This window comes from Lygodium microphyllum, chromosome 25 (assembly GCF_053477565.2).
Source record: "Lygodium microphyllum isolate KBCC chromosome 25, Lygodium_microphyllum_v1.1.10, whole genome shotgun sequence".
In the NCBI taxonomy this organism is placed as follows: Eukaryota; Viridiplantae; Streptophyta; class Polypodiopsida; order Schizaeales; family Lygodiaceae; genus Lygodium; species Lygodium microphyllum.
In genome coordinates, this window is record NC_141159.1 from 41,191,531 (window position 1) to 41,316,642 (window position 125,112).

The following is a 125,112-nucleotide window of genomic DNA, read 5'->3' on the forward strand; positions in this document are numbered from 1 at the left end:
GAGGTTGTGTATGTATTTCTACTCCCTTAGATTGCTCATGCTTGTCTCCTCCACATGTCACAAGCCCTCCCAGCCTCCATCTCCCACAATAACAACTCCCCTACATGCATAGTCTTCATGTTTGTGGGAGCTCTCGCTCAACCGCCAAGACCCACAGACCGCTTATTGCTTCAAGCGTTCCAAGCCGAGCACTAATGGCTACCTCTCACATAGTCGACGGGCCATCCATCTCTATGAGTGAGCTTACCTCCATGCCCGATCGAGTTACCTCCTTTCCCATACACTCCGGTAGCTCCACGATCCAAGTGAAGCTTCAAGTGAGCTCCATCCTCAAGCTCCCCGCTCCAAGCTCCATTGCCGCAAGTAAGAGAAGAGAAGAGAAGAGAAGAGAAGAGAAGAGAAGAGAAGAGAAGAGAAGAGAAGAAGAGAGGATAAGATGGAGACCTTCTCCTCCCTGGTCCCTCACCCTCACACACTCACTCCCTCACACTCTCACACTTCCTCTCTCAAGCACAAGCTCAAGCAAGCAAGAAGAAGAAGAAGAAGAAGAAGAAGAAGAAGAAGAAGAAGAAGAAGAAGAAAAACGAGAACAAGAACAAGAACAAGAAGAGGAGAGCCACTTTTGGCCATACACACAAGAATGAGCTTCTCATTCACTTTTCAACTTTATATACAAAACCCTAAATCCCTTTTGGGCGGTCATCCCCTTATCCCCTTTTTTACATGGCTGGTCGTGGCCTAGGCCCTTTTTTCCATTGTCCTCCTATCTTCCTAGCTTCCTTTCCACCGCCCGTCTACATTTACAAATTGCACGGGTGAGAGCCCGGCACTCTTAAAATAAATCATGGTGTGCCTTGTGCTTTTTTACAATATTATAGACTCACGCTTTTTCTCATGTGCCTTTTTCCTTGATTTAGGACTTTTCTGCACTTCTTGTGTTTCCAGATTCTTCTTGGCACCCCTTTGTCTTCTGTTTCGCTTTTGCCTTGGACTTGTCTTCCGCTTTAGATTTTCCAGCTTTTCCACCTTGTTCGTTTGAGTGTTAACATTACCCCCCTCCTAGACAAGTACTAGTCCCATGGCACTCACCGTCATAGGTAGTAGGCTTTAGCATGCACTGAAAATGTGGGTGGTAAGGACGTTTGTGGTTGCCTTGGAGGATTTTTGGTGGTGGGCAGATAAAGGTTGTTGGGGCCACGTTGTTGGAGTGGGTGGTTGGTGGTAGGGTGGTTGGAGTTGGGGGTAGATCTGTTCGTTGCTGGGAATTGTGTTGGGGGCTGGGACAAGTGGTGGTTTGTGGGGATTCTGCACAGGCCGATTGTTTGGTGGGCTTGCATGATAAGAATGGTCGAGAGGTCAGAATTGAGTGATGATGAAGAGCTGACGATGCATTTGATGGATCTTCAATACCTGTGATTAAAAACCTTGCATGTGTGGCCTCTCCTTCGGGGTAGTGCTAGTCTTCTTATCGTGCACAAGACGTAGTTTGATTAGTTTGAGAGACAGGTCGAAGTCTAAGCAAGCTGAGAGTATTGTCCGGTACTTGAAGACCCAAACTATGTATATATTTTGGTGCAGATATTATGTGAGTGCTCGTGCATATTTAGATATTACGTAGTTAGAAGACCGCGGGTCTGGTTCCTCGTAACAATGTGTGGATGAAGCAAAGTTGTCCATGTTGAGGAGAAGTACACATGAAGGTGTATGAGACATCCTTTGCATTGTGATATCAAGATGTAGCATAATTGAACACATTGACACCGAAATTTCGGTAGATGGTAGCTATTGGGCTTGCTCGATGAGTACGGTGTACTTTTCATGGCCATTCGTGCGGTACTTACCACGATCGATTGCAATGGTATTAAGGCGGAGTGCAAAAAGGAATCGTGCAAATGGGTTAGGGTGACAGGTCTAACCATGGGCAAGACAAGCTCCCTAGGTATGTCCTGCCCTTGATGTGCCCTGAACAATTGTGGGGGATGTGTAGAGGGCTAGGGAACTAGGGACGGAGCCAGCCGACCAAGGTCACTAGGCGTATCTAATTTGAGGACCTGTAGGTGTTGTGTTGTGATCGTGGGTATGCCTTTTCTCTCTTTTTTTTAAAAAGAATAACATGAGTACAACCATTGCAATACTTTGAGGCTATCAGTCTTTCAATTGGATTGGGAAATATCGAGATTCAAAGGCTGCAAAACTGGATATTACAGCGATAATTGTGTCCTAGCCTTATTGCTAGAGGAACAGTTGTTGAGATGGAGAGATACACTGGAGATTTTGCAAAACCTCTTTGAAATGTGCGATGTTGATACAATTGAGGTAACAGCTACCGTGAGTGCCAAGTGTAGAGGTTGACCCAAAAGGAGAGAGTGGCCCACTGATCATGCCTTGGGCCATGCAATGTGGACGATCGACAAGGGTGATTTTCACTTTCAGCGATGTGGCTTGGTCATGGCTCTTTGTGAGGTTGGTGGTCTTGTGGTGACTTGGGCATTGAACACTTTTGTACCAAGACCTGTGTCATCCTGCATCCGCTTGATACTTCATGAGAGTATATGCAAGCCACATCTATCAATTATAATGAACAGATGCAACACAAAAAGATATTACTTTATCAAAATCCTATGGTTCTGACTGCGATGCATATCATCGGTGCTTGTTAAAGACGTGACATGTATTATTAGTAGGTAAGGGAGGTTTGTACAGTTAGGGAGCCTGCCCCTTTAACCACTTAAGGACAAAAAGTTATGGCAAGATGGCCTTTGTTAAGCAGCTTATACAACATAGGGGCTATTCTATTTGTATGAGGCGGGGTGAGTTCGGGTGGTCGGGAGCGACTGGGGCTGTGCCTATGAGGGGCTCCCATCAGGTTGGGTAGGGAAGATATCGGCCGGGACCTGAATGGTATAGTCCCTGGCTGTAGCTGTTTCAAGAATGCTTTTAAATAATTCGTCAAATTCCCTCTTATTTCTAGCTGCCTTCTCCTCTTTCGAGCACCTGATGCCCGAGCATCTCATGAGGGCCTACATGGCCGGGGTTGCCATCCCCCGGGCATGCCCTTGAGTCTTTGTTCTCCTGGCCTGGGAAGTTTTTGGCCTGCGTATGGGGCGGTGTCACTTAGAGCCTATTTTCTGTGCGTACCTCTTAAGGGTAGGCACATAGCGCTCTAGCTAAGGAGCTTGTGCCGTATGCTCCCTCTGACGGTGGATAGCTTCATTGCAGGCTAGCTGCACTGGGTGCTCCATGATGGCTACTATGGGGGAACCTGCAAAATGTGACCCAAGGATTAGGCCCTACGGTAGGATATAATTATTTTCATAGAAGGGATTAAACAATGGATTATCAAGTGCATATGACGAGGGGTGTAGTGAGGCATGCAACGTTTGTTGTAGAGGGATGGGCCCCCCCGTGATGATGTTCCTCCTGCCTGGACTATGGGGCGTATTCTAGCCAATAGCAACTCTTTGCTCACACCAAAAAGTATTGCAATATTTTTTGTGCAAGGAGGGAGAAAGAAAAATCAACTAATTGGTTACAACATGGATGACTATGTGACATAAAAAACAATTTGTAAAAAAATTTTGACTCCTTGTTGAACTTGATTCCATATACACTCAATGTTTATAAAGTGAATGTAGAAAAATAGGTAGCAAATGAAATGCTTAAAGTAATAACAACCAAGCGACAAGTCCATAAGCTATGGAAGACCTAAAAGACATAAGCAGGTTTGAAAACTTGGACATGTAGGATTCTCAACAAACTCTAAGGGATTACAAGAAGAAAGATGACATTAAAGAGTTGATTTTGTCAAATAAATCTCATTGTTATCTCAAGCTCTCTACTATTCACGCATAAAGAGCTATAGCTCCTCAAGAATTTCAACCATCTCTCAAACTTCCAACTCTTCATTGACAATAGGTTCTTCAAATCTTCAAATCGAGGCTTAAAGATCAAACAAATCTACTTTCTCAAGGAGTAATCATTCTCAGCCTTTCGATCCCTAAAAACAAAATCTACTATTTCTTTTGCAAGATTGATGGCCTTATTATATAGCATTGATTTTATTGGTCATTTGCACGAACTAGTTGTGATGGAATGGAGCAGGGCTCCCCGGAAGGATAGATTGAAAACAAGGGAAATCCTGTAGGAAGAGATGGCGCCCTGTCTACACCCTCAAAGGTGTTGGTCAAGGCTTCCCATTGCGGCAGTGAGGGCTGCATGCCTTCCATGTAGAGGCAGGAATGGTCACACAACTTCTAGGCATGGGGTGAGAGAAGGACCTGAGAAGCTCAGCCTGTCAAACCCAAACTTTTCTCATTGCGCTTTGACTAACATTGCCTATGTGTGTTGGCATTATCTATACACAGTCACAAAGAAATTTGCTTATTTATGTACACATTTATGAATCCATGTCACTTCCTGAGGATAAAAACCAGTTGTAGAACTCAGGATTATACTGGAGTGTGGCACACATATCCAGTACTTGTGGCAGCTTACTCAATGACAATAGATATTTTGCAATATCGAGTAGCATGGTACCTTGTACAAGCCTATACTCACAACATTTAGCTCCTCCTCAGTGAGGACCTTATCAATTAGAGAGTTCTCTTGGCTAGTTCTAGCTAAGTCCATACCCCGAATGGCAGTCAGTACTCCAAAGGAAGTTGGTGCCACGTAGGTTGGGTCTCTTTGAGACCGCCATTTGGCCAATACACATGAGTACTCAAAATGGAAAATGATATAATGATCTCAAATAAACTTTTGAGTATTCATGGAAATAGTAATGCTAGCTAAATTTTTTCCAATTACATCATATTCTAAGTACAAAAATTACTTCATATAGATAGACAACAAGAAGAGACCGACTCCTTTTATTTATAGCCCAAAGGCTTGCAACTTCAAGGAAAAATCATAAGGATGATAATGAGCTAGATCAATAGGATAATAGCATGGGGGTTCATAGTGGATATCCAAAAGCCCATACTACAAAGGAGGGTCAAGAATATCTTCTACATGGAATCCACGGTGATGTAAAAATCCCTATACTAACAGTGTTGGTAAGGATTACTCTTGTCACTTTATCATAAACATAGCAATTCGTGCAAATGGCTTGTTAGCCACAGGTGTACAAAGTGGGATTTCTTCTTGATGGAGTGAAAATGAAAGTAGTTATAACCTTTATATTCTCCATCCACTAGATTCTTTTTAGGTTTGTTTAGATGTAATGAAAACAATCCGCATCTATATAACAGTAATACCCATCCCAAACCCACCTTCTTTCTTAGTATAATGGAGACAGATCATACAACTAATCTAGGATGCACATCACTTTGGGATCACTTCTCTCCTCCATCCATAGTTAGAGAAGTGCATCACCAATGTGAATATGTCTTGAAACACTAGAAAATGATCCCAAGCCTCCATGCTCTATACTGAAGTTACACCCTAATTTTTTACCACATAATCCTAACTCCAACCTCTCTCTAATACCATGTATAGTGTGTTCGACTAGGAGCCCTTAATGGCATGGTTTAGTGGTCTATCGAGAGACTTTTCCTAAGCAAGGCTGCCTTGTACTCCTTAGAATAATATGGGATTTGTCACCTAGGCTTTCTGGAGTCTACTCCAAAATGAAAGGTTGTGCTTTTAATCCATAAGGATCGACATGAATTCGGGTTCCTGATTTGATGTTGCGGTTGTCTATCAACTTAACTAGCATCAGCTCTTGAACCACTGCATTCACAAGTCAACTTGAACCAAAGAAAATCAATACCACAATTGGTTCAAAGAGAGTGAGAAACGAGGGAAAGTGTCAGTGTCAACCCCTCACCCGTAGGGTATAGTCTTGACTTCGATCCTCTAAAAGGCATTGATCAAGGTCTAAGACAACACATTAAGGTGTCATGCATTCGGCCTTTCCTAATTCTAGTGCCTTGAAGGAAAACTTTGAGCTTACTAAGACCACTCATCTATAGAACAAACCCATCGAGGTTTTTTTCCTCCTACATTCCTTGAGGTGTATTTTAGTTATCTAATTATCCTAACACATTTATATTTGACATGAAAAAACAACTTTCTTAATTGATCATTAAGCACTAATTCCTTCATGTGAATTCACAAATATAAAGGCAATGTCAAACAATCCTTTGAAAGCAGTTGCAAAGCAATATATTTTTATCTCACATCTTCTCCAAGGTGCAATACCAACCAAGCATTTTGTTCCTTAATCTGAGACTCATGTCTAAATCTTAAGCACACGATCAATCAATCAACTCTTGCCTAACATCAAGGCCTTTCAAGAAGTCCATCCTAGGCTTGTGGGGTTTTAGGTCAATCCTTGATAGACCCAAGGGATTTACAACAAGAGCCACCCTAGTACCCTTGTTGCCTCTTAGCCTAATATCCTTCCTATGGAGAAACTTCTCGCATCTGGGATCGGTCTTAACCTCTACTGATGTCGAACAACCCTTTGGTGAAGGGCTCCCACCATTAGCCTTGGGGGAGGTTTAGTGCATAACCAAAAATCCCCCCATGAGGGCACAAGAACTTTGTATAAATACATAATTAAGCAATCATACTATCATCATAATAGGAAAGAAATTTTCGTGTTTCATAGCATCAATCCAAACAACCATTTTGCAATATTCAAGCAACTAATCTGAGGAAAGGAAGCCTTCTCTCTCCAATTCAACAAACCTGATCTTAAAAGACAAGTCATCAAACCAAAATAATATCTTATCCTAAAAGGAAAGTCATTAAACCAAAATAATGCCCTTTGGATATATTGCAAAACAAGATACAATCCACAACAACTTATTCTCATTCAGTGTAATCCCCAAAATGATATTTCAATCATATATAAAAGATACACATCTCTAGCATTTTCTTTACATCTCAAGTGTTTTCCCTGGATGATATATACTCTATTATGTGCAATCTATGCATACCTCTCTACATTTTAGTTCCATGAATAATCTTTTTTCAATGCATGGTAGTTATATCATTGCTATGCGAAAGTAAACATGCTTAGGTAAAAAAGTGAAATTAGCAACTAGGCCTACCAAATCTAACCCCCAATCCAATCCAAGTGTAATGAACCACAATCTAATCTAAGCCTAATAATATTTATGATCCAACTAGCTTGTTTATGTGGCAACATATTTACTAAGTTAGATAGCACTTGGAAAGTTTGCAATATGAATGGAATAGACATCGTAGTTGGCGATCGAGTGCTTTGTATTCGAGATGCTCCTCTTGGGTGTGGCTCCAACTCCTAGCTGTTTTGCTTCCTTGACTACTCCTTGTGATGGTCCTTGGATAGCTCTTAGGTTGTCTTTGCAATTTCCCATACTTTTGTCCTTCTTTGATTTAGCAAACGAAAGCTGATGAAACTTCTTCTTATTTTCCTTTTCTTTCTTTTTAAAATTTAAGGATTATAACCTTAGTTCAATGTCCCCCCCCCCCAAAGACCCCCCCCCATATGCAGATGGAAATATTACAATCTTTGATGCTAATACTAAGTCTATGTCTTTCGTTATCACTCTCCTTAAGTCATGGGATACATTTTGTACTACCATTAGTACCAATGTTCCTTAGGATTGTTTTGAATACACAAATGCAAAGGAATATTTACTTATCAGAAGAGGTTAATAGTAATAATGTTGATGCAACACCTACACCTCTCAAATTCTCATAGTTAGAGGCAAGAATGATGCTAGATATAGTTATGACCATTGTGGTAGAAACCTATAGTTGAATAGATCAAAGCCTAGATCTCGTGGGCAAGGTCACAATAAATCCCATGGTCCTAAGTCTTCTCTTACATGTCATTATTTCAAGAAATAGGGACATATATGGCTACGGTGCCATAAGATGTGACAAGATAGACATGATAAAGGAAAAGGAAAAGTGCAAGATAATGCTAATTGATCGAATAAATGTATCACTAAATCCACTATCAAGATTGAAGAGATTAATGCATTGGAATAGAGTTCACATGATTATAGCTTGGTTTTTGTCTTCATTCTCTTGGTATCAGTTACTTGATTCAAGGGCATTCTTTCATATGATCTCTCACCCAGTTAGTTCTACACTCACTGTACAATTGTGTATTTGATATTATTGACATCGATGATGTATGTTTGAAGCTTCATAATGGTACTTCTTTTGTTCTGCATGATATATGTCACGTCCCAACTTTGACGAAAAGCCTTATATTTACTACAATTTTCTTATGTTGGTTATTATGTTTCTTTTGGTGATTCTATATCAAAAATCACTCGTGGCAACCCCATTTATGATAGAGGTGCCTGAATTCGCAATCTCTATCCTTTGCTTGTTTCTCGATCCATTGACCATGTACTAGCTATCAGATTGATCTCCCTTATGTATCTCAATCGTATTGTTGCGTTGAGCACATGTCGATTAAAGGAATGAAAGTTTCAACTCTTTTGCAATATCTTCTGCCCTTGGAATACTCTTGTTTTGATTCTTGCGATCATTCTTTATATGGTAGATTGACTCATAACACTCATAAGAAGTCAAAGACTCTACGCACATGGGTGAGCTATTGGCTCTTGTTCATTTAGATGCTTATGGTCCCATTCCTTATCAGTATTTTCCCAATGTGCTAAGTATTTTTTCTCATTTATTGATGATTTTCCACATAAATTTTGGGCCAATTATATAAAGTAGAAGTTAGAGGTTTTAGCCACTTTTTAGGGCTTTGGTTAAGAACCACTCTAGACTTAGGTTGAAATACCTAAGATCAAACAATGGGAGTGAGTATGTCGCATGTGCATCTAAGTAGTTTTGTGATGATTGGGGCATTAAGAATCAGTTAACTGCCCCTTATATCCCACCCTAGAATGGTGTTGCAAAGCTTAGTCATCATAACAGAGGATTCGTAGTATGCTTAGTCATAAAGGGTTACCTCATATAGTTTGAGTTCTGCTAGTTAGTATTGTAGTTCACTTGATTAATAGATCCCCATGTACTACTCTTAGTTGGTAGAGTTACATAGAAGGTATGTTATTGTAAACCTCCCTCATATGCACACTTAAGAGTCTTTGGATGTGAGAAATCTTTCCATATTCCCAAAGATAAGTGCAACAAGTTGGATTTAAAGTCTATCAAATGCATCTTTCTTGTGTATGGTGGTACAAGTGAGATGGGCTATCATCTTTAGGATCTGTAGGCTTAGAAAGTTATCATTAGACATGATGTTGTATTGCATGAGGATAAGATACATAAGAAACCTGAGTAAGTGAGTGAGGTATGCATAGTGATCTTTCAAGAGGAACCTCATGTTACAATACAACTAGCCCCAATTAAATAGCCTACAATTGTGATATTGATTCTCCAATGGCCCAAGTTCTACTTGTTGTACAGCATCATGTTGATGAACATGGAGGACAAGAAGTATTGGCTCCACAACAAGTTTTGTGATGTTCTACTAGAGCCTCACATCCTTCCAATCATTATGAGCTCTCTATGCATTATGTTGTGGTGACAGATTGTGATGAGCTCCTTATCTATGAGGAGGCTATATGTAGAGTTCATAGCTCTTCTTATTTTAGGAGATACCTATGCAATCAAATTTTGACTCATTATATACAAACCATACTTGGGATTTGGTTTCCTTGCCTACTAGAAAACAAGCACTGCCATGCAATTGAGTGTGGGCACAATTCAAGGCAATGTGACGAATTTCAGCAATGTCAAAGCTAGGGAGCAGCAATGTTACCGATTGAGGTGTCAGAAAGGAGCACATGAAGTCGAGGAAGATATGCCTAGAAGGAACCTTGTGGAGATATGGCTTGTAGAGGGAGATCTAAGAGCTATAATGGAGGTAGGTACAGTCTGGCTATGGCTGCCACAAGGTGATTGTGAGATTCAAGTGAAGAATGGGGGTCATACACTCAAACTAAGCTAGACTGAGATGAAGAGGAGCTGAGAGGAGTGAAAGGAGAGTTGGGCCATGCTCAGTTGAGCTCTGATACTATGTGACAAGCACGGATCCAAAGCATGGAAAAAGCTATGGAGGATGGAAAATGAATGCACAACTCATGATGACATAGACAATATAGAGACCAACTATTACACAAGTGAATTAGGTTCCAAGATGGAAGCTTGGACTCATAAAGACAATCTTGCGTATTAGACTGACAATGACAACAATGCCACTAATAACTAAAAGAGGAAAGCATCATGATATTGTATTACTCATTGTGAAAATATAATGCTTTATAGTAGTTGGGTTGTTCCACTCTCCTCACTATGCATATGGGATTCAAGACATCTCTTCCTAGAGCGTACATCATTTGTCGATCTTCAAGCCTATTTAGGGCATACATCTAGCATCTATGGGCAAGCATAATTTCATATTCTCAATAGAGAGTCAGCATGGATGTTATCTTTGATAAAATGAGTAGTTGATATAGTAATCTACAGGATAAGTTTGAGGCTTATGTGCATGAGAGTGTGGCTATGTAAAAAACAAGAGTCTCCTAACCATGGGTCTATTCGTAGACCTTGGAGCGGTAGATTATGGTCACAAATCACTTCACTAAGTACATCATACTATCAAGAAAAGACAAAGAGAATCTTAGGGACTCACTCATTTGGTTGATATATCATCATAATTCTCTCATATTGATGTGGATTTAGATGTTTTTCGAGTGAAGTTTGTGTGAAGAGTTTGAGATTCCATCTATTAAGAAACTTGGTATGAGGAAGGTACAAGAAGATGCTAAGGCACCTCATACTAGTCTAGGTCCACACAAATCAATTAGACTAAGAAAGCCCATCATAGTGATTAACGTATAATAGCTATGTAGCTTATCACTATGGACACATGAAGAAGGTTATACAGGATGTAGAGCTTACTAGTTTTGAGGATGTAATGGGTAATGAGCATTGGGATAACCTATGGATGAAGAAATTGTAATGCTCATGGAAAATGAAACATGGAATTTAGTGCATTTATGAGAAGGAAAGAAAGTTATTTGTTGTATATGGATTTACAAGGTGAAGCATAAGTCCAATGGATCTAAGTTGAGTGCTATAATGCAAGTTTGGTTACCAAAGGATATGCATAGACTCATGGCATTGCTTATGAGGAGACTTTTTCTCTAGGAGTCTCGCAGCCAAAATGGCTACTACGAGGGTTGCCATAGTAGTGGATACATCAAAGGCTAAATGGCTTGTCACATGGGGATTTGCAAAAAGAAGTTTATATTGAGCAACCACTTGGTTATGTAGATACTTGCCTTATATGGAATAAATCAAGCACCCATGGCATGACATGACAAGATTGTAGAATATCTTGTTAGCGTTGAATTACATAGAGAATATTCGGTTGATTACTCACTTTATGTATGTGAGAGTGACACGCATATTGTGGTCATTACTATGTAAATGAAGCTTATCATGGGTGATAGTGAGACAAACATTGATCATGTGAAAATTCTTCTCAAGGCTATGTTTGAAATGAAGGATTTAGGTGAGTTGTGTTGTTTTCTTGGTATAATGATAATTGGGACTCCTAAGGGTATATAGTTTTCATAGAGAATGTATGCTTTGAATATGCTAAAAAAGTATGGTATGGCTGATTGTAGGCTAATCTTGATAGCTCTGGATGTCAATGCTAAGCCTAATACACATAAGGGTGATGTGATTGAAGATGTTACTATGTATAGAAAGAGGACCTATCATACGTTTTGATCTCTCTCCATGCAACGTGATTCATTCTATGAGTTTAGGGCAACTGAAGGTCCATATATGAGCTACCTCCCACATAAATCTTGTGTCATATGATCCATTGTAGCAGTAGCTGCAATCATCAAAAAACCAGACCTGCAAAAAACCCTAGCAGACAAACACCATAGCCATTGACTTGCAAGCTCAAAACCACTTCATTATCTCACTCCTCTAATCCAACTGGAGTTCTTGCCACTTGGCTTAAAGTTCTTACTCAGCAACCAGCACACATTTGGACATCAAATTAGTAAGGAGGGGAGATCTTGAAGGCTTGGAAGATTTGGATGACCATCAAGCAACATCAACATTAAGCTCCTCTTCCACCTCACTCTTCTCAATCTTCTCACTCCATTGGACGTCTGACACTCTCTCTAAGCTTAATCCCAACTTAGTTTCTAGCAAGTATAAACTCAAGAAGAAGATTTTTTGAAGATCTATTAAAGACTTGCTCAACAAGGCATTCAAGCATCATCAAGCTTCAACTACATAGTATCTCTTGATAATAGCTAGTGTTGTTTAACACTACTACTTCTTGTGCCCTTTGACACATTCAAGAATCAACTCATTGCTGGTCTCATCTCACTCACTTGAAGATAATCATATAGCCAAGTTCAATGGAGAACACTTTCATGCCTGGAAGGAGAAGACCATGTACCACCTTATGCGGAAAGGACTTGTGGGACCTATTTGAGGATGATGCAAATAGCAAGAAGGAAGATGATGAATATGGGTTCATTGAAGAAGACTAGCTCAAGACAAAGGAGTGGAAAAAGATGAACAACAAGGCTCTAAGCATCATTGACTGGGGACTATGTGATGATGTATTACACCACATATCTGGCATCAGAGATGCTAAAAAGGCTTGGGATGAGCTTGACAAGATCTTTGGAAGTCAAGCCAAAAACTCTAAGGTCGAGTTGTTAAAACACTTCAATGACTATGCATATTAACAAATTCAAAAAGTCAACTTGAAATTACAGAAATCAACTTGAATGTTTAGTGGGATCTCTTAATTTTATTTAAGTGTTCTAATATATAAAGACTCTTCTACATAATCGTGAAAAGAGAGAAATTTGTATAAATTTTTACTTGGATCTTACAATTTATGTATTTTCAATTAAAGAATCAATTAATAGATTTTTGAGAATGATAAGCTGATTGTTAGATCATCACAAATTAATGCTAAATAAATACAATGTCCATTCACTTTTTTAATGGCACTATTTATTTGTTATGCCTAAATTGACACAATCTACAAATTTCATAGTTTTTTAGACTCAATATCAACCATCTCCTCGTGCTATCAGAATTGAGCATCCATGCAACATCAAGCCTCTACGAGCTCCATGGCATAGGTAGTCAAATCCTTTATGACCTTGTCCACACCAACGTTGAAAATTGTGGATCCACTTGTAAGCTTTCTTTGCAACCCCACCATTGGTTAGTGTTTTGTAAAAGACCCCAACATCATTGTTTGATACTCCAACTTGAGGGAGTGAATTGGAGCTAGTTCCAAATGTGGATAGTCATGTGCAAGAATGAGCATAGAAAGTCAAAGAGAGCACATGTTTTACTCAAGTCACTTTGAGCATTATGAGGGCATACCACTCCATTAAGTCATAAATGTCTTTGTTGAAGTTGTTGTGGCTGAATTCGTCCTTCGCTAAGCACTAAAATATGATCATTATCAAGTAGCTACCTTTAGCCAATGATACATTGCACTCCCAATTAGCAATCTATCTATAGTAAAATAAAATGTCTTTGAGCTTCTGATAAGCTTGCTTCCAATCAACTTTCATACCACTTTTTGCTATCCACATTCATTAAACTTTAATAAAAATTAATCACAAATTGAGAAATCATAAGAGAGAAAGAGAATAAGAGAATAAGATGTACAACAAGAGATTACTATCTCCCCCTAGGTATGATTGAGCATCTCCCTCATGTGTGCATTTAATTATTTATATTTATTTGCTTTTTGTGCTCAAAGGTCATGAAAAGCATCATTTTGGGATTTCTAGTTTCCATGTTTGAACAACTTGCTTTTGCTAATAATGGCATTGGTTCACTTTGAGATTTTGAGCTCGTCACCACTATTTCAAGGGGGTTGACTTTGGTGATGGATGGTTGGTTGACTTGAAGAATAGGTGGGTGGGTGTGTGCATTCAAATGGGAGATGAGACATTGGGATAGTGGGTGAAATAGGTGGAGTGAGGGTATTTGGGCCATGTATGGACAGATTTTGCATCTCAAAAGAGGGTATGTACACATTATCTACAATAAATATGTGGTACTCCTAAGAGCCAAACCTGTATGAGGCATGCAGTTAGACAAGCAGCAATTTGGGGCTAGTTGTCTAACACAACTTCATCACCTTGAGAGGCCATGTTCAAATTGATAATGCATCATTGAGAAGCCCTAAATGGTAGACTTTATCGTGCAAATGGAAATCTAAGAAACATATCAATAGTGGCCTAAATATCTAAAATGTGTACCATTAGGTCGTTGTTAACCAGCATATATGTTAGTTTTAACTAGTATACAAGCATTAACTAGCTAGGATAGTCAATATAATTAGCATTGCTTGCATGTTTGTTCCATACCTTGCATGCTAGTTGAGACATCTCTCTTATCACATCCTAATGACAATTCATGGTATTGTTGGCTAGCATACATGTATTAACTAGCTAGCATATAGGTCATTATTAACTAGCATATAGGTTAGCGTTAACTAGTTTACAAGCATTAACTAGCTAGTATAGTCAATATAATTAGCATTGCCTGCCTATTTGTTCCCTACCTTGCATGCTAGTTGAGACATGTTTCTTATCACTTCCTAATGGGGTGATTCATGATAGTATTGACTAGAATACATGTATAACTAGCTAGCACATACACTAACATCCATGCGTGAATTAGCTAGCATAACTAGCATATAGATTAGTAGTGTTAATTAGTATATAGGTGTTAATTAGCTAGCATAACAATTAAGTTTAACTAAAATATAGGTGTTAACTAGCCAGTATATAGATTAGTGTTAACTAGCATACATGTATTGATTGGCTAGCCTATATATGCTACTTATTAGCATTCATATAAGTCTTGACTAGCATACATGTGTTAGCTAGCATACAAATGACTACTAACTAACATGGAGTTTTGTGTTAGAAAGCATATAGGTCTATGTTAGCTAGCATGTTGGCATAATTGTGATTATTAACTACCATACATATGTGTGTTAACAACCATACTAATGTACATGTGATTGTCAACTAGCCTAGATTCTATAGTTAACTAGCATACAAGTGACTATTAACTAGCATATAGGGGACCATTAATTAATATGTACATGGTTGATCACTATCTATCATACATGTGACTGTTTTAATAAATAATATGTAGGTAAGTCTTATACTAGCATGTTAATGTACAAGTGACAATGAACTAGCATACAAGTAATAATTATCATACATCAAATTATTCATGCACACATTTGGTGTGAATCAATATATAGGTGATTGCTTTTAAGCATATATGTGGTTGTTCAATAGTATTCTAGCAGACATATGATTGTCAAGTAGCATTTGAGTGTTGACTAGGATGCTAATATGCAAGTGATTGTCAAATAGGATAGAGTCAATTGGTAACTAGCATACATGCAATTGTTAACTAACATCAATTTCAAGCTAAGTAACATACATTTCAAGGTAAGTAACATCAATTTCAAGCTACGTAACATATATTTTTGGTTTTTCATATGCAGTTGATTAGCATTTTAACATATATGACTACGAACTAGTATATAAGCGAGCATTGTCAAGCATGCTAGCAAGTCAAATAGCATAGAGTCAATTATAAACTAGCATACTAGTGAGTACTAATAACTAATATATGGTCAATCATTAACTAGCATACACATAATTTTTTACTAGCATGCTAGTGTAAATGTGATTGTTAACTAATATATAGGTGAGTGTTGACTAGCATGCTAGCATATAAGTGATTGTTAACTAATATGCATGCGTTAATTTGCATCTAGCTAATTGATTATGGTTGTTGAGTAGTAATCTAGCATACATATGATTGTTCACTGGCATAAATTTCAAGCTAACTACCATACATTTTTCATGTTTCATTTATAAATTGAGTTGTTTTGCAAATTCAAATAACATCATTCAAATGTTAAATTTAATTGTGTTTATTTGAGTCATTAAAGCCTTCCTTTTTTGGTCAAGCGAAGGATAGATATACATGTCACTAGGAATGTCATTTCAATTGTATTTCTTCAAAGATGTAATCAATCACATGCACTAGATCTCCCTGTATTTGGATGTCTACGTAATTGTGTGGTCAATGGGGAAGATGGTGCCCACAAAGTTTTTCATCTCCAAGGCATGCTTTTAATAGTGTTACACAACTATGGGAGTCAAAAGTTTGTCCAAAGATAGAAGACAAGTCATTTCATGATAGAAAGTGCTTGATGGGAGAATGTCAAAACATTGGTGTGAAGGCATCGCCATGCTTCCCTTTGGCGATAAGAGAGGGAGGTCCTTCTATTAATGTGAAGATATTTGCATATAACATGGAGAATAGAGGTAGAGGAAAGATCTTTTGAACAAATAGATTAAGTGGTGTTGGGAGTTCCTTGCCCTCCTAAAGTCCAAGCTTAGATCCTTCATTACTCACATTATTGCATTGCTTGATGGCAAGCACAACAATTTAAAGAATGTATGTAAAATTTCCCAGATAATGTGGTTGTATATGTAGTAGAATTTGCCAAAAACCATGATTTAAAGAGAAAAATGCACTGGCATGCATTGGCATATTCAACATAAATTACCATATTCATACCTATCACTTACATCAAGAGGGCCAATGAACTCATCAAAACTATCCACTTTTTCATTTTGAATCATAAAATTCATGAATGCAACATTGATTTGTGTCGCACTTCAAATGGTTGCAAGAGCAAGAAGTAACCAATAAAGGAGCACTGAGTATGGTCTCATGGTGTTACTTCATAGATCAAAGCTTCTAGATCATTCTACTATGTAGCAACTTATTCTAGGTTAATAGGTATTCAAATGAGTCATTTCTTCTCAACACCAAGACATGGCAAGGGGGAATATAATGAAGGAAAATTTGTGACAAAGAGAGCATTGATACATGAACAATTAAGGCCATATGGTATGACATTAAAATGTGTTGTTGATATAGTGACCTTTTGTACCCTTTAAAATGTAGAAATTGTTCATATGTCTTTTGGGAAGGCTTGCCTAGATATATAAATAGAGAGTTGAAATGAAACTATGAAAGAATCCTAAAACATGCTATCTACATGCCATTCATGTTCATAACCCACGCGATTCTATTGGAACTCATTAACAAAACACATGTTCCTTACTTGGATTCCCATATCCTATAGCCCTAGATGAGTACGAACCCCATTCTCATGGTGAGGAAGATGCATAAATGTAGTTCCATATGAGGTAGATCTTGATGTGCTCAGTAGTACAATACAAAATGGTGATATATTTGTTGTACAAACAAATGTAACTAACACAAGGAAAGTTGATTTCTACATCATCAAATGTATTCCATAGAAGGACCACACTAAAGATGATCACATGAATGTATGGTATAATTATATTTCAAAATTAATGTTATACCATCAAGGGTTTGCATTACAAGTAAATAGATATGGATTTGTTTAAACTCCTTAAACATGCACCCCATCCACATAGTATCATATCTAGTGTGATGTATCAACACACCCATGGACAATATCCAAAACAAGAGAAATTTGTATTATATTTTTCTAGAACCTATGGAGAAATATATAATAGCATATCTTTGGCCTTCTAAATGAATACTCATTTTTGGACCTTGTTCTTATTTATGTGAATGTGTTATAATGGACGCTCCTATCCCACTATGAAAGTAAGTTGGTAATTCTAGTCCAATGTCCTCAAGATAAGTCACTTGCAATAATAATTGAACTAAAACCTAGGATTTTAATCATTTATTACAAGTCTCATCATACAAAATAATGGCTTGAATACACAATTTCCTTATTAACAAAACTTGAAATTATCAATCCTAGATTAATACAACTTTTTTCAACCTTGATAAGTATAAAATGGCCAAGTTTGATTGAGAAGAATATGTAAATGATGATTAGTCTTGTAATCCCTAGCAATTTGCAAGTCTACATTGATTATAGAGCATCAATCATGATGATAAGCTTTACATTGAATAGATGAAATAGAGAAACTTTGGGGCAAGGCTTTTAGATAAAGAATATGAGGCATTCAAAATGAGAAATATAGGAATAGAAAGTAGATTCTTGATTAATTGAAATTCTTATTAAAATAGTACTCATCTTAATACATTTGGTGGGATTACGTTTTTTTAATTCGAATAGAAACTTCATTTCAAGTCTTATTCAAATAAACATTATAGTGCAATAAAATACATATATTTTGACAAAGTTACACATTCTTTGTAGAAAATCATTTGTTTTAAGAAATCGTATTGTAAAAAATTACTTTCAACAAAAAAATTAAAATGAAGATCACATATATAAGTAGAAGCTAAGATATATTTAAAATTTGGTGCACATGCACTAGTTTAACTTGTATGACATAGTTTTGATAACAAATATTCATAAGTCCATTGCTTCATTCTTGCCATTCAAAACACGCTAAGACTTTCAACATCCAATGGCATTATCATTTAGACATGTCATAATGTATATTTTGTGCAACATTTTCTCATAGCCAATTCACAAGCCATGTTTGGACCTTAGCAATAAGAAACTCTATTAACTCAAACTTTAATAGGTATTTCAAGTTCAGAACTATCAAACAATATCAATGCATATTTTTTGAAACATTTGTAGGCTCAATTATGCACTATCAATGTGTTTATTTCATTAGACTCACCAAAAATTGAACAGACACTTAAAAAACATAGGCTTGTCTATATCAAGAATTGCTAGAGTGTTTGAAAGAGTTTGACAATATGACTACTTAAACAAGTTGTGCAATAACTTGAGAACTATACCAGGAAAGGTTGCTGCAAGTATTCTATTAGTTTTCCCTAGTCAAGCGTAACTCTAGATCCAAACTATGAAGTTGTCCATGCACTACATCAAAAACTAAAATGCTCTCAATATGATGAGCACTCACTCTTTAGTAGCAATTGTGGCTTTTTTCAAGTGCTTTGCATGCATTGGGATAAAGTCATCTTTCTATAAAGACTCACCTACATATTCAATCTCAATGATCTTCATTCTATAGGGTGTATTCTTCCCTAAAACCCTCTGCATGCCATTATGGCAAATGTTACCATCTCTCAATTTCAATTTCCTCCACTAGAATCACCATTTTTTGCCTTTTGCACACTTGTTTCTTTGCTAAAGATACTCAACTTAGCCCACAACCCTTTTTTTTTATAATCCAGTGGTATAGAAGTGACCCAACGGAGAGTCCTCTCATATTTGAGCATCTTCCCATGTATGGTCACCATAGCCTTACAACTCTAGCTCCTCTGGGAACATCAACTTCTACATATGGAATAGTTTCAAACCCATCCTCCAACAAGATTGAAGATTCATATTGCACCTTTACACCTTCCACCTTTGGTAACTCTTCTAGGTGACTTGTACAACTCTTCTACTATAGAGTTTTTTGAATCTTGGGTATCAGCTCTCTACTTCAATGAAGATCTACTAGACATAGGCTTCATGGGAACAGTGATAATATTAGTAGCAAGATGAGCTGCATGTTATGGGATCTACAAAGAATAAATATAATATAGACATGGCACTATTAGCTAGCATATGGGTGACTATTAATATAATTGCATATAAGAGACTATTAACAAGAATATAAATTTTTAATAAATACCTTGTTAGAAATTAGCATTTATTACTTATAATATCACATAGTCCTTAGAGCAAGAATATATGCTAATTGTTCGCTAGCTAACATATATGCTGATTGTTAACAACCTAACATACATGTTCACTAGCATATAAACTAAGCGTCAAACCGTGGGAACTGTTAACTAGTAAACATATTTGCTAACTAGCATGTAGTCTTATCATCATTAATAAGCTATTAACATACATGCTAACTAGCATAAACGCTAACTAATATATTTTCTAAGTAGCATGTATGTTAATAGTTAACTAGCTAACATATATGCTATTTGTTAACAAGCTAATATATATATTATTTACAAAAAAACTAACTTATAACTAGCATATATATGTGCTAACTCCCATATATGTTACATGTGAAAAGCTAACATACATGCTAGCTGGCTAGCTAGATAGATGGCATGACCACAAAGCCCTACTACCCCAAAAAATTTCCTACAGTCATCATTATAAGAGTCAGTATTTTCCCCTAGATTTGTCACTATTATCATAGCTAGAAGCATTAGTATGGTTGTTGCAGCTAAAAGCATCACTATAGGTGTACCGAAAAGCATTTGTTTGTAGTGACACTTATATCGATGCTAATAGCAACTACATGCTAAGTAGGAAAATTTCATCTCGCTACAGGGGTTGGTATACCCCCTATTCAAACCCCTATATATTATGTCAAGAGTGTGATCTACTTGGATGAGGACTGTGAATATGAAGGATCTATTGTGTTAGATAAAGAGAGTTGCTTTATGTTTATCATACCTAAGGTGATTCCTATACCAAAAAGGTTTCCTCCCAAAGCTATTGACATCTTATTTATCTTTGAGTGAGTTTATTATGGGCATGCTCTTGTGTATAGTGTTCTACTTGGCCTAAAGAATGTGATGTTATAGCCCAACTTACATCCATATTGAGATTGTACTTTCCAATTTATATGAGCATCAACTCTTTTGCATTGCAAACCGATCTATAATGTGATATGTCCCCTTTGGGAAGTTGCTTGCACTTGGTAGTGTAATTGAGTTGTGCTAAGTTGGTCATCATTCCTTTTATGCATCACACCATGATGTGCTTTTACCTACCCCTAATATATTGGAATTTAGGTTTGCAAAGCGAATGTGGCTCAATGGTGGAAATTTTCCTTTGGGCCAACAAAAGTAGATACCTAGCTCCAATTTCTATGGAAACTCTAAAAAATGATAAGTTTGAAGATGGCCTATAGTTCACAAATATACAAGAAGGGAAGGTCTTAAAGAAAAGTTACTTCAAAGATGTTGGTAGCATGATGGCCCTTAGGCACAAATGCTAGTTCCTCTTTTGAATGGTATTAATTAACAGTTCGGTAAATTCATGGGTCTTAGTGGTATGGACCTTATGATCACGTAGACCAATAAAGAAGATCAAGAAGCAAGACGCAATTGCTTACATGATGAAATTCTAGAAAGTGATCATGGAAAGTGATAGGTAGAGCAAAAGTAATACAAATATGAAGGTAGAAAAAAACTTATTTTGGAGAGGGGCCTCTGTCCCTTGTTTAAAATAGTGGATAAGAGTGCTACATTGGGTGAGGCAAGGACTTTGCAAGGCATACCACAAGATTAAATAGGAGGGAGGTGCGAGATCTTTTGAGGAGGCTTGTAGTCTCTAGAAGCTGTCCAAATCTAGAAGATTTGTTGGGAGGTAGTGGCTAGCAAGTATATCAACTTTCAATTAGATGATGGGCAACAAAACTCTTTGATTTTGCCTTTCCAATTAAAAGGCAAGAATGTGATGCAAGTTTTGTGCACTATGGTTGTTGTAAAGTAACTTAGAAATTTAGAGAAAGTGGAAATGGAGGTGGATTGAATATGCAAGTGGGAGTTACCTATTGTTGAGCTAAAGTTCATAGCTGAATTGGTCATTAATGCTACCTCTTTAAGGTTGATTCTTTCTATAGAAAATTGAGCTTATTGCTACTGTGATTGGAGAGGAACTTCACAAAAGAGGATTCAAAATTCTATGTGCAAATGTTACCGAGGAGAATCCCTCAAACACCTTCTTTGGGATGGGCACATATTGTTGTGGGTGTGTGGCGTAATTTTCTTCTCTAGATCTACATCCATGGAAATGATAAGGAAAAGATTGGGGATTTCATAGTGCATAGTAGGTTTAGAAAATCTCGGGTGCCAAAGCATTGTGGGGGGGTGGGTGGCGGGGGGGGATCGGAAAGGCTACATCCGATCATGCGAAGGGGGAGATGGATGGACGCACGTCTCAACGGAAGGGAAGCGGTTAGCCCAACTGCCGTCCGCTGAAATCCTGGTCGCCGAGATGATACGTGCATGGCAGGAAGGGCTTGAAAGTCACGAAGGGGGAGGCTGGGACATGTATTAAAACACGAGGCGAGGGTGGCAGGGCTCTCTTAATCGCGCGTCTCTTAGGCCACAGAGAGCGCCCGTCTTCTTCTTCTTGTCCTCCTCCTTCTTCTTCTTATTCCTGTATCAATCTCTCTCTCGATCCTTATCTTCGGGCGGCCAGCTGATAACCCAATTATCAGAGAGAGAGAGAGAGAGAAGGGCAAGTATATATACATATTAATCAGTATTCGTCAAGATGAGAGAGATCCTGCACATCCAGGGGGGGCAATGCGGGAACCAGATCGGGGCCAAGTTCTGGGAGGTGGTGTGCGACGAGCACGGGATCGACCCCACGGGCACGTACCACGGCGACTCGGACCTGCAGCTGGAGCGCATCAACGTCTACTTCAACGAGGCCAGCGGCGGGCGCTACGTGCCCCGCGCCGTGCTGATGGACCTGGAGCCTGGCACCATGGACAGCGTTCGCTCGGGGCCTTACGGCCAGATCTTCCGCCCTGACAACTTCGTCTTCGGCCAGACCGGCGCCGGCAACAACTGGGCCAAGGGCCACTACACTGAGGGCGCCGAGCTCATCGACTCCGTCCTCGACGTCGTCCGCAAGGAGGCCGAGAGCTGCGACTGCCTCCAGGGTATGGGTCCTGTACTTATATCAGCGTTTTATACTCTCTCTCTCTCTCTCTCTCTCTCTCTCTCTCTCTCTCTCTCAATGTATATTGTCCTTCTGATGATCCCATCCTTCATAATTATAATCTCCCTAGTATTCATCCATCAAGCATTAACATTTGTATTTAACCCAGCATTCACAATACCCATGATTGTCATTACAGTCCCATGTTTATCAGGTGAGCTCGTTATACGCCTTAATCCCATCATCCTCGACTCCGTGCTTCCTACTGACCTGCCCAATATATTGCTTAGGTGTGTCCGCACAGTTGCACTTCAATCCTTATCAATCTAATACGCTTAGCATGTGCTTTCATTATCACGCATTGATTGATGCTAGTATTGAATGTATCATAATTTTATTCGTGTTTTACAGATCGATTGCTTCTTTGCAACAAGATATATTAGCCAGACACTCATGATTATAGATTGATTCCTCATCCAATCAGGCATCCATCATTGATTGCTATGACAATTCTTGTGTTGCCAGTAATCTACCTTTCTCATTCATTCAGAATTGGATTATTCATCCCGTATCCATGTTTAACACTTGTTCATACCCTATTCCATGTGCTTCGTGATTGCCTGTGGTCTCTAATTCTTGACAATATTCAATACTTACTCATGCCCTATTTCTTGTGCTTCCATTAAGGATTGCTGTGCTCAATAATACTCGATTCACCAATTTTCAAGGATAACCAGCGGCTGTGGTAAATGCATATACCCTGCAGGCTTCCAAGTGTGCCACTCCATGGGCGGTGGCACCGGCTCTGGCATGGGCACCCTCCTCATCTCCAAGATCAGAGAGGAGTACCCGGACCGTATGATGGTCACTTTCTCTGTCGTGCCCTCACCCAAGGTGTCTGACACAGTCGTCGAGCCTTACAACGCCACCCTCTCCGTGCATCAGCTGGTAGAAAACGCCGACGAGTGCATGGTCCTCGACAACGAAGCCCTCTACGACATTTGTTTCCGGACTCTCAAGCTGACTACTCCAACATGTAAGGCCACTATGCTCATTCCGTAGTCTCTACAGTTTGCATGGGTAGAACAAACCCGCACACAGTTCCTATTGATACGCACGCATATCAACATAATTTCCATTTGTTATGCAATGTGATCCAAATATGTCGTACAGTTTGCATGGTTTAACGTATACAGATTGCAGATCATTGTGATCCGATGTAATTCCTATCGTTATTCAATTACATCCTCCTTATGCGTAGTTTCATTGGGCTTCCATAAGAGGTTACTAGTCTCTATGCAGTCGCATGGAAGATTACATGCATCTAAACACTAAAGAACAATAAATACATGGATTAAAACACTGATCTGGAGGGCGATGGGATAGAATACAATCAGTATACAATGCTATGCATGGCGATATATATAGGCATTGCCGAATGTGAGCAGGGAGGCTTAATTTTCAAAAGCTTAGATTGGTTAATTATACTGATGTGCCAGATGCATTGGATTGATGCTGCAATGATATAGATGATGGGATTGAAATCGGGATGGGTTTAATAATTACACTCATGTGCGACATGCATTGGATTGATGCTGCAATGATATATATGATGGAATTGGGATTACTTGAATGATACTCGTGTGTCACATGCATTGCATATGGGATGCTGCAGTAGTGTATATATGATGGGATGATAGTGTCTGTTGTCGTTATGGTGCAGTCGGGGACTTGAACCATCTGATCTCGGCGACGATGAGCGGGGTGACGTGCTGTCTGCGCTTCCCGGGGCAGCTAAACTCAGACCTGCGGAAGCTGGCGGTGAACCTGGTGCCATTCCCGCGGCTGCACTTCTTCATGGTGGGGTTCGCGCCGCTGACGTCGCGGGGATCGCAGCAGTACCGGGCGCTGACGGTGCCGGAGCTGACGCAGCAGATGTGGGACGCCAAGAACATGATGTGCGCGGCGGACCCGCGGCATGGGCGCTACCTGACGGCGTCGGCGATGTTCCGGGGGCGCATGAGCACCAAGGAGGTGGACGAGCAGATGCTGAACGTGCAGAATAAGAACTCGTCCTACTTCGTGGAGTGGATCCCCAACAACGTCAAGTCCAGCGTCTGCGACATCCCCCCCAAGGGCCTCAAGATGTCCGCCACCTTCATCGGCAACTCCACCTCCATCCAGGAGATGTTCAAGCGCGTCTCCGAGCAGTTCACCGCCATGTTCCGCCGCAAGGCCTTCTTGCACTGGTACACCGGCGAGGGCATGGACGAGATGGAGTTCACCGAGGCTGAGAGCAACATGAACGACCTCGTCTCCGAGTACCAGCAGTACCAGGACGCCTCCGCCGACGAGGAGGGCGAGTTCGAGGAGGAGGAAGCCGAAGCTGCCTAGCTGCCTCGCTGGCAGCTTCAGTCCCCCACAAAAATCATCATTATCATAGCTAGCTAGCTACACAGATCATCATCACCACCACCACCCAATATATTATCATCAATCACCACCATATTCATGGCTACACAGATCACCACACAATATATCCACCAGCACCACCACCATCAATTTGCTCACTAACTGCAATCCTCCATCAATCTCATCGTTCTAGATTACTACTCCCTGCATCATATCATCATCACATGCTTCACCATTAATTCTTCATCAATCACCCTTTAAATTAAACCCTCCGAAACCCGCTTCCATTAATACTCTTCTATCATTAGCTCCCCTCCCTCTTAACCTACTCGATCATCTCTCTGCTTTACTTATCCCTCGTACTAATCCATCGTTATCTACTATCAATTTGAACTCCATCTATATACATCAAATAAAACCTCCTGTTAGCTCCTATATTATATCTCCGAGAGTATAATCATGCACTGTACTATAATTACTAGCTTCTAATAAAACGTCAGTGAGGCGCAACTCTCTCTCTCTCTCTCTCTCTCTCTCTCTCTCTCTCTAAGTATGATACGTACTTAACAAACTGAAGGATATGTTTCATGGAATTTTCAACGTAATTTGCAACCTTAAAAGTCAAAGCCATTGTTATTCGGGACCGTTCGTAGGCTCATTGTAATTTGCAACCTTGAAATGTTGAAGCCGTTGTAAATCGTGATCGTTCTTAGGCTCATTTTACCTACAAAGGTGTCTAAAACGTTCCAACGGTAACCAATTCCCAAAAATCTTTTTTCCTGTACTGATTTAATAGGACTGCTACATTCTATAGAACTCCTGCATGTGTAAAAAAAATTTATGACTTACAAAGTTTAATATAGTCACGACTCACACAGTCTAAAAAAGATTCCAAAGTTCAAAATAGGCACAAAAATTTTAAAAGATTCCAAATCCTTCTCCAGACTCCTACAACAGTACATAGATTTCAAACTTCAAAGTAAGCACAAGATCTTTAAAAGATTCCAAATACTTTTCAAACAATGGTACATTACGTATAGTTCACAGCTGTGGTTTCCAATCTTTAATTTCATATTTGCTGGAGCTTTCTCCATCTGTAGATACATTTTCCTGTATGTCATATACAGAAAAAATGTGTAGGGCAAGATACAAATCTCATTTTTGGAAAGTCATCAATGATCATTGATGTTTTGGTAATAAAGAATTGATCATTTACAAATATTTACGAAGGCATTGGCCCTCCTGACTGTAATTTACAATGAACAGGGATATCTGGAAAAACATTCCATGATCTGTTCTTTCTGCTCTGGTCATCTACAAATTGTTACATTTAAAAGGAATTCTTTGGACCACCAGCTCCTTCAGGCACAGTCCACTCGATGTTCTGTGATGCATCCTTTAAGTTCTTTCTGCTGACGTTCATCTACAAATTGTTACATTAAGGAATACTTTGGACCACCACCTCTTTCAGGCACAGTCTACTCGATGTTCTGTGATGGATTTGCAGGCACAGTCCACTCGATGTTCTGTGATGAATCCTTTAAGTCATTTCTGCTGACGGTCATCTACAAATTGTTACATTAAGGAATACTTTGGACCACCGCCTCCTTCAGGCACAGTCCACTCGATGTTCTGTGATGAATCCTTTAAGTTATTTCTGCTGACGGTCATCTACAAATCATTTACATTAAGGAATACTTTGGACCACCACCTCCTTCAGGCACAGTCCACTCGATGTTCTGTGATGGATCCTTAATATCACAAGCCTACATATCGATAGTTTTATTAGAAGAATAATCAATATCAAATGAGTTATTGCTACATGCACAATTCACTGTAACTAAAGCAAGTTCTCTACACTAAAGGCTTGAAAACAGTATCAAAAAGAAAGGAGCCATTCATGTGCTGCTCTCTGATGGATCTTTAATATCACATGCCTCCATCTAACAGTTTTATTAGAAGAATCAATGTCAAACGAGGTTTTGCTACATGCATAATTCAGTGTAACTAAAGAAATTCTCTGGAGCCATTCAGGTGCAGTTAAGTGTCCTCGCTAAACTAGTTGAGTTCCAATCATGTGCTTTGATGCTTCCCAATCCACAGGATCAACCTTTGTCTTATAAACTATCAGATATTCTCCCAATAGTTGATATACATTCTGAACCGAAAGTTTCAAAGGTGCAGAAACAAATAATGAGCATGAAGGATGAACTCTAGATAGCGTCCTAGTTCTACATACATGCTAGTCTTTGTTTTATCAATTAAAATTTTCAGGACAGGTGGAATTCACATGAAAACAGTGAAATTTCACTGTTTTAGAAGGATTAAATAGAAGGTGATGCATTACATGCATACAGTGCACAAGGGGGTACACTTATGAGGGTGGATGAGAGAGCAAATGTAAGGCAGGTGATAAACATTATGACATCTAAGTTTCAATACCGCTATCAAAACATATGAATATACAATAGCACAACCTGTCTTGCTTCAATACTACTACTTTTAAAAATATCAGCAGAAAATGGGCGTCCTTTTCTCCATTTCCATCTTTATTCAACACAAACTACAAGTTTTCCATTTCAGGAAGTCATTAATCTGGTAAAAATCAGGGCTCACCTTGCAATGAAGACAGTTCTGTGCATTGATCTGCAATCGTGTCTCCCCTTTCTCATTTGTCACATACCTGGACATGTACAAACCAAAAATCTCTCTCTCTCTCTCTCTCTCTCTCTCTCTCTCTCTCTTTGTGAAGATAATTGAATTAGGTAGTAAATATTTACATCAGACCATCAGGTCAACATTGAAAATGACACAGCTCTCTCTCTCTCTCTCTCTCTCTCTCTCTCTCTGTGTGTGTGCGAAGAACTTTGAATTAATGAAAGGGCATTCTGGCCAACCAAGCAGACCCAACAGGTAGAAAAAACACATGAAGCCAAAAGGCTACAAAAAAGCACAGGGCTACAAGAATAGAAGAAGGGGGATCATGATGTGGGCACAACCGGGATGGTGTAGATGATATCCGTCCATGGAGCAATGACCTCTCCTGGGAGACTTGGGAATATCATAGACCCAAATAACTAGAGCAGAGGGCTTATGTTACATATCAGCTTGCTATGGGCATTTTCTGATAGTGAGGCCACATGTCCAGTCACAGCCCTGTAGTGGCACATTTTCATATTTTTAACTCCAAATGTAACAGGGTAAACTGCACTGTCAATGTACGCACATGCAGGTCAGTCATAAAAGTGCCAGCTTCACACAGCGGGGATCCAAGATTGAGGCCTGGACTGGTGCAGCTAGTTTCATATTTAGCTCAAATGCAGGTTCTTCAAATGTTAATGGGACCAGTTCCATGTTAACATAGAGGCAAATTTTTAACAACAGTCAAAGTAGAGCCTTACTGGTTAAGCTCATTATTAGGGATCTTCTTCTAGGTGAGGAGCCATAGAAGAAACTTTTGCTATGGGGGCTTCAGTCCACTATACCTACATATGGAGGACCATCACAGCCTAGCACTCATTTGATCTTAGGACATCAGAACCAAAGACCTAGGGAGGACTTTTGATGTCAATTTTGCAGCTATATCATCAGATCCTGGAAATCTGTATTATCTGGTGTTCATCAGCTACTGCTGACTGCAATCAAAGAGGAGAAGAGGCAGTCTCTTCTCTTTGATCACTATTTGGGATCAGAGTCCGAACACACTCTTGGACAGAGAACTAACCGCTCTTGGGGGAGGTTCTCCATGCACGTTGCTCTTCAGTAGGAGATTGCAGGGCAGCAGCAGTCACCTCAGCTCCTAGGGCTGTCATGAGGGTAGAAGGTTAAATGCAGACACTAGGGTTGGGTGATGATAGCTGATGAATGGTGGAAGCGATGATGGCAATGGAGCTGGTGAGGAAAGTGTGGAAAAGTAGGATGAGAAAATGGCTTGCCCATATCCCCCTTTATAGAAATTTTGAAGCCAATCTTCCTTAACAAAGTTCTTAGTAGAGTAAATTCTAGAGTTTGGACTTTTTTATTTAATTGTCTCTAATTGTGTTTTGAGGTTGTACAGGATCCTGACAAATTAACTAGAAATTATGAGATTAATTTAGGCTAAATCTTTGATAGCTTAACAGTACTTTGGCACCAGCAATGTTGCACCCCTAACTTGACATCAGGTTGGTCAATGTCAGTCATCTATGTCGCGTTAACTATGATTCCATTAGAAGAATATAGAACAAGGCTTTTGTGTATTCGATCTGAATCCACCGCAACTTCCTTAAAATTGTGGAGTGGAGACTTCACTATACTATCATCTTTTGATTGGATTGATGATATTCTTGCATCCTAATATTGGAGCTATGACTCCCAGTATTATGCTACTTTGAGTGGGACGTGTTAGACCAAAGGGTTAGCCATATTGTGCCATGCCTTGCAGGTGCATCCCATGCATTTGCTTCTTGAATGCTGTTCCCCTTAGCATTCTTCATGACTTGAAGTCTTCTAGATGTAGGTAAACATGAGATGATGGTTGCCATGGCTTTGCCCACGCAGGTAAATCAATGAGTTTGGCTGTTTTCTAGCCACTTACTTGATTTTTCTTGATTCCTCGCCTTAGATTGCTGGTTCAAGTAGCTTGCCTCTTTGGACTGATGGTACAATCCCATTGCATAGCACCTTTTCCTAGGATTTTCTTAGCTTGCTTGAACTATGAAGTACTTTTGAGTGGACTGGACTAAGTTGTCACACTTTGCCTCATTCTTGAAGTTATCCTGGGTTGGGTGATGCCCCTTTTCTTTGGTACCTTAAATTTGAAACAGGATTGGTTCAAACTCATTTCCCCATTGCAATATCTTTTGAGCTCCCTGTTCCGCTTCTTCATCATCTAGATAGTTATTTCTTCTGTGTGTACTTGTCTTTTTCACAAGTAGCACAGTTCTTGTCACAGTTCCCATAGGTGTAGACCCCTCCAATATGCGGTTGCTGTCTTCATGCCTCCCTTTGGCTTCTCCCCACGTCTTTGTTTAGGATCTCCCATCTCACAAAGGCCACAAAAAAGGAGGTTACAACAATGGATGCATAGTTGACCTGCTACAGAAGGGAACAAGCTGCACTGGCTTCTCCCCACGTCTTTGTTTAGGATCTCTCATCTCATAAAGGTCACAAAAAAGGCGGTTACAACAATGGATGCATAGTTGACCTGCCACTCCGGAAGGGTACAAGCTGCACTATTTTGGCAACTAAGGCATATGGCCTATCATGCATCATGAAAAGAAAACACCTGAAGGAAGGAATGATGGCATCACAAATGGGTACAGACCATTGCCCACCTCAAATGCAATCAAAATTGAGGAGATGATGGAAATAGAAATTGTGGAAGCACAGCCCATGAGAGAAGTTAGGTGGCAGAGGCACAAAGCCCCCATGGGGCCCACTCACCTATTAGGTTGTTCCCAAAGGCACAAAGCTTGCCTAACCTAGAGGCAAGAGAATCACTTATCCTGCATTGTGGTGTGTACCTGCTTGTCTTGTAGATTTGTTCCATTTTGTGCTTCAAGTGGATTGACAGATTGAAAGTGGAGGCACTGATTGTAGTCAAAGTGGATCATTCTCTTGCCCTAACAGGGTTATCACACCACAAGCACATTGTGATGTGTATGAACCTCTTTATGCACGTTTTTCCATCAGCCCCAAGACCTGAACAATATCGCCATATGCACAAACACAAGGAAAAGAAGTATAAAGCATAGCCTATGTAGCAAAGACTACTAAATGCTCGTGCTTAGACTTTCAGGACCACATTGCCCAAGATTGATTGCACTTACCTGATACTTCATGTTCTAGTTGCACAAGTAATCACCACACGTGAGACGTAAGTTTGCAGCAAGGAAGAGTGAAAGATTTAAGAGTGAACTTACTCATACACACGAGCAGGGCAGTAGTGTGACTCAAGGCCTGCATATTTTGGAAGATTCAACCTTTCAGGTATACTTTGATCCCTCAATCGCAGATGTGCAGGTTGGTCATGATCATGGTTGGTATTACTTCTGATGTAACAAATGTAACAATTTGTTGGTATTACTTCTGATTTTAAGGAAAGCACCAAAAACTGATGAAAAAATGAATTGCATACAAAAATAGCCAGATATTTTTTACGAGTCATGTTTCTAAATACAATCTCCCAATCAGAAATCTGCCATGTCTCAAGGAGTCAATGCAAAAGTCATCACACAAGGATCCTACCATACAAGGCAGTTCCTGGAGCAAGAAGGAATGCAGCATTGTGGCCTTTTTTGGCAGAACATGATAGTATGTATAAAATGTCCAGCCCACCATACAATTTTGGAGAGTAATTTCTTTACATTATAAATTATGGACTGCATTTTCAAAGGCTAACAACATATTAAGAATGCTTGGTCCATCATGCATTTTCAGATTACTAATTTTGTCATTTCCATTCCAAAAAAGAGTCCCAACCATAAAGGAGCGTGATCAGAAAAGCAACTGAGCAGAATCACCACATTTTACAAACATAATGACTGATTGTGTTGATTTGCATGCAGCAAACAAGATAATCCAATCTTGTAAATACATCACTGAGAGCATTATGATGAAACATGTTGCCCAATCCGATACAAGAATCTCCAGTTGTGTTATTTGAAGACATTGATGCATTAATCAAATCTCCACATATAAATGCATTATGCAGCCACACACATGCACACATTGCATGAGCGCTTAATGTCAATTTTTCTACAATAAATTTTAGATGCAGGAAAAAGCAATCAAAAGTGCTTACGGAACAGCCTGTACAAAACGACGATGGAATCAGTGCCCAACATATATGCTTGAAATAAAAGCAAACCTGAACAGTGAAGACAGCAAGTCAAATGAAACCTCTCCATCAGGCTTAGGATATGTTATAGGCTTGTGAAGCAGTGCAATCTGATGAGGCAGATGAATCATGTGTTAGCTTTGGCAGGAAATCCTGGCTGATGAAATCAAGCAAATTATATGACCAATCTTTTAAAGTAATAGCACCTCTGTAGCTTCGTGATCAGGCTCCTTGTGCTTTAGAGTCCAAGGTAACTTTCCTTTGGAGATGTAGCTGTATATGAGAAAAAGAGCGATCAGATTTCACCATAAATACTCTCAAATTCTTCAATCAAGCAGGGAAAACACATGCCACACGTTAAAGGAAGAGCTTTACTTTAGCAGATGAAATACTGTAACAACTCGAGAAGGTGTGAAGTCATGCAAAATTAAAACAGATCACTTAGAATTGCTTACTGCTCAAATGCAGAAATTGTCAACCCTGGAAACAGCCCATACTTAAAAGCCTGCCAAAATTTATCGACATATTAAATTTTGCATTATCAATATCCATGGCTTTAGCCCACAAGATCTATCAACAAAAAAATGAGCAAAAGTCAAATAAAATTTTGTATCACAAAATTCAAAGCTTCCCTTCATCCAAATTAGATGATGATCTTCATCCAGGATACAGACCACCATAAGAGCAAATTGCAAGGGCCTAGACTAAATTCAAACAGAAAGACTACATTCATATGTGTATATACCTGTACCCCTTACATAGGCATGTGCTATGATTATAGGCTTACAAAGAAATTAATATGATATAAGAAGATTTAACAACTTGGTGAGAAGTAAAATATGGATATAATTGCCACTGATCAAAATCTGTGTGCAAGAAATAACAAGGGCCTCCCTCAGTTCAGCTAGTTTTTTCCCCAAGAGAAATTCTATTAAAGACATCTCAGTGGTAATGTCCCTCTCCTCCTCCATGCATTCTATTAAAGACATCCCACTGGTAATGTTCTCCTCCTCCATGCGTCCTTCATCGACAACTCATCATCCTTCCACACTACCTCTTTCATCCCTTCCTCTTCCCCTCCCTCCCTTCCCCTTCCCCCCTCTTTCACTCCCTTCACCTCGCTCTCCCCTTTCAACCTCCCTGCTTCCTCCTCTATTTACCTCAACAGTACTCACTGCCCTCAACCAAAAAAAAGACCCTCCCATAAGCATACCATATGCTATTCATTAGCCCTTAGAACAGTGCACTTACCAAACCATGGGCTTCCTAATCCCCCTCGCCAAGCTACAAGCTTGCCCACCTCTCTCCTCCTGACATGTCCCACGTTTTCTTCCCTAACCTTCCTTGACTCTCCACCTCAGCTCTTCTTCTCTCCCTCTCCTCCCCTATGCCTCCAACATCCACTTCTGCTTCACCTCAAACACAGTTCATAATGGTGTCAGTATAACATAATGCAAATTATTGGTCCCTTGGGACATGCCTTAAACTTAATTGAGCTTTTGAGATTCCTCAAGATAGACAAGGTCATTCACACAACTTAATTCAGCTAACAACTTGGTGCTTCAAAAGCCCACTTATTTTTAGCATCATGTTCAGGACCACTGATACCTTTCTGAGTTTAAGTGCACTTGAGATAATCCTGCTCAATCTCAATCTCATCATCATTGAATGTTCTTATGCTAGTCATTAGCAATTCACAAAGAATAGATTAGTAGGTTCAACTCCTTGTGCTTCCTCTAATCATCTCCCTGACACTATGTGGTGAATTGTTGGTATTCTCTAGATTTTTAGCTTGGGCATGTGGCAACCAACTTGGCAGAGAACCTTCAAACCATAAGTAAAATGTGGTGTCAGGTCCCACTCATTTGACAGCACTCTATGAGAGGTAGAGGAATTTACAGGTTGATTTGACCTCCACAGGCACTTTGAGGAACATTTTTTGAACTGTCCATGTGGTGGTATGCAACACAACATAGCACTTTCTGAAGAGACAGACAAATATGCACTGACACATTACTCCACTGTTTCACCTCTTTTGGCTGCCTCTGCAGACAGATACAGACGATCCATCTCATGTTTGAGCCATAGCTGCTGAGTATTTCATCCGCTCAATAAGAGCACCTCATCTTCACAAATTACATCACACCATGCCACAAACAGCATAGGGCTTTTCTTGCCATCTGAACACCTAAACCATTTCTAACAAAGCATGATCATGATATCCATTGAGAATATCATCCCCCACAATGATTCTTTCCTCCTTCCCCTGTTCTTTAGCCTTTGGGCTTTGTTACATATTCTACTGATCCCATAGGGCAGCAAGCCCCAGGGTGTTTGCACCTTTTGCATTAGCTGATAGAAGGACCCTCTCTTGAAAACAAGCAAACATGATGCGAATACTCAGAAGCTGAAAACCCAAGCTCACAAAGGTGATACGGCCAGGCTTAGTTCTGCAGTATGATGAAATCTGCCCTAATACAAATTGTTGGAAAATTAGAGTGTAAAGACTGTGCAATCCAAGCCTCTGAGTGCCAAATATTTATTTGTATAAACAAGTGTAAGTTTGCAAATCCAAATTGGACATTATGCATTCCATTATGTACTCGTGCATGGCTTCCATACGTGGATAGTATCAACTGTGTGCAGCAGTGACATATCTCAGAATATTCCTATCTTTGCAAACTTGGTGAGCTTTACAAACTAGCATAAACTTCTGCTTCTGGCAATGCTACACCTACCATTACATGGTCAAGCTTAGTACTGCTTCATTTTTCTAGGTCATTTTAGGTCTCCAATGCTCATATCAGTTGCAGCTTTTATTCCCAATTCTGGAATCGGGATGTTTTAAAAAAGGTATTCGTAAACAGTTTATCCTTCAAGCATAAGGATCAAATAAGGCATGTTTCATCCATCATGATTAATTCATGTCCATACTTACAGGTCTGAAATTTCTGGCCCTATAAAGTTCGTCCCAAATCCAAGATTTCTTCAAAGCACTCCAATATCCTTCAATGTCTGGTTGCTGGTTGGATGTATCAACAAGTGCTGAAAATGCTGCTTCAGCAGCAAGGATTCCTACATTCAAATCCAATATGTTGAGATATATGGAATCCAAACACGATAATGGTAGTAAGTCTACACACATACATGTGACGTTCAGCATAATGAAATCTTTGACATTAATACATCTTGAACAACAGATTCTGGATTTGATCTATCAGCATGAGGAGGTGCATAGATAGATCAGGCAATTTTGTGCCAAAGATTGGGAGCAAGAGATCAAAGATAGCAAAGTATGTGGCATAAGCCTTGGGAAAGCCAAACAAGATATACAAGGAGGCCCTCCAAGCATGGCGATAATGCTAGAGGAGTAGAGGACAGCATCGCGATCTAGCACCCATCCAAAGGTTGCTACACAAATACCCCAGGAGACCATACCCTATAGATGCAAGAGGTAAATCATAACAATGTGAGCTGCCTTAACGACCATAGAGGAACGAAGGATAGATTTCTCTTTCTGCACCTCTATTGTGTCTTGGATATGTAAAGGAAACAATATGTGCAAAGAGTTCTTCCACGAACACTAGCCCAGCATGACTAGGGACCAGATTCATAGTCATAGCAACCAATACAATAGAGTACAACCCTACCTGAAGGAGATGATGGGGCTGGCTACTAATCTCTACAAACAATTGTTCTAGAAGACCCATTCTTACATTGAGTGCTTCATTACAAGGAGCAGGTTTGAAAGTGCATCCCATCATTGGTCACTGGTGAGATGGGATGCTTCTTTCCTACATCCTTTATGGAGCAAGAGTACTTGTTACTACAATTTATGTTCCGTTTAAAGAGTCGAGCTCCTACCAATGTGCCGCTGCCCTCGCCCCTGTAACCCCATCAAACTGCGTCCCCCACTGACTGGCCATCGCACCTCCCCGGGCATTAAAGAATGTCACACCTTTTGAGGGTTGGAACAATCGGGAACCTTCTGTTGGACATTTCCGTACTTTTGGGTGTCTTGCGTATACACACATTCCCAAGGTACTAAAAAAGAAGTTGGATAACAAGGTTGTTAAATGCATTTTTGTGGGATACACCAATGAGAGCAAAGGATATAGATTATATGATCCTATCTCTAAAAAGGTATTTGTCAATAGGGATGTGGTTTTCAATGAAAAATCAGAATTGTCCCTTGCTGGTTTTGACATATACCAAGCTACCAATGATGTATTTGAAGGGGTTGCCCATTTCTTTTGGTGATATAATTGAAGCTTCAACGAGTGAACTTAATGTTCGGCCAGTTGCTCAATTGGGTAATGCAGAAAATCAGCCTATGGTTGATCTGAATATTCAACAAGATGCTGAATTTGAAGTTCAGCAAGAGCTTGTACACAGTCAGGAAGCTACGAAGATGCCTAGATGGTATTTGCAAACTATGAAAGATAGTCATTTGGATGCTCCTATTGCTGGTTATACTAGAAGGCAAGCTCGTATACATGATGGTGCACATACAATGGAGTTTGTTATGGCAGCACATACACTTGATGATGAGGAGCTTGAATGTTTTGAGAATGCACAACATAGTGTGCATTGGATGGTAGCAATGCAAGCTGAGTTTGATTCTATCATAAAGAATCAAACATGGGATTTAATGTCCTTGCCTGTTGGAAAGAGAGTCATTGGTACAAAGTGGATCTATAAGCTAAAAAGGAATGCAAATGGATCCATTGACAAATATAAGGCCAAGCTTGTGACTAAAGGCTATGCACAGAAGAAAGGCATTAACTACGAGGAGACATTTGCTCCTACATCCTAAATGACTACCATTCACTCTATGGTTGCTTTGGCTGCCCATTATGGATGGACGGTGCACCAGCTTAATATAAAGACTACATTTTTACATGGGGAACTTCAAGAAGAAGTGTATATACAGCAGCCCATTGGTTTTGAAGTTGTGGAATCCGAACACTTGGTGTGCAAGCTGAAAAAGGCTTTGTATGGTTTGAAGCAAGCTCCCCGTGCTTGGTATGCAAAGATTGAGGCCTTTTTACTCAGCCAAGGTTTCATAAACAGCTCATCAAAGTCTACATTTTATGCATATAAAAAGGGGGGATCCTTGCTGGTCCTATGTCTTTATGTTGATGATCTTCTACTTACAAGGACACATGCTGATCAAATTTAAGCATTCAAACAAAATTTGCAGCAACCTTTTGAGATGTTAGATTTGGGGCCTTTGCACTATTACTTGGACATTCAGTTCATTCATGATGCTAGAGACATTGGATTATCATAGTCTAGATACATTGGTAGACTTCTTGAGGGGTTTGGCTTACAGGATTGCAAGCCAGTTTGTACACCAATGGAACCTGGACTCAAGTTGTCCTTGCATGATGACAGTGATTTGTTTAATAAACAAATATATGCTCCAACAATTGGATGTCTCATTTACCTATGCAACACAAGGCTAGACATTCAGTTTGCAATTTCAGCCCTAAACAGATATATGCACCAGCCACACATGTCACATTGGCAAGCTATCAAGTGTATTTTTCATTACTTGCAGGGAGCAGGATACTAGGACTCTTGGATTGCTTTATGCCAAGGGGGAACCACTAGAACTACATGCTTACAATGATTCAAATTGAGCTAGTGATTATGATTCACGTCACTCTACTAGTGGTAATTGTTTCTTTCTTGGCTCATCTTGCATCTCTTGGCTTAGCAAGAAACAATCCACTATTGCCACATCATCATGTGAAACTGAATACAAGGCATCTTTCACTACCACAGTTGAATGTGTATGGCTTAGACGCTTGTTAACTAATTTAGATGTATATGTCACGGAACCTACTCCTTTGTTCACTGATAGTCAAAGTACCATTGCAGTGGCACAAAACCCAATGTTTCATGCATGCACGAAACACATAGAGATCCACTATCACTTTGTTAGAGAGAGGTTGCATGCAGGTGATCTCAGCCTTTTCTATTGTCCTACCACCAATAATGTGGCAGACATCTTCACCAAAGCTCACACCCGCTTTGATCTTTGTGTATTCTCTCTCCTCTCCCATGGAATCCCAAGTTGCCTTTATGGATAGAGACATGGTTTCTACACTCAGAGTACACAAATGGCATGGCCCTACAACTTGACGATGATGAGTGGATGTTGGAGAAGGTGAGATTTGCCTTGAAGGTATTTTCCATTGCAACAAGTGCAAAAATCAACTAGCAGAAATCAGTTGGATTTTCTATAAACCTCAACTTATCATAGATTGGGAAGTTCATTTAGGCTTCAAATGGGAAAAAACAGTCAAGTATCTCGAGTTCAAAGTCGAACTTAACATCATAGTAGCTCAAAAGTTGTCCAATCTTAGATTCCATTTGGCAGAAGCTGACCTTTGGAGCACAGCTTGCGTTGCCCTCACAAATCAAACCCGATGGTAAATCAAGTCCTTGTCGTGGCCTATCAGATAACTTCATATTTGTGCTTCTCTTTTGCTTTCGTGTGTCATTCTACCACATAGTTTGGAACTTCCTATCTTCGTTTTGGATGAATCCAAGGATTCCCCAATCAAAGTGGCCTAGCAAACCATCATCAACAAAATGATGATGGCTTGCTGATGGTTTACTAGGCCATCATCATCCGGATGATGATGATGGCCTAGCAAACCATCATCATCATCCAGATGGATCCAAGGATTCTCAAAGCAACATGTTGAGAGTTTTGTGGTGCATCATGAAGAAAGAGTGGAGACTAAAAGATAATGCGATACATTTTTGCAAATGAGGCATCCATGAAATTGCACCATTGTAATAAGGTAAAGATGTATCTTATGGTTGACTTTTTGTTGACAACATTCCCTACATAGTCTACACTTGTGTTTCGAAGTGCACTACTACTAATCGTCCCAAAGCATATACACATATCCTTTGTACCACTCATGTACCTCGAGATGCATTTATATTTGTGTTTTCAAGTACACAACTACTAATCTTCCCAAAGCATATACGTATATTTTTTTGTACCACTTAGGTACCTCAAGATGCATTTCACTGTTTCTTAATGTTTCTTGCTAGGATTTGACATGTATCTACTCACAAATCCCACTGCAAATGCAATCATTACAACATGTAGACCTAACACCAACGTTTAAAGCAACGGAATTATTAAAGTGGCCTAGCAAACCATCATGAAACCACCATGCTCTGTTCTGGATGGATCCAGGGATTTCTGAGCCAAAGTGGCCTAGCAAACCATCATTAATCCTCAAAGGGAGAACGAGGGATTTTCAATCCAAAGTACCAAATTTATATCCTACTAGTAAAGATAGTGATACAATGGCTCACGCTAGGTGGGTAGACTTGGAAGCTTCTACTTCAAAAGGGTTTCAAAGAGTGTCATCCATGTCTAGGAGGAGAATGGAAACCATCTTTGAGGTGGATCTTTACTATGGCACCGACTACCTTCCAAGGCCCTCTTTTCTATGCAATTGATTACAAGTCTAGCAGCATGGCATGTTAACACCAAACAAAGGGCAGTAGGACCTAGCTTTCCTGGACTTCCCTTGGAGGAGGATCTAATTTTGATGCAAGATGATATGGACTAGGCTCCCACATGCTGCTAGAAACTGGGCAAAGCACATCTTCACAAACCCCTTTAGCCACACTTTTTGGAGATGCCTATGGATAGGCAGTGGCCTAGGACAGTCATATACTTCCTATGGCTAGTGGCCCGTGGGAAGTTACAAAGGCAGTTGGTTGGCTCATATGTAGTAAGGACAGGATCTTGCAGCACCTAGATACACCGAAGTACTATTTATGGTCATTTGAGGTTGCGCAGCAAGTTAGGAGAGGAGTTCGCAAGATACTTTGTTGAGAAGAGTCTTGCCATGGGTGCATTATCTCGGAGTTCGCTGCTAGCAGTCAGTCAGCTAAGGAGGCCACCTACTCTACAAGGCAGAGATGCATGACACGATCTTCATCATTAACACTGGTTCATGTGCAGTGTTGGGTCTCCTTTCCCCAGCTGATAAGTTCTAGAGGTCACTGTATCATTGTTAGAGATTCCGAGGTGTTGGAGCTTATCTAGCACTTCACAAGGTGGAACTTCTAGAAGGCCTGCTGCCAACTAATATTCAGTGAACAGAACCTTCTGATATATGCCACCTTTCCGCATCTCTGCCATCCACCATTCATTCGCTCAGAGGTCACTAGAAGCAGCTTCAGGGGGACACACAGCATCATAGAGTTTCAGTAGCAGTTTCTTCACACATGGGGCCACCATAGCCTGTTTTTCACATTGCAGGAGACCCTTGTGGCGTCACATTCCTCCACCATGGCTTCTTTCTTCAGTACCCACCACATTGCCCTGAGAGGCATTGTACATGTTTAATTTGACTGGAATTCAGGTCCAGCTAGACTGTTGAGCGCTTATACTTTGTTGTGTCTGCTTCTGAATAATATAATTAGCCACAATTTATTTTTTATTTTTTTTAAAGGAGTATAGAGAGCAGGTAGAATTTGGTGACCAAGCTGAAAGCAATGAGTGTCAACAGCTGGCTCTAATGGTGAAGATTCAAGAATACAACAGGAAGATATGGCGAGCAGGAACAAAAATGAGAAGCATAAGCAAGAGGAGGGAGGGCTGTTGAAAAGGCCAGGATGCGATACAGCAGTTGGGATTGGATTGCCAGCAGAATGGATGGGGAGACTGAAATGCTTTCGCACAGACACACACGTATGCACATGTAAAGTCAACCCAACTAATTGTTGACACTATACCAAGACATCAAAGTATTCTTAAAGCAATAAATTATTCACTGGCTGATAATGGCATGAAGCATCACGCACAGATATTTTTCCTTTTTCCCAGGAAAAGAAAAAAGACTATGAGCCTACAACTCCCTGGCTATTTACTTGAGGGAGGTGTATACTACAGGGCTAATAACCCTATAATGCCAAACCATATGAGTTGCTCCTACAGACACATTATTAGTAATCAGCTGACTGAAACATTTGTCAGATATCATTATAACAGATGTGTAGCATTTAATATCCCATCAATCATGCCTACAAGTACCTACAAGCTGATCAGGTCGGAGTTTTCATGTCAAAATATCCATACCTGATTTCATTGCTGTGTGAGTACCTTTGATTTTTGGTACATTAAGAAAACCAGCAGAACAGCCAATCAGGGCACCACCTGGAAATACAGGTCTTGGAATGGACTGTAGACCAGCAATGAAGGCAAATTGTTACAAATCCCAAGGCTTTAAGAGAACATAATAAAGAGGTGGCCAACATGCTCTGTAATTTTTGAACTTACACGTGAAAAACTGTATATCCTATACATAAACATCACCTGAAAACCACCCTCGTTCAAAGTACGAGCACCATACTCTAAAACGCTTCCACCTTCAAACATGGGCTTTATTGATGGATGTGTCTTGAACCTCTGAGCAAACATAGCTAAAATTATATTGGGAATGCTACAGAGGCAAAGCAATTAAGTATCCATACACTTAAGCCATTATGTTGTAATTCAAGTACTGTAGTATCCAAAACCAGAACTTTGAAAAATGTCCACATATATAAATTATCACCTGAAACTCCTCATACGGATTCAAGTATGGATTCTTATAATCCAGGGCTACCACAAGCCCAACTGCCACCTGAAAAAGTGAATGTTACATTAGCATATTCGCATGTACATATCATAGACATCCAATCATCACAGTCTAGGATCAGAAGACATTGAAAAGATATTTAAAGGTTTATTAGTAATATTCACCAACTTACCTGAGAATTATCCATATGATACAGAAAGGCTCCACCATATGTCTTTCGATCTAAAGGCCATCCTAAAGTGTGCAAAACGGTACCAGCCTTGTGCTTGTCTTGTTGTACCTCCCAAACCTATCAAAAATCAAAACAAGTTTGATTTAATAAGAGAGGTAAACATCGAGAGAATATAAAGCTGTAAATGCCTTGATAATTACAAAGCTCAACTCATGTGAAGGGTTATGCTAAAGAGAAGAGCATCCATGCCGATGGGACCTTTGAACCTACTTTGCACATGACTTTCAGTTACATTGCTGCAAAGTGTGCTCATTTTCACCAAGAAATACTTCTGCAAACATTTTTTTTTTAAAAAAAACCCTTTAATATGTTAGGCCATTGTCTTATGTCATATGTAAATATAATGAAGCCTCAATAGAGTGATCACTGATAGGTTCAGTTGTGATACAGTCAAAATGCAAGATTCTTTTGTTTCAAAGAAGAGACCGAAACCAGCCTTCCTCCTCAAATAGGGTAGTAAAACCTGCTCAAGCACTTAATTACTGCAAAAATTTAGGGTTTACAACAGAAATCCTCCTGCTGTCCACCAAATCTCGCTGAGATCTGCTGAGAATGGCCGAGAAAATGCCGAGATCTTTTGATAATTGACTGGAGAAGGTGAGAGAAAGCCAAGATGAGAGAGAAATCTGATTTTCTTCACAAGAAAATCCTAAAATCTGCCTGCTGCCTGCTCCAGCCGGCATTTAACAAAGTCACCAACTACTGCCAGTGCCTCCAAAATGTTTTCACCTGATCAGCAATGCTATTGCCAAACCCTGGAAGATGTCTCCCTGCTGCCCCTTACCTATTGAGGCCCCCAAATGGCTGTCTTCTAGAACAAATTGATGTTATCTAATCAGAAATAGTCCCTCTCTCTCTCTCCCAAGCTGTAAAACTAACTAAATGGCTAAGGCCCAACCCCAAAAAACGTTTTCTCGGTTTGCATGGGCATTTTTGCCAAGTGGCAACCTTCTAAATCCATTTTTCAGCACCATCTAGCCATTTAATTAATTTTCAAATTTCAATAATCCTAAAATTTAATTTCAGCCCTTTTGACCTTGCCCATAATCAAATGTGCCCATCCATAATCAAATTGGCTAAGCTCAACAATAAACTCATACAGCAGCTGAAGATAACCCCAAAGTTGGTCACAGCCATTTCCATTATCACCCTCCACTTCTTCATCATCCAATCTCTCAATTTCGTTTTTCTCTCACTAATGTTTTATAAGACAATAGATCTGTAAATTCATTACAGCACCTCTTTTGAAAGCTCTTCTTCCACTTTAATATCAAGAAGAAAGCAATGTCAATGTAGTGCTGATCAACCATGAGAATGCATGTATGTGTACATCCTTTGCATTATCTTGTGAGAGTGAGAAATACTTCTCGCTCTCAAGCTGATTGTAACCAAGCTCATCCCCAAGGGACTTAGGTTGAGCAAACTTCCAAGATAAATTCCTTCGCAAAGCCGCACCTTCAACTTGTCTGAGCCATAGTTTTTTTCATATGCATGCATTTTGAGGAAACAAACGTTTGAAAAAACTGGAGTATGTTATTATACACATGCTTCTCCTCTCAGTTCAAGTATGTTTCAGAAAATATACTTTGCAAACATTTGAAATTCATAACATATTGTCCTGTCGAATTTTTTTAAAGAGAGTCCCAAGTGCCCAAATTTGTTCAGCTTTCAAAGTCTTCTCAAGAAGAAGGGCAAGAGGAAGTTGCAGAGCTGTGATCCCTGACTTTCGAGGCTTGAAGCTTCATTTATTTTCTACATTCTTGTTTTCACTATTCTCTATTATCTATGATATGATCATGATGCATTGGCATTGTTCTACTGTTGCGCAGTTTGCATTTATTAGTAGCCCTTTTTGTGTACTTAAAAGACTCCATTAAGTACTTCAGTCCAATTCTCTAGATCAGATACTGTTTTGGGTTAATTTTTCCTCTGTTCTTTGGATCCAATGTCAACACAATGTATTTGAGAATTAGTACCATTATGTCAAGTTTTCACATTGTAACGTGTGTTTTAAAATGTGTGTCATGGGAAAATGTGGTTAATTAAACGTATACCAGTAGAAAAGTATGTAAAATTTTCACGTCAAGTACGGTTCAAACAGTGCAGGTGAAACAAACTCTTTTCATACTTTCATTTCCGTATGTGTATGCATATGAAAAATGTATGAAAAAACTATGCTCATCTCCATCTCTTTTATGTCTCCATGGCTGTACTTTTTTTAATAATTGTCATCCCCAAGGAAACTGGGTTAAGCTAAAACATATCCCTTCTGGGGGTTGCCCATCTTCAACCCTCAATTTGTCTTCATCTCTTTTATGTGTCCATGGATTAAATTTCTGAATAATTGTCATAATTGAGCTTCAAGTGTTCGTTCTTCCATTTTCAGTCTCAGAAACAAGTGAATATTATACTTTTCGAGCATACCATGTTGTTCTGGATGTTTAGAGCAACCTGGTCATATTCTTTACCATGGTATTGTGGGTATAATTACACTAAGATGTTGAATATGCATAAGATTATAATCCACAAAAGGCTCCTGAAATCCTCCAAAAAGCATCCCTCTTTCTTCACCCAAAGTAGTCAATACGGGCTAGCAAACACACCTAGCACCTGGCCAGCCTCATTTCTGAAAAACTGCAACTAAGCAAAGATAGGAACTAGGCAATCGGTCCACACTCTTCCCAGTTCAACTTGAAATTTGATATAAACAAAGGTATTTCCAAGCTTCTTTCCTCTGATTTCAACATGCAAAGCACAGCTCTATAGAAATGTAAAACGGTAAAAAGCAATCTGCACCAACAATAGACAATTATGTAACTTATTGAAATGAAAAGCAGTGGGGAGGAAAAAATCTACACCAATAAACACAGTATATTTAACTTCAATTCAGCTACAAATAGCTGCATAGAATTGTAGGCCTAGATCGAAAGAGAAAAAACAAACAAGAAAGCAGGATTCAACTACAAGAATTTCACAGAACAAGAGATTATGCATGAAAATAAGAGTTACCTCCTTAATTCCCAAAGCATATGTTTGATGTTGAGCACCTACTATCTCCCGCAGTTGGAACGTCTTCATTATTTTCTGCCAAAAACTGAGGCTGTGAATACTATTACCCATCATCTATAATTAATGCTATCAAATATAGCAAACCTCAGATAAGGATCCTCGACAGCCTTCTCCAAAAAGAGTGAGTCGCCCTGCAGGCAAAGAAGTCCTCCTTATATAGCAACCAAAGAATCATGCCTTCTATAGGAACCAAAGAAGCCTTCCTTGTATAACACAAAGAAGCTTGCTTATATAGCAAAAGAGAAGCCTCCCTTGTTTAGCTAGAAGAAGTGACACACTACTCGTCCCTGTTGATTATCAACATTTTATTACAAGGATCTTTTTGAACGTGAATTAACCTTGCATATTTTTAATACTGAGAGAAGTCTTAACATTTTTGGGATTGAGTTCAAAGCATGTGACCTAAAAGCCCAAATAATCCATGCTGTTGGTATATGGAAGCATACCCAAACATTCATTCAACTAAATATGTCTATGACCTCATGCATGCAAAGCTAACACATGAAGAAATGCATGCATACGGTAAAAACCCTTTTAGTAAATCCTTCCGTTGACCTCAAAGCATGCTGCATATTGTTGGCAGATGGAGACGACCTTCATTTAAGTAATAGAACTATGACATCATGTATGCAAGCGAATACATGGAGAAATGCATCTAAACATTAAAAACTCTCTCTTTTGTAGATTATCCGGCTTGACTTCAAAACATACCACATGGTTTGCATATGGAGACATGTCTGAACATCCCTTCATATAGATATGTCTATTGCAGAATAAAGATGAGGACATGATAATGCACGATACAAGGGGCGGGGATGGTGGGTGGTGGGTATGGATGGGGTGGCAGGGGGGCTAGTATCCCAAAGGTGCTTTGCTGCTTCATGACAACACATATATCATTGTACCCTAATACATGACCTTAAGAGAGAGTGCTAAGGGAGGAGCCTAATATAAGATGGATCCTCTATGGCATCAAATTTACAACATTTGGCACAACCTTGAGTACATATTGCATGTTGCAATAGCCATCTTCAAAGCCTGTCAGAGAAGACCCCTTCTGAGACTAGAATGAATCCAAGTGAGTGGGTTTGGAAAAGACCCATTCCTAGATTAGCCTCCAAACATCTCCTTTTTTGGTTGCATGACCAAGCTAGGGAGGAGGATTCAAATCATAGTTACCTGGAACGGGGAACGGGAACGGGAGCGGAACCCCCTGGAACGGGGGGAACGTCCAAGGTGGGGGAACGGGAACGGGGGGGAACGGCACATATCTCAAGTGCCCCAAATATGCCCTGCATGATCAAGTTGCCCCAAAGAATGTCCCTCTAATTGCCCCAATACCCCTCAATGCTCCAAATTGACCCAAATGTCCCAAAATTGACTCGATTACCCCACAGCTCCAAATTGCTCATGAATTGCCCCAATTATTCTAGTTTCCCTTGAAATTAGACAATATAAATGGATGATTACCTTGGAATTGAGAATAGGCTGAAATTTGATTGTGATTTGCAAGAGTTCATAATGCATCAAATTTGAGCTTTGCATGGACTCCTAATTGGCTTATGGGTTGTCTTGACACTTTGAATATTCAAAAGAGAGAGAGAGAGAGAGAGAGAGAGATTAGTGTGTGCACATTAGGCAATGGAGATAGGTGAACATGTAGTAGGAGTGTGATATAAGCAAAAAGAAAAAACGTGGAAAAATGTAAATTTTTTATCAACAGGCCTGGAATGGCCGTTCCAAACAGGGAACGGCAGGAAGAACGGCAAGGAACCGTAGGGAACGGCCCAGGGAACGTTCCCTGGCCGTTTCACCTCCTCCAAGGATCTGGAGCGCGTTAAACCATTCCTATAGGCCGGAACGGCCGTTCCCTGTTTCTATGATTCAAATGAATATGACCCCGGCTTTTCCAACCACAGCCCCTCATCAATACAAAGAAAATATCATGTAGGCACTCCTTCATGGATATCTATAGGAGATTAGATGACAGATTTCAGTCCTGAAAGATATCGATAATATTGTAATTGATGGCCCGCAAGAGTTTGCCGATTCGGTCTTGGCCATGCCATGGCAAGGTCTGAGTTCCTCATTCAAGGTGAGGGGCAAAACAAACAAATCAATGATAGTGCCTTTGGATTTCCATTCAGCCAATGATCTTTGAAGGAGAGCCCTAGGATAGTGTTTAAAGGCACTCAATGGCAATAGCAACTTGAGGTAGAGTTTATCTAGGTCAATGACAAATGGCCAGCTTGTGATTATGAGGATATCTAGGAGGGTATTTCATTTCTCATTTTCAGGCCATGGTTCCCATGCATATATTCAAAGACTGAAAGGACTATAGAATAGTATGGTAGATGGCAGCTCATTTAAGCTAGTGTTTAAGAGGCACTCCGGGGCAACATTAACTTGGGGTGCATTTTCCTATGAGAATATCCAGGAGGGTATTTCATTTCTCATTTTCAGGCCATGGTTCCCATGCATATATTCAAAGACTGAAAGGACTATAGGATAGTATGGTAAATGGCAGCTCATTTAAGCTAGTGTTTAAGAGGCACTCCGGGGCAACATTAACTTGGGGTGCATTTTCCTATGTTTGGACACTGAGATGTAGACAAGTTATTGATAATCAGACCACTATCACTCACAAACAGATTTTTGAGGAAAGATCATGAGAACCGTGAAGGGTAGGTGAGATAGACTCCAAGGTGATTTTGAAAGCTTGCAAAAGTGAAGCCTTGTTTAGCAAGTTCAAGGCTTGCCGAAAAGCCCGGAACTTTGGTCGAGGAAGAGCCTTCGGGAAAGATCTGCCAAGTTGTCTTTAGTGGGTATGTAAGACAACTCTATTTCTCCGGCTGACATCCGCTCACGAACATAATGATAATGAACTTCTATATGCTTTGTGCGGGCATGGAACATTGGGTTGCGTGCAATGGCCAAAGCACTCTGGCTGTCAGTGTAGATAAGTATCGGAGCCATCTAGTGCACATGAAGATCTGCAAGTAACTTGCAGAGCCAAACACACTCCATTGTGACTGTGAACGCTGCTCTGTACTCAGCTTCACAACTGAAAGTAGCAATTATAGTTTGTTTGTTGCTGAACCAAGAAACAAGAGATGTACCCAAGAAGCACTTGCCACTATGAGAGACACGAGAATCTGAACATCCAACCAAATCACTGTCAGACTACACATGCAAAGAGACTGAAGAACCAGCCTAGTAGAAAAGGCCAAGATCTTGGGTGCCTTTAAGATACCAAAAGACACGCTTCACTATCTATCAATGAAGTACTGAAGGGCTGTGCATATATCTACTCAGTTGGGACACAGCAAACTGAAGATCAACCTCGTGTGGCAAAGATAAATCAAGCAGCCAACAACCTATTGATATAAAGCACTATCAAAGGATCCACTACCATCACTAGAATCTAAAACCACGCTCCAAGGGAGTAGACATAGGTTTGCAATCCTCACAGTGAAAACGTTGAAGGAGCTGTCCAATTTACTTGGGTTGTTTCATAATGATACCCCCCTCAATGGTGGCAAATTAGATACCCAAATAATAGTGAAGTAGACCAAGATCTGTCATGACAAATGTTTGCTGTAAATCAGCCTTAAACACAGCAATTTGACCAACATTGGTCCCAATGATAAGCATGTTATCAACATGATGTCAAATGTAAAGAGTAGCCTTGGTAGGGCTATTCTGAAATCCAAGATGCAATAGATTAGAATGTATGCAAGAGTACCAAGCCCATGGAGCTTGCTTTAAACCATACAAAGCCTTCTTGAGACAACAAACTTGTGCTTAGAGCTTTTAACTGCAAATCCTAGAGGCTGAGAAACATATACCTCTTTAGTGAGATATCCATGGAGAAATGTCCTTGATGTCCAACTGATGCACCTCCCAATGAAAGTGGGTAGCAAAGGCAATAATACTCGTGATGTTAGTAATGCGAGAGGTAGGGGAAAAAGTCTCCTCAAAGTCAATTCCTTGTTGTTGGGCATAGCCCTTGGCAACGAGGCAACCTTTGTACCTATCAATAGAACCATCTGACTTTTATAAACCCATTTGGTACATATGGCACGCTTACCATGGGGCAAGTCACATAGCTCCCGAGTGTCATTCTAATGAATGGAATCAATCTCTATCTTCATTGCTTTCACCCAACAATTATCTAAAAAGGCATCTTTATAACATAGGGGTTCCTTATTGCATGATGTAGCCACCAATGCACATGCAAGAAGATTAGCTTGATCCTTGCGAGCTGAGACTTGTATACGGGCAGCCAAAGGAAGAGGTTGTTTGCTGTCCTGAAGAGTGTCTAGCAACCAACGAGGGACTCTTTTAGACTGCTGAATCTCAGCCCTCGTATGCTCCAATTGATCCAAAATAGGGGGCTGCTCTTCAGACAAGGTATCATGATGCTCTTGTCTGTAAATCGGGCTGAATAGACTGCTGTAATGTATTTGTAGATGGTGGAAATAAAGGCTGAGAAGAAGGATCAGCCATGGAACCATTATGGAAAAGTGGTAGTAAGCTGTCAAAGATGTCTGAAGCATCAATAGTAGGCTGTTTTTAACAGTCCAGCAAGGGATGACAAGCATTTTTAGCAAAGATAGCATCTCTACTGACTATACTTGCTTGTAGAGGGTTGATAAAGACAATACTCTTTACTTTCAAGACTATATCCAATAAATACGCAACGAGCAACCTTACCATCCAGCTTATGCCTTTTTTGAGAAGGCACATAAGCATAGACCAATGAGCCGAAAGTCCTCATATGAGAGAGAGAAGGCTTGGAGTCAATCCATGCTTCATAAGGAGTGATGGTGCGTAAAGCTCTTGTGGGACACCTATTCAAAACATAAGCAGCGCATAGAACAACATCGAACCAAAAGGAATTAGGTAAGTTCTTACTCTTCAGCATGCATCTTGTCATTTCCATGAGTGACCTATTCTTCCACTCCGCTACTCCATTTTGTTGTGGAGAGTAAGGAACGGTGCATTGATGATGAATTCCTCAAGATACGAGATACTCTAAAAACCTTTTGGAAATCTATCACCCCCTCTGTCGGTGCAAAGGGTTTGAATGCAAAAGCCGCTTTGGTTACCATAGCAATAAAAGTCTTGAAGCGAGAGAAGACTTCAGCCTTAGATTTCAGCCCACATACCCAAGTAAATCAGGATTTGTCATCTATGAATCTGACAAAATATAAAATCCACCAATGGATTTGGTCCGCATAGGAGCACGAACATCACTGTGAAGGAGATGCAAATAGATGGCGAATGAACATGAGAATCCTTAGGAAAGGAAAATCGATGCATCTTACCGAGTAAACAACCTTCACAAATATGATTTGATCGCAAGTGAATTTTTGGAAGTTCTTTGACTAGATCCTCTGATTGGAGCTTCATCAATAATTGATAGTTTATGTGACCAAGCCTCTGATGCCATAAATGTGTATCATGAAAAGATTCCTTTGTTAATAAAGCACTGTCAATAGGATTTTCAGCAAGTTGCTGATCATAAGTATCAAGATGATAGAAACCTTTAGTGAGGGTGCCTGTCAAGACATTGGAAGAAGAAATCTGATCATCCTATACTACACATCGGGGCCATCAAAAATGACACAAAACCCGAAATTGGCAATGGATGAAATGAAGATAAGATTCTTCTTGATACCTAGCACATAGAGATCATGATGCAATGTCAAAGGAGTGACCAATACAGAGACAACCTACACATGTCCAATGCCTTTAACTGCATAAGAGGTATGGTTAGTACACATAACTATATCCCCCTTCGGTACATCAGAGAGGGATGAAAATAATTTCCGGCAAGAGGTGATGTGCTTAGATGCACCACTGTCGAAATACCGAGTAGAAGCCGCATTAGTAACAAAAAAACAAGTATCATGAATAGAAGGATTATATTGACACTGAATGAAAAATATATAATCCTTAAGCTGAGAATAGTTCGCGGTGTCGTGTGTAAGAGCAAGACTGGACTCCTTGTTCTCTAATGCAATGCACTTACAACATTCAGTGATGTCATGCCCTGTCTTCTTGCAATAATTACACCTCTTAGCTTTGTTGACTAGACCCTTGGAAGGATTGGAAGAGGATGGACCAGCATGCAACAGTGTCTTCGATGTAGAAGGCTGAAGGAAAAAGGATGACTAGCATGAAAGTTTGTTGTTTTTTTAACAACAACTTTGTTTTCTAGCTTGGGTTTGGTTTTTCCACGAAGATGGGTGGAAAAGGCCTGTTCGGTTGCCATGGTAGCATTGTGGTTGAGATGGCTTTGCTCCTCCTGTAACAAAAGAGACACAAATTAGTCGAAGCTGTAGATAACTTGGTTACCCATAGTTACCAACCACAAGGTGGTAGCAAAACCTTGATATGACTCTGGTAGACCATTAAGAGTGATGGAAACAATCTGGTTATCAAAAACTTCTTCATCGATACTTAATAATTGCTCAATAAGATCTTTGATGCTCGTGTAATAGGCATCCATATTACCTCCCCCTTCCATGTGAACATCTTCTAGTTGCTTACGTAGGTAAGCAACGCATGCTTTGTTGCGCACTTGATATAATGATGCAAGCTTATCCCATGCTTCCTTGGATGTCTTACATGATCGGATGTGTGGAATAGTGGCTCTCTCCACGGATAAAGCAATTAGGGCATGCACTTGGGCGTCATGGCCATCCCATCGAATCTAATCTTGAGTGGGAGGGTTTGTCGAAGAAGAAGATGATTCAGTATCATGAGAGCCACCTCGAGATATAGGAGGAGGTGGTGCCAATGTTGGAGAGACCGGCCTTTGCTTGGTGCTGTTGGTATATGCCATAGATTCCTCACGACAAGAACATGTCGCATCATGTAAGCCCACATTGGGTGATTTGTGTCCCTCGAGCTTGTCATCGGCGCCAAGCATGCCCAACAAATCATTACTATTGCTAGCCATGAGTGATGATCAGCAATAAAATAATATTTTCCAAGTGAAAAGAGAGAAAATAGATGCCTGAATAATAATAAATCACTGATAAAAGATATGCTACCCACCTCAATGAAGTCGAATAATATAATGAATAATAATTTCTCTTGCTGTTTTTTCTGCTGAGGAGGGAGAAAAATATGCTGAGAATAATTAATTTCAGAAATAAATATTACCCGATTAAGGCGGTGATCAGCAGTATGCTGAAATCAGAGATTAATGGTTGGAAATGCTCCAATAATGTGGACAGCAGTAGAATATACTGAATATTTGCCCAATAATATGCCAAAATGACCAAATTTGTCTTCAATGTCGGGAAAGAAAAGGGCCAACAGCCAAATAACGTGATTTTGGAGCACGTTGAGGGCCAAGAAGATGAATTGACGCAAAAACCCCAAATTTTGGGTGCCTCGATAGTGCAATTGGGCAAAAGCCCCAAATTTTACCCAAAAAACGAAGAGAATTTAAAGAAATTGGATAAAATTTTTACCAAAATATTGTCGAATTCCATGCTAGAAGGTGAATTGAGCGTCAATGTTGATGAATTTTTAAAAAAGCCCGAATTTTCCGAAAATTTTGTGGGAAATTGAGCTTGAATGAAGAAAAACCCCAAATTTTATCGGGAAATTGAAGAGAAATTTGATCATTTTGCAAAATTTGTACCCGAAAGATGCCGAATGTAGAGCCCAATGATGAATTCTGTCTCAATGTCAATGAAGAATGCCAAATTCTTGAAAAGTCCCAAATTTGGCGGCAGAATTGGAGTCAAAATTCGGTCAAATTGTTGAAAACCCCCAAATTCAATGATGACACTGCCAAATTTCTTCGAATTGATGAAGAATTTGGTAGAATTAATGACAATTCCCAAATTTCTAATGAAGTCTAGACCAGATTCTATGTTTTTTATGAAAATGCTCAAACTTACCCAAATGTGTGCTTGGGTAGGGCAACACACAAGAACAAGGGCTTGTTGATGTCTAAAGTAAGAGAATAGAATAATTTTTCTTTTTAATCAAGAAAATAATTGTGTCGTGTGGACGTGACACATTGGTGATGAGGCGCCTTGTGCAAAGACGGCAATTTCGCGTATCGACTGGACGACGGGAGAGTCGGTCGGTGACACAACAGACTTCAAGCGACTGTTGATGATCAAGGTGGCACAAAGGTGTCAAGTTGCCCACGCCAACACGGATGTTCACCACGCAGTCTGCCACGCGTGGCAATCTGACGCAACCAATGTGGATTCTAATGGCAGGTCGGCAGAAAGGCGGTCTCCGCGTCATGAATCGTGGTGTCCAGGGTGGCGATTAGACTGGCAAAGTGTTGACTGTCAACCAACAAGTGGCGTTTGATCAGTGGCACGTCAGCGGAAGTACATCAGACCACAACCACGAGACGAGGGTGGCACAAGGTGCAATTGCCGAGAAGGCTTGAGCCAACACGGTGGCAATGGCTCATGGGGCAGCCGGCCGAGTTGTGGCGTTCAATGGCAATGGCTGTGAGAATATGATCACAAGCAATGGTGAGGGCGGTGAAGGAACTTCTCTCTAATACCACTATTGGCCCAAGCGTGGAGTGATTGTGCAATTAATTTAATGGAAAATGAATGAGAATGAAAGAATTGGTCAATGCACAACAATACTCGATCACGAATAAGTAATGAATAAATGAGAGAGAGAGAGAGAGAGAGAGAGAGAGAGAGAGAGAGAGAGTACAACGCTCTAGGCGATCCCACTGAACAATGCCACACTTATATGCAAAATGAGGCACAAGATGTCTTTAAATAATAAAAAATAAAACCCTAACAGCTTATCCGCCATAGGAAACCCTAAAATAAACCCTAACCCTAGTGTCACTTAATTACAGTTTAAATATCTAGGGAGCCCGGATCATGGATCAAAGGGCATCAACGCATAGCCCATGAGATGGCCTACAAAGAAGAAACCTTTGTACTGGATGTTCTCTTAATGTTAAACCCTTTGTTTAAGATTGCCAAGATGAAGAAGAAACCCTTGTACTGGATGTTCCCGGCCTAAGGTTCATCTCATTACTAAGTCAATGGGGTGAGACCTGCTTTTATCGTATGATACTTTTCAATCCTTACATTGCCCCTCAGAAATTCATAACTTATCCATCTTATACCCTAATTCTAACTCCTGTAAACACAATGTACAAGATGCTCAGAATGATTCATGAAACTTTTGGTTTACTTGAGACAGGTTCTCTTACCTCTCAATTCCACACCTAACTGAAAAGTTGATTTTCTCTCACCACCCTTTGAGATGCCCATATCATTTGTTGCTATTCCCACAACTCTGTTATCTTTATCATAAAGAACCTGCATATGATAGCACATCACAAATGTTGTCTCAGAATTCGATGCAAAATTCCTCATTGATCCTGACTTTCTTAGGACTGAGAGATTCAGATAAGATGTGAAACAAACAACAGAAACTTCATGCAATGTTCCTTTCCTAATCAAGTTGAGCACTAGACATATTTTGGAAGCCCTTTTTAGTGGTCTTGATCCTTCGCCTTCTCTAGTGGTTGTATTTCCAAAAGTTTTTGAATGATCTCTTGAAGTTCTAATATGGATATTGCATTTCAAAGGGATTTTGATAAGATGAAGCATATACTGTGATAACTTTTATTTCCAACACAATTGGCCAAAAAGAGTACTGCTATTTGAAAAGTAATTACCTCACTTGCAGCAAAACCAGGGTAGATTTCAACACCATAATCTTCAGCTTTTTTGGCAAGCCATCGCACCAGCTCACTCAAACTACAAAGAATCATCAAACATTTCTTTCTCAATATTGAATAAGAGAATTGTTGCCTGTTTTAAACTTATGATATTGGCATTGTGCAACATATCTTTAGAATACTGTATTCTTGAATATTAAACCATTTAGTGACTATGTTACAATTGCATCCAACACCACATACGATTCAGCAAACACAAAGTAAGCAATGGTAGACATAAGATAAAATGACAAATCATGTGCCTACAGGGGATATCAGGATCCTTTCCCATGAATATGGATGAGGAGATGGTGTAAAACTCTAACTTCCACAAGTAAACAAAGTGAAAGGAATTCTCAACAAACAATGTATGTTCAAGCAAATTAGCCAGTGATTGCAATGAATGAAAACACCCCTCTTTTATCTTGATGAAGTGACACACACTTTGAAGCAGCCACCCATTCTTCAGGTCAAAAAGGAATATTTGCATGGTCACCAGGGATGGGGACAGGGGGGGAAGGGGGATGGAGGAAAATAGGGAATGGGAGATGGAGACCTGAAAATTATATGCTTTCTAGACATAATTGAAATACTCCATAAAGAAACTAAACAAAAATGATGCCTTAACTCGAAAACCTTCTAAAAAATGTCACATAAAGTTTAAAACAATACATGAGCCATGAAAGTTGAAACATGAATGAACAGTGAATACTCAAATTGAAGAGTAGAAGAAACAATTCTCAATGCCAAATGGTGACTAAGAAATGCTCTATGACATAAAGACTAAAGTCCAACAGTAAACATTGAGTAATGAGAACTCGGATTGAAGACTACAAGAAACAGTACAAATTTGAAATGTAGTAAAAGTTAAAACTGAGGAATTATAAATGCCATATGACATAAAGACTATTGCCCAATGGTAAATACTAAATAATAAGTGCTTGAACTAAAGACTACAAGAAACTATACAAGTTCAGAAACAGTAAAACTAGTGGATTGAAGACTACAAGAAACAGTACAAATAGTACAAACCCTGTGACACGTGACGTCTCCTATGTCACACCCCCGTCCCTGGATGCGTCCCCTTGTGATGGATCATTGCATGTAAACACACCCTCTCCAAGAGGCATTGGAGACGGGTTTCGCATTTCGGGACAGCATCTCTGCATTCTAGACCCGCATTCCTTGCGTCCCCTGTGACTATGAATATTTGTGCTTTCTTGGTTATGGTAGGACTAGAAATACCCTCCAAATTGTTGAGATAATGTGTCTAGCTCCATATCTGAGCACCTAGTGTGACTGAACTAGAGTTTGGACACTAGCTCCACATCATGGGAACCCATAGTGTGATTATGCCAAAGTCTAGGTGGCAGTTTTGCCATGTGTCACAATGTCCAAGTCAGACCTATTTTGGCCAATTCTTTGATCATTGCCTATTTACAGGTTGCCACATTGCATACTTCAGTTCTCTTCAATATTTTGTGCCTAGGGTCCACAGCCTGGGAGTCCTCTTCATCCCTGCCATTCTTTTGCATACATTCTCCTTTTGTTATTCACCCACTTTCTGCAACTCTGTTTCCATCATGGTAAGAGAGCACAGTGCCTATCCTTGCCATGGAAGTTTCCATGTAGGTGATCACCAGCTATTTGTGGGAGTGTTGCAGACCAGACCAGTATTTCTTGGCAAAAGGCTTCATAGCTGATTGTATTTGCCAGTGCAGCAGGAGGCGGCTGTGATTTGCAGACTTGCATTGTCATAGCAGCATTTTTCATGGATTCTAGCACAATTGATGACCACTCCAGGTGTACAAGTGTTTTACACACAATCCAAGGAAAAGGGCTGCTGTATTTTTGTAGCAGCAGCAAATGACACTATCTTATCTTGCTTATTTTGCAGTTATTTCATCTCCTTCTACCAGCCAGAAAAGCAGCTTGCTCAAGTTAAGCTTGAAGATACTAACCTTACAAAAACAGTGCGGCTATTGTATTCAGGGTGTGGGCCTTTTGTGTGTGTGTGTGTTGGGGGTTGGGGGGCGGGGGGAGGGCGGCCGGCGCAGGCACTGTATGCAGCTATTGTGGTCAGAGAGGCCACCATTACAGAGATCGCTCTCCATACATGGATGACAAATCCAGTTCCTCCTAGCCTCAGAGGGGGTCTTAGTGTTTAAGTGAAGCTCAAGGTGGATAGCTAGCCTTTGATGATGGTAATGATCATGATTTTGGTGGTGATCATGAACATAATCAATTCACGTGGCTCCATCAAATGAATGTGCAGAGCATGTCCCTTTTATTGCCAAACAATCCTGCTTTCTTCTTTAATCCCTTCCATGTCAACGGCCAATGAGGCCATCTAATCCCACATGCACCCATGGCAGACAGTATCAGTAGCAATGCACTCTTCAACAAGCGCACTTCAGAAGAGGTTTACCTTCATCCCTCTACTTTCCCATCTTCACAAGACGAGATGTCCTCTACTTCACAAGTCAAGCCTCCTTCCCTGGTAGTCCATGGATCAGCCTACCCCTCTTGTTTTCTTACCTCTCTTTCACAGCATGTCCTTTCAATCCTCTACCTCGGTGAGCCCCCTTCCTCCCAATTGACCTATTCCACAGGTTTCAGCATCTCCACCTGTCCCTCCTACATCCAGCAAGCTTGTCCACCCAAGCATCTGTTGATCCTTCCAAGATTCTAGCTACACTAATCTTTCCATGCCTACACCTCACCCATGATGCATATACATTGAGGATGATGATGTTAATGATGATGTAGAGCTTAGTTCCTTGCCTGAGGTCACTTGTCTTGGTCACATGTTAAGATGATGACTTCAATTCTTCAAATGATCTTATTAAGGAGTTTCTTTCCTGAGGTCACTTGTCTGGGTCACATGTTAGATGATGACTTCAATTCTGAGGAGTTTCTTAGCCAACTTCATGAGCTTAGTTCCTTGCCTGAGGTCACTTGTCTTGGTCACATGTTAGATGATGACTTCAATTCTTCAAATGATGTAATTGAGGAGTTTATTAGGCACCTTCATGAGGATTCTATCTAGAATTAGGCAATTGTTTAGAGGATTCAGCCCTTGCAGGCCCTTTTTCTTCTAGGGAGCAATTACATGTTCGCATAATGGTTTCCTTTTCACCAAATTCTTTTCACGACCTTGTTAACTTTGTGAGAAGGAAGGACAGCCGGATCGAAGCTCTCAGCTGAGAGTACAGTTGACAATATAGAGTGTGAGAGCACGACACCGAATGCAATAATCTGAAGTGTAAGGTGCAAGTACCAACTACGACCCTTAAACCTTAGCGTTGTAAGAGAATGTTCACACCCGAAGAGTGTGAAACACAATAAGTGTCTAAAACTGTGTAATATAGACACATAAAATAAAAGAAATAAATCTAGGGGAAAAAACCTCTCGTACACAGAGTAAAAAGTACCCCAATGTCCTACTAAAGATCCCCGACAGTCCTCTGTGAGCGTAGGCATGAGTCAAACCCAACAAACCCCCCTCGAGTGAAGAGTGATCAAGATACAAGGGTCATCCACCAAAGGAGATTAAATTTAAAGCATTGAGAAATGCTTTCTGCCACATTACTGGTGGTAGGACAATGGACAAGGCTGATATCACCTGCATGTAGCCTCTCTCTGACAAAGGAATAATGGATCTCAATGTGTTTTGTGCATGCATGAAACACTTGGTTCTGTGCCACTGCAATGGCACTCTGATTGACAATGAACAAAGGAGTAAGCTCCATGACAGATACACCAAAATCAGCTAACAAGCGTCTAAGCCATATGCATTCAACTGTGGTAGTGAAAGCTGCCTTGTATTCAACTTCACATGACAATGTGGCAACAGTGGATTGTTTCTTGCTAAGCCAAGAGATGCAAAAAGAGCCAAAAAAGAAACAATTGCCACTAGTGGAGTAACGAGAATCATAATCACCAACCCAATCAGAATCACTGTAAGCATGTAAGTGCAGTGGTATCCCTTGGCATAAAGCAATCCAAGAGTCCTAGTATGCTACAAGTAATGGAAAACATACTTGACAGCTTGCCAATGTGACATGCGTGGCTGATGCATATATCTTCTCAGGGCTGAAACTACAAACTGTATGTCCGGCATTGTGTTGCATAGGTATGTATGGATATCAAACAAGTCGCTATCATCATACAATGACAGCTTCAGTCCACATTCCATTGGTGTACAAACTGGCTTGCAATCCTGTAAGCTAAACCTCTCAAGAAGTTTACCAATGTATCTCGGCTATGACAGTCCAATGCCTCTAGCATCATGAATGAACTAAATGCCCAAGTAATAGTGCAAAGGCCCCAAATTTGACATCTCAAAAGTTTGCTGCAAATTTTGTTTGAATGTTGAAATCTGATCAACATGTGTCCCTGTAAGCAAAAAATCATCAACATATAGACATATGAAAAGCAAGGATCCCCCCTCTTTACATACGTAAAGTGTAGACTCTGATAAGCTGTTTATGAACCCTTGGCTGAGTAAAAGGCATCAATCTTTGCATATGAAGCTTGAGGAGCTTTTTTCAAACCATATAATGCCTTTTTCAGCTTGTATATCAAGTGTTCAGATCCCTCAACTGCAAAACCAATGGGCCATTGTACATACACTTCTTAAAGTTCCCCATGTAAAAATGCAGTATTTATGTCAAGCTGATGCACAGTCCATCCATAATGGGCAGCCAAAGCAGCCATAGACCTAATGGTAGTCATGCGGGAGGTAGGCGCAAATGTCTCCTTATAGTCAATGCCTTTCTTCTATGCGTAGCCCTTGGCCACAAGCCTGGCCTTATATTTGTCAATGGATCCATCTGCATTCCTTTTCAGCTTATAGACCACTTTGTACCAATGGCTTTCTTCCCAACAGGCAAAGACACTAAATGTTTGATTCTTTATGATGGAATCAAACTCAGCTTGCATTGTTGCCATCCAATGCACACTATGTTGTGCATCCTCAAAACATTCAGGCTCCTCATTATCAAATGTATCTACTGCCATAACAAAATCCATGGTATGTGCACCATCATGCATACGAGCTTGCCTTCTAGTACGACCAAGCAATAGGAGCATCCAAATGACTTATCTTCCATAGTCTACAAATACCATCTAGGCATTTGCCTAGCCTCCTGACTATGTACAAGCTCTTGCTGAATTTCGAATTCAGCACCTTGCTGAATATTCAAATCAGCCATGGGCTGATTTTCTGCATTACCCAATGGAGCAGCTAGCTGCACATTAAGTTCACTTGCTAAAGCTCCAACTGTATCACCAAAAGAAACGGGCAGCAACCCTTCAAATACATCATTGGTAGCCTGATATGTGTCAAAACCAACAAGGATAATTTTGATTTTTCATCGAAAACCACATCCCTACTGACAAATACATTTTTAGAGACAAGATCATATAATCTATATCCTTTGCTCTCACTGTTGTACCCCACAAAAATGCATTTAATAGCCTTCATATCCAACTTCTTCCTGAGTACCTTGGAAATGTGTGTGTATGCAAGACAACCAAAAGTATGAAAATGCCCAACAGAAGGTTTCCTGCTGTTCCAAGCCTCAAAAGGCATGACATTTCTTAATGCCTTGGTGGGGCACCTGTTCAAGACATGGCAAGCACACATAACTGCTTCCATCTAACACCTGTGTGGCAAGCTCTTTGCTTTGAGCGTATCTGGCTATCTCTATGAGTGACCAATTCTTCCTCTTTGCAACCCCATTCTGCTGTGGAGTATAGGCAGTAGTGTACAGATAAACTATGCCCTTCTACTTCAAAAAAGAATTCAGTATAGAGGACATGTATTCCTCCCCTCGGTCCAAACGGAGAGTCTTTACCCTACAGCCAAATTGATTTTCAGCAAGTGCTACAAAAGCCAAAAATGCATCATATACTTCTAACTTTTTCACCAAAGAGTAGACCCAACAGAAACAAGTAAAGTCATCAATGAAAGTGACAAAATAGCAACCTCGCAATTGCTCTAAAAGTCATATCGCGGGGAAACGAAAAATGGCACGTTTTTCCCAAAATACATCCCTTGTATATGTGCTCACGAGGTCTCTCCGAGAGAGGTAAACCATCAAGCATCTATGTACATTGCATAGGCATCAAGATACCATAGTTTACATACCCCATGCGAGCACATCATAACTCTGCCTATGACATAGCAGGAGTAAGATTGGACGCTAGATAGACCAGCTGATCAACTGAAAAAGCATCCAACTCATATAACCCATGACATAAAGTGCCAGTCAAAACCAAAGTCAAGTGTTCCTTATCTCTCACCATGCATCTGTTATCGTCAAAGGTGACCTACAAACCACACCTGGCCAAAGAAGAAATAGATAACAAATTCTTCTTTATGCCTAGCACAAACAAGGCATCCTGCAAGCAGAGAATAGAGCCATCAATGGGCAATCAACACAATCTCCCCAATACCTCTAACAAGATATAATGTATTGTTGACACATTGTACAAACTTGCCAACCAGGGCTGCAATAATAGAAGCAAAAAAATCTCTGCAAAATGTGATGTGCCTGGAAGCACCACTATCAAAAAACCATGTGCTTGCATCCTCCATAGAGCTAAATGCTCTATCAGTCCAAGAAAAGTCATAACTGCATTTGTAAAAACAATAGTCCCTATCTGCAACAAAGGATGCAGACTCAGCAATAGAAGGTGTATCAAAAACAAATATCCCTAACTCCTCCTTTTTCTCCTTGGCTACATGCTTTCTACATTCAATAATGTAGTAACCTGGCTTTTTGCAATAGTGGCACTTTCCATTCTTGGGTTGCGTACCCCCTGTTTTTTGCTGCCCTGTGAAGTGCCTGAAGTCCCAGAGCTTTATGGAGCATTTTTAGCTTAGTTGCCCTTGCCCTTCTACCTTGCCATAAAAGCCTGCTCAAAGGCTATAACATCCACATCACTATTCTTTCGTATCTACTCTTCCTCTAAGAGCAAACTGACTAACTGAAGGAAAGTAAGTGGCTGTGGGAAAATCCTCATGGTGAGGTTCAAGGCTGTATGAAATGCCAAGTACGAGGGCGGCAATGAATTCAAGATAGTAGATATCAATTGCGCATCTAAGTAATACTCATCTACATTCATAAGCTGCTCACGCAAGTCCTAAATTTTAATTAGATGATCCTGCATAGAATCACCCTCATCCATCTTCACTATCTCAAGTTCTTTCTTCAAGAAAGAGATGTGTGTCTCATTCTTTCCAGCAAACATCTGCTCTAAGGTCAGCCATGCTTCTCGTGAAAAAGCTACAAACCGAATGTGAGGGATGATAGACCGTTGAATTGCCAATGCAATCAGCGACAAAGCCTGTGCATCCCGTGTATCCCATACCTTTTGTCCTGCTGATCTCTGGAGAAGTGGTTGAGCTGGAGCAGGCTGAATAGGCCGAGTTGCCTGTTGTCCACGTCCTCCTTAACTAGAAGTAGCAGGAGCCACAACTCCAGGACTAACTTCTTCACCGTTGGCATAATCCCAAAGATTCTTCACAATCAGCGCATTCTTCATCATGAAGGATCAGAGAGAATAGTTGTTGCCATCTAGCCTATCCTCCTTGGATACATAAGTAAATACATCACCTCCCAGATTGGCCATGATAAATGTTGCTGATCAGAGATTAAAAGAGCACTATCTCAAGCTAGACCAACCTGGAAATCTCAAAATTTCCAAAAATTATAGCAAGTACTTTGCTGTAATTAGCAAATTTAATCACACTCTGTCAAAACTATCTTAAATAAGCGCTGACCACCAAGGTACAATAAGTGCTCAACAACACTGAAAACGCAAAAGCCCCAAAACTTATTGTCCCAAAGTGCACGAAATCAGTCTATTTCAGACTATCACATATGTACATTTTTCAATCGCTGAGCTGACTGCAAAAGCCCCAAATGTCTGGCCCAAAATGCACAAAATCTATGCTATAATTGTGTCCCAAACACGTGCTGAAATTGATATTGCCTGATTAATTAAATTTTTCTTTTTACCCTAATTCTCAAAGTTGACTTGGACAGTCGGGGCAGCTGTTGGCTGACTTGGCAAGCTGGCTAGTGACGCAAAGATGACTAGAGCAGGTGAGCGGACTGGAGTAGACGGGCGGCCTGGAGCAGACATGTGGCCTGGAGCAGGCAAACGGGCGGCACTGTGGCAAACATGTGGCCTAGAGAAGATGGGCGGCACTATGGCAGCGCACTAAGCGGGTGTGAGGCAGGCGGCAGGTCAAACCAGCTACACAGGAGCTGGCAACTCCCGAGGCGCAGCTAGGGCAGTTAACGAGCAGCGGCGGCTATCTCTGGTGGCATCGACAATGCAAGCAGTTGGGACAAGATGCATCAACATTGACATTGAAGGCGGCGGCACAGAGCTGGAGCGCAAGGAGTTGTGGCAGTGCTGGAGGCGGACCTGCCTGGTGGAGGCACAAACGACCAAATGCTGGTGGTGTACAACTGGAGCAGGCTGCTCAGCTGGTGGGCTCTGTAGTTGTCGCAAGCGGATAGGGCAGATGAGGCACTACAACTAGCGGCCTGTTGGTGGCTCTGCTGGTGGGGATGGAGCTGCTGACAATGCTAGAGGAACTGGAGACGATGGGGCCAAGAGGTCAACTGAGCTGAGGCTCAACTCTGATACCAAATGTGAGAAGGAAGGACGGAGAGAGCATGACACCCAATGCAATAATCTAAAGTGTAAGGTGCAAGTACAAAGTACAACCCTTAAACCTTAGGGTTGTAAGAGGGTGTTCACACCCAAAGAGTGTGAAACACGATATAAGTGCCTAAAACAGTTTAATATAGGCACATAAAATTTAAAAAATAAATCTCGGGGAAAAAACCTCTTATATGGAGAGTAAAAAGTGTCCCAATGTCCTACTGAAGATCATCGATACTCCTCTGTGAGAGTAGGTGTGAGTCGAACCCAACAAACTTCTCTTGCCTTATGGAGGGCATTTCAATCTCACAATAAAGCATTCAAACTTTATAAGGGGCCAACTACATCATCATGCAAGTCCCAAAGGGAGCCACCTACTTCCAGGATCTTGAGAGGGCCAACCTAGTTTCAAATGAGGCTCACACACTTCTGGATGACATTTTCTTGTTCATTTTTCAAGTTCCAAATTTTGCGATGGCAAGTTTCCAACCATCTTGGAGGATTCTTCCTATTGTTAGAATTTGCATATCATGTTAGCATTAGCCCTTTTATTGGCTTGTATATAGGTGTGCGTACGTGTGACCACTTTATGGGTGGCATAGCGGCTCCTTAGTGGGCCGACCTTGGTCTTCTAAGGTGGCATCCCAATCTCTCACACTATATGCATTTGTGCCTCTCTTCACATTCATTCACCACATTGCTGAAAGGGGGGGGGGGGGGGGGAGAGAGAGAGAGAGAGAGAGAGAGAGCTGGGAGCGATGAAGGAGGTCCACTTTTCAAGCCTTTTGCTTCCAATGCTTTGTATCTCCGGTTTATGATATGGATTCCGTTCCCCATCATTGAGATATCATGTCTATTTTCTTCACTCTTCATGACTTCTTTGTTCTTGTCTCACATGCTTACTGCTTCTGATTCCATTCATTGCTTCTCACATGACCAATTCTATGAAATCTGATCATGACTGTAGGAAAAAAGTAATAAATGTATTTAAAAACAGGCCCACAGGGCTGTACTGTCCATGAAAGTGACCTGCTGCCCATGGAAAGGTTCAGTCAACTATCCACTCAGCAAAGGAAAGTCCTCCCCATGTGTCCATGAGAGGAAGAAAATAAGTGTCCCCTGATGTAGGAGAGGACCAAGAAGGCTAAACAACCTGCTGAGTAGGGCAAAGACTGCCATGGACAAGGCAAAGAAATCCTAATCTCCACCTGATGTGCTTGTGATGAAGGCAATTGTCAAAAGAGAAATACTAATGAATAAAGAGCATCAAAGCTCCAAAAGTCCTCATCTAACTGGAAAATTTTTTAAGCCTCACAAGCAGGAGATAAACATAGAGAAAGACACATAAAGGTCATACCAAAGGCATCCAATCAGGAAAGATGATCCAAGGCGGCTGATCCAACCAAAAGACAACAGCAAGGAGCTATCAAAGGCACTTAAATGGATCCTTCCAACGATGAGCATCAAGGATCGAAAGGCATGGGATAGACATGCCAGCAACAAGTAGGGGAGCCTCAAAGAAGAGGAAAAGTAATCGCCTATCATGAGGATGTGAAATTTTATTGCTTTGCTTAGCATTTGATTAAAAGTTAAGAAAATGTGTTCATGTGACTTGCACATGTGAGGTGCAAGTTAATTATTTCACAAATGTGGGACCCAGCACCCCAAAATATCAATTGATGCTAAAGGCAAAATTTGTAATAAGTTATGTCTGATAGGTACTTGGAGGTACCTCATGTCAAATTTGGGCCTAGACCAACTTTTTGGCTACCAATGTTAGTGGTAACATTAGACTCTAGCCATTAATTGATTAATTAACCTAGACATGCAAGTGGGAAAAACGTTTTGCGGGCTAGTGAAAGTCTATTCCAGACATTGTCAAGGTAAAAGAGGTTGTTAGAGAGCAAGGAGATACTGCTAATGTGATTTGCAACCACCAGGAACTATTCCTACAATAAGTGACAGCAGCTTGGAGCTCTCCAAGAGCAGGTGACAACAGCCCAAGGTCATTCTAGTGCAAGTGAAAGCGTACAGGAGAGGCAGCAGTCTTTTTGGTGATCCTAAGCTATAGATGATAGCTTCTATGGTTGTTTGAGCAGGGCAGCAACAGTTTTTCAGCATTTCTTACAATGAAACTCTGAAATTTCTCTCTCTACAGCATTCTCACTCATCTCCCACTCCTCTCTCAAGTTATTTCAACAAAATCCATCCATTTGAGTCATCAGAGATGGAGATATTGGAAAATCTTTGTTGTAAGCCGTAATTTACAACAGAAATTAGGGTTTGATAGTCCCCCTCAAAATTGAGGGCCTAGGACTTGAATTCCAATAGCTGAAATTAAGGAATTTCAGGGAGATTCAAAAGGCCAACCAATATCGGATTTGGGGCTGAATCTGTCTTTCACGAAGCAAGATGAAGGCTAATCCTTGAGCAAACCAAGAGGTAAATACGTTTGGAGGCTTGTTGGTGAGTTTGACAGCAAATGGCAATGGGCACTTGGATTAGCAAAGGAGGTCAAAGAATCTCAATTGTACTCCATTCATTTGCAATATAAGTTAAAGAAATACTGCAAGGGGCATCAGTTTTGGGGCCAACATGCTATCCATTGTTACCACCCTCTCTGAGGAGAAAGGCTGATTTCAATGTTCCATTGCCAAGATACCATCAATTCCCTCGAATTGATAGACCCAAGGCACCTGATTGAAGGTCAAAAGCCTTGCTCTAGTGCTGAAACTGTATTCAGCTAAGCATTATAGCAATATGTCTTCAAATAATGAGATGGGATCAAGCAGGGATAATGCCTCTCAATCTAGAAATATGGAGAAAGGCAACTGATGAAGGAGCAACCACCACTCCTTAGTTCTTTTGTAACGTGCCCACCTATCAGCTGTCTAGACACGTTTTCTTAGCAGTCCTTCGGAAGACGAGTCTAAGCAACGCTGCCCGGCACTCCCATGGAATGTCACGAGGTTTGTCGCCAAGGGTTTCTCAAGTCTGCCTCGCAACGGAAAGTTCACGGCCGAACCCACTAGGATCAACTTGAAACTTGGGTCCCTATTGGTCAAGGTCTCCTGACAGCATTCTAGCGTTGGGTCCTGGACATCCTACTTTATGCAAAGATACCCAAGCTAAAGCAGACCCATGCCGCACTTGGTTCAAAGATAATGGGAAACGAGCACCGCTCAACCTCCCTACCCGTAGGGCATAGTCTTGGTACTTGCGCTTTGCAAACTCCATCTTTCGAATATATGAGATGAAACCTATCCTTTCGATAACCTATTCTCGTGCGGCATAGTACAGATCTAATGCATCTCATGCGGGAATCAAAGCAAGCGTCCATTATTTTGGAAATACGTTACTTACGACCGGTACCACAATTGGATTGGCAGTGATGCCCTCGCCTGAGGCTTTGTTGCAGATTATGGGATTTTCTCCCACACTCAATATCCTTTGTTCTGGGGGCATTCCTAATCTTCCTCGTTCCTAGGTGCAACCTCCGCAGGGTTTTTAGCAGTCTCTTGCCTGAGAGGGAGAAAAACAATTGGGGGGAAGTTGGCTTGCGGAGGGGAAGAGAAGGAGAATCTTCTTTAGAAGGTTCTCACCCTCTCTCTCTTTCTCACCCTCTCTCTCTCTTTCCCCCTCCCTGTCTTCCTTCAGCGTGCCGTGGCCTCCTCTACATTGCACGGGGGAGCCGGGGGGGGGGGGGGGGGGGGGGGGGGGGGGGGGGGCAGGGGGGGGCAGGGGTGGGGTTTTGGGGGTTGACCACATGGCTTCCCCCTTCCAATCATCGTCATCTTCTTTGTTGGCTTCGTCGTTATCTCCGTTGTGATCATCACTTCCTTCCTCCTCGTCAATGTCGCCTGCTTTCTCCCTGTCATCGCCATCTCCTCCATGTCGTCCTCTCCCTTTCCCCCCACTTGTCGGCGACGATTGGGTTGGGGAGGGGGGGGGAGGTGGGGGGGTTTCCCATACAAAGGGGCGGGACAAGATATTACATCCTCTCCCCCTTAGAGAACTCGAGATGTCTTCATCTCAGAAGAACTAGGGATTTCGTTTTGGAACCTGTGGGGTAGGACCCATCACACTCTTGTTGCTCACTCTTTTTTTTCTTTTTGCAAATAAAATGTGGCAGATTATATTACTCAAAAAAACTGATTACAATGGAGTGCTCATGTTGACCGAACAGGCATCTGTTCGGTCTGGAGACTGCTAATGAGGAGGAAAAACTATAGGGCATGCAAGTACGCTTTGCCGCAGGTTTGGATGGTGAACTCCAATCCCCCATGGTGGCCCTCGGCCGAACCAAAGGGGTGATAGATGCTCCAGGTGGTACTATCAATGCGTCTATCAGCCATGCTGAGAGTCATGACTCTGTACACTGGTAGAAACGGGCCGCCTGTGCTAGGAGCCACTCAATCACATCCCTTGAAGCTCTCCACTGTGGGGGGGCTCGAAAGATCATGCTCAAGTGTGGTACCTCAGCTCCAGCCCACCAATTAATGTCCATCATGCAACCACGCCACTGTTGTGCAAACAATGCTAGTCCTTCTCCCATCCACTGGGAGATCTGGTCCACCACCTGACTCTTCAACTCCTCAATCACTCATCGTCCAATCCCCTAAGTGAGAGGAATGAAGGAAAAAGGCGTAGTTCGGTCCATCCGATGGTGCTAGTAGATGGACCTTGCCCCTCCTTGACTTACAAACCACGAAGATCCCCACCTCTAGAGGTAGTGGGAACTCTCCGTGCTCCGCAACTCTCAAATAGAACCATGGGCCACTGCGGAAGAACTCCTGTGGCAATAACTATGCCTGTCTCAGGAAAGTGTGATGGGCAGCAAAGGCAAATGAGCTGGTGGCTATGTGGGAGAGGGAACATTGCTGGTGCGAGGAGGATATGGGCGTGTGTGACTCATCGCCACCTATGGGAGGAGGGGGGGTGGGTCTAGGGGGGATCTCCTAAAACGGGTGCGGATCAAGGGGAGTGCTCGACGGGGTGGGGGGGAAGAGGATCGAGGAATGGTGGGATGGTCGGAGGTACTTGGCAAGTGTGGGGGGAGGGCTGGTGGCCCTAGAGGGGGGGACTGTGGGCCAGGGTTAGTGAGGGGATTCTGGGAGGTGGGGGGTGGGTGTGGGGGCTATGGGATCTCAAGTGGGGTAGTCTGTGGTGCGGGTAGTGGCTATGGGGGACTACGGTCCTACCTAGGGAGGAGGGGCTGTGGAGTGCGCTGTCGAGGGGGCGTTGCTCGCTCTTCTGCTCCCTGATGTCGGGGCTGTCTAAGAAGCTGGTTGTGGCTCCCCTTGTTGTCGCCCTCTCTGTCGTCTTTAGACCCGTGTGAAGCCATCAACGTCCACCTGCGGGCCTGTCAGCGGAGCCGCCTTGGCTCCGAAGCACGTACAATCTGCTACCTGATGCCCAAAGTCATAGCAACACAGGCATTGCCCTAGTTGCCCAGTCACAATGACCTGCTACCTAAAGAAGTGACCTCCTACCTCAATCTCCAAGAACTTTGGGATACCCTTTGTCTTTCACGGCCACTCGTACCTTTGGGACTCCTGCAGCTGTCACTACATCCGCGAAGGAGGCAGGGAGAACTGTGCCGAAGAGTTGTCCAAAGTCCTCTACTAACTAGCGGTACTCTACTGCCAGTCCGGGGAAAAGTAAAGTGACTGGGTGTCTGAGAAATCTGTTGTGAAGCATAAATGACTCCACAGTGAAGCCGCTATACCAGGGAACCATGTAGATGACCCCCTTCGTGGAGGCATAGGGCGAGCTCTCCACTAACTCACGAGCTGCATCCGCAGAGGTGAGTTGAACCATGAAGATCCCTCGGCCCATGAGCACTACCTCCACAATCTGTGTTGTGCCTATACGCAGCGTGGAGTGGAGCCAATCCCACAACTGGGGCCTCGATGGGGAATGTCCAATGACCTGACCAAAGATTGCTATTTCTTTCAACTCCAACTCTGTTGCACGAACGGCTAAGAGTTGTTCCTCAAAGAGAATGATGCGCAAGGTGTTTGACTAGGGGGCACTCGCAGAATGTGTCGGCATCTGACCAGAGGTTTCCATTGCGCTTCCTGCTGGGAACCTACCTATCACGTTATTGTGCTACTGGGAGGAGGGAGCAACTAGAGGTGGGGTAGGGGGGGGGGAACAAGGAAAATTTGTTATCGTTCTCAAAGAGGGGGTGTTATCTCAAGGCGGACGAGGCGGAAGAACACACACGGGGAGGGGCAGGGGAAATTTGTTCTCGTTTTCAAAGAGGTGGTGTTATCTCAAGGCAGACGAGACGGGAGAACGCACGCAAGGGGGGGGGGGAGGGGGAAACGGGTGAAGGATTGGCCCGAGAGAGACGGGGGGGGGGGGAGGTGACAGAGAGCAGCGAGCGGGGGGAAAGGCGAAGTGTAGGTAGCCCAGGATGGGCAGGCGGGTGGGGGGGGAGGGAGAGCCAGATAGGGCCGGAGGGCTGCAAGGCGGGGGTGACAGGCCGTAGGCGAGGGCGACAGGCGGGGGCGACGGGCCTCTGGCGACAAGCCACAGGCGACAGGCGGGGCCACAAGCGACGGGCAAAGACAGACAGGGCGAGTGTGAGGGATTAGTCGGGGGCGGGATAGCAGGCGCACACAACGGGCAGGGAGTCTTCTTCCAAAGTAACCAGGATCCTCATTGCTCACTCATAAGCATATGGTCTTTTAAAACAAGCACTTATTGTATTAGATATATCCAAGTCTGGATTACAAGAGAAAAGTTTATCATATTTACATCTCATAAATATCTTCTAGGTTTTTCCTAAGTATCTGGTATATTCTGAATCACTGGAGCTTGTACAATTTCATTCCTTGTAAGTTCAAGTTCTCTTTGAAACCTATTGGGACAATTGACGTGGATATGTCCAATGTTGTGGCACTCGAAGCATCGGTGTTTAGAGTGCTTTGGACATTCCCTTTTGAAATGACCTAACTCCCTACAATAAAAACAGCGCGGAGCTTTATCACTTGTGGTCACAAGATTCATGGTTGTCCTTGGCAGGATTTTCTTCTTTAGACCAAATTGCCCTAGGATCCTTTTAGCGGATTGCCCTAGGACCAAATAGACTGAGTTTAGAGTGGTCCTTTATCTTGGAAACTATGTTCCCAGATTGTCCTCTTCCGAGCTCCATGGACAATTGGCTTTGCTTGTAATACTAAAGAATACTTCCAAGCTTCATCATTCTGGTAAGACCCAATTTATATTAGTTGTGAAGAAACAACTTAAGAGAAATTTATTGTGAGTTATAACTCTCATTCCTTGCTAAAGTATCTTTGATTACTTGTAAGTTCTAAGCTCAAAATTGATGCAACTCATATTTACTCGGGTTAATTGTAGTAAAGTTTATTACAATACAAGTTATATTTCATGTCAATTATATTTCCAGGATTTCTAGTCATCCTGAAGAGGTGTAGTGGGTTCTAAGTCTTTGTCTTCATCTAATTCCTCTATATATCCGAAGACTGCACTTGTGTAGCTTCGTTTCCTTGGAGGCTCCATATCTTCTGGATTTAAGTCAGGGCAGTCTACTTGGACGTGCCCTAGCTCATTGCAGTGAAAACATCAGCGGTTGGGCATCTCCTACGGATGTGCCCTATCTCTCCGCACATGTGGCATCTCTTGTCCTGATCTCAGGAATCATCTTTACTACAATTGCCCAATTTAAGTTCTTGGATGATTGGATTCACTTGAAGTAATGCATCTTGCAAATCTGTTGGACGCATTGCTTCAAGACGGTGATTCAGAGGAGTGTTCAAGCCATGGCAAAACTTGGATACTTGCTACATAATATCCATAGGCGGTGCGTATTTTAGTAGGGTTACAAACTTTGAGTAGTAGGCTTCCAAGGTTAATTCTAGTTACTTGACCTTGAAGAATTCATTCATCCTCAAAGTCTGGTAGATTGGCAGAAGGTATCGTACGCGATGCCTCCATTGCGACGTCTATCCCTTCTCCATCAAACTCGGGTGCCCTAGCTTGCTTGAGAAGGAATTTATTCTCTTGCATATCGGTATTCGTGGGTGCAGAAGGTGCCTGACAATCAAGCCATACCACTTAGGTTATTTCATTTAGGATATGTCTACGAACCATATATTAATAAATCACATATCATTACGAAGTTTTGCTCTGATACCAACTGTAGCGTGCCCTGTCTCTCTAGGCACGTTTTTTAGCAGTCCATCGAGAGACAAGTCTAAGCGACGCCGTCTGGCACTCCCATGGAATGTCACGAGATTTATCGCCTAGGGTTTCTCGAGTCCACCTCGCAACAGAACGCTCACGGCCGAGCCCACTAGGATCCACCTAAAACTCGGATCCCTAGTAGTCAAGGTCTCCTGACAGCATTCTAGCGTTGGGTCCTAGACATCCTACTTTATGCAGAGATACCCAAGCCGAAGCAAACCCATGCCACACTTAGTTCAAAGAAAACAAGAAACGAGAGGGATGCGCTGCTCAACCTCCCTACCCGTAGGATATAGTCCCATTCCGATCCCCTAGAACGGCATGAATTGAGTTTCCAACCTAACACTTTCTAAGGGTCGCGAACATTAGTAAAACCTTGTGAAAAGCCTCCCATTTCTCTGGGACCACCTTGCCGTAGGACAGACCCGTCAAGTGTTCCGCCCACCCGCTTCCCTCAATGGGCGTTCTTTAGTTATCTAATTAGGTTCTATCACATTTATATGTGACATTTAAATAAATCAGCTTCCTTAATTAAGCCTTTTATGAAACAAGATTCGTTCGTGTAATTTACGGCACAAACACGAATACAAAGTAAGTAATCCTTTGACAAATAAGTTCCTCAACTTATCTTCAAATTAATCTTTGTCTCCTGCCCATACAGGAGAAATTATGTATCCCTTCTGCCCTGCAGAAGTAACTGGTCCAAATCACATGGCACCACAATTTCCATCCTTTATCTAAAATAGGATCTTCCAACGCCACAGTCGTTGGGCTCACGGCAGTCTTCAACTCCATTCCGGACTAAGCAAGGGGTGTCCAAAGCTCCACCTAATCCACAAGCGATCTAGGAGTGAAACACAATTTCCGTGGTTGGCCTTTTCACCACTCGACCTTTGGCCCGTGAATCAAGTAGTACCCTCTTGAATTAATCCGCGATGCGATCTTGGAGATGATCCACCCATGCAAAATATCCTTTCCTTAATTAATTCATTTTAAGAATCAAGCACAAACAAGGCAATCAGCCTAATATCATCTTTCAGAAAAACATTCGTTTATCCCCATTGCAACTTGTCATCACAGACCCCTACCATGAATTTACAATTAATCACAAGTACTTAGAATAATCATCCAAACCACAATCTAGCAATCAGTTGAATGTAAAAGCATTTAGGGTGTTATTCGATCAACCAACAATCAATTGTATCTCTTCCAAATAATGCGATAAATAGTCGCAATAACCTTTCCAACGTATATTTACTCTCCCCCTTCTGGGATCAAAGAGCGATACTAGGTAGAATTTTAACTTGACTTTATCTTCCTTTCCCCTAAGGCAAAGAATGCGAGACAAATTTGTAACAATGCAAGACTATCTTCCAATGTAAAATAATCCATGAATTATTGTGCAAGTTATAATCAACTCATGGTTTGGTAGCACAAGATAACTCTTTAACTGATATTTTATGTAAAACCTTCATAGGATGGATGCAAGACTTTAATGTAAGATTAATTCATGTACCATCGATGTAAGTTTCATATAATATTTCCCATGTATGTACCGTCTATGTGCATAACCCCTAGGGTAACCTTGCAAACCCTAAACAATATTATCCTAGGCGAAGACTTATCGATACTTAATACTTTAGAATCTTATATGCCATTTATGTTGTGCATGGATTAGGTGCAATCAACTTTTCTTGATACCTGCACTTTGCAAACTCCATCTTTCGAATATATGAGATGAAACCTATCCTTTTAATGACCTATTCTCGTGCGGCATAGTATGGGTCTAATGCATCTCATACGGGAATCAAAGCAAGCATCTATTGTTTTGGAAATAAATTACTTACGATCGGTACCGCGATTGGATTGGCAGTGATGCCCTCAACCGAGGCTTCATTGCGGATTATGAGATTTTCTCCTGCACTCGATATCCTTCACTTCAGGGCCATTCCCAATCTTCCTCGTCCCTAGATGCAACCTCCGCAAGGTTTTCAACAGTCTCTTGCCCTGAGAGAGGGGGGGGAACAATTGGGGGGAAGTTGGCTTGCGGGGTAGAAAATACGCTAAGAAAAATAAAAGCGTCTGTGGCCACCCTCTAAGAAGAGGAAGAGAAGGAGAATCTTCTTTAGAAGGTTCTCTCCCTCTCACGAGAATCTTCTTTAGAAGGTTCTCTCTCTCTCTCTCTCTCTCTCTCTCTCTCTCTCTCTCTCTCTCTCACCCTCTCCCGGTCTTCTTTCAGGGTGCCCTGGCCTCCTCTGCATTGTGGTGGTGGTGGTGGTGGGGGGGGGGGGGGGGGGGGGGGGGGGGAGGAGGGGAGGGATATATTGCATGGTGGTGGAGAGTTTTTGGGACCTCCCAACTGCTTGCGAACTGGCTGAAAGGCTGGGGGGTGTTTGGCCATGTGGCCTCCCCCTTGCAATCATCGTCATCTTCTTCGTCAGCTTCGTCGTCATCTCCGTTGTGATCATCGCCTCCTTCCTCCTCGCCAATGTCGTCTGCTTTCTCCCCGTCATCCTCGACGTCATCACCATCTCCTCCACATCGTCCTCTCCCCCCCCCCCCCCCCCCCTGCTGGTGACAACAGAAGGAGAGAAAAAATTTTCCCTTATTATAAAAAGAAGGGGGGTTTCCCATACGAAGAGGCAGGACGGGATATTACATCTTTGTAGTCTTCTCCTTCTTAGTGTCCTTCTTGTCCTTGACAAGGCAATCTTTCTACTGCTACTACTGCTGCTCCTGTGCTGCTGCTACTCCTACTGCTACTACTGCTACTACTGCTACTATTGCTACTACCTCTATCTCTACCTCTACCTCTACCTCTACCTCTACCTCTTCCTCTTCCTCTTCCTCTTCCTCTTCTTCTTCTTCTTTTTCTTCTTCCCCTTTCCCTTCTGTTGAGAAGACTGACCGATCAAAACCCCCGACTTAGAAGCATTCTGACCTTTGAGTTCTTCCTCTTGATCCAAGACCATAGAAACCAACTTCTCCCATTTAAGGACCTCTATCCGCCCTGAAGCGATCGCAGAGTAGAATGCACTGAATTGGGGTAGTAACTTAAAAAAATAAGTTATCGCCATGTCCTCTGAGGTAATGGCCTTTCCTGCATTCTGGACCTGCATCTACAATTGCCAAAGCTTATTAACATGCTCCCGCATTGAAGAAGTTAGGACTCAAAGTCCCCATCTGAACCTCCAGAGACACCCGCTTCATCACAATCAATTGCTAAAGCATACATATGGATATCAAACAAATCACTATCATCATGCAAGGACAGCTTAAGTCCAATCTCCATTGGTGTGCAAAATAGCTTGCAATTCTATAAGCCAAACCTCACAAGAAGTCTACCGATATATTTGGATTGTGACAATCCAATGCCTCCAGCAACATGAATGAACTGAATGCCCAAATAGTAGTGCAAATGTCCTAAGTCTGACATCTCAAAAGTTTGCTGCAAACTTTGCTTGAATATTGAAATCTGATCAGCATGTGTCCCTGTGACCAAAAGATCATCTACATAAAGACCGATGACCAGCAAGGATCCCCCCTCTTTATATACGTAAAAAGTAGACTCCGATGAACTATTAATAAACCCTTGGCTAAGTGAAAAGGCATTAATTTTTGCATACCAAGCTTGGAGAGCTTGCTTCAAACCATACAAAGCCTTTTTCAGCTTACATACCAAGTGTTTGGATCCCTCAACTGCAAAACCAATGGGCTGCTATACATACACTTCTTCTCGAAGTTCCCCATACAAAAATGCAATCTTAATATCAAGCTAGTGCACAGCCCAACTATGATGGGTAGCCAAAGCAACCATAGACCGAATGGTAGTCATATGGGATGTAGGAGCAAATGTCTCCTCGTAGTCAATGCCTTTCTTTTGTGCATAGCCTTTGGCCACAAGCCTAGCTTTATACTTGTCAATGGATTCATCTGCATGTCTTTTCAGCTTATAGACAAACTTTGTACCAATGGCTTTCTTCCCAACAGGCAATGTCACTAAATCCCAAATTTGATTCTTTATGATAGAATCAATTTCAGCTTGCATTGCTGCCATCCAATGCATACTTTGTTGAACATCCTCAAAACAATCAGGCTCCTCATCATCAAGTGTTTGTACTGCCATAACAAACTCCATTATATTAGCATGATCATGAAGACCGAGGTTGTCTTCTAGTACAACCAGCAATAGGAGCATCCAAATGACTATCTTTCATAGTCTACAAGTACCATCTAGGCATCTACCTAGCTTCGTGATTGTGTACAAGCTCCTGCTGAATCTCAAATTCAGCATCTTGCTGAATATTTAGATCAACTGTAGGTTGAACTTTTGCATTGCTCAATAGAGCAGCTGGCTGAACATTATGTTCATTTACCAAAGCTCCAGATGTATCACCAAAAGAAATGGGCAACAGCCCTTCAAACACATCATTGCCAGCCTAATATGTATCAAAACCAGCAAGGGATAATTTTGATGTTTCATCAAAAACCACATCCCTACTGACAAATACTTTCTTGGAAATAAGATCATACAATCTATATCCTTTGCTCTCATTGTTGTACCCTACAAAAATGCATTTAACAACCTTTTTGTCCAACTTCTTTCTTAGTACTTTGGAAATATGAGCATATGCAAGACACCCAAAAGTACGAAAATGGCCAACTGAAGGTTTCCAACTATTTCAAACCTCAAAAGACATAGCATTCTTTAATGCCTTGGTAGAACACCTGTTCAAAATATGGCAAGCACGCATAACTGCTTCCATCCAAAACCATGTGGCGAACTGTTAGCTTTTAGCATACATCTGGCCATCTATATGACTAACCAATTCTTCCTCTCTACAACCCCATTTTTTATGCCAGGAGGCATATTTCACGGTGGATTCCGTGCCACCGTGGATTCCGTGAGGTTTTACGGTGGATTCCGTAAACTTTGATGACCGGGGCTCATACACAAAGTGGATTCTTTGTGCGAGAAGTTGATGGGGACGCCTGTCCTTTTCGGGCATTTCATTAATTTAGTGTGTACATGGGTGATTCCATAGCGGGTGATTCCGCAAAATGCATATTAAATTAATAAACGTTTATGAGTTTAGAGTGCGCACTCGTAATAAATTAAGGTTAGGATTTATTTCTAACCAGTTGATTTATTTATGTAGCTGAAGACTGCTAGGTATTCACTTTTGTCAGTTTAATTATATTATTTTACTAACGATTGTGAATGCTTCAGTTGATGTGTAGAGATAGCAGTAGTGGCGGAGGAAAGCATTGGAGGATAGCGAGTATTCGATTTATGGATTATATTTTGATGGGCGCATACCTTAGACATGGCGCCTATATTTTGTCACGCCTATTTATTGAGGCGTCGATTATTTATTATTATTTTGTATACGCATGGGCGCACGATTATGTTATTTCTACTTGGACATTGTATTGGGCATGCCAGACTATTTGGGCACCACCCATTAGCTTTATTTCTATTTTGTGTTAAAGCAAACTCAAAAGCTAAAAGCTTGCTATTTTGTAATTTGGGCTATTATTTGAGCTTGAAGATGAATAATACATAAAAATACATGCTTTGTGGAGCGCTCATACAAGGCATGGGGGAGATTGCACCCAATTGGTCTCTTGCTCTTGTCGTTCATGCTTTTTACCTTGTAATTTGTGCAAAAAGTAAAGTTCTATTATTCTTGGGGACCTTCCGGCATTCACTACGCAAGCGTACAGCATCCGATCTGCGCACCAATTTTGTTGTCGAGTATATGCAGTAGTATACTAATGGATAATGCCTTTCTGCTTCAAAAAATTATTTAGCACGGAAGACATATATTCCCCCCCTCGGTCCGAATGGAGAATCTCAATCTTGTGGCCAGATTAATTTTCACCAAGCGCAACAAAAGCCAAAAATGCATCATACACCTCTGACTTTTTTACCAATAAGTAGATCCAACAAAAACGAGTAAAGTCATCAATGAAGGTGACGAAATAATAACAACCACCCAATGACTTTGTCTACATAGATCCACATACATCCGAATGCACAATCTGTAATCTCGCGGTTGCCTTAAAACCAACATCACGAGGAAACAAGAATCGATGCATTTTTCCAAAATGCATTCCTCACAAATATCCTCAAGAGGTCTCTCCAAGAGAGGTAAGCCATCTAGCATTTGTGTAGGCTGTATAAGCATCGAGCAGCCATAGTTGACATGCCCCATGCGAGTATGCCATAACTCTGCCTATGACATAGCAAGAGTAAGACTAGAAGCTAAATAGACTGATTGATCAACCAAATAAGCTAACTCATAGAATCCATGACATAATGTGTCAATCAAAACCAAAGTCAAGAATTCTCTATCATTGACCATACATTTTTCATCGTCAAATGTGACCTACATACCACACTTTGCTGAAGAAAAAATGGACAACAAATTCTTTTTTATACTTGGCACATATAATGCATCTTGTAAACGAAAAGTAGAGCCATCAATGGCTATCAAAACAATCTCCCCAATACCTCTAACAAGGTAAGATGCATCATTAACACACTGCACAAACTTGCCAACAAGAGCTGCAATAAAAAAGGAAAACAAATTCATGCGAGATGTAATATGCCTAGAAGCACCACTGTCAAAGAACCAAGTGCTAGCATCCTCAATAGAGCTAAATGCTCTATCAATCCAAGAAAAATCATAAATGCAAGTGTAGAAACAGTAGTCACGATCTACAACAAAGATGCGGACTCTATAGCAATAGAAGGTGCATCAAAAACAGATAACCCTGACTCCTTTTTCTTCTCCTTGGCTATGCGCTTCTTACATTCTGTGATGTAATGACCTGGCTTCTTGCAATAGTGGCACTTGCCCTTCTTGGTTTGCGTGCCCCCATGTTTCTAGCTGCTCTATAAAGTACTTCAACTTCCAAAACTCTGCGGAGCATTTTTAGACTAGCTGCCCTTGCCCATCTACCTTGCCATAAAAGCTTGTTTAAAGGCTATTACATCCACCCCACTGTTCTTTCTTGTCAGCTATTCTTCTAGGAGCAAACTAACCAACTGAAGGAAAGTAAGTGGCTGCAAAGAAATTCTCATAGTGAGATTTAGGGCTATATAAAAGGCCAAATAAGAGGGCGGTAATAAATTCAGAGTGATACAAAACAACTGTGCATCCAAATAATACTCATCTACATTCATTAGCTGCTCACACAAGTCCTAAATTTTATTAAGATGAACCTGTATGGAATCACCCTTATCTATCTTCACATTCTCAAGATCTTTCTTCAAGAAAGAGATGCGTGTCTCATTTTTTCCAGCAAACATCTGCTCAAGTGTCAACCATGCTTCTCGTGAAGGAGTTACACCCGTATGTGCAAGATTATAGACCATTGAACTACCAACACAATCAATGACAATGCTTAAGCATCCTGTGAGTCCCAAGCCTTTTGTGTTGTTGATCTCTGGGAATGTGGCTGAGCTAGAGCAGGCCTTTGACCACGTCCTCCTAGAGAAAGTGTTGCAGGAGCCACAACTCTAGAACGAACTTCTTCACTACTAACATAGTCCCAATGATTTTTCGCAATCAGCACATTTTTCATCACGAAAGACCATAGAGAATAGTTTTTGCATCCATTCCATCCTCCTTGGATACATATGTGAAACATCACTCTGTCCTTGATTTCCCATGGTAAATGTCACTTTTTCAAAGAGCACAAGAGCAAGCGCTAAAACTGGAACAACCCGGAAATCTAAAAATTTCCAAAAATTACAACAAGCACCACCCTGTAATTAATAAATCTGATCACACTCTGTCAAAATTGTCCAATGTACACACTATCCAATGCACAAACAGTGCTCAGCAACACAAAAAAATGCAAAAGCCCCAAAATTTTGTTGTCCAAAATGCATAACTTTAGTATGTTTCAGACTGAACCTGATGTACACATACCAATGTCTACACTAAACCAAGAAACCCCAAATTTCTAGCCCGAATTTCAAGAAATTTCTGCAACAAATGTGTCCCAGTTACGTCCAGGAGTAGAAATAGACTGCCCAAGCAAAAGCCCTTGTCTTATTCAAATTTTAAATTTTAAAAAAATCTATATTATCTCCTTCCTACTAACAAGGTGCCAAGCTGCAGGTGGAGACAATGGCAGGCCTAGCACTGATGGTGGAGCAAGAACAGGCGGCAGGGGCTTGCCCAGGTGGTGCAAGAGAGCTGGAGCACCACAAGCGGCTGCGCTGCAAGCAGCGCAGGAAGAGGGCGCAGGCTGGGGAGGCGCTAGGCAGCGCACTAGCTACTGACACTGTAGCTGGCGCTACAGGCTGATGATGTTGCAGACACAGGGAACTAGAGGACCAGGCAACCAAGCAAGTGGCATTGGCTGGCAGTTGGTGAGACAAGCAGAGCTGACGAGCATAGGAATGGACTAGGACAGCTGGTGCTACAACCAGCAAATAGTTCCGGCTGCTGCTGGGAGGAGCTAAAGCTGAGCTGAATCTCAGCTTTGATACCAAATGTGAGAGACGGGAAAGATCAAAGTTCAATTGAGAGTACACAGTTGACAGTGAAGAGAGTGTAAGAGTAAAGACACGACTCCCAATGCAATAATCAAAGAGTAATGTGCAAGTACCAAGTACAATCCTTAAACCTTAGGGTTGTTAATGTGTATTCACACCCGAAAGGTGTAAAACATGATAAGTGCCCGAACTGTGTAACATAAGCACATAAAATAAAGAAGAATATAACTAGGGGGGAAAACCTCTCATAAGGAGAGTAAAAAGTGCCCCAATGTCCTACCAAGGATCACCAACACTCCTCTGTGAGCGTAGGCGTGAGTCAAACCCAACAAGTACAAGGATGACAACTTGACCTACACTTTAGAAGGAGTGCATATACATTTCACATGCACAAGAAATGAGTCACTGCAATTCAGGAAATGGCAAAATAATTGAGTCTGTCATAGAGGGCTATCAAAGAGGCACTTTTATGGGGATCTACACTATGTCGAGGATGAAAGAATGTTTAAGAATCCCAAAGGTCAAATGTGTTAATAGCATCCTCAATCTTGCATGATCAGATGGCATAATTCATCACATCCTACTTTTGATCAAGGGAGGGATTGGCTAAGATGGGCACCTATGCTTGGGGCTACGAGAAGAGGGAGACAAGGATGAGGTGTCTTAAAAGAGGAGGGGGTAAGGAAAACACGAAGAGATGGAGGACAAAGGGGGTCCAGTCAGAGTTTGCATCCTAATCCATGTCACAATTGCCTCAGTCTCCATCTCAATCCTACCGTTCTCGACAGCCTTTCACGATATTGCTATGTTCTTCAGAAGAATTAGCAGGAAGACAATATAAGGAGACATTCTAAGACGTATTCATGGAAGCAGTCTTACCTTATAACAAAATTATTCTGATTATTGAATGGAGAAAGCAGAGGTATTGCGTGCTTCTTGGTCATCAACCAAAATTTATCTGTGCTGACAGGCACTCTCACGGGAGCCTACAAAACAACCCTCGTTGTTAAACAACCTTCAATAAAGCAGGAGAGCTTTTAAAAAAACAAAAGGCAACCTAGACTTAATGTGATAAAAATGAATCTTACCCCTTGCTCCTTCCACTTTGGGAAAAGCTCACTGAGAGCCCGTGTGTCGAAAACATTCCCAGAGATAGTATGTGCTCCTGCAAATTCCCAATCAAATTTCAAACACCCGTCGTTTGCTCTGTAAAGATGAGGCAATGAAGCTGCTAACAAACGTGGTCTGGTTCCAAAGACCACTGTCTCAGGAAAAAGAATACGAATTTGATCTTCTCGATCAAATTTTGATCATACTGAAGAGCTGGAAAATATGTTCTACTGGGCTTAATTTTGAGATAGACTTCTTCCAGCCATCTCCAACGAAGGTTTGTAGAATGCAGGCACCTTCAAGGCTTGCATAAAGCCAGTGCGAGATCACATATACAAAGAATGTGGACAGGAATGGGAAAGAAGAATTGCCTCATACCAATTTCTGCTCCTTTCTCGACAACGCAGACAGAGAGGTCGGTATTGTTCTGCTGGCAGAGCTGCTTGATTTTGACGGCAGCAGAGAGACCGGCCGGACCACCTCCTACGATGACCAAGTCATAGTTCATGCGCTCTCGAGCCTCGCCGGATTGCGAGCAGAGGCCTGCTGATTGGGAGCAGAGGCCAGCAGGTCGCTGCCAGGGGTAAAGCTGCCGCAAGGGGGCACATCCCGCACCTCTGCGTGAGATGCATGAACTCAGTCGATGCATCCTTTATAATTCAAGTGAATCACAGCAATTCTGAACTTCTGAGGGATTGAATTGCGATCGCCCTTTTCTCCTTTGCTTCTTTGCGTGGCTGCGCGAAGCAAATGGTTGTTTTTTTGGTGCACCTATATGTCTTCCTGAGAATCTCTATCAGTTCTTGCCACCAACTGGCGAGGTTTGCAAGCCTGTACGGGTCTCTCTCTGGTGTGCGTACCTCTTTATCTGTCTGTCTGTGGCGGCGAAGCAGAAGTCCAGGAGGAGGCTAATGCGGTGACAGCGAGCGAGAGAAGGCTGAGTTGCTGAGGCGGGACGATTACAAATATACATGATTTTGCCCACAACAGCCAAGTCGGACTGGCGATGAAATTATATCTGAGAATATATATGTACACACACTTTTTTTTTAATATACACAGGCCTACATATATATCTTACAATATATATGTAAGCTTTAATATTTAAAACCATTTTATTATGCATACATTGTAATTACACTTTTTTATTAATTACACTTTGTTTTTAATATGTTCATACACACAGGCATACATATATATCCTACAATATATATGTACACACATTTTTTTTAAATGTCTACATGTGTATGTTCATACACACAGGCATACATGTAAGCTTTAATAGGTATTTTATTATGCCACTTGAGAACCACCCCAACCCATGCTTTGAACTCAACACCCGTATGTACTCAAACCACTAAGCTACAATCCCACTGGCATGTTTTAAACTATTTTAAGACGGCCCATTGTGTTTCTATAGTATATGGTTGACTTTTTCTAAGGCCAAAGCCCATTGCATTTTTGTAGTCTAGGGATGATTTTTCTTTAAGGAAAAGTGAGCAAATCTAAAAAAATTTATGCTATTCACACAATACACCTCTCTCTCTCTCTCTCTCTCTCTCTCTCTCTCTCTCTCTCTCTCTCTCTCTCTCTCATGACATCTATAGGCACAACCAAATCCTATTGCTCTAAAGATATGACATGGCACTAAAATATATATTTTTAAAAATCACTATCAAAAGATGGGATTTTGCAATCCCATGGCTTATTTTGCAATCCCATGGCTTATGTCCATCCTACTAAACTCCAATATTGCAAAGGAGTTTATGTCATCCCCCCTACAACAAAAAAAAGAACCCAGATATTTAGGCCTTGAAATTTAATTGCATTGTTTCATACAATTGAATGCACCAAAGTAATTTGCATCATTTAGGGATATAAGAAAGTTAACCTTGTATGATGTTTTTGCTTATTTGCAAATTTCAAAAGCATGAGGTTCGTTTTGCTTCTTATCTCATCAATGGTGGTTGCCTAAAAAAAAAGAATACAAGATGTCATTTATCACTTTGGCAAGCTAACTAGGCATAGTCCAATATCTCTCTCTAATGTTTTGAGACTTGGGGCATATGACTAGTATATTACTTTTTAGTTTCAAGCAGGTAGATTACAAGCAAAGAAATAGATACATGGCTCATTCCACAAAAGAAGCTTGAATGCATTGATTTACTGTTTGGGTGACTTATATTCTATTCATGAACATTTCCAATTGGCAACAGTAGAAAGCAGAGATATCATCACTATGAAAACATCGTTGGGATTAGTGTGGATGTGCACTTTGCCACAAGGAGCAACAAATTCTGTTGCTCAAATGATGAATCCAATGAATAAAGTATTGCAAGACTATATCATATCATATTATGCCTTTTATGGACCGCATACTGATAAAAACATGGATGTAGAAGATTTGTTGCAATGTACATTTTTGACTCTAAAAAGATCTTGGCGAGACTGGAAGAGGTAAATCTTACACTTTTAGGGCAAAAGTCAATCTTGGAGTGAATGAGGTTTGATTATGGGTCACATGTGTGGTCCATATAGTAGATGGCCATCCCCAACAAAAGTGGATGCTATTGACAAGATGGAAGAGACTTGCAAGCTAGTTTCAGAGGTGTGGGGATTTTTGGAAGCATGTGTATTTTATCCCATCTAGATTCCTCACTTTGTGCATATTGCAAGTGCTCTTAATCAATCATTTCAACCATGCAATACTCTTTGTCTATTTCAAAGTCTAATCCAACTATCTAAGCAAAATCATTATTGCATTCCACTAGGTTGCAGTCATCATACAGCCTATGAGAGCATGGAGCAACTTGCACCACGTGTAGTGCCACCACTCATCCAATGGATTAGGATGAAAAATCACTTGTATGCAAAACAGATTACATAATAAAGTTGCATAGAGTGAGTGTGGCTTAGTGTATGGCAAAGATGTCTACAATTCTACTTGCAATGCTTAAATTCTACTCCATGTGAATGCCCTCATTTTGAGAGAGAGAGAGAGAGAGAGAGAGAGAGAGAGAGAGAGAGAGAGAGAGAGAGAGAGAAGTAGAGAGAGAGGGACAAAGAGAAATAGAGATAGAGGGAGGAAGGGAGGGAGAGAGATAAAATAGAGAGAGGTAGGGGGAGGGAAATAGAGAGAGAGGGGGGGGAGCATTCTCATTGCTTTCTCTAACATCACACTTTTATGCTTCAAATGACTAGATATAGATGTTATATGAAGCCTACTCACCTCAGGTTACCATGCATATCCATTGTGTGTGCTCTTGAAGGTTGCGGATGATGAAAAGATAGTTTATTAATGGCATGTAGCATTCTTGCTTGAGAGTCATGATTTGAGAGAAGGATTCCTTGGACAACCTCATGCACAAATGAATACCCAAAGCTGGTATGAGTGAAAAATGATCCACGGCATGTAGCATTCTTGCTTGAGAGTCACGATTTTAGAGAAGGATTCCTTGGACAACCTCATGCACAAATGAATACCCAAAGCTAGTATGTGTGAAAATTGATCCACAAGAGTCACTTCTAAGCAGAATGCAAAGGTTCTTAGTTTTCTATGAGTTGCCATATTGGACCCATTTGTAGATTAACCATTTGCTAGATTCCATGCATATTTTCAAGAATGTTGGCAACTTGTTGTGGAACCATATCATAAGAAAGAGAGACACTCTAGGGGCAAGGATGGTGTGTTTGGCCGTAGACAAAATCTCTAATGGTTGTATGCAACTACCTCATGCTCCTTGGGTCCTCTCCACTAAGGAGGACTGCGTAATCAAGCAAATCATCATGTCTATCCACATGTTGATGGGTATAATATGTTTTCTCATATTCACATTTTCCAAGGATGACTAGCTAACAGGACTAAAATCCCATGATTGGCATAAGATAGGTTAGGTTATTTTTGGGACAGACACTAACGTCATTAAGTACATATGTTTTTTTTTTATTTTGCATTGATTTATAGTATGTGATGTGTTAAATTTTTGGTAGTTCATACTGCTGATTGTGATCACAGGATGACTCACTCTAGAGATACGCTCAATGATTTATAAGTTATCGAACTTAGTGCAATGGAACTCACAGAAGGAGACAAAACATCCTCAATTTAAAGTGCGAGGCAAGGAGCAGTAGAGACACTTTGTCTCTTTGAGAAGTATCTACCCACAAGCATGCTCACGGTACAAATCCACCTCCTAATACATGTTGTGGACGAAGTGGAGATTGCAGGACCGGTCCATACTCGGTGGATGTTCTTTTTGGAACGCTTCCTGAAAACCCCGAAAGGCTTGTGTGATAATGGACCTGCCCAAAGGGTAGCATGGCTAAAGGTTGGTGAGTGTCAAATGCATTGGTATATATTTTGAGTGGTTGTTTATGGTTGATTCAAATAATAGGGTACTATGGACATTGAAGGACAATGACTGACTAATTAGAGATGTGGTAATTGAAAATGGAATAGGGAAAATGATGGATGGAGCCATGGAGGAGAAGGTGAATCATTTTTCTATGTTGCACCATGCATCCCCGGAGAAGTGGTTGAATAGGTATGAGCTTGTTAGAAAGCAATGAGAGGTAGCGCGATCGAAGTTTAGGTGTAGTATACATTAATGGCCTGTTCGATACCCTGAGGGCACAGAGGAGTTACTACAATTCATGGCCATGACTCTGGTAAGAATTGGGAGTTCTCAAGGGGATGTAGTCCAAAGATAAACAAGTGCACTTATCATTGTTGTATCTAGCAAATGTATGCAATAACTAATCTAGAAGTTTCAATGTATAGTATAAAGTCTACAGTTCAACATGGTCGCATGGATTACATTTTTGAGTGGAGCATATCGATAAAATGCACTCGACAATGGATTGTGGTGTCATGGCAAAGTTTGAGCAAGAAAGTCAACGACAAGCTACATAGCTAAATATTGTAGTAGACAAGATGGAGCTATACAAAATGAGGGTGAGAAATGCAATTTTACTTTGTGATATGTTTTAAAATTATTTCCAAGTTAGTGATCTTCTAACCTAGCCCACAACAACCTTGTTGGTGATATGTTGTGCCTACTAGAAGACCTTGGATTGCTTGAGTATATGATAAAAGCAATGTCCCTAGCATGAACATTGTTAACCCTCAAACGAACAAGGTGGAAAAGTTGGAAAATCTAAAGTAGAAGAAAAGGCCAGGGCAAAAGCGAAATAGAAGACAAAGGGGTGCCAAGAAGAATCTGTAAACACAAGAAGTGCAAAAAAATCCTAAATCAAGGAAAAAGGTGCATGAGAAAAAGCACGAGTCTATACTGTTATAAAAAAGCGCAAGGCGCACCATAATTTATTTTCAATTTGTAAATGTAGATGTGCGGTGGAAAGGAAGCTAGGAGGATAGGAGGACAATGGGAAAAAGGGCCTAAGCCATGACCGGCCATGTAAAAAGGGGGATAAGGGGATGACCGCCCAAAAGGGATTTAGGGTTTTGTATATAAAGTTGAAAAGTGAATGAGAAGCTCATACTTGTGTGTGGCCAAAAGTGACTCTCCTCTTCTTCTTCTTCTTCTTCTTCTTCTTCTTGCTTGCTTGAGCTTGTGCTTGAGAGAGGAAGTGTGAGAGTGTGAGGGAGTGAATGTGTGAGGGTGAGGGACTAGGGAGGAGAAGCTCTCCATCTTATCCTCTCTTCTTCTCTTCTCTTCTCTTCTCTTCTCTTCTCTTCTCTTCTCTTGCTCGCGGCAATGGAGCTTGGAGCGGGGAGCTTGAGGATGGGGCTCGCTTGAAGCTTGCACTTGGATCGTGGAGCTACCGGAGTGCGTGGGAGAGGAGGTAACTCAATCGGGCATGGAGGTAAGCTCACTACACTCGTAGAGATGGATGGCGCGTCGACTATGTGAGAGGTAGCCATTAGTGCTCGGCTTGGAACACTTGAAGCAATAAGCGGTCCGTGGGTCTTGGCGGCTGAGTGAGAGCTCCCACATTTTGGTTTCATTGCCGGGACCAACGGATTTAAGCCTTGAGTACTTGTGCGCTTCGAATTGAGCATTGAAGTAGAGTTTTCCCCGAACCGGTACTTGAGGTAGATAGGTAGGAAGTGAGGGAGTTTGAAGAGGTATTTGATCTCCTTAGCAAGTAGGTTTTTGGTGTTTTGGATTTGGAAAAGTATGTTGGAGTAGGGTAGGTATTATCTTTGTGATTTGGATGCATTAGGGTAGGAAAAAACAAAGAAAAAGAATAAAAACAAGCATTGGGATTTCTGTTGCCATAACAGGGCAAGAGGGTTTGATTTGCATGCCGATTTGCATTTTGGAGTTTATTTGTTATTTCAGGTATATATAACTCTTCCCCTCCACCCATAGCTTTGATCTAGAGGTGCGGACAATAGGCCATGACCTAGATCATGTGATTAGAGTGATTTATTGTTGCGCCGGCCAAAATCGCACCACGTTCAGCCCACCATCTGAGTGACAGTGATTCTAGGCCGAGTCCTAGAATCGGCCCTCGGCGGAGGCCGAATCAACTATTTGGCCCATCTTACTCGGATGCCTTGCGCTCGGCCTGTTCGAATCAAGCATTCGGACGAACTTGATATTCAGCCCTTGGCCTTGCCAACTCGGCCTAACCCCACTTGGACAAGTTGCCATTCGGCCCGGCCGAATTCACCATTCGGCCCTCACCCTTCCTGCATTCAGCCCTCGACCCGAACACCCACCGCTCGGCCGTCTGAATCAAGAATTCGGACCAATTCGAAATTCAGCCCTCGGCCCTGCCGATTCAGCTCAACCCTCACTCAAACAAGCTGACATTCGTCCCAGCCGAATCACCATTCGGCTTACGCAGCCCTCGGCCCATTCAGATGAAACACTCGACCGTCAGCCCAGTCGATTCGGCCCACTACCATTCAGACTGTCCGAATTTGACATTCGGCCCAGTTACATTCAGCCCTTGGTCGCGGCCCTTAGCCATTCGGACGGGCCAAATTAGACATTCGGCCCCTGCAAATCAGACCTATTGGGCCAAATGTGGATTTCTTTAAAATTTTAATATCTAATCCTTGAAATCAACCCAGAAACCATATAGAGCCTGAAAGCACATCATAGATCCATCACTAGGCAGAAATCTAGAGCAAGTAGTTCAAAATTTGGCTACGAACGGTCCTTCAAATCGCGCTTGGTGTTTAGTGTAACGGCCCTGCAGGCCGGGGAGGGACTGCCCCCCCCCCCCCCCCCCCCCCCCCCACCCTCGGACCCCCACAGAGGGGGCTCTACCCCCCTCTGCACCTTCGCAAGTAGGTTGGAGAGAAAACGCGTGCCGCAACAAGGCCTCCAAATTAGATCCTATTGTAGTAATGGCTCTACATGAGCATAGACTCTCACTTGCAAAACAACAACCAAAAGCCCATACCGAACAAAGACAAACAGAGACCCTAGAACCTCAATGGACCAATCTAGCCAACAAGGGCAAAAAGGCCACATCGCAAAAACACGTATGTGTTGCATTCTAACTACATCTAGTCAAAGCGGAAAGCAACAACATCAAGCTACAACCATGAGGATAACTAAATATGGCATTCCTGACGATAGATGCACCTTGAATAGCACTGCACAGAAGATCCAAGACATCAGTGGAGAATCCACATCTGGTCATGCAGTTGGGGACTCAAAGGTATGCATCAGAAGGCTAAAATTTACAAGCCAAGACTCGAAATATGAAGACATAGTACCACCTGCTTATCTTAGGGTCAAACTCACCACAAAAAGAGAGCACACTGTCGATGCCCTCATTGATGAAGGAGCTGATTTTAATATCTTGACCTATGACACATGGACCCTACTAGGCCAACGAGAGCTCACACCAACTAATGCAACTCTTAGTCCTTATGGGGGACACTCACAGGCACTTATAGGGAAGTGCAAAATCCTTATAACTATTGAAACAGAAAGCTTGCCTATCCTATTCCATGTTCCTCCAAATAGTGCTAATTGTGGAAAGGAAACCCTCCTTGGACGACCTTTCAAAAGGGCGACGAACACTTGACACTATCGTGTGTGAGGATAATCACAACCTTTAGCAAGGGTGACCTCATCGAGCCTCTAGGGAAAGGCAAGGAAGGTGTTGACATAACAGGCAAGCCCAGTAACAAGAGCAAGGACCTGTTGAAAGAGTTGATATAATCACAGGTTGAACAATGAGAACCAATGAGCGAGGCCATGCTTGAAACAAGAAGGTCAGGAGACAATGCCAAGGACGGGCTTTGGACTTACAAATACCCTAGAAGACCCCAAAAGAAGACCAAGCCTTATAAACGAAGGTATCGATGGAGAGCTAGCACAACGTCGAGATGGATATCCAAAGCGTTGCTACGTGCTCAAGGGTATTACGTGGTAATCGATGGATTTGGATACCAAAACCCCCTGCTAAACCTCCTCTATCAGCTGAAGGTCGGATTACATCAAAACCAAAGAAGCGCACAGGAGGAAATCTAAACGAAAATCCAAGTCTCAAGGCAAGAAACCAAACATGACTATTGTAGATCCTTAGCCTAGCATGCTTAATAAGCGGACGTCAGATATAACCATTGAGTGTACACAAAGACCATTAGTACCCAAGGAGTCTTTGACTTTCCAAGCGGATAATGAGCATCACAGTAGGCACAACGCTGCTCATGATAAGGTTGATTGCTCAACAAAGCAAATAGCAGAATTGCCTAATAATCACAAGGAAATCTTCAGGCCAATTCCAAGTCCACTAGGAGTCCCAAGTCTCCTACACCCTCTTTCCCTAAATGGACACATGAAGCACAACAATAGTTGTCAAGTGCAACTGCTCAATCCCAATCTCTGTTTGCCATCTAAGCTTCCAAATGTCCAAGAGGTGGGACATGACACCACCCTTAGCTCTCAGCCTAAGGATATGCCTATGAAATCCATTGTGACTAGCTCAACTGATGCTTGATCTACACAAGTAAATTGTCAAAGGGCAACAAAAGACATGGCCACTTCTGATTTGCCCAAGGACTTGGCACCACAATCCACCAATAGCAGCCAGTCCACTGAACTAGCTGCTACTACTTCCAATCACGAATCACAGCAATCAGCCTTTGACTGTGGCGATGCCTCTAACGTGTCCTTAGCAATTCACATGTGGAAGAGGTGTCGCAACCAACATCCTTGATACCCCTGGCGCTGCTAAAGCATCTAAAGCCTAGGATTGAGGAGAAACCTCTCAAAGATGTGGCCAAGGAGATGGTCCATCTGACCAATCAACCTAGCAAGGCTGTCTAGTAGGTCATAGCTATGTCCCATGAGGACACACCAGAGAAAGAGAAAGTTGAAGCCCAACCAAGCACATCAACGAGACCTAGTTCAGGGTCCTAAGTCGTTAAGGGATACACCTTCATTGACCAAGAAAAAGAGGAGAAAACAGTGAAAACAATAGCAGTTACAAGTGGTTGTGGACACCAAGAAGACGGAGATCGAGAGCACGGAAGGGCTTGGGAATAAAGCATCGAGTCCACCCACTAAGGAACCCATTGCCATCTCTCCTAACAAGGGTGAAACCTCAGACACATCAAAGTAGGATAGTGAAAGTGTGGTGGGTGTCCTAATCCACATTTTCTACAATACAACTTATGCTAGAACTAACAACCAGAGTCTCTTTCCAAATGAGGACATCTTGATTCATCTAAGGGGGAGAGGATGTAATATCCCCACCCACATATGAATGGGAGATCAGGGGAGGAGGAGATTTAACTAAGGTTGTAAACCTTAAATTTTAAAAACAAAGAAAAGGAGAAGGAGAAGACGATGTGTCATCAGGTTCATCATTTCCTCTTAGGCTAATTGTTGCCACCCTCCTTAACCTCATCATTGCCTTAAGTATGACTATCAAACAATTGTATGATTAGGGGTTGTTCTCATAATTTTCTTCTCGTTATCTCCTATGTACAATAATGCCAAGGTCACCATGACCAACTGATCAACCTTATAATTACCATCAACCCAGCTACATGAAGGAGAGAGAAATAGCCTTTAAGCTAAGGCTATAAAAGCCTTAGCAATGAATTTAATTGGGTGCCAAATTGCTGAATTACCGAGAGAGAGAGAGAGAGAGAGAGAGGAAGAGAACATGGGAATTGAAGAGGAGAAGAGGAGGAGAAGAAGAATGGAAGAAGAGGAGGAGAGGGAAGAAGGAAATAGAGGAGAAGAGAAAAATAGAGAGAAGAAGAAGATATAGTGAAGAGGAGAAGGAAGACAAGAGAAGATAGAGGAGAAGAAGAAAAGAAGGAAAAAGGAGATGGAGAAGATCATGGAGGAAGAAGGGAAATATATAGTAAAGAGAAGAAGAGGAAGAATAGTGGAGGAAGAGAAAAGTGGTAAGAAGGGGAGAAGAAGGGAAGGGAGAAGAGGAGATAAGGAAGGGAAGGACTGGAAGTAGAGCAAGAGAAGAAGGATAGGAGAAGAAGAGAAAGAGAGAGAGAGAGAGAGAGAGAGAGGCAGAGATAGAGAAGGAGAAAGAGGAATCAAAGAAGGATAGAAGAAGATGGGAAGTTGCAAAGGCAACCTAAGAGCTATCCAAGGACCATCACCAGGAGTAGTTAAGAAAAAGAGCTAGAAGTTGGAGCCACACCCACGAGGAGCATTTTGAATACAAAGCACTTGATTGCCAACCATGATATCTATTCCACTCGTATATATTGCAAAATTTCAAGGTGCTATCTAACTTAGTAAATGTGTTGCCATATAAAAAATCTAGTTGGATCATAAATATTATTAGACCTAGATTGGATTGTGGTTCATTACACTTGGACTAGATTGGGGGTTAGAATTGGCAAGCTTAGGTGCTAGTTTGATTTTCTTTACCTAAGCTAGTTTACTTTTGCATAGCAATGATGAAACAATCACATGTTTAAAATAATGATTATTCATGGATTTGAAACCTCCCCCAAGGTGGAAAGGATTGCCATATTATAAAGTGTTAGGCCATGAAAACATTGAATGTTGTCTATGCCTAAAATGTGGTATCTCAATTACTAACTAGACACTTGATTTTGAAATTTGGTGGGCAAGGTCTCAGGTCAATTGGCATGCAATTGGGCCGGGTCACGTGGATTGGCAAGGTAGGTAGGCATGTCACATGGGTGCCACATGGTGCTACCTAAGGGTTTTGTGGGAGACTTTGCATGTACCATGTGACCCCCCTTATAAGGGCTTTGTAAGTATGACATGGTGTTGCTATCAGAAACACCTATATAGGGAGTAGTAGTCACTCAAACCCCCTGGTTGGGATATGCATCTACATGTGATTCCTTATGCTCAATGGTGAGCCCTCACATGTACATCATCATGAGGATGTAGTCCTGAGATGTGGCTCAATTTTGTATCTTGCTATATCATGAATACAAAGAATTTCGTGTTGATATATCTTATGTGCCTTTCCACTGTGCCATTTTTGTGCCTCATGACATGTTACGACTTGAAGTTCTGTGAAGGCTCATTACACTTGGTATCAGAGCAACCCTAGCATAGAGCATATTAGCTTGAGAGGGGATTATGATCACACACATGGAGGAGATTATAGCATAACAATCACACAATGTGACACATCAACCTCGACACAATATGACACAATGTGACATAACATAGTGCGACACCTCACGTTGCAACACCCCTCCAGTGTGTTACGTGTTGAAAATCAGAAGAGAATTGGCTATGCCAACAAAGTTGAGAGGGAGCTTTAGTGTGATAGGGACATGCAACATACCATTCAAAATGTCTTGGAGAGTTTTCAAGGTATGGAAGGACACTTTCTTTGAAGAGAAGGATGAGCTATGTCACTAGCTCAAAATCACATACAAGAAGAAAGAACTGTGGCTCAAATTGATCAAGAAAACTAAGAAGACCATCAAAGCACTAGAGAAGACCCACATAGAAAAAAATGTACTAAGCAATATCAAAGAGAAGGCTAAAGACTTGGAGGAGGCCAAGTACAAGCTGACCATGGTGCAAGAAGGAGCGAGAGTATGGAAAGTGAAGATGGCTTGAGACCTCGATACAAAGCTGGAAGGAGAAATCATGTTGAGGTGGATTGGGAGATTGCCTTTGGATCGTAGTTTCACATCACCTATGCTAACAATATCACATATGTGATCATGACCTAGTCTAATTGAGCTTGTAAAGAGTGTGATAGGTATAAAACTAATGACTATGTAGGATAATATGAAAGGAAGCCCCTAGATTAAGAAGCCAACATTGTTAATATGAAGATGGAACATTAGGCAATTGACCAGCATCAAGTGAATAAGCAACAAGTATGTATTCATCTAAACTATACTTCAATGCTTTTATCTCTTCAATCCTTATAGTGGATTTGGGAACAATGTGATCATTAGAAGACTTGGCATTATCCTACACTTTGCCTTTTCCACACCTACCATTATGCAATTTATATTTCTATGGCCTTATGTGACCCTGTTGTTCACAATAATGACAAGTAAGAGAGGACAATGTACCATGGGGTTTACTATGCAACTGTCCACAAGGCTTAGACTTGTCCCTACACTGGGTTGTAAGTCTCTACTATGGTGGCCATTCCCTTTACTATTATGTCTATCTCTAACTATAAGTGCATGAGAAGTACAGGTTGCATCAATGTTTTTCACTTTTCTCTAAGCAATGTGCTCTCTATATCAAAGCATTTAAAGTCATCTTAGGAGAATTAGCACTCATAGCAATAGGAGTGTATCCAATGACTCAAGCAATGTAACAAGAGAGAACAAAGGTTTTATGTTATCCTCAAACCGAATGCCCTACGAGATAAGCTAGCTAATAATGGAGTGGAACTCATTCAAATGAGTGGACATGGAAGTGCCCTTCCTCATGTAAAGGTACACAAGCCTCTTCAACCAATACAATTATGAAGTAGGACATTAATTGTCGATCACATATCTTTTTCCATAAATCATAAGGACCACCTTCAATTGTATAATAACATTGAAATATACTTACTTAGATAAAGACAAGATAATGATGGACTGCCATAGCTCATCCATGCTCTTCCCAATCATCTCTATTCCAATCTCTTGGCTTTATACCCTCATTTTCAATGGCCTAACTTGTTTCTTTTGCAACAATACCTACAAAATCTAAGTATTCTAATACTTGAAGTTATTACCATCCAACTTCTCAATGTTAAAGATGGCATTGTAATCGGAAGCATTTGAAACACATGTCATTGTGTGTCTACCAATCAAAGAGAATATGAACTGATGTAATAATACCAAATCAACCCCAAAACCAAGCCAAAAGGTATACAATAGGGGGAAGAGTGAGCTAATGCACTACTATCCACAAGTAGGAAGCACAAGAGTACACAAAACAAGTGTCTTGTCTCAAAGAAGCTATTCAAATCTAGATTTTTATATGGCTATGAAAACAAACAAGAGGGGAGAGAGGTGAACCACCCAAGAATACACACATACAAAAGTACTTGAGAACACAAAGAGATAGGGCTGAAATCTTCTTCTTCCACACAAAAGAACTAAGTCTACAATATGATAAAAGACTAATATAAAAAGTACCACAACATATGTGAACACGGTCACTAAGTGTGAATCTACCAAGAAAGAAGAGGTGGCACAGTGAATGTGCCATAACCAAGGATGGGACTACATGGATATAGTCTAGTTATAGAATCATTAGCATATCCTCATGTGTCAATCACCTAACACAGCCGTAAATGATATTGTGCCATATCACCAAAGTAGCTCATGAACTCCAAGCACAGTGGATTCCAAATCATGTAGAGATTGAAACATCTCAACATTTCTGCTCGAGCTTAGCATGAGCTCATGAACTCCAAGCATAGTCCTGAAGCATTGAAGCTTCTCAGCTCCCAAGGCTTTGGTTAAAATTTTAGTAGCTTGATCCTTTATGCTGGCATAAACCAAGTCAATATCACCTGCTAGAACTCGTTCCTAAATGAAATGCTAATGGATCTCTATGTGTTAATTATGCCTTGATAGACTGGGTTCCTGGCCAATTGAATGCTACTAAGGTTATTACAATAGATGATAACCTTCTTATCCACGTGCATCCCCTAATCACCAAGTAGCTTGTGTAACCAAGTTACCTCACATACTGCAATTACAACACCTCTGTACTCTATCTCTGTACTTCTCTGTACTAGACAAGGCAATTGTTGGCTATTTCTTGCTACTCCAAGTAATAGTAGCACTGCCAGTACAAAGGAAAACATAAAACCGCTAGTGGATCTCCTGTCTAAAATACTACTAGCCCAATTTGTATATATGTAACCATGAAACTCCAATGGTACACCTATATCGTAGAATAAGGCATAGTCCAATGTGGATTTGACATAGCACAATGTGTGCCACACTACATCCAAATGTGCCTTATGTGGAAGCTGCATAAACTTATTCTTCAAACCAACTATGTATTTTAGGTATGGCTTAGTGATCATCAAATGGATAAGGCTATTCATAATCTTCGAATACATAGTGATATCCTCAATCAAGTCAGTGATGTATACTAAGCTTAGCATTAACATCCAAAGGTATAGAAATAGTATTGCAATCAGGCATACCATACTTCTGCAACATATCCAAAGCATACTATCTCTATGACAACCATATGCCCTTTGGAGTCATGATTATCTCTATGATAAGAAAATAGCACAGCTCTCCCAAATCCTTCATCTCAAATTCAGTCTTGAGAAAACCATTCACATTGTTAATCTTTATCTCACTATCACCCACAATGATCAAATCATCCACATATATAGTAAAGACCACAATACTTGCATCACTCTCACATACATAGAGTGGAAAATCTAAGGTTGACAAGGCATTTTGCAATCTTGTCATGCCATGCCTTAGGTGCTTTTTGTAGCCCATACAAGGCCTTACGAAGCCTACATACATAATCTGGATGATTTTCATTCACATAACTAGGTGGTTGCTCCACATAAACTTTCTCTTGCAAATCATCTTGCAAGAAGGCATTGTTAACATCCATTTGATGCATGATCCAACCTTTTGATATAGCCACTACTATGAGAGCCCTTATAGTGGCCATTTTAGTCACTAGAGCAAAGGTCTCCTCATAATCAATACTATGAGTCTGCATATACCCTTTGGAAACCAACCATGCTTATAGAACTCAATAGATCCATTTGACTTATGCACTCAATAGATCCATTTGACCTTGTAAACCCATTTCTAGCCAATTGTTTTCTTACCTTCAAGTTAACGGCTCTGACTCCCATGTGTCATTATCTAGAAGTGCTTCCATTTCTTCATCCATAGCACAATCTCGATACTCATTACCCACTACATTCTCAAAATAAGTAGGTTCCACATCCTACACAACCTTAGCCATATATTATAGTGATGAGCTACATAACTATCGTATATCAATTCATGCATTGGCTTTCTCACTCTACTTGACCTGCATGGACTTGAATCACTAGCAAGTGCTTTAGTATCCTCTTGTGTCTTTCGTATACTAGGTATTTTAATAGAAAAAGAATACAAGGACAAAAAGTAAATCTCTTGTGAATGTGGGTCTAATGCGAGGACTTGAAGTTGTGCCCCTAGGTATTCTAAGGCAAGTATGAGATAGTGAACTAGCCTTAGAAGTAGATCCAAGTAGAGAAGTTGACTTAAGTTCTTAATCATTTCTCATTGAGACAATAATATAACTTATCAAAAATTGCGACTAAAGGTATAAGTGATGTAAAATGTCATTTCTCTTTCAACCACTCAAAGAGGAGGTAGATAAGATTAGACAACTTATATGTGTTGTGAGTGTATCTTGTCAAATATCAATTGGTGCTTATGTGAATGCACTGCTATGCAAGATTGGGATGTTGCAATTGCATTGATCTGAAGTGGATTAGATGTTTGGAAGCAGTGGGTGTGGCCTTTGGCATGGCTATTTTCTGATTGTGATTGGAAAAAACTATTATGGATTTTGTGTATTTAAGCTACATAATAATATGTAGGTGTTAGATCCCCTAGGAACTTTTTGAGGAGAGGATCCATCACCATGAGCCAAAATTGTAGCTATTTAGAGTGCTAAGACCAATATGTAAGATGAGAGGTTGACTGTAAAAAGAGAAACCCTTCTACGATAGAGGGGAAACCAATGGGGCTCTAGTTGTAATATCCCTATCATTTTGAATATGCAATTGTAAAATTTCCAAACTTGATGATCAAATTTATCACTCCAATTATACATCCCTCCTAGATAATTGGAAGGATCATAGTGTGAATTATCAAGTATAAATATTATCGTATGTGAATAAGGTCTTAGAAGCACTTAATTAAAATAGTTCAAAGAAATCATCTTAACATTTTCTTCTTCTCGTCATCATCATCATTGTTTTTGTTAACGGATCTTCCTTAAAGGAGAGGGAAAAAATGACATGGCCGAGAGAGAGAGAGAGAGAGAGAGAGAGAGAGAGAGAGAGAGAGAGAGAGAGAGAGCTCATGGGATTGAAGAACTACATTTGTCAATTCCCTCCTTATGCCCACCATCCTAATCGATCCCCCCCCCCCCCCCCCCTCTATCTATCGTTTCCCTAATCACATCTTCACTCAGATTTGTTGATATATCCATTTCTCGCATCCAAATCGACTCCCCCCAATTATATCCAAACTTTGTCATTTCCCTCACTTTAGTTTCCTTCATTCTATTCTCTATGCCAATCTGGAGGCCTTATAGAACATGTAAGATACCATGTGAGTTCAAAAGAAAGGGTATTATATTTAGTAAAATTCAAAAGATTATATTTACAAAAGGAAATTTAGTTCCATTATAATTAAAAAATTCATAAGTTTAGTAAAGTAAAAGGGGTCACTTTAAGGCCTTATAGCATGTAAAGAATGGCTAATTCTTGATATCCTTTGAACTCACACTATATAGATGATTTCTTATAGGTGGACCCCTTGGAATCCCAATAGAGTACGAAGTCTAATTTTCCTAAGCAATGAATCATATCAATTCCCTCTATCATTATCCATATCAAATTACCAAAGCATTCTTTTGTCCAAGTCCCAACTTGAAGATATACAAGTATTGAGCCAGAAAGCACTACGAGGATCCAAAAAGGATCCAAGCAAGGAGTGCATGTGAGATAGTACATATGATCCCCAAGGAGGTTAGTCATTAATATATGTACATGTCATGTGGGTTAAACATAAGGGATTTTTCAAATACTATTTTTACACATTTTTTACATACAGAGGAGTCCCATATAACAGGGTTACTTATAGATTGAATAGAAAATGGTTATGTTTTATTAAGGAAAATTTTATGGATAAGGATATTTATAAATAGGCCTTGAACGCATGTGATATAGAGGGTATGCATATAGTGAATTCCCCGAGATATGATCGCGATGGACCCAAGAAAAGGAGAACTAGATCCAAGAGGTAAGAGATTGCACAAATGAATGTGATTCCACCTCTACTCTAAATCAAGTTCACATGTCTCAGGCTATACATTCTTCATTATAATGCCAGTTGAAGTAGTGATTGTTTCAATAAAAGAATCAAGATAGCATAGAATAGCTACTCGACATTGGGGATTTGCATGGGTACTTGGGGTTTGAGTAGATGGACAATAGATTGGTAGCTTAGGAGGAAATTTCCCTAAGGAGCATCTTCTCCCATGACGGAACCTAGTGTATACATAGAGTGTTATCCTAATTGGTTAGATTTTCCTTGCATGTAATGATGGAACAATTATGTAGTTAAAGTATAGAGACAAAACATATACCCTAGATGGATTCTTGAAACGCTTTTGAATGTTAAAATGCTTTATGATGGCCATAGTTCCATGAATAAACAAGGGTTCTAGGAGGGTGCACAATAGGTTCTAATTATTGGAGAGAAAGCTCAAGAAAGTTGTAACTAAGCAAATAATAGTACACCCATTATACCTTCATAATCCTTAGCATTAGTGACTCATGTTGCTAATGTAATTGCATCAACTACCAAGATGGATCCCCAACCCACCATAGATATAACCAAATTATCAAAGGCCATCTTCACAACCTCTTTGCAATGTACACATCTTGTGTTTGAAGTTGTTGACACAAAGGTTGTGCTAATGGAGTAGAAGTTGTGTTTAAAACTATCTTAACAAAAGTTGCAATGGTAGAGCTAGCTAAAAAAGTATTAAACATTATTATTTCTAGCAAGAACTTTCTCTAAAGACTCCTAAAATTCAAGTATACCTACTTGACGACAATAAAGAGTAGGAGCAACAACACCTTTCAAATGATTTGCTCTCTATTACCATTTGAACAATCTAGTCTCTATTTCTCCATTGTAGAATATCAAGCATCTTTGTAAGGATCCAGTATCTACTTTAGATGCCCTTTAATGTAAACATTCTACAAAAATTTGAGAGAATGTGAGTTCTACTACTAAAGATGAGGTTTCCTAAGCACCTATCTGGCACAACTTCAAGCCCTTGTGAATATGATTCATGCCCTCTAATTTTCAACCCTCTAGGAGAAACAATTAATAAACTTGAGGTAATATCCACAAATTTAATCCTTCTCTCTAATTATGAGCTATATCTAAGTACAAAAAATAATACATATGGCTATATATGGATTTGTTGGGGGGTAAAGGCACTTGTGGCTAACTGCCAGTGTATTCATTACACTGACACTATCCGCACACTTGTATACTCTACAAATGGTGGGCACCCATCACTATTACTTTATTCTTTATTCTTTCAATGATACTTGAATAAGGGAAGGCCAGTTACACATTGTGACCGTTGGAGTTCCCACATACAGTGTCTCTCTCTCTTGCTTTCTTACTCCATCCACCATAGCTCTTACTTTTACTTGTGTGCTTTCACTCGAGCTCTACCTTTCAACAACTAGTATCAAAGCTAACAATTTGAAGAGCTTCTTCATTCAATTGTCATTTTAGTACTATAATAATAGGGTAGTAAGCATTTATCAGTGAAAAGCTTATGTCTAATGCTCATTGATACTTTATGGGATACTTAGTGGATGTATAGCTACTTCGATTGTTATGTATATTCCAGATATACTATAGAATGCTTTTGAGGTGAAATTTGGGTTTCGTTACATTGATCTTGGTTGTGGTTACATGCCTAGGTTACTTCAATGGTTTGCACAATTACACACTTGAAGAATCTTTTAGGTTTTATGCTTTTGACTTATGCTTTATGTATCTTGGATACTCGGATATCATATACTTGATGTTTTGAGCTTGCATTGACCATTTGGCATTCAATTTTGTTCTAGTGGGAGATACCTATGCTACTTTGGATGTTACATAAAGCTTTGGATTTATACAATTGAGCTTGAGATTACTTTTATCGAGATCATGAGACACTTACTTCATGTACATGCTCTCTTGATATGTATCGGATGTAGTTATCCTATAGTGGACTGATTTGAAAACTTACTTTGGACTTGGCACTTATGTCTTTCACAATGTGTTAGTGATATTTATATGTGTATGGATTATGTATTGAGCTTTGCTCAATGGGTTATACATTTCTTCACACTTTGAGAGCTGATTTTTGAGCCCCAAAGGTGCTTAAAATTTACCAAAAAATACAAATTTCAAGGGAAAAATAAACTCCGTCGAAGGTGGCATAGGAAATTGAGTTGATTTAAGTAGCAAGCAGCCGACGGGTGCCAAAAGTGCTCTAAAGACCCATCAATTGATGGTTGTGGATTTTTCATAAATTTTTTGACTGCTGGATTGGATTCTGAGAGATGCCAGCAGTGTGGGACCCCAAGAAGGATTTCAAAAAATGTACAAACCTCGAATCGGACATTAGACGCGAGCATGGGGATGCCCGAAGCCAAAGACTAAAAGAGGCCAAGTCTAAAAAGACTTAAGGGATAAGAAAGGGTGTGACCCTTGGGGCCTCCCCTTGGGGCCCCTCGAAAATTTGATGAATGGGGGGTGGGATGGGGGATAAGGTGTTTTTTTTCGTGGTGTAGAGGAAAAATGGATGCCTTGTTGCAGGCAACGCTTTCTTGGAGAGGGGAGGGGCTATGGAGAGGGGAGGGGCTATGGAGCCTCAACGCAACACTATAAACTAATGGCAACAGCGATCTACATCCTTCCTTCGCTCCCCATCACCACTTGCGGCCCATGAAATGGCTGCCTGAATGAGGAGATACAAAACTAGTATTTCTCTCTCCTTCCTCTTTCTCCCCTAAGAGACAATTCATGTGGAAGAAGCCCGGTTGATGAATGTTAGTCTGGCGTGGTACCGGATTGCTTCCAAATCGAGTGGGGTTGAAGATGGATGACTGGAGATAGATTGAGCATTAATGGTGGACTGTTTTGTTGTATTGAATCAGACTTTAAAAATCTCGCAACAAAAGAAAAAAATCGATAACTCTCTTTTATGAAGGAAAATGGATTTTAAAAAATATTTTATTGGGTATTGGATGAAAATTGGTAGAAATGTTGTTTGATGTATTTTTAATGAGTCTATGTCAGAAAAACCAGAATACATAATGTCATAATGCTGAAAATAATTTTCTAGAACCCGAAAAATATGCATTTTACAAAGAAAATGGGGGTTTTGTTATTTCAAGTTTGATGGGAAATATGCATATGGAATAAAAGGTGAAAAATGAGTGATTCTCAGCTATCATAATTAGTCACTAATCAAAGATCAGAAAATAACCTATTTTTATACACAAATAAATAGTGAAAAAATAGCTAAAAATGAAAAAAAGTAGGTTTTTGTGCTTTAAAAATTAAAGAAAAATATGATTAATGTTCGTGCATGTTTAGCAAGGTTGAGGCATGAGGGTAAGCATTAGCTTACCATTGTTTGTATGTTTTAGCGTGTTTTTATTTCTTTATACATTGAAAATGACACAAAAAATAAAACCCTACACCTATGCAACGCAGCACAACCTAAACGTTAGGCGAAAAGGGTGAGGTTAAGAGATTAAGAGGGCTGAGAAGGTGTGAATCTTTGAAATATTATACTATGCATTTCATTTAGAATTGCAACATTTCAGTTTAAGGGGCTAATAGCACAAGAAATCGATGCTAGTCTCCATACATCGAAGTATATGTTTAGTGAAGATCATGAAAGGGATGTTTTTCCACATCACAAAATACTGATTTGATAAATATTGTTTGTGCACTGGAATGCACTATGCATGACGCATGACATGGTATTAGTCTTGGAATGCATAACGATTTTCTTACTAAGACATGACTTATACGTGGAGTGAAAATGAGCCTAAGCCGTAGGTTAGTTGTACACGTTCCTTTGAACTATTTGGTGAGGATCTATATATTCCTGGATCACAAAAAACAAGAAAAGAGTGGAGTTTGTGCGTTATGTTTTATATGTTAGGTAGTGCATCTTGGGGCTGATCCCCTTGATGTAGAAGAGTTGCAGCAGAGCCATGACAGTTAGCCGAGAGGTGCTTCCCTATGTTTGGATATGATGTGTTATATATATATGTTATGGGATCTCCCTCTAAGGAGTATGGGAAGGTAAACGTTGGACTGTGTCCTATTACAAACGCAAAATCAATATTACAGTTTAGCGTAGTGTGAGCCTTAGACGCTTTTAGCCGCGAGGTCGTGTGGGGTATCTTGTGTGTCTTTGAGGTCCGGATAGTGTTAGAGGGCTAGTGTCGGGCCCGTTTTAGGTCCCGAAAGGTGATGCGTTTGCCGCAAGCTACCAAAAAGGGATGGTTCCGTATCTAGGGGTCTCTAGGGACCAAATAGTCGATTTATGTCCTCTGATAAGGAGCAGCCCAATATGCATAAGGGGTAGTGGTTTTAATAACCCAAGTATCACAAGAAGCCCTTTGAGTACAAGAGGAAGTATTAATACTTCTGTGGGGGTGTAGTTTTACCTACACAAACTTCTATTGTCAATCCGGTTGTAGCCATAGCACAACCCATTGCAATTCCAACAGGGACACCAGATTTACCAGCATTAGAAGCACCTTTACCCATCTTCCATGGGCTAGCAGAAGAAGATAGAGAACTCCATATTAATGAGTTTCAAACACTCATGTTCAACTATCGAATCCAAGATGAAGGACACTTAATGATGTTCTTCAATATGACATTAAAAGGAAGGGCAGCAGTATGGTATCATGCTCTAGAGATTGGAACCATAACCAGCATTGACCAATTCTTCTTGGCCTTTCGTAAAGAGTTTGCCCCTGAGAGGGGTGGACAGTATTGATTGCGTGTCTTAAATGTAACATGCCAAGAGCCAAATGAGAATGTCTAGGCCTATGCCAAGAAAATAAAGCAAGTTCTTCGCAAACTTAATACTTATATTCCCATTCCACTGGCTGCACAGTTGCAATATTTCCTACATGGATTAGAATTCAACATCCAAGTGCAGCTGAGTAGTGTTGCTTTGGCCGACATTGACACTACTATTACCCAAGTGGAAGGAGTAGAGTCGCACTTGCAAGCGGCTTATGTAGCAAGGATAAATTGGAGTGGTAATAATTTGGCACTGAACAATGGGAGTCAAGGGGACCCCATATCAAGTGCGAATGGAAGAGAGAGTAGCATGCGAAATTTGCTTATGTTACCAGCTCCTCCTAGTCTGACTATGCCTATGGCTAGTTAGATGGGCCCACTGAATGGTGGAGGCCAAACAACAAGTCCTAATGTTATCTCAGTAGGTCAGCGGCCAATTCCTAATCAAGTGGTTAGGCCGATGGGACCTAGATAATCGCGGCTATGAGTCAAATGCCTCAAATGTCCTTGGTGAAGTCAATGATATGATAAAGAACTACATTGACATGATTAGCGAATAATATAGAAAAATAGCTGTGGATGTCAATTTCCTTAAGAAGTAGTAGAATTTGATAGGGATTCGATGCCTTAAAGAGGGTGCCTATGGGAGCTTTCTCTCAACCGCCAAGACCCACGGACCGCTTATTGTTCAAGCATTCCAAGCCGAGCACTAATGGCTACCTCTCACATAGCTGATGCGCCATCCATATCTACGGGTGTAGTGAGCTTACCTCCATGCCGATCGAGTTACCTCCTCTTCCGTGCACTCCGGTAGCTCCATGATCCAAGTGCAAGCTTCAAGCAAGCTCCATCCTTAAGCTCCATGCTCCAAGCTCCATCGCCGCGAGCAAGACAAGAGAACAGAAGAGAAGAGAAGAAGAGAGGAGAAGATGGAGAGCTTCTACTCCCCGGTCCCTCACCCTCACACACTCACACTTCCTCTCTCAAGCACAAGCTTAAGCAAGCAAGAAGAAGAAGAAGAAGAAGAGGAGGAGAGCCACTTTTGGCCACACACAAGAATGAGCTTCTCATTCACTTTTCAACTTTATATACAAAACCCTAAATCCCTTTTGGGCGGTCATCCCATTATCCCATTTTTTACATGGTCGGCCGTGGCCTAGGCCCTTTTTTCCATTGTCCTTCTATCTTCCTAGCTTCCTTTCCACCGCCCATCTACATTTACAAATTGCACGGGTGAGAGCCTGGCGCTCCTTAAATTAAATCATGATGCGTTTACACTCTTTTACAAAAGTATTGACTTGCGCTTTTCCTTGTGCACCTTTCTCCCTTATTTAGGACTTTTCTCCTTGTGCATCTTTGTCTTCCTTTCACTTTGCCTTGGCCTTTGTCTTCTGCTTTAGCTTTTCCGGATATTCCACCTTCGTTCGTTTGAGGGTTAAGAGTGCCCCCTCAAGATTTAGCTATAAGTGGTGTGGTAGCCAACATTTCCCTAGGAATTGTCTAAATGTCAAATGCGATATTTTCAAAAAGTCTGGCCATATAGCTGCTACTTGTTGGCGTAAGATTAGTTCTCTCCAATAAGGAAGTAAACAACCAGGTCCAGTAATTCATCGCACACAAGGGAATAATTTCTAGCAAGATGATGGACCAAGACAAATACTACAAAGAGGAAAGGCTAATGTAGAGGAGTTGCCTCATGGCAGTGGAGTCATCCTTATTGAGGCCGTACATGTCAATGACACTGAAACTTCTAATCTACGAGCTATAACAAGAGGTCAAAAGACTAGACAGGGTGACGAAGGAATTGTAAAACCTATCAAGGGAAACCCTAAGCAAGATGCTAGGGGAAAGCAAGTCCCGAATTCTTGATATGGAAGGTGGACCTCTCACGCATGTTGGTAGTAAAGTTGATCCCGAGAAGGATAAAGAATTGCCAAGAAAGAAGGAAAAAGTTAAAAAAAAGGCACCAAAGCCAGTCCAAAGACCAAAGAAGAGAATGGTTTGGTGAGAGAAGAGAACCTTGGCTAACTGCCATGACTTTGACTTAGCAAGTTCTCTTTGCGACGAAGTTAAACCCGACGTGAATCTCCTACAATTGATTAAACTTTCTCTAATAATACGCAAGGAATTCAAGAAAATCCTGCGTATTGGGTATATGGTAGAACCTTTGGACATAGCATGAGTGGGAGAAGATTAGTTTGATTATGTTGAAAAGAATTGTTCCAGGGTTCCAATATATGTGGATGGAATATTAGTGGAGCATGCTATTGTGGACATTGGATCCTCCGTCTTCTCCATCAGTATCATGAGTTCAAACTTGATGGAGAGGCAAGGTCTAGAAATCCAAAAAGGCAGCTCCACACTTCTTAGGATGGTTGATGACAGTCTAAGGCAACCAGAAGGTTGCATCACTAAAGTCCACGTTATCATTGCAAGCGTAGAATTCTATCTGGACTTTAGGGTGATAAGGTTTGCAGGACGTCCTAGCTATCGAGTGTTTTGTTAAGCAGGCCATGGATTTTACGAACAGACTATCAAATGAATATACCCACTAGTTGAATGATTCTAGGTAGAGGTGCCAATTGTCTAATAGTGGATGCTTACCTTGAGTCTCTTCAGAGTGAGAGAGCTCCTTTATCCTCTACTATACTAGAAATAGTAGATGATCCATCTGGATGTGAGATGTCATGAAGCGATGGATCTTAATAGGGTCCACTACAGAGGACATTTATTAGATAACTTTGAATGAGCCGATAGAGCCTCAACATAAGATAACAGATGCAGACGTTATTGAGCTGGACCTTGGTACGCCAAACGATTCACGGCCAATCAAATTAGGTTCCATGCATAGTTCGGAAGAAAGAGAGGACTATGTGTCCTTATTTCAAGAGTTCCGTGACATCTTTGCTTGGGAACTATGACAAACTTAGGGGTATTCCTCCCAGCTTGGCTGTGCATACCATTCCTCTAAAGGACGAAAGTCAGCCCGTATGTCTGAAATTAAGGCACATGTCTTTTGAATTAAGGGATGGGCTGTTTGAGAAGCTATAAAAGTTGCAAAAAGCAGATTTGATCTTCCCTGTTTAGCATATTGAATGGTGTTCACCAGTTGTGATCAGAAAGAAGAATAATAATCAAATCCAACTTTGTGTAGACTTTAGAGAGTTGAATAAGTAGACTGTTAAAGACTACTACCCGTTGCTGTTCATTGACCAAATTTTGGATCAATTAGCAAGTAGGAAAATATATCCGTTCATGGATTGCTTTGTAGGGTATAACCAAATGGCGATTATTGAGCAAGACAAGATTAAAATGACATTTATTACGGTCTTCGGTACCTTTATGTACCATGTGATGGCATTTGGTTTATGTAATGCACTTGGTTCGTGGCAAAGAATAGCCGATAAGACCTTTGGTGACATTTCCCAAAGGATTTGAAAGTATTCATTGACGATTTGGGGGCAACCACCATAAGAGAAAGGGAGTTGATTATTTTGTGAAAGTGTTTTGAACATTGCATACAATTTTGCATAGCTCTCAACCCACGAAAGTGCGTCTTTGGGGTGCCTTATGGGCTATTGTTAGAACACATGGTGAGTTCAGTAGGGATCGTGACTGACCTTGAAAAGATCAAGGTCATAGTTGCCATGAGCTTGCCGCATACTCCAAAGGAGGTACATAGCTTTCTATCATCAGTAGGGTATTATCGAAGGTTGATCAATGCCCTGGTAGAACGAACATTGCCATCAACAAACTATTGTCCTTTAACTATTTGTTTGCATGGAGTGATACTTGCAAAGTATCTTTTGATGATGTGAAGCAAGAGCTTGATAAAGCACCTATTTTAAAAGCACCTAAAGGGGCGAAGTATTTTACATATTTTCAGCGGCAACAATATATAGTATTAGCTGTTGTTTATCCCAAATTTGGGAGGAAAAATGGTACCATCCGATTGTTTTTGCTAGTCAAAAGTTGGGCGTATTGGAAATTAACTACACCAATATGGAGAAGTTGTGCCTTGCGATGGTATTTGTGACAAAAAAGTTTAGGCACTACATTCTTTATGAGAAGGTGGTTTTTTATACGAAGGCGGAAGGGCTTCAATTGTTGCTGAACAAGTTACAATTGCTTGATCGTTTAGTGAAGTGGTTAATCACTTTGCAGGAGTTTGATTATGAGATTAAGAGCAAGCCACCAAAGCTTCAGGGCATTGTAGAATGTCTTGTGGATTTTGGAGAGCCAAAAGAGGTCTTGGTTGAAGGAAGTGACATGGAAACATTGTTTAAGATTGATATGGCGTCTATTCCCTCCTAATATGTTGCTATAACGTACTATCTATCTACAGGAGAGGCTGGAGCTACTCTATCAAAATCTGAGAAGAGAAAAATTAAACAACAAGCTTTAAATTTTGTGTTAATTGCATGAACACTATATCAGCAGGGTGTTGATGATATCTATCGCCGATGTGTGATGCCTGACGAGGTCCCATTTATCTTGGAGGAGTGCCATGACTCCGTTTGTGGGGGGCACTTTGCTGGGTGGTTGACAGAACAAAAGGCTTTACGAGTTGGATATTGGTGGCCGTCCATCTTCCAAGATTCATTTGAGTATGTTAAGAGATGTGATACTTGTCAAAGACATGACAGTAGAGAGAATAGGAAGTGACCACTTATGCCGATTATGGCTAATCTTCCATTTGAGAAGTGGGGCAATCGATCATTCTTTGGGTGATAAAGATGCCCTATTCGAGTGTTTTATGACTCTGGCCCACTTGGATGAGCTTAAATTGCAAAGTCTATTGCACTAGGAAGTGCTAAGTGTAAGATGAAGCAGCTATATGATTTGAAAGCGAAGAAATATACCTTTAAAAGGGGCCGTTAGTTTTGTATTACGATGCGCGTAGGGAGCTATTTCCAGGGAAGCTGGAACCTAGATGGGATGGCCCTTAAAAGGTATAGGTAAAAATAAGTCCATGGCTTTACTAGCTGATCTCCAAGGAGTGGAATTTAAAAATAAGGTTAATCTTAATAAGATTAAACCTTATTATTTATGAGTATGCTAACACGATAAATACATTGCAAGTTTATGCTGGGGTTGATCTGAGACCTGCAAGAGAGCTTAAACTGGTTGATGGGGCGGTTAATTCCTTATCTGGAGCACCCATATCTAGAGCAAAGATATCATCAGGGAAAGCTTATCTGATGGACTAAAGGATACAAAGTGTTTGAGCAAGAAGATGGAACCTTTGTGTGGGAAATCAAAGTTTTATGACATCATTGTTTACAAATTCTGACAAGCATCCCTGTTGAGTTTAATGAAGAAGGTGGGATGGAGCCGTCAGTTCATCCTCTAAGTATGTTGAATTTTGACTATCATAATTACGAATAGGGGAGTTCTTGATGGCTGGATGTGTAAATCCATTGTGGGGGTACACATTATACTTTGATGGAGGGTCCAAGGGCCCTAATAAAAAAGGGAGTGTTGGAGTAGTTATTCGAGATTCCTGACGTAGAGTTGCAATGAAATTAGCTATTTATCTCAGGGTCAGATTCACTAACAACATGGTGAAATATAAAGCCTTGATTATGGGGTTGAATATTGCCAAGAAAGGTGGTATTCGGCAATTGTTATTAAAAGGGGATTTCCGTATGATCTTAAATAAACTAAATGTGATATACACAATCCAAAATCCCATCCTTTGCATGTATCATCGTTCTATTATGACCATACTTGATGAATGTGTGAGTGTATCTCTTTAGTTGATTCCACATTCTTGGAATCAGTTTGCGGATTCATTAGCCAATTTTGCTTATGAAGAGGACCCCTTCTTCAACTGTGATCCTAGTACGGATGTTGCTATTGATAATGAGAGAGGACCTTGTCGTTTGTGGGGAATTTTATCCGACCATGTGTTATACGGCAGGTGATGGTTGGTATAGGTAATACGAAGAGTGCCTGAGACCCATCTAATACTATTATCTTGGACCCATAGGCTGATCAGACGACATGTTATGCGTATGCCTCTTGCTATATATGCAGGAGGGATGGGTCACAACTTGATGCATTTAGTTTAGGGATGATAGCCCTATTTTTCCCCTTGGAATGAAGCATATTTTCGTATATCTGCTTTTTTCCAAGGAGGGATATATATGAGCTGGTTTGCTTGATTTCTTTAGGCCAAGAGGGCCATATGTTTGTTTGGTGTAGGTATGTTTAATGGTTTTTTGTTTTAGTGATTGAATCATACAAGTTGATGAAGACACTGGAGGGAGCCTTTGCTGTGGAAGAGATTCTTATGGCCATTCCAGGTGGTTTTGTCCCCCTTCCCGAGTCTTTTCCCTTAAGCACATAATGATATATGTGTATGCACGAGGGTACTTTCTTTTTCTTTGTTGGGGACCGGCGATCAAGGCATGAAGTCCTAGGTTTAGGTTTGGTATGTCTCAAGGAGGTCTGGTTAGTCATTACCTCCAACCAAGGCATTGAAAGACTTGTTTTAGTAGGCAATCCTAATGACCCTATTCTGCTGACCTACTAGGTGACCATTATAGGAGGTCTTGTTAGTGTAAGACAGTTAGAAAAGCCTGCCAGATAAAATGATGATGCAAAGAAGAAAAACCCTAATTATCTGAAAGAAAATATATGAATATATAGAGGTGTGTAAAAAGGGGTTCTAACCTCTCTAAAAATAGAGAAAAGCAAGAAAGAAAAATCCTTTAGCAGTTGTTCGTCACCTTGCGAAGGCCTGATAGGTTCTTGGGGACGAGTCAAACCACTTAGGGCCGTTGATGCCTTGTCTTCCTAAGGGTGGCAACTAGTTGAAAAGCAAAGAAAACTAAGGAAGGTTGGAGTGAAAATAAAAGTGAGCGTTAGAAAAGGATTCAGTGTCGCCTTCTGAGGGCTTGGCAGGTTCTTGGGTACCGAGACAGGACGTAAGGCCAATGCCTTGTTCTCCTTGGGTCACTACGCTTAGCTCCCTCCTTTTTACACGCCAAGTATAGAAAAATAAATGCCTAAAAGAAAAAATGTGCTAAAAGAAAATATTTCTTGATCATGCTATAGGATTCCTTGCCTAGTAGGAGCTCCTGATTGACTTGTCCTCAGTTAGGAAGGTAGTTCAAACCACCACTTAGGATGACCTCTTTGATAGTTCTTTTTAGCTTGGCCATATTGGAGCAGTTGGTTAGTGACTAGCTTAGGTCTTTCTGTTAGTTTATGCTAGACCTACTCCTCGTGGATTTCATGCCTTGGTCTTGACAAGGGGTAGGGTGAGAGCTATGATGTGTTTTGTTGAGCATATTTTGTATCAGCTTGATGCTCTTTGTGGTTGTGTTGATGTGCAGATTTGTTCGTAGGATTCGATGAGCTGAGTCGCCCTATCCCATGGTTGCCAATGAGAGCTAATTTTTGAGCCTAAGAGGTGCTTAAAATTTGCCAAAAAATCAAAATTTCAAGGGAAAAATAAACTCCATCGAAGGCAGTATAGGCAATTGAGTTGATTTTAAGCAGCAAGTAGCCGACGGGTGTCAAAAGTGCTTTAAAGACCCACCAATTGATGGTTGCGGATTTTTCATAATTTTTTTGACTACCGGATTGGATATCGGGAGGTGTCAGGTAGTGTGGGACCCCAAGACAGACTGCCAAAAATTTATGGACCTCGAATCAGATGCCAGACGCGAGAATGGGGGTGCCTGGAGCCAAAGACCAAAAGAGGCCAAGTCTAAAAAGACTTAAGGGATAAGAAAAGGTGTGACCCTTGGGGCCTCCCCTTGGGGCTCCTTGAAAATTTGACGAATGGGGGTAGGGGGCATTTTTTTTCATGGCGTGGAGGAAAAATGGATGCCTTGTTGTAGGTGATGCTTTCTTGGAGAGGGGAGGTGCTATGGAGCCTCAATGCAACACTAGAAACTGATGGCAATAGTGATCTACATCTTTCCTTCACTCCCCATCATTGCCTCCGGCCCATGAAATGGCTCCCCGGATGAGGAGATACAAAACTAGTATTTCTCTCTCCTCCCTCTCTCTCGCCTAAGAGGCAATTCATGTGGAAGAAGCCCGGTTGATGAATGATCGTTCGGCGTGGTACCGGGTTGCGTCCAAATCGAGTGGGGCTGAAGATGGATGACCAAAGATAGATTGAGCATTAATGATGGACTATTTTATTGTCTTGAATCAAACTTTAAAAAACTCGCAACAAAAGAAAAAAATCGATAACTCTCTTTTATGAAGGAAAATTGCTTTTTAAAAATATTTTACTGACCAAATGATGTTCATATTGGATGAAAATTGGTAGGAATGTTGTTTGTTGTATGTTTGATGAGTCTAGAAAAATCAGAATACATAATGTGATAATGCTGAAAATAATTTTCTAAAACCCAAAAAATATGCATTTGACAAAGAAAATGGGATTTTTGTCATTTTAGGTTCGATGAAAAAGATGCATCCGAAATAAAATGTGAAAAATGAGTGATTCTTAGATGTCATAATCAGTCACTAATCATAGATAAGAAAATAATCTATTTTTATAGACAAATAAATAATGGAAAAATAGCTAAAAATAAAAAATAGGTTTTTACGCTTTAAAAATTAAAGAAAAATATGATTAATGTTCGTGCATGTTTAGCAAGGTTGAGGCATGAGAATAAGCCTTAGCTCACTCTTGTTTGTATGTTTTAGTGTGTTTTTATTACTTTATACATCGAAAATGACAAAAAAAAAACCCTACACCTATGCAACGCAGCACAACCTAAACGTTAGGGAAAAAGGGTGAGGTTAAGAGATTAAGAGGGCTGCGAAGGTGTGAATATTTGAAATATTTGATTGTGCATTTCATTTAGAATTGTGACATTTCAGTTTAAGGGGGGGCTAATAGCACGAGAAATGGGCGCTACTCTCCATAATTGAAGTATACATTTAGTGAAGATCATGAAAGGGCTATTTTTTCACATCACAAAATACTAATTTGATAAATATTTTTTGTGCACTAGGATCATATGCACTATGCATGATGCATGACAGGGTATCAATCTTGGAATGCATAGCAATTGTCTTCCTAGGATATGATTTATACGTGAAGTGAAAAGGAGCCTAAGCCATAGGTTAGTTGTACAGTTTCCTTGGGACTGTTTGGTGAGGATCTATATATTCATGGATCGTACAAAACAAGAAAAGTGTGAAGTTTGTGCGTTATGTTTTATATGTTAGGCAACGCATCTTGGGGCCAATCCCCTTATTGTAGGAGAGCTGTAGTGAAGCCATGGTAGTCAGCAAAGAGGTGCTTCCCTATGTTTGTGATATGAGATGTTATACCTATGTGTTATGGGATCTCCCTTTGAGAAGTATGGGAAGGTAAATGTTGGACTGTGTCCTATTACAAATGCAAAATCAATATTAGAGTTTAGTGTAGTGTGAGCCTTAGACGCTCCTGGCCGCGAGGCCGTCTGGGGTGTCTCGTGTGTTTTTGAGGTCCTGCTAGTGCTAGAGAGCCAGTGTCGGGCCCGTTTTAGGTTCCGACACACTCCTCTCTCTACCACGAGATCTCCTATGTGCATGATGTCTATGCCTATTGCATGTATGGTTACTAACACACTATAGTTGTGATAGCCTTCAATACTGGTTGTTCCTATTTGCTCACACTTGATTGTTGGCATATTGCTACAATTTATTACAACATGTCATTTCAGTTTTATACATTCTATTTGAGAGAAATCACTTAGATTTGACAATTACTTGATTATAGTTAGTAGATAGCTCATCCTTCAGGCCATTTCTCTTGCCTAGTCCTTGATTTGGTTGTAATTTTGGGGCTATTTTGCTATCATTTATAGCAACCTATTTGTCTTGGATTGTGCTCTCATCTCTTACATTATGGCTAGTGGGTCAAATGACAGTGCTATCTTTAACATTGAGAAGTTGAAAGGCACAAATTATAGCTATTGAAAGGCACGAATTTGACGCTCTCTAAGTGAAAAAGTTGTAGATTAAGCCATTGAAATATAAGGCTATAAATCCCAAATGCTTTGATGCAGAGGATTGGGCTGAACTCGATGAGTTCTATAAATCTATAATCATTTTGTCACTCTCTAAGTAGGTTTACTATAATGTTGTCTCTGATAAGTACACTGTATATAAGTTTTGGGATAATATTTGCAATGCCTATGAATTTGTCAGATGTATTGGATGAAGCAACTGATGGACCTTTGTATGAAGAAGGGGACCTCCATGTCCGCCCACTTGAATAAGATTCATTCTATTTTTAGCCACTTGTCTTTGCAAAAAATTGAAGTTAAGGACAACCTTCCTCCCTTATTCTTGGTGATTATATTGCTTGAGTCATGGGATACATTTCATATTGCTATATATGCAAATATATCTACCAATAGGTTGAAATTAAAGAATGTAGAAGGTGCGCTCTTGAATGAAGAGTTTAATTGAAAGAATATGTATACTCCTTGCACCTCTCATGCTTTGACAGTTAGAGGTAATAATAGTAGGAGTGGTAATGACTACCGTAGGAGAGATGTTGGGGGCAAAGGTCCCTCTGCCTAGCTAGCCATGTATTACTACATTGACAATACCCATGCCTACACATTGTAGGCATCAGTCGCCCATCACTGTCACTTTATTCTTTATTCTTTCAGTGACATTTGAATAAAGGGAAGATTGGTCACAGATTGTGACTATTAGAGTTTCCATATTGTGTGTGTGTGTCTCTCTCTTACTCTTGCTCCTTCCACCATAGCACTTGCTCTCGCTTATGCTTCCACTTCAGGGCTCACCTCCCTTCAACCAGTATCAGAGCCTTCTTCTTTGTGAGCCAGTACACTCTCAATTTCCATTTGAATACCTATAACAGTCATCTCTTTGTCGGTAGCCACCATAGCCACTCTGTTCGAGCTTGTTATCAATTGCATTCTTCTTGGACACACTTTGAGCCTTCTCGAGTAAGTTGGAGCAACCCCCATAACCTTCACCTTGCTGGTGCAGCATCACATTGTGTGGAACATGCCCTTTTTTAGTAGCAACTCACTTTTTCATCTCTTACAGTATTTTTTTTTCATTGGACAGCTATACAAGGACTTATACACTTGGTTTTGATACTTGGCATTGATCCTTTCACTCTTGAAATTCCATTTGAGTGCTAAGCTTTAGTTTTGGACTGTTATAACAGTCTATATATTGTCATAAAATAGGGCAGTACTTATCTTTGATGTCTACACTCATTGCCATTGGTTGGATGATACTCGATTATGCCTGGTTGATGCTTATATATTCAAGGATGCTAGGTCATTGCTTGAAGTTGATTTTGGACTTATTTAACCACTTCATCTACTCTATTTCGGCTGAGGTTTGCTGGTTGGAAATACAAGGAAACACTCTATTTGATACTTCTATGGCTAGCTTTGTTGGTCTTATGATGCCCAGTTATGCTGAAGTGATGTCTATATGTATGGGAATGTTATGCCCATGTTATGGGTTGGATTTGAATCTGAATTTAGTACTGAAATAGCTTGGTTTGACAGTTTATTCACTGTTGTATACAACAGGGCTGAACCTCTTTTAACAAGGATTTTTGTACCTATTGCTTCTGGCTATGATTCGGATGTTTTATATGCACTCCTGATGTATACTATTGATGCTAATACATTGGTATATCATATGCCCATGATTTGAGGTGGATTTGAGCTTCATTTGAGGACTAATTTACTCAATTTTGATAGTGAATTTATTGCTGTAATAACCAAAGCTGAAGCCTATTTGGTTAGTGTATGCTCTACCTATTGCTCACGGGTGCTTCTCGGGTGACTCATATAACTACACAGATGTATACGGAGGTTGGCACATGTCTTATATTGATCCGGAATGCCTTTTGAGTTTGATTGAGCTCTGTCTTGGTTGGAATTTGATTGACATTGGTCTACAGTAGCATGCTTTGTGACAATCATTATGTCTATGGTCTATGTTTAACCCTTCAATATATGCTTTGATGCATATGTTAGAAATGCATGCTCCTCACACTATCTATGTTTGATTGCCACTTGGAGTTTCAGTTGGGTGTTCATTTGCATATTTTGGAGCTCTTGGATGCTTATTTGTGTTGTTAGAGCTCTGACATTAACTGTTACATGATGTATTGGATGTTAAAGGGGATGCTTGATTGATCCCTTGCTCTGGATGCTCCATTGATATATGCTCTTGGATCCATGATGCCTTATGCATTCACATGCTATCTTTGAGCTTGGTTTCTCGATTGACATCGATCTTTCTACTAGTGGGAGCTTCATGCTATCTTTGGATATTGTAGAGCTTGTGGTTTATGCAGTTGAGCTTCTTGAGGAGATGAGACTGGGAACTCTTACATGTCTATGCCCTTGAAAGATACTTGTTTGCATTGGATGCTTTTGGGCTGATTTGATCCATCTTCTCTTTGAGTATACATCGACCTTTGTCAGGTATTTGGGTGTTTGGCTCATGGTTTTGGCTATCACATTGTTTGTTACATACCCGCTTCATGCAAGATCTGGCATGGAAGTTATACTTGTTAACTTTAGATCACTGTTTTCTCTCTTATTCTCACAGTTGTGATTTATTACAACATGCTATTTTATCAGATTTTGATGCATTTACTGAGTTTAATCATGTCATTTTGATATACTTTTGGTACTATTTGATGGACAACTGGTCATTTTAGCATTTTCTCTTATTTTTAGCTTGTTCTAGTAATGGTTTTGGCTTGTTTACTACTAATTACAATAGGTTTTTTTTTTATAGTCTACCTCTATTTGACTCATTATGACTGGTCATCTCAAAGATACTGCTTTGTTTAACATTGCCAAGTTTGATGGCATCAACTATGGCTACTGGAAGTCTCAAATATAGCAGGTTTGTGTGTAGAATTTGCAGATTAAGTCACTAAGAAATAAAGGTATTAAACTCGAGAACATGGATGATGATGACTGGGCTGATTTAGATACACTATGCAGGTCTAGTATCACTTTATCACTCTCTGAAAAGGTCCATAATAATGTTGTTGAAGATGAGGATAAGAGTACATGGAATCTATGGGAAAATATTCAAGAACTTTATGTAAAATAGATCCCTGCTTCATAGATGTATTGGCTTAAACAGTTGATGGATCTCTGCATGAAGGAGGGGACCCCATTGTCTACTCACTTTAACCAGTTTCATTTTATCATGAAAAATCTACTTCAATAGGGTATTGAGTTTTAGGATAATTTGCATCCTTTGTTTTTGCTTGGCGCTTTACCTTAGTCTTGGGATGTATTTTGCATTGCAATTTGTACCAACAAACTTGATGGGCTGAAATCAAAAGATGTAGAGAGTGCTCTTTTGGTTGAAGAAACTAATAAGAAAAAAAAGTATGCTTCTCGAAGTTGACATGCTATATCCGTTAGAGGTAGCAGAAGTGGTAAGAAAGATAATGATCGTCATGAAAATGACTCTCAGAAGTCTCGATCTAAGTCACGTGGACGCAGTAAGTCTCGTGGACATAAGTCAGATCTTACATGCCATTATTGTGGGAAAGTGAGACACATACAATCGTAGTGCCATAAGATGCGTGATGACAAGCACAAAGAAAAGAGGAAAGAAAAACTGTAGGAGAAATCCAATGATCGCACCATTATACCTACAAAGTCTAGCGTAAAGATTGAGGAGATAAATGTCATGTAGCTTGAGGAGTTTGATGGTGACTACATCTTAGCAGTCTCTTCATGTGATGCCTTTGAGCTGATCGAGGCTCAGTCTATGCATGCGCAGTATTGGCTCTTGGACTCGGGTGCATCTTTTCATCAGACCCCTTACCGTGAGTGGTTTCATACCTATCGCATTGTATCTGGTACTGTGCGCTTAGGTGATGATTGGTCTCTTGCTATTGTTGGCACTGGTGATGTCACTCTATAATTTCCCTCTGGTAGCACTTTGTTCTCCATAATATATGTCATGTACCCACATTGACTAAAAGCCTTATGTCTACTGGGTAGCTTGATGATGTAGGTTATTATGTATGCTTTTGTGATTCTACATGGAAGATAACTCGTGGCAAGCTTGTTCTTATAAGGGATGCCAACTGTGGCAGCCTCTACCCCTTGGTTGTATTTGGTGCTATTGACCATGTTTTGTCAATAGGTTCTATCCCACATGTATCTCTCTAGCATAATCATCTTGGGCATATGTTTCTTAAGGGAATGAAAATGCTTAGTGCTTTGTAGTATCTTCTGCCTTTTGACTACTTGCATTTTGAGTCATATGATCATTGTTTATATGGTAAGCAAACTAGGAATTTGCATAAAAAGTTTGGTATTCCATGCATGGGTGAGCCTTTGGCTCTTATGCATTCAGATGTATGTGAAGCCATGCGAGGGTGTGAAGTAATTTGTTACATTTATTGACGATTATTCATGTAAGGTTTGGGCTTATCCCATAAAGCAAAAATCTGATGCCTTGGCCATCTTCCTGCCATCTTTCAACATTGGCTTGCTCTTGTCAAGAATCGGTGAGGGCATAGGTTGAAATGCCTAAGGATCGATAACGGGGGTGAGTACGTCTCACGTACCTTTGAGCAGTTTTGTACTGAGTGGGATATTAAGCATCAATTGACTGCCCCTTACACCCCTCCCCAGAATGGTATGGCTAAGCATATGAATAGGACTATCAAGCAGGCTTACCACAACATTTTTTGGCTAAGGCAGTCTCTACTGACGTGCACCTCATTAACAGGCCACCTTGCAATGGTATTGACTTCTAGGTTGCAAAGGAGGTATGGACAAGAAAGCCTCCCTCATATGCTCATTTGCATATCTTTGGATGTGAGGCCTTCTGCCATGTGCCCAAGGACAAACGCAATAAGCTGGATCCTAAAAGTGTGAAATGCATTTTCCTTGCCTATGGAGATGTGATATCATCTTTGGGATTCGCATGTGCGAAAAGTAATCTGCAGCCCATGATGTTGTATTCCATGAGGACAAAACGTATATGTAGCTTGAGAAAGTTGTTGAGATACACAAGGTTATCTTTTAGGAGGAGTCTCCCTGCTCTCGCACAACCAGCTAAATAGCCTACACCAATAGCGGATCCTCATGCCTAGGATATTAGACAAGATATTAGATAGGATGTTGGATAGGTAGCATGATTTGCATTGAGGTGTTCTACTAGAGATAGATGACCTCCTGACCATTATGAGCCCTCCATAAACTATGTCTTGGTTATAGATGTAGAAGAGCCTCTCATCTATGATGAGGCTATGCGTAGGGGTGACAATCACTCTGGCAGAGGACTTTGTAGTCTAAGATTGACTCATTGCATAAGATTTGTACGCAGGATTTGGTTTCCTTGCCTAGTGGCAAGAGGGAAGCATACAAGGCCAGATTGGTAGCAAAGGGTTTTAAGCAGGAGCATGGTGTTGACTTTGATGAGGTCTTCTCTCCTGTGGTTAAGATGACCACCCTACGCTTAGTCTTGGCTTTGGCTGCACAGCTTGACTTGGACTTGTATTAGTTGGATGTCAAGATGGCTTTCTTACATGGGGACTTGCAAGATGAGATATACATAGAATAGCCTAAGGGCTTTGCAGATCCTGGCAAGGAACACCAAGTGTGCAAATTAAGGAAGAGCCTTTATGGCTTGAAGCATGCACCTTGGGAATGGTACCACAAATTTGATGCATTCATGCAATCACAGGGCTACAACTGTAGTATTATGGATCCATGCTTGTACACAAAGAAAGCCCATGATGGTTCACTATTGATTTTGGTACTCTATGTGGATGACATGCTTTTAGCTGGGAAAGCTCATGATGATCTAGATGCTCTTAAGGCTCAGCTCAAGAAGAGCTTTGAGATAAAAAATCTAGGATATGCCTCTCATATACTTGGTATGTGCATTATGCGTGACAGGTCTAGGGACTACTCTATGTGTCATAGAAGCATTATATCCATAAAGTCCTTCAATGCTTCCATATGTAGGATGTGAAGCCTATTGGCTGTCCATTGCCTTCTCATGTGAAGGTATCACAAGCTGATTGTCCACAGATAGATAAGCAGAGGGCCAAGATGGCCAAGATTCCCTATGCACTCATAGTGGGCAATCTTATGTATGCCATGATAGCCACCCATCCAGATATTGCATTTGCAGTTGCTGATGTGGCATGTTATATGGCTACACCTGGCAAGAGGCATTGGAATGTTGCGAAAGGTATCATGAGCTACTTGAGAGGCACAACTGATATGTGCATATGTTATGGTAGCCAGGATATAACAGTCATGGGATACACTAACTCTAACTATGCAAGACATGAAGATAGTAGGAAGTCCATTTCTGGCTATGTGTTCACTTTTGTTAGAGGTGATGTTTCATGGATGTCCAGGAGGGTACAAAAATGCACGGCTCTTTCTACTATAGAGGTGGAGTATGTTGCAACCACTGAGGCTTGCAAGGAGGCAATTCGGTTGGGTCATTTGGTTGCTGACCTTGGTATTGCAGATGCTATCCCTATAGTACATTTAGATTCTATGAGTGATATCTAGTTAGCCAAGAATCCACTCTTTCATGTGAAGACGAAACACATTGAAGCGAGATATCACTTTATTTGTGAGGTCATTGAGGATAGGTCTATTGACCTTGTCAAGATCTCAACTGACCAGAATCTTGCAAACTTGCTCACGAAGAGCCTCTCTATAGAGCACTTTACCTTCCTTAGGAGGTTGATGGGCCTTGGATGAGATAACATCTTTTCTCGTCCTGTTGTATCTATGCATATCTTGTATTTTCTTTTCTTTTTTCTTTTCTGGTGCACAGATCGGATGTTGTATGCACGCGTAGTGTGAGCGCCAGAAGGTCCCCAAGAACAAAAGAACACTATTTTTGCACAAAAAACAAGAGAGAAGACTTGCACAACATGAAGCAAAAGACCAAACGGGTACAATCTCCTCCCATGCCTTGTGTGAGTGCTCCACAAAGCATGTATTTGATATATTATTCATTTCCAAGCTCAAAAAATAGCCCAATTTACAATTGGCACGCTTTAGCTTTTGTGTTTGCTTTTGTCCCACTAAATAATTAAAGTTATTGGGCACCCAAAGAGTCGGGCGGTGCCCAAATACAATGTCCAATAATAAATATTTAAATCGTGCGCCCATGCGCATACAAAATAATAAATAAATATCAAGTACTTCAATAAATAAGCGTGTCAAAATAAATATTGGCGCCGCGCCTAAGATGCATACCCATCAAAAATGATAAATTTTTCTAAATAACTTGAATACACGCTATCACCCAGTGTTTCCCAATGCCACCGTGCCTGCTCTACACATCAACTGAAGCATTCATAATTGTTAGAAAATAATAAAATTAAATCGAAAAAAGTGAATACCTAGCAGTTTTCAGCTACAAAATAAATAAATTGGTTAGAACTCAATCCTAACCTTAATTTATTATGAGTGCATACTCTAAACTCATTAACGTCTATCAATTTAAATATGTATTTTGTGGAATCACCCGCTATGGAATCCCCCACTTACACATTAAATTAACAAGACGCCCGAAAAAGACAGGCGTCTCCATCGACTTTTCGCACAAGGAATCCACCTTGTGTGTGAGTCCCGGCAACAAATATAAGTTTACGGAATCCACCGCAAAACCTCATGGAATCCACTGTGGAATATGCCTCCTCGCATCATACCCCCGGGGTGGGATAGTAATTGTCCTCAATTGCTATTAGCTCAATGTGGAGCCAGTAGCGAGGGGTAAGCACTTAGGTCTCGAGCGTGCATCCATTGGGCCTCTTCAACAGTATGATTTTTAAACTTAACCAGATATCTAGAATATCTACGGCCAGTTCTAGTGGTCATAAAGTTAGTATCTAGAATAGTTTCAGGCTCAAGGATTTCAATTTCTTCTTCTAGCAAAGGAGGGTTTTCATAGACACGGTGTAGAGGTATAAATTGGCCTCTAAAAGGTCATAATAAACTGATATGAAAAGTGTTTGGATTTTCCAGTGTTGTGGTAATTCTACTTTAAATGCATTGTCATTAATTTTGTGAATGATCTTGAAAGGTCCATAAAATCTAGGAGCTAACTTTACAACAGGGTGTTTGTCAACACTTGTAATCTTCGCTTTTCAATACGTAACTAAACATAATCATCAACTTTGAAACTCATAGCTTTTCTTTTCTTGTTGGCTTGTTTTGTATATGATTGCTGGGCTTTGGCAATCATATCTTTAACTTCATCAAAAATAGTAACATGCATATTAGCAATATCATCAGCAACTTGAACTTTGTTTGACAATGATGTAACAGGTGTAGATAATCTATATCCATAAATAATTTCAAATGGTGCTTTCTGTGTAGTTGTATGTGGTGTGTTATTGTATGCAAATTGAAGTAAATGTAAATGTGTATCCCATGTTTGTGGTTTTGAAATTGTGTATGCGCGCAAAAGATCTAAAATGGTACTGTTAGTAGCTTCTGTTTGCCCATTTATTTCAGGATGAAATGTAGATGAAAAATCAATCTTTGTTCCTAAATTAGCAAACAAAGTAATCCAAAAATTATTGCAGAATCTAGAATCATAGTCGGAAATAATAACTTTTGACAAACCATGATTAGTGAAAACAGTTTTTAAGAACAATTGAGCAGCTTGAGATGCAGTTAACGTTTTCTTGCATGTAATGAAATATGCTTGTTTTCTAAATCTATCGACAATAGCCCAAATCATGTCATGATTAGCTTTAGTGTTAGACAAACCAGTGATAAAATCCATTGAGATCTGTTTCCATGGTCGATCTGAAATTGGTAAAGGCATTAATAAACCATATTGCTTACCATGGTGTCTTTTAACTCTTTGGCAAATTAAGCATTTAGATACAAAGTTAGATACATCAGATTCCATGTGTGGCCAATAAAATCTTCAATTAGTGTACACAAAGTAGAAATAATTCCTCTATGGCCTTGGTATGGGGGACAATGAATTTCATGCAAAACAAATGATCGAAATAGAACAATAACACATAATCTTTTTTCATAAAACATAAATCCATCAGTGTAAGGCAATGAATCAATGGAATCCAATTATTTGCAACTAATTTATTCCAATCAACTTGAAAACTAGGGTCTTAGTTGTAGGTATCTTTCATAGGGAGAAGAGAGTCAAAAGATATCACAAAGATATTATGAATTGTAGGTCTTCTACTTAAAGCATCGGCAACAACATTCTCTTTTCCGGGTTGATATTGTATGAGTGGATGAAAACTTTGAATAGCCCATTTAATGTGTCAGTCAAATATTTGTGGTTGACTAAGGAGATGTTTAATGCTTTGTTGGTTAGTTTTGATCATGAATTCAGATCCCATTAAATAGTGTTTCCATTGACGTAAAGCTTGTACTACAGCTAGCAATTCCTTATCATAGGTAGAATACTTAAGTTCAGATAGTTTAAGTTTACAGCTAGAGTAGGCTATGGGATGAGAATCTTGCATAAGGACTGCTCCTATTCTAGATCCACTAGCATCAGTAACCACTAGGAAAAATGGTCTATTGAAGTCAAGTAATTGCAATACAAGAGCATGAGTTAAAGCATGTTTCAGTAAATCAAAGGACTTTTATTGATTGTCGAAGCAATGATACACAATGCATTTCTTTAATAATTTTGTCAAAGATAATGCAAGCAATGAAAAATTTCTCATAAATTTTTTGTAAAAGCTAGCAAGACCTAAGAAAGAACATAATTCATGCACATTTTTAGGTATGGGCCAATTCATGCACATTTTTACGTATGGGCCAACTCAAAATTGCTTCTATCTTTTTAGGGTCAACTCTAATATCTTCAGATGAAACAATATGTCCTAGATATTAAATTTGTGTTTGAAAAAATTCACTCTTTTTTGGATTAGCATATAATTGATTCTCTTTCAATAATTTGAAAACCAAAGATAAATGTTCATAATGCTCGTTCTCATTCTTACTGAAAACCAATATGTCATCAAAGAAAACAATGACACAATGCTGATGCTTCAAAAATATGTGATTCATCATACGACTGAATGTGGCTGATGTATTAGTTAAACCAAAAGGCATAACAAGGCATTCATAGTGTCCAAATTGTCTTCTAAATGTAGTTTTGAATATATCAGATGTGTCCAATCGTACTTGATGGTATCCAGATTTAATATCTATCTTGCTAAATATTGCAAATCCTTGTAGCTTGTCCATAAAATCATCTACCCTAGGAATCGGATATCTATTCTTAACCGTGATCTTATTTAGGACACGATAATCAATGCACATGCGATAGATATTGTTTTTCTTCTTTACTAATAGTACACGTGCACCAAATGGAGAACTACTAGGTCTAATGAGTCCTCGTGTTAACAATTCTTCAATTTGCGCTTGAATTTCTTTTTGTTCAATTTGGTTATGTCTATATGATGCTTTACATGGTAGTTGTGATCCAAGAATTAGGTCTATTTTGTGATCTTCGGGACGTATAGGTGGTAAGCCAGTTGGTTAGTCAACAGTAAAACAATCTTGAAATTGTGAAAGAAATTGTGTGTGCTTAGGATGCATTTGATTTTTTTTAGCTTCGATTTCATTCACCCATATTAAATAGGATTTGCTACCTTTTCATAATGCACGTTTAGCCTATGTATGACTAAGTAATGGAAAATTATCAAAAGTGTGAATACCATGCAATGTGATTTGTTTCCCATTATAATGAATCTTCATTGAATACGTGGAATAATCTATATCAGGATTGTACTGATGACACCAAGGCATTCCTAAGGTAATGTCACTAGATTGCAAAGGCACAACTAAGAAATTTTTACGTTCAACATAATCACCAATTTTAATTTCCAAGTCATGCACTTCTTGTGTTCCATTGTATCTAGTGCCTAAGAATGGAGCCTTGATGCGATAATGTGTAGTATGTAAATTCAATTCTTTGACCAATTTTGCAAAAATAAAGTCATGTGTGCTCCCATTATAATGTAAAACAGTCTTTTCTTTACCATGCACAAGACATTTCATCGTTAATAAAGAATGGGGATTTGGTGTACCTGGTAAAGTATCTGAAGTAGTACCGATGTCGTCATCGTCTTCCGTGAAATCCGACATTTCTTCATGTTAATTCTTCATCTTCTATCGCTCCCAAATAATTGATATGAACAGTTGGCTTTTTGGATTGACAATTCGCCGCTAGATGTCCAGGTTGATGATATTTGTAACAGACTATGGGTTTGGCTTTAGATACATTATTGGTAATAGCAGAAAGTTTAGGAATGTTGGGATTTGGTTGGAGAGATGGCTTAGGGTTTGGATTTGTATTTGATGGTAAAGCAGGTGGTCGTGTCCAGGATTTACGGAATGAAGATGGAAGGAAATGGTTTTGATTGAATCTTCGAAAATTTGAATTGAATTGTTTTGAACCAAAGTTACCATTAGTTTGAAATTGTTGTGGTCGCTTCTCTCGTTCTCGAATTTTGTCTTCAGTGTCATGGGCCAAGGAAATTGCATCTTCGAGAGTCGTTGGTTTGAACATGTTGACCTCTGCATAAAAATGTCCAAGTAAGCCAGATATAAACTTGCATTTATGGGTTGCCTCAGGTACATCTTCAAGCATTCGTAGTTACAATAAAGCATTCCAAAAACGCTCGGTATATTGTGAAATAGGCTCACGATCCCTCTGTTGCAGAAGATCCCATTGTTTGATTGCTTTTTCGTGGAAT

The 125,112-nt window shown here is 40.6% G+C and overlaps 2 protein-coding genes and 1 long non-coding RNA gene across 5 annotated transcripts; 1 reads left to right on the forward strand and 2 right to left on the reverse strand.

Moving 5' to 3' along the window:
• The first annotated feature begins 22,019 nt into the window (after positions 1-22,019).
• LOC148014125 (tubulin beta-1/beta-2 chain) lies at positions 22,020-25,218 on the forward strand. The gene is made up of 3 exons (XM_087666259.1): positions 22,020-22,679; positions 23,445-23,714; positions 24,402-25,218. The coding sequence occupies exons 1-3, from the start codon at positions 22,286-22,288 to the stop codon at positions 25,070-25,072; spliced, it is 1,335 nt and encodes a 444-aa protein (XP_087522385.1). The 5' UTR covers positions 22,020-22,285; the 3' UTR covers positions 25,073-25,218.
• Positions 25,219-26,104: 886 nt separating this feature from the next.
• On the reverse strand, positions 26,105-82,088 carry ETFQO (electron-transfer flavoprotein:ubiquinone oxidoreductase). 3 transcript variants are annotated; one of them, XM_087667196.1, is made up of 18 exons: positions 81,485-82,088; positions 81,085-81,161; positions 80,876-80,982; positions 54,538-54,619; positions 54,067-54,175; positions 44,922-44,968; positions 44,778-44,852; positions 41,709-41,825; positions 41,513-41,581; positions 41,272-41,364; positions 41,059-41,137; positions 34,849-34,985; positions 32,366-32,415; positions 32,117-32,183; positions 31,941-32,020; positions 30,994-31,122; positions 27,707-27,773; positions 26,105-26,856 (listed from the first exon to the last, which is right to left on the reverse strand). In XM_087667196.1, exons 1-18 carry the CDS (start codon positions 81,753-81,755, stop codon positions 26,773-26,775), a joined length of 1,740 nt encoding a protein of 579 aa, XP_087523322.1. In that variant the 5' UTR covers positions 81,756-82,088; the 3' UTR covers positions 26,105-26,772. The 3 variants fall into 3 exon arrangements, with proteins under 3 accessions (XP_087523322.1, XP_087523321.1, XP_087523323.1); XM_087667195.1 differs by having other exon boundaries at positions 26,106-26,856; positions 41,035-41,137; XM_087667197.1 differs by having other exon boundaries at positions 26,106-26,856; positions 41,035-41,137; positions 81,478-81,612.
• On the reverse strand, positions 49,819-53,652 carry LOC148014127 (uncharacterized). Its single transcript, XR_015688720.1, has 3 exons — positions 51,360-53,652; positions 50,521-51,150; positions 49,819-50,401 (listed from the first exon to the last, which is right to left on the reverse strand). It is a non-coding gene; the product is annotated as an uncharacterized LOC148014127 (long non-coding RNA).
• Positions 82,089-125,112: the final 43,024 nt, after the last annotated feature.

What these genes read in the sequence shown, in the direction of transcription:
- LOC148014125 (XM_087666259.1), top strand. Translation starts at nt 22,286, where the DNA reads ATGAGAGAGATCCTGCACATCCAGGGGGGGCAATGCGGGAACCAGATC. An exon ending in GAGCTGCGACTGCCTCCAGG is followed by an intron (nt 22,680 to 23,444) that starts GTATGGGTCCTG and finishes TATACCCTGCAG; the next exon opens with GCTTCCAAGTGTGCCACTCC. An exon ending in CAAGCTGACTACTCCAACAT is followed by an intron (nt 23,715 to 24,401) that starts GTAAGGCCACTA and finishes GTTATGGTGCAG; the next exon opens with TCGGGGACTTGAACCATCTG.
- ETFQO (XM_087667195.1), bottom strand. Translation starts at nt 81,755, where the DNA reads ATGCATCGACTGAGTTCATGCATCTCACGCAGAGGTGCGGGATGTGCC. An exon ending in TGAACGAGGGTGGTTTTCAG is followed by an intron (nt 41,138 to 41,271) that starts GTGATGTTTATG and finishes GCTGGTCTACAG; the next exon opens with TCCATTCCAAGACCTGTATT. An exon ending in GGGCCAGAAATTTCAGACCT is followed by an intron (nt 32,416 to 34,848) that starts GTAAGTATGGAC and finishes AAATTTTGGCAG; the next exon opens with GCTTTTAAGTATGGGCTGTT.